The sequence below is a fragment of the Chanodichthys erythropterus genome, chromosome 4 (assembly GCF_024489055.1).
Source record: "Chanodichthys erythropterus isolate Z2021 chromosome 4, ASM2448905v1, whole genome shotgun sequence".
In the NCBI taxonomy this organism is placed as follows: domain Eukaryota; kingdom Metazoa; phylum Chordata; class Actinopteri; order Cypriniformes; family Xenocyprididae; genus Chanodichthys; species Chanodichthys erythropterus.
The window spans coordinates 15,663,328-15,790,893 of record NC_090224.1 but is presented as its reverse complement, the minus strand read 5'-3'; the positions used below and the strand labels follow the sequence as shown (position 1 = coordinate 15,790,893).

The 127,566-nt window shown below is 36.5% G+C and overlaps 8 protein-coding genes across 13 annotated transcripts; 6 read left to right on the top strand and 2 right to left on the bottom strand.

Moving 5' to 3' along the window:
• Nucleotides 1-5,875: 5,875 nt before the first annotated feature.
• tbc1d32 (TBC1 domain family, member 32) lies at nucleotides 5,876-57,659 on the bottom strand. Of its 6 annotated transcripts, none has more exons than XM_067384295.1 (34): nucleotides 57,563-57,659; nucleotides 54,882-55,080; nucleotides 53,789-53,950; nucleotides 49,569-49,746; nucleotides 49,371-49,442; nucleotides 49,134-49,259; nucleotides 48,797-48,875; nucleotides 48,593-48,696; nucleotides 48,444-48,505; nucleotides 48,193-48,343; nucleotides 47,406-47,465; nucleotides 46,785-46,887; nucleotides 45,301-45,438; nucleotides 45,104-45,193; nucleotides 43,804-43,946; nucleotides 42,464-42,591; nucleotides 41,544-41,745; nucleotides 38,900-38,979; nucleotides 38,595-38,733; nucleotides 38,041-38,128; nucleotides 37,638-37,756; nucleotides 37,096-37,215; nucleotides 36,696-36,784; nucleotides 32,698-32,820; nucleotides 32,446-32,554; nucleotides 28,483-28,576; nucleotides 27,638-27,763; nucleotides 26,167-26,250; nucleotides 22,520-22,589; nucleotides 20,196-20,311; nucleotides 17,239-17,393; nucleotides 15,829-15,969; nucleotides 10,571-10,759; nucleotides 5,876-7,445 (listed from the first exon to the last, which is right to left on the bottom strand). In XM_067384295.1, exons 2-34 carry the CDS (start codon nucleotides 55,034-55,036, stop codon nucleotides 7,326-7,328), a joined length of 3,915 nt encoding a protein of 1,304 aa, XP_067240396.1. In that variant the 5' UTR covers nucleotides 55,037-55,080; nucleotides 57,563-57,659; the 3' UTR covers nucleotides 5,876-7,325. The 6 variants fall into 6 exon arrangements, with proteins under 6 accessions (XP_067240396.1, XP_067240395.1, XP_067240397.1 ...); XM_067384294.1 differs by lacking the exon at nucleotides 57,563-57,659 and adding an exon at nucleotides 55,585-55,922; XM_067384296.1 differs by lacking the exon at nucleotides 57,563-57,659 and adding an exon at nucleotides 55,528-55,543.
• On the top strand, nucleotides 55,978-59,200 carry hsdl1 (hydroxysteroid dehydrogenase like 1). Its single transcript, XM_067384300.1, has 4 exons — nucleotides 55,978-56,367; nucleotides 57,585-58,030; nucleotides 58,123-58,341; nucleotides 58,442-59,200. The coding sequence occupies exons 1-4, from the start codon at nucleotides 56,148-56,150 to the stop codon at nucleotides 58,511-58,513; spliced, it is 957 nt and encodes a 318-aa protein (XP_067240401.1). The 5' UTR covers nucleotides 55,978-56,147; the 3' UTR covers nucleotides 58,514-59,200.
• A 130-nt stretch (nucleotides 59,201-59,330) lies between these two features.
• gja11 (gap junction protein, alpha 11) lies at nucleotides 59,331-61,678 on the top strand. Its single transcript, XM_067383180.1, has 2 exons — nucleotides 59,331-60,114; nucleotides 60,772-61,678. Exon 2 carries the CDS (start codon nucleotides 60,791-60,793, stop codon nucleotides 61,676-61,678), a length of 888 nt encoding a protein of 295 aa, XP_067239281.1. The 5' UTR covers nucleotides 59,331-60,114; nucleotides 60,772-60,790.
• An 803-nt stretch (nucleotides 61,679-62,481) lies between these two features.
• On the top strand, nucleotides 62,482-64,561 carry gja13.1 (gap junction protein alpha 13.1). Its single transcript, XM_067384293.1, has 2 exons — nucleotides 62,482-62,613; nucleotides 63,212-64,561. Exon 2 carries the CDS (start codon nucleotides 63,234-63,236, stop codon nucleotides 64,095-64,097), a length of 864 nt encoding a protein of 287 aa, XP_067240394.1. The 5' UTR covers nucleotides 62,482-62,613; nucleotides 63,212-63,233; the 3' UTR covers nucleotides 64,098-64,561.
• A 1,145-nt stretch (nucleotides 64,562-65,706) lies between these two features.
• On the top strand, nucleotides 65,707-72,859 carry gja12.1 (gap junction protein, alpha 12.1). The gene is made up of 3 exons (XM_067384291.1): nucleotides 65,707-65,771; nucleotides 66,249-66,314; nucleotides 69,232-72,859. The coding sequence occupies exon 3, from the start codon at nucleotides 69,266-69,268 to the stop codon at nucleotides 70,025-70,027; it is 762 nt and encodes a 253-aa protein (XP_067240392.1). The 5' UTR covers nucleotides 65,707-65,771; nucleotides 66,249-66,314; nucleotides 69,232-69,265; the 3' UTR covers nucleotides 70,028-72,859.
• Nucleotides 72,860-73,080: 221 nt separating this feature from the next.
• Nucleotides 73,081-76,436, bottom strand: gja12.2 (gap junction protein alpha 12.2). Its single transcript, XM_067384292.1, has 2 exons — nucleotides 76,256-76,436; nucleotides 73,081-74,340 (listed from the first exon to the last, which is right to left on the bottom strand). The coding sequence occupies exon 2, from the start codon at nucleotides 74,332-74,334 to the stop codon at nucleotides 73,600-73,602; it is 735 nt and encodes a 244-aa protein (XP_067240393.1). The 5' UTR covers nucleotides 74,335-74,340; nucleotides 76,256-76,436; the 3' UTR covers nucleotides 73,081-73,599.
• Nucleotides 76,437-81,549: 5,113 nt separating this feature from the next.
• gja13.2 (gap junction protein alpha 13.2) lies at nucleotides 81,550-84,415 on the top strand. Its single transcript, XM_067384290.1, has 2 exons — nucleotides 81,550-81,779; nucleotides 83,241-84,415. Exon 2 carries the CDS (start codon nucleotides 83,259-83,261, stop codon nucleotides 84,093-84,095), a length of 837 nt encoding a protein of 278 aa, XP_067240391.1. The 5' UTR covers nucleotides 81,550-81,779; nucleotides 83,241-83,258; the 3' UTR covers nucleotides 84,096-84,415.
• A 275-nt stretch (nucleotides 84,416-84,690) lies between these two features.
• Nucleotides 84,691-89,510, top strand: gja1b (gap junction protein alpha 1b). The gene is made up of 2 exons (XM_067384289.1): nucleotides 84,691-84,912; nucleotides 86,779-89,510. The coding sequence occupies exon 2, from the start codon at nucleotides 86,795-86,797 to the stop codon at nucleotides 87,935-87,937; it is 1,143 nt and encodes a 380-aa protein (XP_067240390.1). The 5' UTR covers nucleotides 84,691-84,912; nucleotides 86,779-86,794; the 3' UTR covers nucleotides 87,938-89,510.
• The last annotated feature ends 38,056 nt before the right edge of the window (nucleotides 89,511-127,566 follow it).

Sequence of the window (127,566 nt, the reverse complement as noted above, 5' to 3'; positions counted from 1 at the left end):
ACAACTGAATCACTTGACATTATCACCTTCGAATCCAAACGAACTCGAACTCTTTAGCTGATTTTATTGACTCCCCAGCTTGGTGAAATTAGAGCTGCATCTTCACACCTGTGACCATCATGACACCTGCAGTGCTTACAGGTAATTTGCTGACTAATGACCTGAAAAGAAGGTGACTATTAATTATAATAGCAGAACAATAGTTAGTGGCAATAAAGTGCAGACAGGTTACTGTATTGCTGTAGTTATTTTTGAAGCAATGCAAAAACAGTAGAAACAATTAATTTCACACTTGAGTATTACATGCAACTTATTTTTAATTGTTAATTCTAACATACTAAAATATTATAGTATTAATGTCTGATTTTCTCTCCTCATTAAAAAAAAAGAAGGAAAAAAAAAGCCACATAGCATCATACATCTGTGTGTGTGTGTGTGTGTGTGTGTGTGTGTGTGTGCACTTACCAGGGTTAATCGTCAGTCTGATCCCTAATATCTCTGTTAGCCTCTCTCTGCCATGACTCAGACCTTTCTGCGGTGATGTCTGTCATTAATGTTTCAGAGCTGAAGCGCTCCTTCGAGACAGTTGCTTGTCTACTGATGGGGCCGTATTGATAAATGAAAAGCATTAAGCAGAAGCTTGTTTGATCTGCTCAGTGTAGGAAGCCTCGGAAACCGCTGGCATACCAATTTACGCACATCATTTATCTTTGCATGCTGTCTGTAAAAACTCAAACGGAACCTTGTTTATTTTTAACTATATAATAATATATGCACTTTTCAAGCAAAGCACGTTCAAAAATGGACACGTGAGCGGCATTAAAGAACAAAAATACTGTGACGTGCTGATTTATGTCGACTAACTTTTCTTTGAGGAATTATGTTTATAATAAGCTGAGTATGTACTTAGTGCAAGACTAATATGTCTAAATTGGTTGATGTTGATTAAGTAAACATTGTGGTTTAATGTATAATGATCATAATGCAAGGCAAGAATCACATATTATACAAGTACATTGCATATGTATTTCAGTGACATTCAGAGAGTACTGGATTTGACTGTTTGATTCAAAGTAGGCTATTTTAAATGGATTGCATATACTGTACAGACTTTTTTTTGACAGTCGTCTGGGGTTTGGTACACTAGTCGGTTATAAAATTTTAAAACATTAATGAAATTAGTCCTGGCACACATCCTAAATATATGTAGCTGATATGAGGTCTTTTGACTTGGGCCTGTAAGTAACCACTCAGAACAACTTAGCAACTGCATATCAAGCAAGCGCCATATTATAGCAGTCATATTTTTCTCTATTTTATAGTATTTTGTAGTCCAGAGGTTATATTGTATATTCATTTCCACCAGGTTACTCTAGTGAAAATGCAATAAATCAACAGATCCATTTACTGCAAAACACATTCAGTAACACCTGGAGTGTGTTTTGACTGAATTCCCATCTGCAGGAACAAAATTAACTTTTGCCAGGAAAGATGCCAACCATGGTCTCATCAGTTATTGCCACATTTATATATGCACTATATACAAAGATGTCAATACAAAATCAAAGCTGATAATAGGTAATTCACAGTGAAAAGGAGGCAGGAGACAATGGTAAAAAAAACTCTCAGCTGTCCACGCAAAATGATGGTACAGTTATTTTTCCCCCAATTAACACCCACAATTTAATTTGGCTTGCTCTTTGTGTTGAGATGTTATTTTTTCTTCTTTTTTTTTTTTTGTCGTCTCCTTTTTTCACAGTTAAGCGGTGGCACATGAGTTTAACATCAAGCTAACTGAAACAAAAAAAAAATATGTGTCTAAAGGAATAAAAAAAATATAACAGTGTAAAGATTGGTAAATAATTTGATTTTGGAAATACTTTTTGGCATCTGATTATGGGTTCAAAACAGCAGTTACTAATATTCTTCTTGAAATAATTAGAATTGTCAGATTCTACTGGTCACAAACTCTCATTTATCCTTCTCATGCTTGGGAATGACGGAACCGTGAGTTATCAATTTTAGTGATGTCCATATCAAACTTATCTGGATGGATGGATGTTATAAACATCACTGACTGTCATTTTTCTACCCACCATTAAAATACTGTTACTTAAAACTATGGCTGTGAATAGATAGAATGATAGAAAGAATGATAGACAGATAGATAGATGGATAGATAGAATGACAGACAGAATGATATATAGAACGACAGAAAGAACGAGACAGACAGATCGATAGATAGAATGACAGACAGAATGATAGATAGAACGACAGACAGAAAAAGAGACGGACAGATATATAAAATGGCATACAGAACAACAGACAGAACGACAGACAGATATATAGAATGAAAGAACGACAGATAGACAGACTGATAGATAGACAGAACTACAGACAGAAAGATAGAAGGACAGAAAGAACAACAGAGAACGACAGACAGATATATAGAACGAAAGAACGACAGACAGAACGACAGATAGACAGACTGATAGATAGAACTACAGACAGAAAGACAGACAGATATATAGAATGAAAGAACGACAGATAGACAGACTGATAGATAGACAGAACTACAGACAGAAAGATAGAAGGACAGAAAGAACAACAGAGAACGACAGACAGATATATAGAACGAAAGAACGACAGACAGAACGACAGATAGACAGACTGATAGATAGAACTACAGACAGAAAGACAGACAGATATATAGAATGAAAGAACGACAGATAGACAGACTGATAGATAGACAGAACTACAGACAGAAAGATAGAAGGACAGAAAGAACAACAGAGAACGACAGACAGATATATAGAACGAAAGAACGACAGACAGAACGACAGATAGACAGACTGATAGATAGAACTACAGACAGAAAGACAGACAGAACGACAAAGACAGACAGATAGAACTACAGACAAACAGAAAGATAGATAGAAGGACAGAAAGAACAACAGACAGAATGACAGACAGATAGACAGAACGAAAGAACGACAGACTGATAGATAGATAGAACTACAGACAGAAAGATAAATATGACAGAAAGAACGACAGACAGATCAACAGACAGACAGATAGAACAACCGACAAAGACAGACAGATAGAACTACAGACAGAAAGATAGATAGAAGGACAGATAGAACGACAGACAGAATGACAGACAGAATGATAGATAGAACTACAGGCAGAAAGATATATAGGACAGAAAGAACGACAGACAGAATGATAGATCGATCGATAGAACAATAGATGGATGGATGGATGGATGGATGGATGGATGGATGGATGGATGGATGGATGGATGGATGGATGGATGGATGGATGGATGGATGGATGGATGGATGGATGGATGGATGGATGGATGGATGGATGGATGGATGGATGGATGGATGGATGGATGGATAGATAGATAGATAGATAGATAGATAGATAGATAGATAGATAGATAGATAGATAGATAGATAGATAGATAGATAGATAGATAGATAGATAGATAGATAGATAGATAGATAGATAGATAGATAGATAGATAGATAGATAGATAGATAGATAGATAGATGGATGGATGGATGGATGGATGGATGGATGGATGGATGGATGGATGGATGGATGGATGGATGGATGGATGGATGGATGGATGGATGGATGGATGGATGGATGGATAGATAGATAGATAGATAGATAGATAGATAGATAGATAGATAGATAGATGTGTGAAATCTTCACTCAAACACTATCTGTGATCTCTCTTCCTGTGGTTCGAAGAGACAGAGACATTTGAGAATAATGCTGCTTTTTGCCTGGGTTATCTGCACTAGTTGATCATCACGCTCTCATATTCGATTCATTGGACACACTCTGTGCTCTGGTAAGTATTGTGTTTCTGGTAATTCAAATGGCTGCTTGTATGATAACGCTAATGAGACTTTTTGCAATTAACCTGATGGTCTCGTCAGGTGGGCCTGAGGGGAAATTGTGCTGATGGTGTCATTATGGCTTAGATCACAACGAAAAGAGAATATCTGAAAAAGAAAAGTCTCTAAATATGTTAGGAGCTGAGCCAGAGGACACCGTCATGCTACTGCAGAGCAGCGATACTATTCTAATGGGTGGTATCGCTGTCGTGTGATGAAAGCGGGGCTCCAACTTGACTGAGGAAGCGTGTGTACAATACATATTGTGTGTTATAAATTACTGGCTTCTTCTGACAGGGAATGGATGAGTTATGCCGTGTGGTAATCTTCATCTGCCTCTCAGCTCTTCTCTTTGTTTTCTTTCTTCAGTGCCTACTTTGAACAGAAGAGTTTTACTTTCAACACAAAGTCTGAACTCTCTTTAGTATGAGCCTGATCCTTAAGCGTCCTCTATTCCACTAGGAATAAGAATCGACTCCCTCCATCTCATCCATTTGCTGTAGAAACTGACCAATCGTTGGGTTAGCAGACAGGGAGAGTTAAAGTCATGCATTCTAATCACACACTAATCAGTCCAGATTAGAACTGATACAGAGAGAAAATGGATTCATCTCCTCACCCCTTGAGATTCTGGAGTTTAATGGAGATGGATAATGCTTGTGATATCTTCTTCAAAGACTTTCAGATTGATTGTATGTCCACCAATGCACAATAAGTAGATATCCGATGACTGACACTTGAACATCAATGCTAAAGGACAACCGCTTAGCTTCACCCGAAATACAGGACAAATTTAAAACGGGCTGTTTGCAAAGTGTAGAGCAACACTAAATTAACAAGTATTTTTTCTAAACTACTACTGACAAACCTCATGGGGCCTGTTGCACAAAGCTGGTTTCCGTTGCTATACCCAGGTCATTTTGAGATTAGTTTGAGCAAACTCTGTTTGCAGGAGGGAGGGTCTAGCTAGCCTGTTTTGTTTGACAACACTTCGAACGTCAATAGGAAGTTACTCCGCCCAGGATCGCTTAGAGCACCTTCAACACTGATGCAGAAGCACCTAACCCTGGTTTTAAGCCTAAGCTTGACATAAACTGTAAACCTTATAAACCCCCAAATCTAACGGGTTAATTGGAATGTTGTTCCAGGATCAACAAAGATGTTGATCCAGGAACATGTTGCAATTGGTGAAATCAGGTTCACCAGAGCAAAATTGCCCATCCTTTGCTGCTCGTTATGTAATATATTTATATTATATGAATTATAATTCATATATATATATAATTATTATTTGAATTGACAAATAATATTAAGCTTTAATACAATAGATATTTAAAAAATAATAATTTGTGAACATAATTATTTAAATTCGGTTGCATTGATAGTCAAATATTTATATTTCTGCTGCCTTCTCAAACTTTCACTGCAGAAACAGTGTTTATTCCTGCCTTGTAAATGCGTTTAAATTCATGATGTCAGTGGAGTAAAATATTTGAGTAAATGTAAATGGTTACTGTACTTAAGTATCTTTTTGGCTACTTTGTAGTTTTACTGATTATCATTTTGCATTGCACCTAACTTTTTCTGAAGCAGTTTATTTCTGCTACAAAAGAAGTGATATTGCCATCTACAGGCCATTGAAGGCAACTTGTGCTTTCTGCCCTTAACGACCCAAACCTGCTGTACAGCCAAAACAAACTTTGTTGCATTATTTTCCTGTTATCAAAGCTGCTCTCAGAGTGAGTAAGGGATAGTGATGCTCACTTTTGATGATTAAAATTCACCCATTCATGAAGTAGATTATTCAGGAAGTGGAATTTGGCAGTCATAACAGGGATAATTAATGTGAAGGAGAATAATAAAGCATATTTACCAGAGCAAATCAAGCTAATGCAACTCCTAAAGCCTAATACAGAGACAGATAGGTCCTAATTATAAGTTAATCAGTTTAATTACCCATAATTAGTCTTTTCGAATTATCCTTCCATTTTGGTCAGTATAGATACATCATCAACATCCACGTCACAAAAGGCTTGTATTGACAATTTATATGGAGCCAACACAAGACACACTTCGGATTTCTAAATGACTGTTGGCAAACAATCAGTCATTAAATCATTAACCTGATTAATGTGTACAGCTTGTTTTGATTACACAAAGATAAAATCAACAGAGGACACACAACTGATTTTAATGCAGTAGTTGTATCTGAGCATATACATAGACGTTATTTAGGAGTAATAGAGGAAATATGCAACAGTGAAAAATATGCACTCTGAGGGAACTTTTTACAGCTTAAAATTACTGCTTCTGCCTCCTACTGAGTAAACCGTATGCAATATTCAGAAGTTGTTGTGAAGGAAAAAGACACTTCTCTAATGATCTGATTCATTATTCACAGTGTGAGTTACAGATGGCGAGGGCGAGGGATTGCATCTATGTGCTAATGACGGCCTGTCAACGTGATACCGCCTCTCTATACAGCTTCCTTAGGATGGGAATAAGAGATTGCAGATGTTAATGTATGCCTTTAGGGAAAAAAACACTACACAACAAAATTGGCCTGTGATTCATCCTATCCTCCTGTTGACATAAAAGTAGATCACACATACTTCAGTTCATATTTGATTTTCCATTAAAACAGCAATTTTTCATATTTACTGATGTCAACAGGCCGAGAGACTTGTGAACCTACAGGTCAACAACCTGAGGTCAACAACCGTGAAGGTACGGCCACATTACTGAAATTTCGCAATTTCAAACCAAGCAGCTTCCTGTCGGAAATCTTTTGTGCCCCCGCAAAATTCCCAATAAAGTGGATTCCTATTGAAATCACTGGATTTCACCTGTGAAAACTCACCGAACAAAGGTAAATTTGACCGCGCATTAAGTTTGGTGCAGAGTTTTACTTCTGTCCTTTACATGATTGTTGCTTGTCAGGTTGTACGATATGAGCCAAGTGAGATCTTATCTGTGTGAGTGTGTGTAGAATATATATACAAAAATATGTATATATATTATAGTGCGACTGACCAATCCAGAGATCTGTGTAAGAAAAATAAAAAAAGGGAAATTTGAATGATGGTTCGAAAGACATCCTTTTTGCACATCACTTTGACCGATCCACTACAGTTACTTATTTACTATGCTTTACACCTCTCATTGACTGGCAATGTGGCTTTGAAGAGTTTTTCTAATATTTATGATCCCCTGAGTGAGAATACTTCAATATAAGAATCCAAAAATCAAAGAGAATGAAAGCAAAAGGGAAATATTCACATGGTGTTCATCAAAACCTCTTTGCACGTCAAGCATGATGCGCTACAAAAACAGCTTAAATTCCATGCAACATTTTCAGTCTCATTCTGTACCACAAGCACTTTCATTCCCTGCTGATCTTCAGATTTCCTTCTAGTTGCTCCTTGGCAAGATGCTCCTCATGTCCGAGAGCACCATGGATCTGTAGTTGCACTCCAGCCCCTCCATGTATTCCAGGTAATTACTCACCCTGAAGCCGTGGATTGGTTCCTCCTACAAGCAGAAAAGAAGAAGATTTGATAAACAGCGCTTGAGAGAGCCGGTTTGCAGAAAAGAGGCTTAAACCAGCTTTAGAATAGATTACGCTCAATCCGATGAGAGTTTGATATTCCAGATCCTGATTATATTGCACACAGAGTAGTTAAGATTACTCTGAAAATTGTGTTCTGCTGTATGAGAGCATGCAAAATATTACACATAATAAATATTGTGACAAACCTCACTGCCAACTGTAACAAAAGGTCTTTATTAATGAAACAAGAGGTCATATACAGGCACTACATGAGGTATGGCTACACATTTGTGTACTAAATAAACAATGCACCGCCTAATACACTCTGACACTTAGCTGGGGATAAATAATATCGTTTAGACAAAGCCAAATGAATTACATTTTGTTCACGATGAGTCAGCGGATGCTAGTCCTAAAGCTATGCCTGAAGTTACAAAAGGACACTTCGGTTCATGGTGAATGGATGAAAATGAGAGAAGGGATAATAAACCTTTATGAGTTTGCTGCATTAAATAAAACATGCCTGCAGTATAAGCAGTTTTGTGATACAACTGCAGGCCATAGCAGTAGGTTTGCAATGACAAAAGAAAACAGAAACTCAAAATGCTTTAAGAGCAAATGAAAAAAAACTAATGACTGGAATAGTCCATTATAAAACAAACAATATCCAATTTTATCTACTGCTGATGAATGCTAGATGTCACATACAGAGCATCTTTCAATAGACCTGAATAGAGTCAGATAATAGCTGACAATATGTGAAAGAGTAATCTAAGAAGAATAGATAAAGACTGTTGGTTTTCTCCAACATAATTTTTACATACATTGAGCCTCATTCATGAAACGCGAGCAGAACAAATTGTGTAAATCATTCTTAAAGCAGTTCTGTAAATTTAAATTTTCTGATTCATGAAAATGTATCTGCTCCCTAAAATACATCTGCTCCCTACAACGTATAAATGGTGCATAAAACATTTACAAATGGTCTGTCTTATACTGCATTTTGGTGCACTATGTACCGTAATAACAGGTCGATTAGCTAAGAGTTTTGGTAAAATAGTTTGTAGCTTTTCAACTTTGGGTAAAACGCAGTGCTCGTCACTATCACTTTTTACCCCGCCATCCAATCACAGTGTAGGAACTGAACAATGGTGAAGTTATCACTGCATTTTTATATTCAGTAATATTCTCCAAAATGAGACACTAGTAACACAATACTGCCTGGGCATATTCCATATCATCATGGCAACCAAGGCGTCTCTCAGCTGGAAAAGCACTGTGCCTCCGAAGTGCCCTCAAGCGCCACCAGCTGGCTATTTTCAGAAGAGTGTCTGGCATTTTTTTAGCTGGTTAAAAATGCTTTGGCAGACACCCATTAATTGAATATTGTTTGTTAGGAATATGTCCATTTAGTCTCTTTAGCATTTATGCAATATACTGGAGCCAAACCTAAAAAGGGAGTCCAGAAGATTGCACAGCGCTCCTGGACACGTAATTTGCGTAGTTGTAATTCATAGGCGAGGATTATGCTAATTTTGAATAAGCGTGCGCACACTATTTACAAATGATTGGAACTCATTAACATACATTTAACTATCAAATCTGATGTTTACGTAGCATTTGTGAATCCAGAGGAGAGTTGTCACGCAAATTTACTCATATATTTGCGAAAGGTTCTCGAAAGAGGCCGAATTAAATTACGTACAACCTGTTGTAAGTTGAGATCTCATCCAACTACAGTCTTTGGTGAACTTATAGGGGTAGGTCACCCAAATTTGAAAACCTGATTCACCATCAAGCTGTTCCAATTACTTTCTTTCAAAGAACACAAAATAATAAGTTTTGAAGGATGTTCACATTTTGAGAATTTGAGAAAAAAGCAGCATAAACATTCACATGACTCTATATTTAAACTTGGCGTTTCAAACCTGGTGTGATGAATATGGCATATTAAAATCTATTGTTATATGTCAAAGAAAATCTTTTGTTATATGTCAAAGAATCTGCAAAATACTTTTTGTAGTGTATAGAAGAGAGTGATATATGTTTAAAACAACATGAAGGTGAGTAAATGATGACAGACTGTACATTTCTTCCTTTTAGGTTTTGTTGTGTGGAAGATTATTTGAATTTCTTCAAACCATTAATGACAGCTGTGAAGTGGCAAAAAAAAAAAAAAAAAAACCTAACATTAAACCACAGAGCAGAACTATTGTGAAAAGTCTAGATGCTTCATTAAAGCTGAAAAAAGTCTCCATCCTATACAGCCATTCAAAACCAGAAAGTGGATGCATGCTGATGTGTTCAACATGAAACACTAAAAATGACATTTTAATTACAAGTACCCATTATCTAAAGACATTAAAACTATTCCACTACCTATTGTTGCTGATAACGAAGAAGAAAAAAAAAAAAGCCTAAAATGGTTTTGCAGGATGCTTTGAACTCACTAGCCAAACTGTGTCATGGTTTTCAAAGTGTTGGAAGTATTCAGTAGTGACAGACAATTGCTTTTGAAATCCTGCAAACAAAGAATGACTTTAGTTGAGTTTGATTTCCGCTTTGATGAATCATCCAAAATGGATTCATTGTACATTTACTCTGGCATTCAGCTTCAGAGTGACATCAGGAGGGATTGTTACAGGTAATTTCCATTCCTGATCTTTAATTTAGATGAAATACAGATAAGTTTTGCAATCTTAAAAAAAAAAAAACCCAGAAACCTTTCAGGAATTGCCTGAAACGGTTTCTCTATTGAGTACAACGTGAGCAACGACTCACACACAAACACTAAAAAGTTTGGAACTTAAGGGTGAAACAAGGACAAGAGTGTGCTTAATCTGATTTACTGTAGCCATGCTTGCACACTCCATGCTCCCTTTAAAACAGCACTGCCTCATTGTGTTCTTACCTTAAAGGACTAGTTCAGCCAAAAATCCTTTGATTATTTCAGAACTCTGACCTTCTTTCCTTTGAGGAACTCTTTTTTTGGAGCTAGATAGCCCCGGATCTATTCATTTTCATTGTACGGAAAGAGCAGTGTGAACATTCAGCTAAACGTCTTCCACATCTTACAGGTTTAGAACAGCACAAAGTTATACTGCACCTTAAGAAAGACCTGCAGGTCCTGCGTCTGTGTGTGCTGCAGGATATCTTGCTGCAGGTGACGGAGGGCAGAGACGCACATGTACACCTGGTAATCTGGTCCCATGATGACGCAGGTGGCCACATAGTGACAGATCTCAGGCCAGTCCAGGTAGTTCCAGAAACACTGGCCAAGCCATTGGATACAGATCTACATAAAAGTGTGAAGGGAGGAACAGAGAGTGAGGGAAGGAGACAGAGAAAAGTTTTGACCATAAATTTTTTAAAACAATCAATATGAGATTCTAGAAAAATAAATAAGAGATCAAAAACTTCTGAGTATCGAATTCTAACATGATGCTCTCAAGACTAAGGTCTGATGCAGTCAACTGTAAATTACCCGTTAGAATCATAATCAACTCTGAAACAAATCATCACAAAAGAGTAATTTTCTTTAATTAATATTTTTGTCATTTTCCAGTAAAACAATATTTAAATTTATTTGAGAATCAAAACTGCAAGATATTAAAACTTGTTTTGGGAATGCAGTACTGTTCAAGAGTTTAGGATAAGAAATAAAGACAAAAGACATTTATAATGTTACAAAATATTTCTATTTTTAATAAATGTTATTAATTTTCTGGTAACACTTTACAATAAGGTTAATTAGTTAAATACCAGTTAATGTATTAACTAACATGAACTAACCATAAGCAATACATTTGTTACTGTATTAACTAATCTTTGTTAAAGGTGCCCTAGAATTAAAAATGTAATTTATCTTGGCATAGTTAAATAACAAGAGTTCAGTACGTGGAAAAGACATACAGTGAGTCTAAAACTCCATTGTTTCATCCTTCTTATATAAATCTCATTTGTTTAAAAGACCTCCGAAGAACAGGCAAATCTCAACATAACACCGACTGTTACGTAACAGACTAGGTAAGCAAGCAAGAACAATAACAAAAAAGCAATAATAACTGACATGATCCATGATATCATGATATTTTTAGTGATATTTGTAAATTGTCTTTCTAAATGTTTCGTTAGCATGTTGCTAATGTACTGTTAAATGTGGTTAAAGTTACCATCATTTATTACTATATTCACGGAGACAAGACTGTCATTATTTTCATTTTCATTTCATTCTTTATAAATCTCTCCAACAGTGTGTAATGTTAGCTTTAGCCACGGAGAACTATCAAACTCATTCAGAATCAAATGTAAACATCCAAATAAATACCATACTTACATGATTAGACATGCTGCATGACGAACACTTTGTAAAGATCCATTTTGAGGGTTATATTAGCTGTGTGAACTTTGTTTATGCAAGCGCGAGCTCAGGGGGCGGAGAGCACAAGATTTAAAGGGGCCACGCAAGGAATCGGTGCATATATAATTATGGCTCAAAATAGGCAGTTAAAAAATTAATAAAAAAATAAATAAAAATATGGGGTATTTTGAACTAAAACTTTACAGACACATTCAGGGGACACCTTAGACTTATATTACATCTTTTAAAAAGATGTTCTACGGCACCTTTAAGGTTAGTTAATGAAAATATGGTTGTTCATTGTTTGTTCATGTTAGTTCACAGTGCATTAACAAATGTTAACAAGATTTTAATAATGTATTAGTACATGTTGAAATTAACATTAACAAAGAATAATAAATGCTGTAAAAGTGCAGTTCATTATTAGTTTATGTTAACTAATGTAGTTAACTAATGAACCTTATTGTAAAAGGTTTCCAATTTTCGTACTATTTATCAAATAATGCTGGAAACAGTATCACAATTTCCACAAAAATATTAATCGGACTAAAATACAAAACTATTGTTTTAACAATTTCATATTTGTTATAATATTTCACAATTTAGTTTTTACTGTAATTTTTAATCAAATAAATGCACCTACATGAGCATAAAAATCTTACTGGCCCTTAACTTTCGACAAGTATTTAAGTATGTATTTTTTATTTTAATCTTGTTTAAGAGTAAATCTAACACAACAGTTTAGTTTATGCTTAAAACATTACTATTTTCACTGGAAAAAAATTATGAACATGATTTTTTCTTTTCTTTGCAGTGTACAACAGTGAAAGAATGTTCCTTGAGCTCATACACAGGAATATATCAAGTCTCGTGAATCATAATATGCAGAAATCCCTTTCATCCATAAGCTTGCCGTATTTCTGTTTTGTTTCTGTGGAGGTGAACTGAGTTCAGGTCATATAATCCTCCTCAGAAGCTGTTCAATTATTATGCGGTATCATAGATGCCGTTCCATTCTTGCCAAGCGTACATGCCTCCTGTACATTCAGACCACTCCAGCAGGCAATTTATACAGCATCTGTGGCTCTCTTTCAGACATTCTTCCTGCTTTGCCTAGAATTTGAAACACTCTCTCTGAGTGCACAGACACGGATGCCCTCTGTGATGGAGGTGACACTCAATTTAAAACAGATAATCTTCTTTCCTTAAGTTTCTGTCCATTCAAAACTAGCTACTAGTTTCACAACTTTGGGTATTTTTCTAGCCATTCTTTTCTTCTAAGCTGCGTAAAACTCATCACACCAATGACCTTCAATCATTGCCTTTAGTGAATCAATACTTCTGTCTGGTATAAAGAAAATTCCTGTCACAGAATCTGTATGAACTGAAGAGATTTAAAAGAGAGTAAAAGAGGTTCATTGTCCAATTTATAGAACATTTAAACAGTAATTTTCTTTCCATGGCTCAAGTAATGTTTCTCATAATCTGCTGTCACACGAACTGTTTTACACATTTCTATACATATACTTAGTAATTATACATATTTAACTGAGAGACTGGAATACTTTTAATTAAAAAGTCCTACAAACTTCAAAAAGCTAAAAGGTAAACACACATACACACACAATAAAAACAGTAATTTTACAAAATTCCTGAAATAACTGTTTAATATAATTTAAAATGTAATTTATTTCTGTGATGACAGCTGAATTTTCAGCATTATTATTCTAGTCTCATGTGATCCTTCAGATATCATTCTAATATGCTGATTTGGAATTTTTTAATATTGTGGAAACCATATTTGTAGAAATACATTTTCTTCATTTTCTTTCTTCTTTAATGATTAGAAAGAATAGCATTTATTTGAAATAGAAATCTTCTGTAACCATATAAATGTCAGTCTTTACTGTCACATTTGATTAATTAATTGTCTTTGCAGAGTAAAAGTATTCATTACTTGAAAAAAAAATCTTACTGATCCAGATGCTAACGGTTAACTGTTGAAAATCAATCTCATGTCCATGTTATGAGTAATGTTTTACCTGCCTTTATTTTATTCATTGGTATTTTTTAGTAAAGACCACACAAAAAGTCATGGAAAGACAAATGGGACTGACAATGAGGCTACTTTGCTGCATTTTTTTTTTTTTTTTTTTGCTTGTTTTGATTTGTTATGCTTGAAGATTGTAAACCCTGCCATTTTAAATTCAAACATAAGCACACAATCACAACACAGTAGCAGTTCTCTTCAGGGAAACTGGACTTAACATTATAAAAAATCTGAAAATCTTAACACACTGCTTCTAAATCAATGACTTAACGTACCAGAAAACGACAATTACAGCAATCTTCCTCTACTGGTTAGTCTAACAGTTTAATTTGTAATGTAAGAACCATAAGGTAAACAAATATTTTACTGATGCTCCTGAATCCTGAAACCTTGTTTCTGCTTCCCCTTCATAATAATAATAATGCATTTTATTTAACAGTGCATTTCAAAACACCCAAGGTCACCTTACAGGTAAACAAGCAATAACAATAAATATACATTATATATCAAAACAACTTGAAACACACATGCATCATAGAGACAGTAAAATAAGTAGTAAATCATAAAAAAGCCTGGGTAAAAAGGTAGGTCTTAAGATAGGATTTAAAAGTATGCAGACTGTCACTATTATGGATCATATCACACTAAATTACATTACTGACAAATTACAAAAATTAAATTGCCTCTTGTTATACTGGAATACTTCTGTGTCCTTAAAAAAGAGAAAGGAAACATGTTGCTCAGAAAGATTTTAAGCTTATTGCTCATCTATTTAGATGGGTGTATGTGTATGTGAGTGTGCGTTTTAATAATTTAAAAATGTTCTTTTTCCAAAACAGCTTTGAAAAATATTCAGAAAGTATAGCTACCTTTCTAACACCAGTAGCAGAGAAATAGATTTTCTAGTCATGTCAGAGGAATTAAGCAAGATCCAGGCCTATTGAGTGTTGCAAACGATGAATAATATAAAAATAAATAAACTAAATGCAAAAAACAAAGTTACTCTTCAATATGCTTGTCCTTGACTGCTAGAAAAGGTCATATCTGACTAAATCTGACAGAATACTCGAGGCAGAGCTTTAAGGTCATGCATATAAACCCCAGAGAAAGCGTAGTGCTGAATAATCACTGCGTTCGTCTATGAAGATTGCCAGTCATTCAGGTCATAACAGAATGTCCTTGCATCTTTATATTTCTAGCCTGGCAATGTCACAAAAATTCACAGAGATTTGTGACAAAGTAACATGCCATGAGCTTAAAACAGGACATCCATGCCATATTATTATTATTATTATGCCCCTTAATAATAATAATAATTATTATTAAGTAAATTCAGACAAGTCAATGCCATTTTTTCCTTTTCTGACTATATGCTTTCATTGTATGGAAAGGTTTTTCAAAATTGTTCCTGTTCCATAGACAAACAAAAGTAATACATTTATTATTATTATTATTATTATTATTATTATTGATGTTTAATAATATTTCAGTAGTTATTAATAAAATATTTTCTCTTGTAATAAATTATAAAAATGAAACAAAGCACTAAAATAATATATTACTATAGTAATAATTCTATTATACAGTAAAACAATTGCATATTTAAAAATAATAATAATAATTTTAGTGATTAACATTAAAAGAACAATAATATTCATGGATTAATTTCTTAATCATTCTCATTTCTTTCAAAGATTTTCACACAACACAATTTTTATTTTGGTGGAAAACCAAAGAGGAGACATTATTGGTTATTTTTTGTTGACAACAAACTTATAAACAGATAGGTTTAGAAGTTTAAAAATTTGGAAAGATAAAAACACCAGAATGCATACCTGCGATGCAAAATGCATCAAAGTTGGCAAGTCTCGTTGGTTATTTACCAACAGAGGAGATTGGAGTGAAATAAAAATGTAAAATAACATTTTCTAATGAAATACTTCAAATACAGCACCTGAGAGGGAGTGAAGCCAGACATCCTGAAGGCAGAAAAAACCAGAGGAACCTCGGCCTTGAGAAGCATCTCAACATAATGAGCGGTGCAGGAGTAGATCGGATGAATGCCCGATTGAGCAATCTCTATAGGGAGATGCACCTAATATATGGAAAAAAAGTGAAGAAACTTAAGATGCATTGCACAAGGTGTGGTGTAAATGATGCTAAGCAGCATTGGTTCTTGCATGTCGTAACCAATCATGAAGTGTGCAACTCTGCAAAGGGGAAGATTTTCAGTAAATAATGACTTTATTATAGTCTGTTCTCCACACAAAGCTATCACATGACTTCTGAAGACATAAAACAACAAACAAAATCACTTTTATTATGCTATTTATTCCCATTTTTAAAGCAGAAATCCCCTTTTTTATATAAAACAGACACATTAAGCAAAATATTCCCTTTTGTGTTTGTCAGGTGAAAGAAAATTGTATGAGTTTGGAAAGATGTGAAGGTGAGTAAAGTATTTTATTTTATTTTTTTGATAAACTCTTCCTTCAAGGGTACTGGCCCACTATATAAAACAACAAAACGCCACAGGTGCTAATGACATGGCCCAGCTTTTATTAGCTGCTTGTGTCGTCCTGTTTTGAGCCATCTGTGATGAATGTGAGGACTGCGTCTTCTCTTTTTCTGATTCTCATCATTGTCTCTGAATGATTTACATGCACGGCCACTCTGACAGCACAGAAATATGGAATTGTAATCAGACAAACTTGTGTGTGTGGAGCATTATCATATCCTGCACATATTTTTACAGCTGAAACTCTATTAACTGAGCTCTGTTTACAATCCGCTGTTCCGAGAAAGAGAGCGAGATTGCCCCATCCACATTTTATGGGGACCACAGTAATGACTATGCCCCAGTAATATCGTGATATCCAGCATTTCCTCCCAGTATTAACTTTCCTATGCAAATGGAGATTAGAATGATAATGCAGGTCAAAATGCTCAGATTTGTTTACAGCACATGGATATGGGAGCTACACAAGAATATGCATATAAATTCAGAATATTACTAAACATGAGAGGGATGCAGATGTTATTAGTTTACAAAACTGCACTAATGGCTAAGTTTAAAACATTTAAAGGAATCATTCCATCGTTTTTTTTTTTTTTTTTTTTTTTTTTAAATAAATGTTTTTGAAAGAAGTATCCTATGCTCAACAGAGCTGAATTTATTTGATTAAAAAATATAGCAATATTGTGAAATATTAGGAATGCAGGCAGTACTTTAATGTGTTGAGTGTGCAATTTGTTGCTCCAGACATGATAATAGCTACTCCAGCAGCATATACTGAAGATTGACAAGAATGAGAAGAAAGAGAAACAATTAATGCCCATACTAATGTAACTGTTTGTAACTCACAGAGCTGTGCAGTCTTGGGGGCCACAGGAAGGCAGACGGCAACAGACGGGAGAAACGCAAGAGCAGACTCAGAGAGCGGCCCACGTCGCCGTGCATGAGCAGAAAAACTGTGGAGGCAAACCAATCGTGTCCAGGATAACCGCCCTGAAAATAGGCTGACACCTGGGTCAAGGAATCTTCAGTACATTCTAGAGGTTGACCTATCTGAGTTTTTCTGTTGCTAATGCCAATATCTAGAGAACAGGAACTGATGGCTGAAATGTGATATAGTGGCACCAAAAAGAATTTGAACACTTAAGTAACACTTATTGAAGAAATGTAAGAATGTCACATCATTAGATACAGACCATCAAACCAAGAAGCATCTGGAAGCAAATGATACTTGAGCTTTTCTTAGGAGTTCTGAGCTTTTTTTGCAATGACTTATATCCAGTAAATTAAGTCCATAAGCATCCAAGCAAAGGACAAACATGTCAATGCTTGACAACCAGAAAGTGTTGAAATATTAATTTGTCTTATTTTTAAACAATATTTACTAACGTTCAAAATAAATGAATACTTTTATTCACCAAAGGTGCATTAAATTGATCAAAAGTGACAGTAAAGATATTTATATTACAAAAGATTCATATTTCCAATAAATGCTGTTATTTTGAACATTCTATTAATAAAGAAAATTCTGAAAATATGTATAACAGTTTTTACAATAATATTAAGCAGCACAACTGTTTTCAACATTGATAATAATAAGTGTTGCTTGAGCAGCAAATCAGGATATTAGAATGATTTCTGAAGAATCATGTGACACTGATGACTGGAGTAATGATGTTGAAAATTCAGCTTTACCATCACAGGAATAAACTACATTTTAAAATATATTAAAATAGAAAATAGTTATTTTAAACTGTATTAAAATGTATTTTTTGATAAGATAAATGCAGTCTTGGTAAGCATAAGATATTTAATACTTAAAACATTTAAAAAAAAATTTATTGTTTGTTTTATTATTCTAAACTAAGAAAAAATCTTCAACTTTTGCCTGTATTTCTTTAAAATAAATGCAATTTGGTTTGATATTTTATTATATAACACAATGGTTTGTGTATCCAATTATGCTTAGTACTCAAAATTCACTCCAAAACTGAAAACAGAAAACGTGTCCTATCAATTGTCAAAGGTACAGTGCCCTCCACAAATATTGGCACCCTTAGTAAATATGAGCAAAGGTGGCTGTGAAAAAAAATCTGCATTGTTTATCTTTTTGATCTTTCATTCAAAAAAAAAATCACAAAATTCTAACCTTTCATTGAAGGAAAACAGTTGAAAATGGGGGGAAAAGCTCATTATGAAATAAATGTTTTTCTCCAATACACATTTGCCACAATTATTGGCATCCCTAGAAATTCTTATGAGTAAAATATCTCTGAAGTATATTCCCATTCATATTTACATTTTTTAGCACACCAGGGTGATTAGGAGCATGAAATTGTCCAGCCATGACTTCCTGTTCCACAGCAGTACAAATATGTGTAAACACAAAGGCCAAATCCCCTTAATCATTCATCACAATGAGTAAAAACAAATAATATAGTTCTGATGTGCAGCAAAAAAAATGTTGAGCTTCACAAAATAGAAAATGGATAAGAAAAGAGCTAAAGCATTGAAAATCCCCATTTCCACCATCAGGGAAATAATTAAGAAGTTTCAATCAACTAAAGATGTTACAAATCTGCCTGGAAGATGACGTGTGTCTAAATCGTCCTAATGCGCTGTGAAGAGGAAAGTTTGAGTGGCCAAAGACTCTTCAAGGATCACAGCTGGAGAATTGCAGAGAGTTGAGTCTTGAGTCTCAGAAAGCCTAAAAAAAATGACCAAACAGCACCTACATCCCCACAAGTTGTTCGGGAGGGTTTCAAGAAAAATCCTTCTTTGCTCATCCAAAAACAATCTCCAGCATATTCAGTTGTCAGACAAGACTGGAACTTCAAATGGGACCGGCTTCTGTGGTCAGATGAAACTAAAAAAAGAGCTTTTTAGCAGCAAACCCACCAAATGGGTTTGGTGCACATATGGATAAATAGTACCGCATGTCCGCGGTTAAATATACTGCTGGATCTTTAATGCTGTGAGCCTATTTTTCTACTGGAGGTCCTGGACATCTTGTTCTATGGATTCTATCAAATACTAACAGATAAAAAAAATAAAATCCTGACCACTTCTGCTAGAAATCCAATAACGGGCAGTGGTTGGATCGTCCATCAGGACAATGATCCAAAACAAACATCAAAACCAACACAAAAGTGTGTCACTGAGCAAGAAATGAAGCTTCTGCCATGGCCATCTCAGTTCCCTGACCTGAAAGCTAAAGAAAATGAGTGGAGTTGAACTGAAGAGAAGAAGCACCAACATGGAGCTGGAATCTGAAGGATCTGGTGAGATTCTGTATGGAGGAATGGTCTCTGATCTCTCCTCAGGTGTTCTTCAAACTCATCAGGCATTATAGAAGAAGACTCAGAGCTGTTATCTTGGGAAAAGGACATTGCAATAATTGGGTGCCAATAATTGTGGCCAACATGAACTAGAGAAAAACATTTATTTCATAATGAGCTTTTCCACCCATTTTCAGTTGTTTTACTTAAATGAAAGGTTAGAATTTTGTGAATTTTTTTAATGAAAGATCAAAAAGATAAACAATGCAGATTTATTTTCACAGCTGCCTTTGCTCATATTTACTAAGGGTGCCAATATTTGTGGAGGACACTGTAGATACATAAATAAATATTAATTTGATCTGATTCTAAACTTGCAATTGTTATTCATCCACATTAACATAAATCTATATATGTTCTACAGCAAATGACAATATTGTGCAAAACAAATGTAAAACATCAAAATTCTTGCAATAAGTTGCAAGTCACTTGACTGATATCAGGAATAACCTGTAATAAGAAGGATACAGAGCTCAGAGGTGACCTTGACTCGTTGCTGAGAGAGAAACTCCTGACAGTGCTTTAGCAAAAGACACAGATCCTGTTCTGAATCTTCTCTCAATAGCTTCAGGAACTTGCCATACCTATACACACAATACACAGCAACACACACACGTTTTACATGGCAGCTTCATTTAATACCCCATTCAACAATAAAATGTTCTTCCCAAAACACCAACTTATGCACATTTACATAAATAGAATTTTCTCAAGGCAATATTTCTTGACTAATAAGAACACATTTCACTACCGAATTAAATTCGGTTTTATCATGCATGTACAGTCTCTCCCTGGGAAACACAGCACCAAATGAAGGTTAACAGAGAGTTACAATTATCCCAATGGGCTGAGCACTAGAATGCATTGCCTGATTACAGTCATTGTGGACTGCCTCAAGACAAAATTTCTAAATGGGTTCATATTGAGTTAAACTAGTGTGCTGACATACTGCAGAAAGATAGTGGTTTTCAGTAAAGCTGTTTGAGAAGGAAGATAATTTGAGTTTGAGAATTGCGTCGTGTCAAAAGCAAATAGAACCCATTATAATCACTGACTCTTTCTACACTGAATACAGTATACAGATGCGCGTTTAGTTTCTAACATACTCCACACACTTGAATCTGTCGACAACAGGACAAATGGAAGAGTAAAGGAACGTTCGCTTTGACGCGTTCAGTTTAAACAGCTCGTTTGCATCTCTGTACAGACTTCAAAAGGATTCCAGCACCGAAAACAACTGGATGGTATATTTCAATGGCATCCCAGATCGGGGTTATGTTTGTCTGGAGCATTTTGAAGGTTGAAAATAATAGTTTAAATATTAAAGTATATTTGTTAACTTTATTAACATTATAAGTGAACCTCAAGGAACAAAAAAAAATAAAAAAAATAAATCCATGTCATGCCCTTTAAAGCAGAAAACATTTGAGTGTCTCGGCTACATTCATTCTGCCGTTGCGGGCCACCACACCAAAAATCATCCCTGCCACAGCTGCGTCCGATATTGTGCATACTATTCTGTGTTATTGTTAAGCCCCACTAAAGGAATAATTTGTAAAGCACCATTAAGTTTTCATGCACTATATTCCAAGACTTCTGAAGCCATTCAATAGCTTAATGTGAGGTACAAATGAATATTTAAGTCATTAAGTTAAAGGAAACTCTTCTCTCCTCAGTCATTCTCCATTCAGCATTCAAAAAGCGTGTTGCGTTAAGGTTACAACAGTAGCACGATGAGACTCACTCCAAGATCAATGTTTCCATTATTATAGTTTATTTGTAGATAAAGGTCTATGGTTTTGCATAAAAGGACTTTAACTTGCTGGAGTTTATTGCTATTTCTAAATCATGTCATCTTTGATCACAACACTGGAGTAAAGAACACTATGAATTGTTCTTCATGCACACAGTAACTGAAATTTAAAACTGTTAAAAGAAAAGGCTCAATAAAGTATTGCAAAGATATAAAACACTACACATCAATATCTCTTCCCCTTGTGCTTTGACCTTTTCAATGCGGAGCCCTGCGTGTTGTGACTCCATGTTTCTTCAAGCACATCATTCGCTCTATACTGGATATATCTCTCTGGATATATATCTCCTTTCATATTATAATAACTTCGCTCAACAAAAGATTATTAACAGCCTAACTTGTTCTGTCCTATCTATCATATGTTGTTGCCTCATTAAAAAGCTGCACTATACATTTAAAAGAAATGTCTTTTCATTTTGTAGTATACACTATAATTAACTTGTTTTTTCACTTGTTTTTTTATCAATGTATTTGTCATAACAATACAAAGATCAATGTGGAAAATTTTACCTTTTATTTGTTCCCCACTAAATTTTTTTTTTTTTTTCACTAAATGTTCAGATTTTATAAAAATGATTGTGCACTCATGATTTTTCTAGAATAACATTTGCTGCTGAATTATCCACTAACCTAATTTACAATAGTATTTTTACCATATATTATGAATATAGCCTTCTCTTGCTGTGGCAGTTTAAATATTTGCAAATAAATATCTTCCAAAATTTGTTTTGACAGAGAAAGATTGGTTGTTTTAAGAAGAAAAGTTCTAAACTGCTTTGCAATGAAAATCACTAAAATTACAAATTAATAATCAATAATAATTAATTATTAATAATTACATCATGTTTTACTTTAATACTATTAATAATAATAATGTTTCTAAGTAAATTAATTTTAAGGATGTTTAAGGACTGTTTTTACTGAAAAATAATAAAATTAGTTTTTGAAGTACATTAGCGTTTAAATCACTATACATTACCTGAGGGATATCCCCACACCTAACTGCTCCACAGACGACAGGCTTCGAGTCTTTACACTGTGGTCCACCACTAAAAACCAAAAAAAGAGAAGAGAAATTACTTCCCATTTTTCACCCCTCTTGAAATACCCATTTAATTTTGGTAAATGGAGCACAGAGTAGCAAAAGAGCATGGCAAAATGTGCTGTTAAATAATACATTTTCATCTCAGCATCAGCTTACCCACAAATCAACATCAGCTGTGTAATCTACATTCATCATGCTTAAGAATCGTCTTAATTGAGTGAATGCCCTTGGTGAGACAGAAATGGGCCCACTGATATAATTATGGGGCCATTCCTCCATCCTCATTAATATAACAACAATGTCAGGATTGTAATGATGACATAATGCAGATAGATGTGCACCTTGTGAAGTGACTGGTCTTGACTGGCTGGCAAATGAACCAGTAGGAGAGAAGGGCTACGATTGAATGACAAATCATACTTCCTGCTGCTCACATCAGTCAGCGATTATGACATGAACGGCTAAGTGAGATGAAGCATGACAACTCGCTCCTACTGCTCTGCTAAATGAGAGGTGAGGATACAGAGGACAAAAATGCTAATGTAACATAACATCATAATATTTCCAATGTCAGGCATCTGCATGTACCCATATATCTTATTTGGGAAGTTGGGCCATTTGCAACTGGTTCAGGCACATAAATTTACATTTGAATGAACTCATTCACCAATTCATTTATCACTCAAATGTTTACCCTGAAGCTACATTTTGTGGCTTCTTGTTGTAGTAGCAAATCATATTTACTTAAATACTACTGTTTATCTGTATGTTTTCAAATCATTTATACAGATTGTGGCAAATTGTTGCTTAAAAAATATCATACACATTTTATTCCTACACAAATCCCAATATAATATAAAATAATATAAATATATCAAGGTAGAAAAATGCTAGAAGCATTTTTACTTGTCTCAGACTTTGGACTTCACACATAAATGAATAGAGATGCTTGTCATTAAATTAAAAGTTCATGAGCTTCTCAGAACCCAAACCACTAATAGTCTCCACAGTTAACTGACCCCTGACCCTTACTATACTCAAACAAAGAGTTATCAAAAAGTCTTTCAAAGTATGAAAACTTCAGCTCTCTGAGATTAAAAAGAAAAATTGATGTTTTGAGAGAGAAGACATTTTGAAAGATGTTTAATTGATGTCATGGAGTCAAATACAAAGGAACAATCAAAACTGTAATGGCTTATTATAAATCTTAAAACAATGATAGGTTGAGAGGGGTGTGAATTTTGTCAGATCTTTCTTTTGAAGTGGTCACATTAATCAAGCTCAAGCCTGCAGATATTACTTGCAGCTGGGATTTAGACAAAAGAGCATGACCAATATTATTTCTAAGAACCATTATGTTTAATAGATGAAAAACCCACAGAGCCTCAACTATTCGCCTGTTTTCTAAATAATTCTGTTTGCATGAATAGAAAGCTGACAAATGTCTTCCAGAAGGATTTTTACAATAAATTTACCATGGCGATCAAACAGCATGTCCTAACCAGGTGGGATGCAGAAAGTGTACAGCAGAAAGCAATTTACTGTGCAAGGTGACACTATCACATTCAATCATAAAATAACGAAAAACGCAAAACATTTGTTCACTGTCGAAACACAAATGAAGAAATATTAATGAAATCTGAGAGATATCTGTCCCTTCATTGACAGTCTAAGCAACTACCACTTTGACGCTTCAAATGTTCATAAAGAGATCGTAAAACTAATCCATATGAATTGCGCGTTTCAGTCAAAATTTTCAGAAGAGACACGATCGCTTTATATGATGAACAGATTTAATTTATTAATTTATTAATTTATTATTCACATATAAACATTGAGGCACTTCAAGCAAGTACATTTCAATTCAGTCTGTTCAGACAAACTTCAGATGATTCATATGGTTTAATTTTAGAGATCGACCAATATATATTGATTTACCGATATTTTCCCCGATATTTAAGCATTTTACCATAATCGTATATCGGTTTTATAATATCGGATTTACCGATAATCGCTGTTTATTACCGATAACAGCCATTTATGCACAAATTAGATGTGTTACATAAATGCCTGAAATGTAGCTAGTTTATGCAGCTTGTCTCTAAGAAATAGAGACAAGCACACAGAGTCACGATAATCCGTCAAATCCTGTCCCGATAAAGATGTAACTTGAATGAATTAAATAATACAGCCATGAATGAGCACATGTTGTAAATAAAAGTGCTGAATTTAATTCTCTCTCTGTTGTCTATGCTCATCATTAGTCTCGTGTAGTCGTCTGCATTTTGCTGTTCACTCAGTGGGTTGATGCTCAGTAAATGCTCCAGCACGGCCACCGCATGTAACTTTTAACAAGATTCACTTGTTTAAGTAATTATATAAACATTTACTATATAACCATTAATTCGTAATAAACATCCAAGTAAACACAACTCTATGGAAATTAATTATTATCTCAGAGAGCGATCGCAGTTTGAGTATAGATCTGTGCAAATGCATAGATAAACAGAGCTTTGTCAGCAGATATTTCATAATCTAGTACAACAAAAACATTATTAGTAATTCTGATATAACATACCAGTTGAGAAATGCAATAAAATCCATTGTTTTGTTTGTTATATTCCAATATTCCAGAGAATATTATTCAGCTATTTAACATTATCCAGCGAATTATTCTTCACTCTTTAGCCTATTAAACATCTTATAAATCTACTAAAACTGTAGTTTAAAATGAAGTATTACATTTTTGCAAAGTTGATATGACTCCTGTCTTTGATTTATTTTCTCCATTTGAAAACATTAGACATTCTAATTGTATTTTGCTTATTGTTAACTTTAGTGTTTCTGCTGATGCTTTTTATAAATAAAATAATTTTTGTAGTATGAAGATTAAAATTAACATGAAAGACTACTAATTTTCAACAAAAACAGTTTAGTAACAGTGCACTTTTTTATTTTTTGCACTTTCAGACCCCACTATTTATTGGTGTATAAATAATATTTGTTTTGTTTTCTATGGAGGGAGTGATTGTTATAAATAAAATGGTTTGTTCAGTTGTTCAGTGGTGTTGTAATCGTGTCAAAAACAGAAGTATAACAGTAAATAAATATCGGTTCTCTATATCGGTTATCGGGCACGTAAACACACAAATTATTGGTATTGGTTCTAAAAACAAAATCAATATCGGTCGATCACTATTTAGTTTTACATTCTCTTTATGAACTACAGTATCTGAAGCGACAAAGTGGTAGTTACATGGACTGTCAATGAAGGGACAGAAATCTCGCAGATTTCATTTAAAATATCTTCATTTGTGTTCCAAAGATGAACGAAAGGCTTACGCGGGGTGAGTAATTGATTACATTTTTTTTGTCTTTTTTGGGTGAACTAACCCTTTAATATACAGTAATGAGAAGCAGGGATGCACTACAGAAAGGTATATTCACATATATGCTTGTGTTTTTCTTATTCAATACATACCATCAGAAGTGAAGGGTATCTCTGTTAGCTGGCTGCAAGTTGGTCACATAACTAAAAAAATAATATCCTTTTATTAAACATTGAAGTGCTTTTGACTGACCTTTATATTCTGCCGGTGGAAAGAAGCAGTCGGTGGATGAAGAAGAGAGATGCAGCACGACCCTTTCCAACAGATCAGCAAGTACTACGAGAGCAGCAAACAGAAAAGAGGAAATCTGAACCGTCAAGGCAATTCCCTTTGAATCAAACCTCAAATCTCCTGCAAAAGAGCCTCTGTCATATAAAGAGTGGATGCTAGAGAAATCAAAGAATGTCTTGAGCTAGTATATTGAGTTTAAATACATAGCTACCATAAGAAACCCTAACCCTCAGGAGGCACAATGAGAAAATACCCTGTCCTAACTGAGTGGCTTTTACTCGAATACCACTTTAAATCAATGCAGAAAAGCTTAATACAGTGTGTTACACTGAATAAGACATTGGCAGGCATACAGTTACAGCATGTACTGAGATATTGGCCAGTGTTAAACTTCACAAAGGTACTAGATCCTCAAAATATTCTACTTTTAATCCAGAAAAACACAACATGGTTCAAGAGGGTTTTATAGCTTCATCATTAATGTATAAATTAAATTTAATGTAAAAATCTATTGTCTTTCCTGTGGAGATCAGACCATACAATTCAAATAAAAAATCTACTGTACTGTAATAGACATCGAGGTGTGTTGTAAATAAAAGTCAATAACTTAAGTCTAAAAATCAAGTGCGCACTACACATTGTAAACAATCTTTTCTGCATTTACAGAAACTGGTCCAACAGAATCAGCGATCCTGAATACATTAATTTATAAGCTTTCTCTTCCAAAATAAATAAAAGTTGGAACATATAATGCAAGAGAGCTCTGTTTCAAATTTAAAAGGGTCATTTCATACATTTTTTATCTTTTTATTTGTTTTTCCCATTACTTTATTTGTACATCAAAGTTCTCTGTACTTTTCCCTCTGGTTCACTTTTAATTCGCCAAAACAGTCATAATTGAGTTTATGATTTTCCACTATCTCTCTGACCCTTAAAATTAAAAAGGCCACTTTGTGCTGTTGTGCCTTTAGGACCTCTATGTAAATGCCCTCTTTAAATGTGAAATGAGTAACAACACTGACTCACGAGCTGCAGCTTTGCTGTCGAGCCTGATATAGTTTGTGCTGTCCCGGCCTTCAATAACAGCCTCTTTGCAAAGCCTGCATTACACCGTGATATGATCACAAAACAATCTGCACTGAATTGTGCAGAGAAAAAGGATTGGGTTGTGGTAGGACAGGATTGCTGCTGAAAAGGATGGGATATTGTTAGATCTTCTGATGTTTTGGGTAAGCATCTGTGCTTGGGACCCCGTTGGTATTTATCCTACCTCATCACACCCCTTATTAACTCATGGTGACCTGGCAGACATGTTGTTTGAAATTTGATTTCGCATTACTGACACCTTTAAATACAGTAAAACCTCAGTATAAGATTAGAGATTCTGGGGATCTCGCTGTGAATTTTAGACAGAGCTGAATGTGGCTCATACCGTATCCAGTGAGAGTGTTTGACTTTGTAGCCATGATCTTGCAGAACTGTCTCCTGCAGTCATCCATCCAGCTAGCATCTCTCTCTGTTTCTTTAGACGAGGCCAAGAAAGCACTGATCTCTGACTCTGAGAAGAAATATGCAGTGTTCATTTTGAACAGTTTTTCCCTTTGACAAAAAATATCAGTGTTCATAAAAAGGGTTTATTTTCTGTGTTTTAAAGACTTTTTAGGATATAATGTTATGTGCATATCTGATATTTTCCTGTTTTCTTATATTATTTTTGTAAACAGTATGATACAGCTTTTTCCATCTCATCTTCATTGGCGAAGTAATCAACAAAAACGTTTTGGTGAGAAATGTCACTGATGAACATGGTACAAAACATAAATTAATTTCCTTTACAAAGTCTATGACAGTTTATGCCACTTACTTTGTGACTCTGTAACTACCAACTGTATAACTACTTGGCCTTCAAAATGATGATATACCAACTCAAGCCTAGTAAACATTTAAAGAAACATCACTGAGAGATTGAATAGGCCTTCATACACATACTGACGCTTGTTCCTAAAGGAAGAGTGTTTACTAGGCGTTAAGAACCTCTAGTCCCTATTTACTGAGCTGGAAACAGCTGTCACATTGAAATAAAGATGTATCGCCGTGACAGTAAAGAAGAGAAATGAGTCTGTCATAAAGAGAGAAAGTGTCCTTCAAGTTACTAGTACAAAGTAGAACCCTGTAAAACATTGAATCAAACTGTAACAGTTAAATAAGAGAATTGCTTTCATAAATTAGGAAAATAACACATACATAGTGTCTAGTGCTTCAAAAGATTGTTCTTACCCTGTTTAGAGCGGAGAGTCTTGGGCACGTCAAGGATGTAATACTTGGGCAGAGGGTAGGTAGACACCATTGGCCATGGGTAAGGGTCACTTCCCTAAGGAACAGATGGAAAACTTTCTATAAATATGGTACACTGTGGTTTCCTGTTATTTATTTATTTTTTAAAGCTGTAGGAGGCAAAATCACGTTTTTTTTTTTTAATAAACTATCACGTTTATTTCATAAACTATTAAAGACAAAAAAACATTAAAGTTCAAAAGTTTGAAGTTAGTAATTTATACACACACACACACACACACACACACACACACACACACACACACACACACACACACACACAATATCTCACAAAAGTGAGTACACTCCTCACATTTCAGCAACCATTTCAGTATATCTTCTCAAGGGACAATACTATAGAAATTAAAGTGTAGTCAATGTGCTACTTGTATAGCAGTATAGATTTTCTGTCCTTACTGTACATACATTATGTCAAAAATAGCTGGTAACAAAAGTGAGTACACCCTAAGTGATAACAGTTGTATGTTGTTTAACCATTGTCTTATTCATCATGTTCATGTTTTTATCTGCTTGACAGGACCATACAAATGTGTGGATCTTGTATTAGAGCAGTTAAAATTTGGTGCTTTAAGTACAATTATCTCATACTGATCACTGGATGTTCAACATGGCACCTCATGGCAAAGAACTCTCTGAGGATTTGAGAATTAGAATTGTTGCTCTCCACAAAGATGACCTAGGCTATAAGAAGATCGGTAACACCATCAAACTGAGTTACAGCACAGTGGTCAGGTTTTCCAAGATGGGTTCTACTCGGAACAGGCCAAAGAAGTTGAATCAAAGAAGTTGAGACCTTGTTCTGTGTGTCAGGTGCAGAAGCTGGCTTCAAAAAACAGATGCATGAGTGCTGCCAGCATTGCTTTAGAGGTTACAGAAGCGGAAGGTCAGCTTGTCAGTGCTCAGACCATAAGCTGCACACTGCAACAAGTCAGTTTGCATGGCCATCGTCCCAGAAGGAAGCCTCTTCAGAAGCTGGCTCACAAGAAAGCCCGCAAACAGTTTACTGAAGACAACCTGTTCAAGAGCATGAATTACTGGAAACATGTCCTGTGGTCTGAGACTAAGATAAACTTGTTTGGCTCAGATGGTGTCCAGCATGTGTGGCAACGCCCTGGTGAGGAGTACCAAGAAAACTGTGTCTTGCCTACAATCAAGCATGGTGGTGGTAGCATCATGGTCTGGGGCTGCATGATTGCTGCTGGTACTGTGGAGCTCTGCTTCATTGAGGGAAACATGGATTCCAGCATGTACTGTGACATTCTGAAGCAGAACATGATATCCTCCCTTCAGAAACTGGGCTGAACGGCATAATAATGACCCCAAACACACCGGCAAGATGACAACTGCCTTGATGAAGAAGCTGAAGGTGAAGGTGATGGAGTGGCCAAGTATGTCTCCAGACCTGAACCCTATTGAGCACCTGCGGGGCATCCTCAAGTGTAAGGTGGAGAAGCGCCATGTGTCTAACCTCCAGCAGCTCCGTGATGTCATTATGGAAAAGTGGAAGAGGATCCCAGCAACAACCGTTGCATCTCTGGTGAATTCCATTCCCAGGAGGATTAAGACAGTGCTAAATAACAATGGTGCTCACACAAAATATTGACACTTTGGACACAGTTTTGACATGTTCACTTAGGCCCCGTGTCCACCAAAGCGTTTTAGCTAGCTGAAAACACTAGGCGCTTTGCTTAAAACGCCTATCTGTGAGCTCTTGAGAGCGTTTCAGCAGCGCAGATGTTTTTTTCAGTTGAGACGCTTTGTTGCTATGATACAGAATATCCACGGCACTGTTACTTATAACTTTTATAAGTATTTTTTGCAGGTAATTTGTTTCAGACTAAAAATGTTGACACAATGTGGAATTAATTGCTATGTATGTTCAGAGACCAGCAATAATAATTTCTCATCCATTTTGTTTCGTTCTCTGTTGATGTCACTGACCAACTGTCACAACATTCTTGCTGTACAGTGTTGTATTTGTCCCGCCCCTCCTCCACTCTGATTGGATGGCTGAATAAAAAGTAACAGTGATGAACGCAGCGTTTTACTCAAAGTTGAACATTCTTCAACTCGAGGTGACCAGTAAAAAATGCAGAGCTAAGCGCCTCGTTACGCTCCTGGCGTTTAAAAAATGCGGTGTTACCGCAATTGAAAAAGTACGCTAGCAGCTGGGAAAAATCATGCTTTGGTGGACATGAATAAATTGGTAGCTGAAATGTGAGGGGTGTACTCACTTTTGTGAGATAATGTATATATATTGTATATATATGTATGCCAGGCAAAGGGTCAAAATCCAGCAAAAACAGAAAACAAGGAACCAGGGAGAGTGCTAAGAAGTGCATGTTGACAACAACAACAACCTGATGACAAATGACAGAAACAACCAGGTATAAATGGGCAGAAACTAACAAGATGAGTGAAAACAGCTGAAAGCAATCATGGCTGATAAGTCCGGGCAGTGGGTTATGGGAATAGAGGGTATGCATCGACGTCACTTTCCCGCCGGAATGCGCTCCCTCAGCTGGATTGAGTGGCAAAAGAACCTGCTGCGTGACTGGATTTAATAGGGGAAACTGCGAAAACACGAGTAAAACAAACGTTTACACTAAAGGTTGGGCTCGAAAGTATTTCTTACAACTTGTCAAATAAACCTAATCCATGGATATTGACATGCAGCCAGGAGTCGTGTTTCCTGATCATGTGCCTGATTTCGACGCCCGGGAAATACATAAAGCAAATCTGCCTGTGAATATTTTATATAACTACAATATAGGTAAATTTAAATCAGAGTAATCACTTATATCAATGTTATATATACATATATATATCGTCATATCGTCCAGCCCTAAAACTTGTATAGTTTTTGTCAGTGTTTATTTAAAAACACCCAATTATGCAGAATACATGATGGTAAATATTTAATTGATGACTTGTCAACAATATATAACATTTTGGATGCGTTTTGTGTGTTTTTCGCTGCATTCACGCTAATAACCAATGCTGCCTGACTGTCTTTGTGCCACTCATTGGGCGTAACCGCAGTTGTAACGGTCGACGGTGACGTCACGTGCATACCCTCTACAGGAGTCCATGATAGTGGCAAAAGTCCGGGGTGGAGTGCCCTCTGGTGGCTATCAAGGGCACTCCAGTAGGTGATCATGAAATTCTAAGAAAAAAATTGTTAAAAATACATTTATCAATAGCTTGACTACAACCCAGCCTTTGGTCTGAAACAATCTAGCCACTAGTACTGAATGACAGCTTACTTAAGGAATATTTAGGCTGACCTTCTGAGATCACAATTTTCCCCCTTTGCTACAATAATAAATATTTATTGCAGTTTCAAATCAAGAGTCTGATTTCATTATAAAACAAATGAAAAACAAAATAATAATGCATAAGGGCTTTGTTTGTCAAACACAAAAGGCTGAAAGGTTTTTTTTTTGTTTTGTTTTGTTTTTTGTTTTTTTTAGCTCCAGTCATGATTATCCCCTAAAGATGTATTGATTCATCAACCAGAAACTCATTCTATATGGCATGAATGTCATATTCAGACATCACTCAAACGGTCACATGCATTTATTGCATTGTTTTGTAACCAGACATCTAAAACTTGAATATTGGCACAGCTACAATGTCGCAAAATTGTCCAAAAGCTTCCTATATTAAATGACAGATTCAATCTCACTATACCTTTTCCAAACTGAATAATCAGGATAAAACTGTTTTTTGTTTTTTTTTATTTACACTGTAAATAAATAATGTGTCTTGCAAACAAATTGCATACAGTGACACAGTGGTACTATATCTACAATATAATCAACTGTGCACAGTTATTTGTACTACACAATTGTAAGCAGATAAGGGAAAAGGAGATGCCCTCACTTTCTGCAGGCCTCTGGGAGGAAGTCTCCTCTCAGACGGACCGCCAACTGCACAGATTCGAACAAGGATATGGTTTCTTTCCACAGACAATCCATCGATGATGAATTCTCTGGGGATGATGAAGACATTATAAACAAACAATATAAAGAATCGATGCATAGTATTTCCAAAGTATGCTCATGTTATTCATTCAGTCTATATAAGCCTATAGTAAATAATACAGTGACTGTTGAATCAGAGTTGGTCACTCACCCTTCGCCGGAGGGCGGCTCTGTGACATTGTCCCTCTGACCCTCCAGAAGTAACCCAGTGAGGTTATACTGAGACTCCAGCAGAAGAAAAGAATCCAGGTTACAGCACAGCACGCTCAAGAGCCTAAAAGAGCGCAGATAGAATATAGAAGTGTTTAAAAAGGAAAACAAAGAGCAAGCAACATTAATTAAATTGTACAAAGCTAAAAAAATGTTGGTTTATCATGTCTAACATCGAACTTTTAGCAATCCACTATGGATGGATGGATGAATGGATGGATGGTGAGATGACAGATTTTCCACTCTAATGGTTTCTAATGATGTGATTCATTGCAGCTGAGCAAAGCTGATTGTATAGGATTTTCAATGCTGCCATTAAATGGCACTGTACTGTGACAAGGGTGAAATCAGTGCTGCATCAGCGCTTCGTTTGCAGCTAAAGACCAAGAGACACAATGGCTTTTCAATCTATGTTCTCTTGTCACAAACTCCATCCACTGTAAAGGCAGAGACTGTTTCCCAATTTACATATTTATACTATGCGCTAAAAATATGTACTTTGAGAAAAAAAAAATATTTTGAATATGCAGTATAAATAAGTGTTGAATAGCATACTGTCACACCATAAAATCTTACATGATGCAAGTGTTACAACTTTTCTACATTACCTTAAATTAAATTCAAAACCATAAGTAATTTATGTTAAAATACTTTCTCCTATCCCAGCTTAAAAATGCAAAATAAGGTGTCAATTAATTCATAAGTGTCCATTTTTTTCATTATTTTCAATTTATGACTCATTAGAAGACATTACCTAGTTTTTTAGTTATGTCTAAAGCTCAGTTAAATTTCTTCTTCATCATTAGACATGACGTTATAGAATTGCATTTATAGATATTATAGTGCCTTAGAAGTCAGTTAACTCAGGATGTGCCTTCATACAAAAACACTGGCTGTGAAGTCAGCAGCTTAAGCTTTTGGATGCAGCCTATTCTCTGCTAATGGACAGTAATTGTGATCACAAGGACGAGTGATAATCCTATCAGCACTCAGCTCTTCAAAATCTCTGGGTTAATGAAAAGTAATATGTATAAAATATATGTAATTATTGAATGAGCTTGCAAAAACAAAACAAAAAAAAACCAGATTTTTAATTTGACTAAGTAAATTAAACACCTTTAAATATCAGATACATAACTAACAATGCTGGTTAAAAAAAAATTAAATAGTGCTTAGTCTCAAATCGAACACAAGGGGGCGATTTATCTATATACAACTGTGATAGTGTAACTACTACAAATAAATACTTGAGCTGAAGGACATCAAAACACACCCCAAATGACAGAGGGCGTGAAATGAATGCTGATATTTCGCAAACGGTCCATACTCCATGTAAACTCAAGAGATTGGTTCATATAGCATGTGGGTCCCTCCACAGACAGAAGTGTCACAGTTTTGTCATTTCCCACAGACCCACACCCAGGAAATCCTGTTGTTTAGTGTGCCTTTTCACCTCTTGATCCCTGCCATCCCAACAGCCTATCTATTAATGAGTCATTTTATCAAATCACAGATATACTGCACTCTCTGGCTGGATATTATCATTACTACATAGAATGTCATCCAATTAAACAAGTATAAATCATTGTTTAGGACTTACTTTAAGAGTTGGTATCTAAGATAAGTAGACAGGAATTCAAAAGAATGAACCTTGACTATTTTTTGGGTATTGAGTTTTGTACACTGTGTGCTGATCAAACATTATGTGACTGTTTTCATGTTCCTCTAGGATCACGTAACCTAATGGATTTGGGGACTTGAGAATCAAGGTGTGGTCAGATTTACTTTTGTTCTGCAAATTTTCACAGCCATTTTTTTTTTTATAAGAATCCAGCCCGATCAGGAATTCCAAGGGCGACATATTTCTCATGCAGACCATCATCAGGGCTCTTCTGACATGCAACCACCCAAAACACCCAAACAACTGCATAACATATTAAAGCCACTTAAAGGGTTAGTTTACCCAAAAATGAAAATTCAGTCATCATTTACTCACTTTTGTAAGCCTAAATTAAATATGTTCAGCATATAAAGCAATCGTGTCTCTTCAGAAAATTTGGACTAAACCACTCAATTCATATGGATTAGTTTTATGATCTCTTCATGAACTTTTTGAAGCATTAAAGTGGTAGTTGCATAGCAGTCAATGGAGGGACAGAAATCGCTTAGATTTTAAAAATATCTTCATTTGTGTTTCGAAGATGAACGAAAGTCTTACGGGTTTGGAACGACATGAGGATGTGTAAATGATGACAGAAATTTCTTTTTTTGGTGAACTAACACCATAGCAACTGCATGGCAGCACCCAGGAAAATCCCCTAGAAAGTACCACAGACATTTTCTTCATAAATTCATACTAATTGGTAGTTCCTCCTTATTTCTCCTTATTATTCTCCTTTATTTCATCCTGCAAACTTTTAAGTGTGTAAACAATGTTTCTACTCAACCCATTAATACGAACTGTTAAAAGATAAGCTGGATAATGATGAAGATGATACATTTCTATATTTTTACCAGAATATGCCTGAGGATCTCACTCTTCTCTATGCCACGACTAACATCTTGACTGACAGCAAATCTGACATGACAGCAACAAATAAACACCACTTGGTTTCATCATCACAATCGATCTTGGGATTGCCAAAGGCAACTTCCTCTGCACTGGGGCAAAATGCCATATCAAAATTTAGATTCAGGCGAAATACAGACAAACACAGACTAAGAAACTCACAGGAAGATAGAATGTTTATTTAAAATCTCAATCAAAATTGAGACTTCAATCTGTCATGTATAGATTAAAATGATTGAAATACTCAAGAAAGACACTTTTTCATATCTATAGCATTTTTTATGCTCAAATAGAACCTAATATCCTGCCATACTCCACCTCTGGTTCTGAACTGTGGAAAATGATGCTACAATGCAAATAATAAAATGCAACTAATCATTTTATTATTTATCACATAGTTAGGACAAGTTGAAAGGGAGGAGAAAAAGCTCCCAATATATTTTGCTGTCAAAGGCTCTTCATCCAATTGACCTCTACAGTATTTTGGCACTAGCCTAATTAGGCAGATGCCAACATGGGCAGGTTGCTTTGAAATCTCCTCATCCGTGAAAAGCATCAATAAAACTACACAAGATAAAATAAAACACAATAAAATAAATAGTTCACCTGCTGTGAACATAAACATGGTTTGCGCCAACAACAATGTGTATTGTGCTGTGAACTATTGGCTGCTGAGAGCACCAAATCACTGAATATACATTTGTATATTGATGGTCTGTTCATGGTAATATTAACACGTTTTTTTTACCACCTTGGTCTTAATCCTATTATTCTGAATTACTCAATTATTTTGCCCTCTTTAGAGACCTAGATTAAAACCTCTAAAGGCTCCTTATGAAATGTGGAGGGTTATGGTATGTTATACTCATAATGATAATATTAACATAATCCTTTTTTAATATAAATACCGCTGATGGGGGAAATAATCGGCACAGCTCTATGCATCTATGTAAATGAGATCTCAACCTGCGGTAAGTGACCTAAAGTGCTGAACCAATTCTGTTTCTGATAGCTGAAAAAAAAAATCTGAATTTATTTTTAAACTATGGTAATTCCTTGATATACGTGTTGCATACCAAATGCAACAAAATTTCTCCTTTTAATAAGTAGGTGGATTACACCAGTCAATTCTACTTCCTTTGAGAGCCTGAGAACTTTTTCATATCCTGGTATCACCCTGTCTGGCATTAATTCAGGATAATCATAGCACAGAGAACACAAAGAGCTGAATCAATCAGCCATTGATCCCCAGAGAAGAATGAACAGAGAAAGAAGGCTAATCAGATAATAAACCTCTATAAGGACCCTCTATCACTTCTGTGCTCTTCCTGTCCATTTACTGGTAGAGAGAAGTTAACTATTGATCTTACCTCAGGCCAAACGTGTGGGACTGCTCATAGTTGAAAAGGGAGTGAATCTTTGCGTCAGAGTTAATAATGATGAGGCGGTCAATCAGGTCCTGACGGGAAGAGTGAGTGAGTGATTATCAAAAATACAGGATTTCAAAATAACTGTGACAAAGACCACAGCTAGTTCTAGGATGTACGGTACATGACCAGTCAAAGTGTGCCCTCAAATGATCATGATTTGAACTGCAAATGAAGAAAATCCGAGCTGCTAGACTTCATATTCAATCATAAAATAGTACTGATGAAGAGACATGAAGAGGTAAAACTATCAGACACAACTTAGATATGTATTAATGACATGGCTGTGAGCTAAGGCTAGACATGTATAGGCCAGTTTGGGTTTAAGGTCTATTACACTCACTAAAACCGATGTGGCCATCTCTCTCAGATTGTACTCAGTCTTGTTAGGAAGCGCTCGATGTCCCAGCAGCTCCCACACAGCGTGAGGTGAAGAAAGCAGATTCACTAGAGACAGGAAGGACTATACACACACACACACACACAAATATTACCCATATTTTGGGTCAAAATAATGTCAAAAAGGATTTTTAGTGTTCATTCTTAATGGTTTATTCAATACAAAATGAAAAATGTCTGCTTTCATAATCTTTAATCAAATGTAATAACTTGCTACTGGATAACGTTAACCAAGTAAAATGGGTTGTGAATGTAATTTCATATTGACTTGTGTAATTTAATCACGAGACTTTCATGTGGTTGGTGGGTAATTGCGCACACTGTTACTCTAATCATTTATTTATGGAATTACTCAGTGCAGCTTTTGGCAAATCGAAGCCTTATCCATAGAATCTCAATGAAGCATAGCTTTTGCTTGTAAATAACTGTAAATAGCAAAACATTTCTGAATATTAACTGCAAGGTAAATGATAGGGGAATCAGAACCTTGAGGCAGCTCCTGTCAATAGGGTCCATTGGAGTAGATTTCGGATGGACCACCCTCACATCCTCTCGACCACACTCCAAGGCTGACCACAGCTCCACCACAATTGTCTGGACAAATCCTGTGAATCCACATAAAGTTTAACTACTTTAACAGCCCGAAGACCTAGTTTCCATGTTAAAACATTTCCCTTGGGCAATGTCCTCTCAGTGACTAACATCATGCATGAGTCCTTAATCAATAGTTCCAGGAAATGTAATGATTGCAGAAACACTAACAATGTAATTCAGTATTTTTTTTAACATGACCTTTGCTGTCTGAAGCTGTCAGGAGAAAATATGGAAGATATTGCTCTTAACTCTCTTGATATAGATTAAATTGGTCATAAATAATACTTGAAGCTACCTGAGCTTTGCAAGGCCACAATGCCTGGGGCTGTAGCAGCCACCTGGGTCACCATCACACCATAACCAAACTTCTCACACCTGCTGACCTAAAATAAGAGAAAGAATGGAGGAAATACACATCCTTCAACTTCTGTGATATCTAGCAAAATCCCATGACAAGTGAGTAGACTCAAGCAATGAAAACTTGGGCATAAATGTACACTACAAATTGATTTTATTCAAATAAACTTCTTTTTTTATGTATTCTAAGGAAAATATGAGTGATGCTCATTGCCACCATAGAGAATTTTGGGTGGTTGCCAGGCCATTGCTTTTATATTATATTATATTATATTATATTATATTATATTATATTATATTATATTATATTATATTATATTATATTATATTATATTATATTATATTATATTGTGAAAAGTTATTGTGGCCACCATGTTGAGATCACATGACCATATTTTTGGGTGAACTATCCCTTAAAATGTAAGTATCACTAGCCACTAAAATTCTTTATCAGAATCAAAGGCTTTTTAAAGTGGCATCTGATTATATTACCTGTAGTTTTTTAGTGAATCTTGAGAACATGTAGGTGACACACTCATTAATAGCTCCAGTCTGTTGGAGGAGCAGCAGTCCTTTTGGTGTGGCAGCAAAATTCAGCAGGTTGTCCAACAGCATCTCTTCCCAGGCCACCCTGTAGAACCAGGATAAAAGATTCAGCAAGAAAGCTAATTATTTCCTGTTCTTGTTGATTCATTCCCACAAAACAGCACTGGCAAGCCAAGCTTGAGTTTAGCACAGAAACAAACAGCTTGTGCAGGAACAGGAGATCACTGGAGGCATGATGGAGAGATACTCACACACTCTGCAGCTCCTGGGAAGCCAGCACTGGTGGAGCTCCAGGAACAGGAGTGGGAACTCTCTCCGACATTGAGCTTGTCTGCAGGGGAAGAGAATTCACTGTCAGGCTGGACTGCTACACAGCATTCAAACCCTTTAGCTAAATAATGAGATGACATGTTGAATGCAATGTTGATTCTTCACACCGTTTGAACTCTGCCTTTTTGAAGGCAGGGGAACCCCCAGGAGGTTTCATTACTGACGGCGCAGCACTTTACTGCTGCTTCTGTATTCTACAAATCCTCTTCACACTGCCCAGAGAATGGGTGTTCAGCAGTTCTTCCAACATAAATAATGTTTTGCTTGGGGAACAGACACTGCAGGCTCTATAGCTGCTGTCCAGAATAAGCTTAACAAATTAAGAATTGATTTCGGCTGTGAGAAAACTGATAATAACAGAAAATTAATTTTAAATAGGCAGAATTCCATGTTTTGTTAAAACGTGACTGGAAAAAAAAACATGTTTAGTGAAATTTTATTATAGTTTATCCATAAATAAAAACTGTTAAAACTTTCTTGACACAGTCATTTCTGTAGTACGCCAGGACATACACTATTGTTTAAGATTCTGGGGTCGGTAAGATTTTTTTGAAAGTAATTAATACTTTTATTCATCAAGAGTGCATTAAATTGATCAAAAGAGAGAGTAAAGATATACTTATAGACCTTTTTCACATTTCCGGGTTTCTCAGAAGCGGAAGTCATCATAGTTGGGTAAAATTCTATATCGGTGAATGAGATAATATATTAATTCTGTCAGGACCACTATCGTCAAATATGATAGATAACGCATAGAGTTTGTATTGGCGGTATGGTTCTGTTCTGGGCAAGAACTCCCTGTGCATCCATGCAGCCTAGCATGGATAAGAGCAGGGAGAGCAGCAATAAACCCCCCAGGGTAAACAGAACAGGACCAACATGCAGATATCATTAAATGTCATGATTTAACATACACATTTTTCGAGAATTAGTCTGATTCAGGGGAAATAATAAGGCCAATCCTGACTGAAGAGAGGAGGAGCTGGGGATGGAGGAGGGTAATTTGCTCCTGAGAAATGCAATAGCTGCTGATAATACTGAGGAGCTTATATATAGATGCCGTAATAGGCGTCGTATTCCTATAGGTAGACGCAAGTCACCTGGGAGTCAGCTGATGCAAGCTTGACTGACGTGACCTGCCAGAACTGACGCTAACGCTAGATATATATTTTTTGTGTTTCCATTTGCTCAAATAGCAAAAGAAAAACTCCACAATAGTGTTTTCACAACCTTCAAAAAGAGGAAAAACGGCAGACAGAAGAGAGAAAGATGTCATTTATATTGTCACTCCCATAGCCGCTGTATTAGAAACACCCTCACAACAGCATTAACTAGATTTTTGTAATTTGATGCAACAATAATATAAAACTAAGTATAGTGTTATAAATGAAAATAATAAAATAATAAATGAAAAAAACTTTGCAGGATTTACGATATTGATGACCATTAAAACGCATCATCACAGTCTGTGAAAAGGGTCTATTGTTAGAAGATATCTATCTCATATAATTGCTGTTCTTTTAAACTTTCTATTCATCAAAGTATTATGGTTTTCACAAAATTATTAAAGCTGCAGTGCGTAAGTTTTGCCTCTTTGTCGCCATCTCTGTTTGAACCTACAATCGCAGTTATTTGCGGAATAATCATCTTCACGTGCGTTGTGCATCGGCACGGCTTCTCAGTGCAGATGAATCTAATGTTTGCTGTCAGTCACCACATAAGAGAAGTCTTACCGACCCAGCATTTTTGAATGGTAGTGTATTTGGCAGTATGAGACAGGGACTGGTCAGATTCCCAGACAAAAATTCATCAGACAGTTCTGAAAAAGATTTCTTCCAGTCAGAGAGTAATAAAATAGACATGATTTTTCGTAAAACATTACAACATCAATGATAGACTACATGAGTTATTTTATCTGTGATTAAAGGATTACTTATTAAAGTTACCAAAATTCCGTGCCACTGCCCTCATAATACTATACAACCACAGACAAACATAAGACTAAAATTATGACTGGCTTTTATATAATCATTGATAGGATGATTAAAAGAAAACTTACCTTTCATGGGTTTACATTTGAATATATACAGTATATAGTTTCATGTGTATAACATTAATAAGTATAAGCCTAATTCAAAGGTGCTATGGCAGGGGTCGGCAACCTATGACACACGTGCCAACACTGTCACATGGAGGGATAATCACTGAAATGTGACTAAACAGCTAAAGAGGTATATGTATTTAATTTAAATAAAGTCTCTCAAACTTGACACTGTTTTATTAAATTTGGTGCTATAAATAATATTAAAGTGTGAGATTTTAAACTGCACTATTACACGCAGATCCGACAAACCAGATTATCCCTCCGCGTGCCACAGATTGCCGGCCCCTGGACTTTGGCATAGTGGTTTAAGATGTGGGCTAGTAACTGAAAGATCGTAGGTTCAAAGCCCACAAAGACACCACTATTTTATATTTACTATATTGATAGTCTGGATAAAACAGTCAGCTCAAGAATACATTGGTAATAACTGAACCAGTGAGGCTAGTGTGTATAAAGTTCACCGTTCTCCAGGCTTTAGCGATGCACTCATGCAGGCTGTATGGCCGTAGAACTTGCAGCCCCTCGCAGGTGTTGTACATCTGCCGACAGACGAAGATGAAGGCCCCGCTCACGGCAGTAGAAATCTCCAGCTCGCTGAACACATGCAGCTCTTTTGCCAACAGCCTCTGGGTAAACTGCACAACCACATGTGCTGCTGAAATACTGTGGAAATAACAGCACAACATATTAGTATTATGTTATTCTAATTTTATAACATATTAAAGTACCTGGATTTGTGAATGTTACTTTAGAAATGGCAACTGTGATTTTACCTGCTGGGTTAGTGTGCTAAAATGAACGGTTGTATAGCATAGTCGATAAAATGGGCCATTCTATTCTATTCTATTTATCTAATTTTTAACATAAGAGCAGGTGTGGACATTTGTAACTTGATTGTGTGTGGCTTCTGGTATCATGCACTTCCAATTATTTAAGCGGTGCAAAAACACTTCGTTGTGTTGCTTTATATTGCAAACTGGTATTTGTTATCATATTATTTGTTTTTATTATCGTAATAACAAACAAACTGGTTTGTAGCACAAACAGTTATACCCCTTACTGCACTTCATTATTCTTCTAGTCATTTACCTATAGAGGCTAATGAATCAGAAGTCTCGCATATTCACAGAATTTCCGCATTGCAAACTAAGGTGGATTCTATTCTATTGGCATTCATCTTTTGTTTCTTTTTAGAGTATGTTACAACTCATCTCACAAAAGGCACAGGTGTCAAAGGTTCCTTTCTTTTATTAAGAAGCTCATCCTTTCATTTTATGCATGCTGATGATATATATGGCACAAGTGCTGACTAGATCAAGATGACACTAGCAGGAAGAAGAAATAATGAATGTAACCTGAGAGCAAAATTAGATTTACTTACCTTTCACCCTCGGCCGAGACGAGATTTCTGTCATAAAGCAGGAGTGATAAACCTTGTTCAGTGGTTGCGATCCTCGCCAGCATGTCTGCTATGTGAGTCAGGGCACTTTCTAGGGAATTTAATTTGGGCTGCAACAAAAGACAAATTGAAAATGCTTGGGGTGAACAGCATAATGCATATAAAATGCTGCAGATGAGGTCTCTGATGAGATGTTATATAGAAGGTTACAGTTTTATTTCAGGATTTAAATTAACAGGCTTCTTTTGTAGTGAAACTGTAAAAATATTCTGTTTATATATCCAATGATGACAAATCATCATGGAAATGGCAACAATTCCTCTCTTATATGTACAGTCATAGAGTTGCTCTAAAATCCATTTGTCATATATATATAATTTGGTCTATGTAAGAAAAGGGGTACATCATGAAAAACAGGATTTTTCTTGCCCTTTTGAAAAAAAATAATGTACTATACAGTACACTAACATTCAAAAGTTTGATGTCAGTAAGATTTCTCTTTTTAATAAGAAATTAACAGGAAGAATGCATTAAGTTCATGACAGTAAAGACTGTTTTCAGCATTTATAATCATTAAAAAATGGCTCGAGCACAAAATCAGCATATTAGAATGATTTCTGAAGTATCATGTGGCACTGAAGACTGGAGTTATGATGCTAAAAATTCAGCTTTGCCATAACAAGAGTAAATTTTATATTTTTATATATATATATATATATATATATATATATATATATATATATATATATATATATATATATATATATATATATATATATATATAAACATTTAAATTGTAATAATATTTCAAAATACTACTACTTTTATTTTATTTTTATCCAAATAAAATCAGCCTGGGTTCGTGCAAAAAAAAAAAAAAAAAACTTTCAAAAACTTTAAAAATCTTACTGACTCCAAAATTTTGAACGATAGTTTATATTATAATGCTGTGTGAAAATGAGTTGCAAAAATTTTATCATGGTTGTACAAACCCTGTATAAAGTTGCACAGTATGTTTTTTAAATAAATAAATAAATAAATATAAAATGAGAAAAAATAAGTTACCATAGAACTGATAGCAAAATCAACATAAGCTACCCACATTAGCTTGCCTATTCAGTATTCAGCAACTTTACCCACTATATTGGACGAGTGTACTGCTTGTGAAGACTGCTATCATTACTCATATAAATTCAATGTAAAAAGTAAAATCCTACAAGTGTAGAATAGGGCCCCTGTAGTGAAGCAGCATTCACATTTCATAATCATGTCTAGACTTTTGATTACATATGTGCTAATGGAAGTGATCATGTTGAGCTGACCAGCTTTCCTTTGAGCAGAGTGATAACAGGAGCCAGCAGAGTCTCTATAACAGGGATTTGGTAGAGACACTCCACAGCACACTCAGTGCGGTCACACAGGGTCCTCAACACCTCCATCACAAGATGAGTGGGGGACAGGGAGTCTAGAGAATACACAAACAAACACAGACATACACACCTGGGATAACTCGTGAGGAGCTTTAGGACACCTCTGTTTGTTATTGGCTTTTAGTTTTACTGCAGAACTCAGTTAATAAATGATTTAAAGTGCAGCATGTCCAGTGAAGACAAACCAAGAGAAAAGTGTAAAAAAGTCTAGCTCCTGTTATGTGCCTCAATATGTGATTTGTGCAGAGCCCCTAAAGGGACATGGTGAAATAAAAAAAAAATATGAGATGGAGGGAAAATTATCTGTCAATACTTTTCCATTCTTCCGCAAATGTTTTGCGTTTCCCCTGCAAAACCTTTGGGCTCCAACGAGAAACTTTGCGTACGCTTGCAAACCGTTTTGCCTGCTCCCGCGAAACTATGTGTGTTCTCGCACAGAGCTCGAAAGGTTTAGTGAGCGAACGCAAAGCTTCTCAGGAAAACACAAAACATTTGCGAGAGAAAGCAAAAGCATTGATTTATTTTTCCTGCCATCTAATTTTTTCCCCTCAAGACCATGTCCTTTTAGGGGCTCCATAGATCTGTGCTTTACACTACCTGGTTAAAGCCTAGTTCACCTGAAAATAAGAATGCAGTCATCATTTACAAATTCTTATGACCTTCTTTTCTCTGTGGAAAGCAAAATGAGAAATGTTTAATAATCTGATGGTCTTTTTAATGCAATTACAATAAAATGAAGAAAGTCACATGTTTGGAACAACATGAGTGTGAGAAAATAAAGATTTGTTGTTGTTGTTTTTTTTTGGGGGTGGGGGGGGGACTATAGTATCCTTTTAAAGAAGCATCCTAATCAATAACCAGCTCCACCATTAATATAATCACTGGAGTGCAATCCTGTAAGTTTTCTTGATAAGATTGTATAATTTATTCTCCCAAGGAAGTGAGTAAGTCCATTAACCTGAGATAATAGAACCTTGTCCTGATACAGTTGTGTCACTGTGAGAAGGATGATCTGGCACACCCATATTAGCACTAACGTTTACATAAAAAGGTCATTTATAAAAAAAAAAAATATCAAAAAAAATATCAAAAAAAAAAAATCACAGACTTAGCACTCCTTAAGGGCAGGCGTGGTTGAGTTTCTGATATAGAGTTAATCAGAGTTTATCACTCTAGTACTCTTATGTCCCACCTGCATGTGTTGTCTCACCACAGGATGGTTTTGGGTGTTGGTACATGATACTGATCAGAATCACAACCAAGTCGGTCAAAGCTACCGGATCTGAAACAGACAACAAGTTAAACATGTTGAGATCATTTAGTGAGTCAGACTTGTTATTCTCAAACATTATCCACAACCTAGGCTTGTTTCCTTCCTTCCAAACCTACCTCTCCGCTTCTTCACTTTAATGGGAAAAAGTTTCCTTCCATTAGTGTACATCACAAGCCTCCCGAGCACACACAGCGAGTGAACGAAATAAACAAACTCCAGCTCTTTAGAAGTGTAGAGAGTTCTCCGAGCAGGGCCTGAGGGGCAAAACACAAGAACATCTCATTCGCAGAGCATGCTCTAAATGGATTCAGTCATTTGCATTTGACCTCCTGTTTCTAAATTAGCAATGAAATATAAATTTGAATCTTTACACAAACCTGAGTGCAGAGAGGCTGCATATTCAAAAAGCATTAGAGAAAAAAGTAGTTTGGGTTATTTGCTGGGTCTCACAAAACTCGTAAAATAAACGTCCAAGTCCCATAATAAAAAGAAAGAATCCACAAATATAGACCTTATGCACCAGAGAAACAAGTGCGCTGTGTGTCTTTGAACTTCTGTTTTTGCGGTAGCTCAGTATATTTCTATGGCATCGCTGTCGAAGAATAATTAGCTGGTGAAGCGGATTTAACTATTGTAGAGTTAAAAAAAGTTATCATGATCATTTTAATGTTTGAAGCGGATGTCATAACAAATGACAGACCTGGAAGATTTTAAAATGAATGGTTCATTCAAAAATCTGTAAGATCTTAACTTCATGCTGTGGAAATACAAACTGGAAGACAGAACACAATGAATGCAGTGCTGAAAAAGGGCGGGGCTACATAAGCTCTATACTGCTTAAAACAATCAAATTTAATATAAAAAATTAAGTATGAAGAAAAATTATATTTTTTGGACCGTTCATTTTTTTTTATTTTTCTAAAGACAATTAAGCACATTTTTTAAGTAAGTAAAACAATTTGTGGGTGGGCATGTGCTGAATTACCATGCCAAATGCTGGAACAATGAAATATAGTATATAAATAAAAATACATTTAGTTGTTTTTTTTTAATGTCACCAGAACATGTTTCTGTGATATTCACTCAGAAGTATTTTGACCTTTTAAAGATTAAGTACATTGATTCCATTGAAATATGACATCTGAAATCTATAGTAATACTACATGAGCAACCTTAAATGAGTAGCCTTTTCTGTGGAACAATCATAAACTGGCCCTGATCACAGAAACTAGATAAGCGGCTTTTAAATACAGCTGTATTACATGTTATGAATATTTTACAGCAGTGGGAGGCTTAAAAGTCTGGTAGCTATGACTTGTGTATACAGCAGAAGATAACGCAATCAGTCAATACTGTGTGTATGCTAGGATGTTTGTTTGTTTTTTCTTGTGAATCTTCCAGCTACAAAACAGAAGCAGAATTCTGGAAAAGTTATTCACTGTAAGTCCACAAACCCTTGGAATTATCTCTGCCAATGATAATCTAACAAGTTGACCATGAGAGGAAAGTCTGTAACAGCACACAGGGGAAAACATAAGCCAGGCTGTCAGATAAAGTATGATACTACAGGAGCACATTGTGGGCAAAAGTTCAGCCGTACCAATCTGCTGATGTTCCAGGCTGTGGATAATTTCCAAGGTCTCCTCTCTTACTGAATCACAGGAATCAAAGTAATAAATGCACTGCTGCAGAGCATTAACAATCTGGGAAAAGGGGATTCATAAAATCCATAATTAATCACTTGAACACATACTATCATTAGCAGACACTTGAAAAACTATTCATTTTACCAATTTAAACCAGCCAAAGAATGTTGGTTATGTTCAGAATAGTATATTATCATACTACAAAGTATACTACAATTTCTGCAATGTACAGGTTGAATATTGTGCACACTGCACAGTATGCAATTTTTTAGTTTGATGCCACTAAACATGCTGTATCCGCAAAGTTTTTAAAATCAAATGCAAGGCTTTTTAAGACCCTTTTTAAGACCTGCACAAATAAAATTAATACCATATGAGTGGGATATGGCAATGCCTATTTTATACTAAATCAGAAAATGTTTTAAACTTTAATGTCTATTGTTTTACATATTTAAAAAAAAAAAAAAAAAATGTTTTCAGTATGCTAGTATTCCATTCTCACTAGATCTTATGGTTAGGGCTAGAAATTACAGTTCACAACCATTAGTTTGTGTATGTCACATGGAATAACTCACCAAAGACTTGTATTTCCTCTCAAGAAGTCTTAAGACAACGGTTCTGCTGTAGTAGCCATGCTAGAAGACAATATTTAGACATCAATTTTAATGCTATTCTGATCATCTGAGTACAGAAATATTTTTTTTGTTCAGTATTTGTCATATTTTCCAGTAGACATACCAAAACATCCTTAAAAGAAGATACATTTACTTGAGAAGCAAAACTAAATTTCAGAGAACATATTTTGAATTGTGTTTTCTTGTTTTTAGTGTAAAAGGCCTGTTCACACCAAGAATGATAATTATACTCATAAAGTTTTAAAAATTCACATAACGATAACAGCACAGAGGACAAATAACTAATTGACTGGGAAATCAAAATCCTTCCTAATTTACAGCATGCGCTGGTATGGACGCTAATATAGCTGTCATTAAAAGAAAAAGTAACTCAACATCTATTCAGGACATGGAAAAAAAAAGTAAATAAAAATTCTAAAGCTGTCTTTACACTGCCAGTGATCATGTGCGGTCCAATGATTACACTCCTATTGGTTGTCGCTCCTGAAAGTCGCTTTTCATTTGCATAAAGTTTGCGTCGCTGGACACTTCTACATCCTGTCGCTAATGGTCACTGTCCCTCAAGTTGACAAAAATCACCAGCTCTGCATTGAAATTAATTGCATCATGTTGCTTTGTTGCTGCATTTCGCTGGCAGTGTGAACACAGCTTAATTTAGAAAATGGCATGCATGTGTTTTGTTTTGTGCTTTTGGTTTTGTTTATTCTTTGATAAAAACTTGGCTCACCATCCATTTCTTAAACCATGTAGCTTTGATATCCAGCAGAGAGATTAAGTGTATAGGCTCTAGGGATTTCTCTGAGCCGGGACTGCTCATGCCTTGTTCAGAATGCAGAGCGAGAAGAGAGAGGGTGTTCTCAATGATTTCCTCCATGTACCTAGAGCACAGGATGAAAACTAATTTATACTCAAGAATCTGCCACAATCAAGATATAGTATACAATATTTGGGAAATGCAATTGAAACCCAAAAACTCACTTCTCAGGATGTCGTATCCAAAAGGTTGTCACTTCCTTTTGAAAGTCGTTCATTAATCGCATCTGGAACGACCAAAAAGAAACAAATTAATCTATATCCAAGCAACCTAAACTTTATTCATACACAAGGAGGAAGGAAATGGCATATACCTGTTTGAGGAGACGAGCCAAATCTGGTCTGTTCGCATCAATACTTGTAGAGCCGCTGGGAAAACTCAACTTGTGGTAGAGGAAATGAGCCTCCAAGCTTTTTGCTAAAAAGAGATTCATGAGAATAAATAGACAGACTGTTCTTTCTCGTATATACTGAATATTAAAACATAGCATGCTGCTAAAGTAAGTTTAAAGTATTACCAATGCTTGCGTAGATATCCTTAGTCACATTTAATGGAGAAGATGAAAATGTTTTTGCAAAAAACTGGAGCACTTTATCCTGTGAAAAGAAATTCATACAAGTCTGTCCCTTTAACTATAATAAACCTGACTCACAATATTTAATAAACACCCACATACTGTGGGATTTAATACTAATAGTGGAATGGGTCATGGCCTCCTGTTCCACAAGAAACCTTTTTTCTGAAAACTGCTTGAAAATGTTGGCCCTCATATTTCCACATTAAGCAGCTAGGGAAACAGTTTTGCTGTTTGGGCCATAGATAAGGTCAGTGCTTATTTAGCACTTAGCTCTTACGCTGAGCTCAGGGTCAGGGTCAGTGAGCGCAGCAGAGAGGTTTCGCCGCAGGCCGGTCCAGCTTTCACAGCTCAGGACATCAGAGGGTGGGGCATAACACAGAGATTGCAAAGCTTCCCAGCGAACCTGCAGTTAAAAACATTAGGAATGACTGCTTTGTGCTGAATCAGAACCACAGTTCACTCTTTCTATAATAGAAACAATGGGAAGTGGGTGTATCAGAGAAGGAGCTTTCACCTCTCGTGGTCTACCAGGGTCAAGCTTCTCAGCGATGACTTGCAATTGTTCATGTTTGATAAATGCATAGCTCTATGAGATAAAATCAAAGACACCAGTTAGTGATTCAGTATGAAAAGCTAAGATAAACACTGTGATATCCTTGTCAAAGAAAACACTGGAGCCCCTGTAACTTATTTAAACTAATGCAACAACAACCTGATTGAATGAAGAGTCACTGTCAGAGCAGTTGTCAGTATAATGGTTGCTTGACTGCTCATGTTGGATCTTCCTGTCCATTTCCTCTTTCTTCAGCTGATCTTCCTCAAATTTATTGATTAGCGATTCCACAACCACCATCATGGTCTGTTTCAGAGTCTGCATCATCTGTTTATACCTAGAAATATATTAAAAAAGTAGCTGACTTTTTTGATACATCATAATTTGCTAGTCAACTGTGAGGAAGTAAAAGTAAACATCATCGCTGCATTTGAAATTGAATACTTTCCTACTATATAGTATGTGAAAAACAGTACACCAACAGAGTAGTATGTCTGAATTATATAATATTCGAAAAACAGCTGAAAAGTGCTCAGATGACTTACTACTTCCATTGAGATTCTGAAGTGCACATTCGATGGATGCTTTACTATCCCATAAGGCCATGGGAGAGGATTTATGAATGACACTGAAGCGACACAACTGACATTTATAGGTCACGTGACAGTAACAACATGGAGGATGTAGTACATATGATTTTCATTCATACTACCCATATTTATATTACACAGAACATATTTTTTTAACGGTCATGAAGTAAGTTCAAAGTCAAATGTAGTACCTACTGCAATTTCAGACACACCAAATATCATTGATTTTTTTTAACAATATTAACATTTCATGACAGATATACCATGAGAGCCGATCTCAGCTATTTCTGGTGATGAACTAAACTATCCATTCTCAGAGAAGTTGATGTAAAAATGAAAACAGAAACCACTCACATGAAGCATTGATAATACTACAATCAAGTTGAACTATTTATATATTTGAGTACATCAGAATACAAAACTAACATGGTTTCCACAATAATATAAGCAGCAAATATTTTCAAAATGTGATAGTAATAATAAAAAAAATAATAAAAAAAATCAATAAATTTAAAGCATATTAAAATACAAAACAGTTATTTTGAATTGTAGTAATATTTCACAATGTTACTTTTTTACTATATTTTTGATCAAATAAATGGCGAACAAAACCCAAAAAATATTAAATAAATAAATCTTACCAATCCCAAGTTTTTGAAAAGTAGAGTATTTTGAAATAAAGTTAAAATGTATTGTTCATAAAATGAAAACATGTAGTTTCATATTCTATTGTTTTTGATTCAGTTATGTAATTTGCAAAGCTTTATGGGATAAGTAGTTAATTTTATCATAAAAGACATCAAGTACACAGTCTTGTGCGATTGTTTTTAACAAATCAATAGCCCCTTTCACACATAGTCTTTACTGGTAGATTACTGTTAAGAGATCATTTGTGAACAGGACCTTTTCAAAAATACTGGTAAATCGGTTCAGTCAAATTCTTGGTATGAGAAGTTGTAACATTACCAGTAAATTACTGGTATGATGCGGTGTGTGAAGTCTGCTTTGGGCCAATCATAAAGCTCTGTCAGAGCTGTTTACAGTAAATTCCACTGCTTTTAATCATTTTTCTATATTATTTATATATATATATATATATATATATATATATATATATATATATATATATATATATATATATTATTTATATATATATATATATATATATATATATATATATATTATTTATATATATATATATATATATATATTATATATATGTATATATATATATATATATATATATATTATTTATATATATATATATATATATATATATATATATATATATATATATATATATATATATATATATATATATATATATATATATATACACAAACCAGATTCCAAAAACGTTGGGACACTGTACAAATTGTGAATAAAAACAGAATGCAATCATGTGGAAGTTTCAAATTTCAATATTTTATTCAGAATACAACATAGATGACCTATCAAATGTTTAAAGTGAGAAAATTTATCATTTTAAGGGAAAAATAAGTTGATTTTAAATTTCATGGCATCAACACATCTCAAAAAAGTTTGGTCAAGGCCATGTTTCCACTGTGTGGCATCCCCTCTTCTTTTTATAACAGTCTGCAAACGTCTGGGGACTGAGGAGACAAGTTGCTCAAGTTTAGGAATAGGAATGTTGTCCCATTCTTGTCTAATACAGGCTTCTAGTTGCTCAAATGTCTTTTAGGCCTTCTTTGTCACATCTTCCTCTTTATGATGCTCCAAATGTTTTCTATGGGTGAAAGATCTGGACTGCAGGCTGGCCATTTCAGTACGTGGATCCTTCTTCTACGCAGCCACGATGTTGTAATTGATGCAGTATGTGGTCTGGCATTGTCATGTTGGAAAATGCAAGGTCTTCCCTGAAAGAAACTTGGATATACCTTTCAGCATTGATGGTGCCTTTCCAGATGTGTAAGCTGCCCATGCCACACGCACTCATGCAACCCCATACCATCAGAGATGCAGGCTTCTGAACTGAGCGCTGATAACAACTTGGGTTGTCCTTGTCCTCTTTAGTCCGGATGACATGGCGTCCCAGTTTTCCAAAAAGAACTTCAAATTTTGATTCGTCTGAACAGTTTTCCACTTTGCCACAGTCCATTTTAAATGAGCCTTGGCCCAGAGAAAACACCTGCGCTTCTGGATCATGTTTAGATATGTCTTCTTTTTTGACCTATAGAGTTTTAGCCGGCAACGGCGAATGGCACGGTGGATTGTGTTCACCGACAATGTTTTCTGGAAGTATTTCTGAGCCCATGTTGTGATTTCCATTACAGTAGCATTCCTGTATGTGATGCAGTGCCGTCTAAGGGCCCGAAGATCACGGGTATCCGGTATGGTTTTCCAGCCTTGACCCTCACACACAGAGATTGTTCCAGATTCTCTGAATCTTTGGATGATATTATGCACTGTAGATAATGATAACTTTCAAACTTTTTTCTCTGAGAAACTCCTTTCTGATATTGTTTCACTATTTTTCGCCGCACCACTGGGGGAATTGGTGATCCTCTGCCCATCTTGACTTCTGAGAGACACTGCCACTCCGAGAGGCTCTTTTTATATCCAATCATGTTGCCAATTGACCTAATAAGTTGTAAATTGGTCCTCCAGCTGTTCCTTAGATGTACATTTAACTTTTCCGGCCTGTTATTGCCACCTGTCCCAACTTTTTTGGAATGTGTAGCTCTCATGAAATCCAAAATGAGCCAATATTTGGCATGACATTTTAAAATGTCTCACTTTCAACATCTGATATGTTATCTATATTCTATTGTGAATAAAATATAAGTTTATGAGATTTGTAAATTATTGCATTATTTTTTTATTCACAATTTGCACAGTGTCCCAACTTTTTTGGAATCAGGTTTGTATATGCACTAGATGGATATATGAAAGTTGCATGACTTCACGCACTCTGAGAGCCTCCCTTCTTTTACATTCATCATCGCTGCAGGCTCTGCAGTTATTGCATACTATATTAACTGCAATACTATAGTAGCAAACCTATTATGCGTCTCGTGTTTTTAAGAGCAAAACGGTGTTCTGTATGATCATGCCCTTACACCTGTCACTCAGAAGTAAAAAGAAAAGTAGTCAAATTGGACAGACCGTAAAACTAAAGCTCCCCTCCCCTTCAGGTGATGAAAAAAATGGCACAGAGTTTAAAGGTCATTTCCAATGACTTGACATCAAGGAGTTTAGCTGTATTTTGGTACTGATGTGTGAATGTTATCTTAACAGTAAAAAGACGGTATGCCGTTGCTTGTGTGAAGAACAGAACATTTGTGCACTTACCGGAAAAGTCATTCTGGTAATTTTATGGTAATTTACCAAGATTATTGTGTGAAAGAGGCTGGTGGTTGTAATGCTGTGATCATCCTAAAGATAGCTGGTTTGGTTCATGGCTTATAGATTTTAACTGAAAGAAATTAAAAAATGTTTATGTAGAAAACAAATGTGAAAAATAGCTGTTGAAATTGAATTGGCCTGAAAATATTCCTTACTGAAAAACTTTCAAAATTGCATTAATGCATATATTTTTGCATCATGCAATGAGAAAGCATCTAATAAAACATCTTGGTAAACATATGGTACTTTCACTTTCATCACTGCATTTCATCATTAATTTCAGTTTCAAAAGATTCCTGACAACGTTTACATTCTTTATTGCACTGATGCAGATGTGTTTGCATCATGCAGTGAGCAAACATCCACAAAAGCATCTTACCATATAAAGAAACACATGGTAAGAGGAATCATAAAAACACATACTGTGTGGACTCCCTAGTCTTCTTGGTAACAGCGTGAACCAGACTGTCCTGTCCGGTCCCAACAGCATGGCTGTCAACCCTGGTAAAATTCTCAGTCTCTTCTTCAATAACCGCTCCCAAACTGCTTTCCACATACTCCCGCAGATACTTCACAAACTCATAGCTGATAAAAAACAGAGGGAGGGCACAAAAATAGGTCAAACAAACAGTAATCACCATCAGGCTTAAAGGGTTAGTAAACCCAAAAATGAAATTTCTGTCATTAATTACTCACCCTCATGTCGTTCCAAACCCGTAAGGCCTTTGTTCATCTTCAAACACAAATTAAGTGATAAAGATATTTTTTTTGAAATCCAAGAGCTCTCTGATCTCCCTATACACAGCAATGTCATAACCAAGGTAGTAAAAGGTAGTAATGACATCGTTAAAATAGTCAATGTGACTACAGTGTTTCAAGCTTAATGTTATGAAGCAACGAGAACACTTTTTGTGCGACTTCTATATATAATAACGACAACTAACAATTTCTTCTCTTCCCTATTATTCTCCTATACTGTTGATGTAGTAAACACAGCGCAGCACTTCCGTGTTTACGTCCGAACACCCGAATTGGTATTGGCCGACGCTGTACACGTGAGCACCATGATGCATGCGTGTGTTGTAGGAGCTGGCCAATAATGAGCCAGCATTCTGACCAAGAACCTGGAAGCGCTACACTGTGTTGACAACACCAACAGTGTAGGAGACAGTGATGAGAAGAAATTGTTGTATGTATACAGAAAAGTCTGTATTTTTGTTGTGGTTGTTGTTTTGCGCACAAAAAATATTCTCATCACTTCATAATTTTAAGGTTGAACCACTGTAGTCACATGGACTATTTTAACAATGTCTTTAATAGTTTTCTAGACCTTGAAATTGGTTATGATGTTGCTGTGTATAGACAGGTCAGAAAGCTATTGAAAATATCTTAATTTGTGTTCTGGAGATGGCTTTATGGGTTTGGAATGACATGAGGGTGAGTAATTAACAACAGAAATTTAATTTGTGGGTGAACTAACCCTTTAACATGTACTGGAAGAAGACAGTTATCTCACTTGTGAAAGTTCTTGTCAGTTTCCTCCAAATGAAGCAAGATCTCCTCGGCACATTCTACTGATGGCGCTCCTGAGATTCTGTCTTTGACACTTTTCAGGAGCTCTCGCAGCAGGGTCTGGAGCTCTGCCTCATCCTCGCTGGAGAACTGAGACATCGCTCCTCGGGGGGTGTGATCACCTCTTCTCTATGGGGAATCTCCTGCTTAGAGAAATAAGGTGTTAAGTAAGGTGTGTCTGGCTTATAGTAACAGTGGTGGGAAGTATACACAGTCTATGCAGTATATATTTCCACAAAGTTTAGATTCCTTGTATGCTTTGTATGCTGGACACTTGTTGCCTGCTTTTCCTTCAGTATCTGGCCTAACACATTAAACAATAAAGCAAATAAACAAATCAAATAATTTGTCTACAAAAGCAAAATCATAAGAAACAAAGATGTATGACAAGCGTGCCCAAATCTGATTGGTACTCATACCGTGTACACAGGGCTAACTGATAAAGCTAAAATATTAAATATAGATAGGCTATTAATAACATTTAGGCTACACAATACCACTACAACGGAATAATACATCACAGGCTAGCTATGTGTCATTAAATATTAAAAATTAGATGATCAGAATTCAAGTGTTTGCATTAAGCTTACATTTTCTCCTTAACACGTTGACATTACTCGTACAGCTCGAGTAGCTTTAAACATTACCTGCAATAATTCACATCATGTCCAAACAGAGCTACGTCGCTTCCATAACATTAGAAATCATCCATAATCAGGCAGACATAGATGTATATAAATCAGCTAAGCATCCGTTAGCACTACCCGTTTCTATGGAAACAAGCACAGCTGAGCTGAAGCATCCGCAATAGCGCGTACAAAACAACTCTTATATGTAAAAATACGCTTCACGGCACAGCCGTATGAATATATTCCGTGTCTAGCATTATTTACGACAGCGAATATTAAAAATTAAGACGATAAAACCAAAGAAAGAAGAAAAAAGGTGATGTTTGCATATGTTTGACGCTGACTGAAGACGCCAGTGTTAGTCACGTGACGGGAGTCTATCACGTGACTTTTTAAATGTTCCGGGTTTCCTGATTCAGATGATGTGACAAGACTGAAGAGGAGAATCTGGTGAAATAGTATTTGTACTTGTAACATAGACAGGCTTGCTGAGTGCAGACTAAATCATTGGATATAAAAGACTATTATTTTTCCATTGGCAGCTAATTTAGAGTAAACAGATTTAAAGATTTCAGCTTATAATGGCCGCTGTTGACAGCTTCCAGCTTTTGTATAGAGAAATTGCCAGATCATGCAGCTGTTATGTGGAAACGCTGGCGCTCGTGGGTGCGTGTTACACAGCCAGCAAGGCTGTTATATTTATGAGGGACTGCTATAGTCTGATAAGGCTTCATTTTATTCCTCGACTTGTGTGCCATAGAGATCTTAGTCAGCAATATGGACAATGGGCTGTCATATATGGTAGGTTTAAAAATGAATAATCATGTTTCATCATATAATTTATGCATTGAACCGTGATATGTGTTATAATACTGCATACGAAAGCTTATTTCCGCCACGGAATAAAAATAAACATAAGGTATTAGCGACTTTGTATGGGGAACAATTCTCACTTTTAATTAGTTGCTTATTAGCTTGCATATTGGCTGTTTATTAGTACTTAAAAAGCACATATTAGTGCTTTATTCTGCATGACCATATTCTACACCCCTTAATCAGTATCAACTTTAACGATACAACAACTACCTAACTATTAATAAGCAGTAAATTGAGGTAAAAGTCTTAGTTAATAGTGAATATGTGTTCCCCATACTATGTATTTCTGTGACTTTTAACCTCACAATTTTGACTTTTTTTGTATTTGTAAGTTTATGTCTAACAAGTTAAAAAAAAAAAAATCTCGCAATTCTGATAAAAAAATAAAAAAAAAAACATCAGAACTGCGAAATATAAACTCAAAAGATGCGTCCGAAATCACGTACTGAGTTTGTACTACGTTTGGATTTGAATTTACTTCGCAAAAAAGTACGTCCTATATAGTACTATGAATATGGGTAGCATGAAAAAAGTTCAGACGTACTACATCCGCCATGTTGTTACTGTCACGTGACCTACCAGTGTCCGTTGTGTCGCTTCACTGCCATTCATAAATCCTCTCCCATGGCCTCATGGGATAGTAAAATGTCCATCGAATTAGCACTTCAGTATCTCGACGGAAGTAGGTCATCCGGGGACTTTTCGCCTACTGTTTTTCCGAATATTATGCATGTATTTGGACACACTACTCTGTTGGCGTACTGTTTTTCACATACTATATCCTAGGGAAGTGTTCAATTTTGGAGGCAGTAAAAAAATCAGCATTGTGAGATATAAACTTGCAAATGCCTATTTTTTTTTTTTTAATTCAGTGGCATAAACAAAAACAAAAAACAATTGCGAGATGTAAACTCAGAACTCTGAGTGAACAAAAAATTACCATTAACTCTCAATTGCGAGGTTATAACTAACAATTCTGTGAATAAAAGTCAATTTCTCGCAATTGCGAGAAAAAAAAAGTCAGAATTGTAAGATAAAAAGACGCATTTACCTTTTTTATTCCGTAATTTCGTAGTGGAATGAAGCTTCAATAGCATACTGATATTTTACAGATATTTACCTAACTGTCTTTTTTCCCATAGGCGCTTCAGAGGAAATAGCAAAAGCATATGCAGAGGAACTGGCCAGGAATGGCATCTCTGTGATTCTGATCACCGATGACATCAGTAATGTGGCTGACACTGCCAAAGCCATCTCAGACACTCATGGGGTAGAGACCATTTGGATTGAGGCGGATTTCAGTCAGGGGGCTTCAGCCTGCAAACCAATAAAAAATGCCATCGTCGGTAAAGATATTGGATTCATCGTTAACAGTCTGGACGTGTCTCTGGACTCCTCTCAAGACTTCACAGACCTCTCTGAATCTGTATTGTGGGACACTATCAATAGAAATATAGTAGCTGCCACTCTTGTCACGCGCCTGGCACTGCCCTCTATGGTGGAGAGGGGAAAAGGAGCAGTGGTCAACATTTCTGCTGGGCGCTGTATGCGTCCGACTCCTAGAAAGGTTGCTCTCTCTGCATCCACGGTCAGATTGTCTGCTTATCTACTCGTTTTCCATCCAATATTTGGTGATTTACTTTGTACTTATGAATCAGTTGTGTTTTCAATTCCCCACAGGCCTTTCTCGATAACTTCAGTCGCTCTCTGCACTATGAATATGGTAATCGAGGAGTCTTCGTGCAGAGTTTGATGCCTTTTAGAGTCGCAACTCAAAGATCTGAGGATTATGATTCTGCTGGCTGGCTGGTGCCAAGCCCACAAGTGTATGCCAGGCATGCTCTTTCAACTCTGGGCGTTTCTCACCGAACCACAGGATACTGGCCTCACACCATACAGGTACATTTTAAGTCACTGTAGTGAGATTCCTCTTTTGGAGAACATGGTATGTGCAGTATATTTAGTTTTTTTATGATTTTCTGTTTCACTTTTTCTCTAGTTTGGACTGGTGCAGTGCATTCCAGAGTGGGTATGGATTCTGGGATCACGTGTGTTCACAAGGGCCACCTGACAGTGATGTTTAACATCCATGTGAAAGACCTGGTTTTTGAAATTGATGTTGCAGAGTTTACTTTGACCAATCTTAGAACAAAATGAGTGATTAAAGTGTTGAAACTTAAAATCAATTACTGTTCCTTTAGCTCCTCATACTGAGTTCTAAAAGAAATGCCTCAGATTTTCAGTATATTTGTTTGCACAAAACTCTTGTGGTGGTTTGAATGGTTGGATCATGATGACAATTCTATAATGGGAAACACTTTATTTTTGAAGGTGATTTAGTTACACATTAATACATGTACTTAACATAGTAATAACAGTAAATTATGCATAATTACATGTAACTAACCCTAAACCAAACCCTAACCATAACTCTATAGCAAGTACATGTAGTTATTTAATGTTACTCAGTACTTATTTGATTAAGCACAATGTAACGGTCACCTTAAAATAAAGTGTAACCCTATAATGTTTTTGCACTATTGCTTTTTGACTTAAAAATCCCCTCCTTATGCATTTTGCAAAGGTCATAATAATATATTTAGAAAATAAAGGTTTTGTAAATTATTTATTTTAATACCAATTGTTTTTGAGTATACTGGCTATACTCAGCATTGATAGAACTTCATTGTGTAGCTAGTGTTTGGTTATTGCTGTGTATCTCATTTAGTTGTTGCAACAATTAAATTATCAATAAATATCCTCAATGCCTATTAAAAAAAAAGACTGTTTTATTAATTTCTTTCATTAATTTAGTGAATGACTCCTTGAAATTGTTTGATTTTCAATGTTCAAATTATTTTTTGATTAGATTTATATATTTTCTCCATTGTATAAACTCCAGTAATGCTGACACCGTATTATCTCTGAATGAGTAGACAAGGTCAAATGTTGCGTCTCAACTGCCAAGAACACATAATGCACATTACTCGTGAAACCTCACTTGAATTAACAGAAGTACAAAACAACAACAGTACCACACTTGGTATATTTTTTTCAGCACAGGATTTCTCCAGTGAAGTCAAATCATAAATAATGAAAAATACATATGTATGGAGTTGAAGAATACAATTATTTCAGAAATAGGACGAATTGGAAGCAAGAGTTGAATGACTTATTTCATACTTGAAGGTGAAGTGTGTAGTTTTTTGTTGTAAAAATACTTCTCCCACTTTAATATGCCACAGCAACACTGGCTCAATGTGTTATAAGTTTGGGAGTGGGACTATCTATTTATCTGACCAATGGAATAAATTTAGGAAACCTGTTTAAGAACTATTCTTTTGCTATTCTGACAGAAGTTTCCTCATTATTTAGAGTTATAGAACAGGAATCAGGCAGAACTAAAGTTTGATATATAAATGAAAGGATATTATAGTAATGTCATGGCATATAATCTTGTATAAGAAACACAGCTGAACATTTTCTAGCTAAATATTCCAATTCCAGACGTCAAGGCTGAAAATTGGTTGGAGTCTACACACTGATAATGTGACAATCTTTGTTTTGGTTCAAAAGCTGCCTCTTCGATAGGACGTAGATGGCTTTGAGAAACACATCTCCCTCGAGTCTTCGCTGAGTGAGTGAGCCTTTTTCTCCATCTTCTTATATTTGGTAAGTGAAAAGCGTGTTATTAAATATGCTTATTCATGATTCTCTCTCTTTCTTTATGTATAATACTGTTCAAATGTTTGGATTCTGTAATATTTCTTTCTATTCATCGAAGAATCCTGAAAAAAAGTATCATGGTTTCCATAAAAATAGTAAGCAGCACAACTGTTTTCTACTTGATATTAATTAATAAAAATGTTTTTGGAGCACCAAATCAGCATATTAGAATGATTTCTGAAGGATCATGTGACTGAAGACTGGAGTAATGATGCTGAAAATTCAGCTTTACCATCACAGAAATAAATTACATATTTCAGTGAAATGTTAAAAAGCCTCCAAACAAATTGATATATTTCAGTGATCTGAAATGTAAGTGCCATTTTATATCCCAGAGCTGACAAGTACTGAAAATTTCATTATTATGCAGATAATAAAAAAGCAACAAGCTGAGTTGAAGATGTATTACCATTGTGATTATCAATGTTTTGGGTTTTCATGGCAAAAACCTTGGTGTTGTTCTGTAAAAGAAACTGGCTTGTCTTCTGATTTGACAATCCATCAATAGTGCATAAAATACATGAAATCAAATTCTGGGCAATGTTGCAACTTAATTTCTGCTGAACTGTTCTGTCCGATTAATAATAATGTTTTTTCTTTCAGGAATTCGATTAACATTACAATGGGTGAGTGGGACTTCCTAGGAAGACTGTTAGATAGAGTCCAGACGCACTCGACGGTGGTGGGAAAAATCTGGCTCACCGTCCTGTTTGTGTTTAGGATTCTAGTCCTCTGCGCCGGTGCAGAGAGAGTGTGGGGCGACGAGCAGTCGGACTTCATCTGCAACACAGAGCAGCCGGGGTGTGAAAATGTGTGCTACGACCAGGCGTTCCCCATCTCGCATATCCGATTCTGGGTACTGCAGATCATATTTGTGTCCACACCTACTCTGGCCTACCTGGGCCACGTCGTCCACGTCATACACGTTGAGAAGAAAGTGAGAAAGATGATGAAGAAAGAGCTTCAGATTGAGCAAATCAGTCTGTTCCTCAAGAAAGGCTACAAATTACCCAAGTACAGCAGGGACAATGGGAAGGTCAAAATTCGGGGACGTCTCTTGAGAAGCTACATTCTGAGCTTGCAATGTAAGATACTTCTGGAGGTGGGTTTCATCTGGGGCCAGTACTATCTTTTTGGCTTCACCCTTGAGGCCAAATATGTCTGCGTCCGTTTACCGTGTCCTCACAAGGTGGACTGCTTCTTATCGAGGCCCACTGAGAAAAGCATCTTCATTTGGTTCATGCTGGTGGTGGCCTGCATCTCTTTATTCCTGAATGTGGTTGAGATCCTATATCTGTGCACCAAGAAGATCAACGAGTGCCTCAGCCGTAGAAAGGACTACACCGTCACCCCGGTTGTGAACAGGAAGGACTTTAAAAATAAAGATCAAGTGATCCAGAACTGGATGAACTGTGAGCTGGAGCTTCAGAGGAGAGAACCTGGCAAAGAGACAACCAAGAGCGTGGCTTCAGAGGACCATAGTGCTGACATGCAAGAGGTCCATATCTGATCAACAGGCCTTTGTACACAAAGTCTTTCACACGGTCAACTTGAGCAAACAACCACTGATCCAAGTGATTCATGCATGGTTGAGACCCCCAAACTCCAAGCACACTGTGACCGCTTCTCTCTGTTTAACAAATCAATAATGTATTGCTGAAATTTCTGATCTGTTTTTGTTTTTCTGTCATTACTGTCGGAAATTGTACTTTGTAGAAAGTTTTAATACAAGCTAGTTTCATGTAAACTGTGTTTTTGTGTTTCAGTTGTCAGTACGATTTTTTTTTAAAATGCCTTATGCTCACCAAGGCTGCATTTTTTTTTTTTTTTTTTTTTATCAAAAATACATTAAAACGGTCATATAGTGACCTATTATTACAATTTAACAGTCTTTAGTGTTTCATCATGATCCTTCATAAATCATTCTAATATGCTGATTTGGTGCTCAAGAAACATTACTTATTATTAATGTTGAAAACAGTTGTGCTGCTTAATGTTTTTCTCGAAACCATGATACCTTTTTTCAGGATTCTGAAAAAAAAAAAAATAATGTTTATATCTGAAAAAGAAAGAAAAGCAAAAAACATATATGTATGTGTTATTTTATATATATATATATATATATATATATATATATATATATATATATATATATATAAATATAATAGTATTAATAAATATGATATATAATAATAGTTGTGTGGGTCAGACATTTAAGTGTGGCATATATCATTGTTAGAGCCTTTCAATCATTAATTTGACACTCCTGTGTGTTCCTGCATTCAAGATCTAGTTCTTTTCATTGCTTACCGTTGGACAACGTGACAGTAGGCCACTTTCAGCTATTATGCAATCTTAGTAAAGCCCAAAAATCAAGGTTCAACTATTCTCTGCTATCACTTGGTATGCGGCTTAGTTTCTAAAAGGAGGTGCAACTCGCTAAAGGTAAGTGTGAAATCAATATAACATTGTTTGTATATTTCTGTTCATGTATACATTGTTTCAGGTCACAAATATGATAGATGTTTGCCTTGTCGTGAAAGAAAAAAAAGAATATTTAAATTAAATTTAATAAAAATAATTATATTCTGACTGCAAGTGCTTATTGCTAATATGTAATTAATTATCATAGCAACTGTTCTTTACCTTAAAAACATATTATGCTTTAAAACCATAAATGTTTTAAAGACCGTAACATTTTAACATGCATTTCTTTTAAATCAATATTTGCATATTTTATGTTTACCAGTAGCCACAGATGTTTATTCAGTGAATAAGATTCAGAATTATCAAGTTGCTTCCTGTACATTTTGAACCAATATTCTTATAGTTTTTTACCCATATAATCTTTTTGTCGTTTTGCTTTTCTACATGTACAAATAACTGAACTTGCCTGAAGGACTTATTAATTATTAAGTATATTAATCTATTAAGAGTATGCCATTAATGAAGTCTCATTTAAAGGCTTATTGATTAAGTTAAACCTAAAGTGGACTTTGCATTTAATCTGTTTTCCTTCCGCTTCTTATGTCTTTTTTTGTAGGAAAGTCTGAGCATCAGCAAACATGGGAGACTGGGGATTTCTCTCAGCGTTATTAGACAAAGTGCAATCTCACTCCACCGTCATCGGCAAAATATGGATGAGCGTCCTTTTCATCTTCAGAATCCTGGTGTTGGGAGCGGCGGCGGAGAGCGTTTGGGGTGATGAACAATCTAGTTTGGTTTGCAACACGCTGCAACCCGGTTGCGAGAACGTCTGCTACGACTGGCAGTTCCCCATCTCACACATCCGCTTCTGGGTCTTGCAGATTATATTCGTGTCCACTCCAACTTTGGTGTACCTCGGCCATGCGGTGCAGGTCATTCACCAAGAGAACAAACTCAGGGAGAAGATAAAAAGGTTTGGCGAGGGCCACATGTTGAAGTCGCCCAAATACACAGATGACACTGGCCACGTCAAAATTAAAGGAAACCTTCTCGGCAGCTATCTGACCCAGTTGTTTTTTAAAATCATCCTCGAGATTGCATTCATTGTTGGACAGTACTATTTATACGGCTTTATTATGATAGCCAAGTTTACATGTTCCCAATCTCCTTGTCCTTACACTGTAGAATGTTTCATGTCCCGTCCCACAGAGAAGACCATCTTCATCATCTTTATGCTAGTGGTAGCCTGTGTGTCTCTGCTACTGAATGTCATAGAGGTGTTTTACCTGCTGTGCACCAGGGTGGGATGCCGGACCAACAAGAAACGGACACATAATATCACTTCTGCTAGAAACCCCGCCAGTTTGCCATCTTCCTTGGAGATGACCTCGGAAGATGCTCTGAAGCAAAACAAAATGAACAAGCAGTATGAGAGCGGTCAGAGTCTTGGTGGAAGCCTGGATGGGGCCAAAGAAGAAAAACAACTGATGGAAGATCATTAGATTTGGACTTTTGTATCTCAGAAATAAACAAATCTGCCAAGTTTTAAGAGAAACATCTATATAGTTTTTTTTTTTCAAAGCCCTTATCTAATTGTCCAGTATTTTACACACTTGAGAAAGAAAGTATTATGATACTCTTTGAACGGATTGTGTTATTTAATTATTTTATGATCATTTTTTGCATAATGCATGTTTGGCTTGGATAGCTTTGATATACTATGGTAAAAATGCTTATTGTTATATGATTGTATATATTGTGTGTAAATATACCAAAGAGTCACTAGGTGACTTGAGCACTGGTGTCCACATGTCTTGTTTGCCTGTTGTCATTTCCATTAGCCACTGCCACATTTGTCCATTACAAACAGACAAATTTATAGTTATAAGTGTATTCTAAATGTGAACAGATGTCAGTGATGTTCAGAGAGCAGAATGACAATATCCTTGTTTGAAATAAAAACTTTTAAAACAACAGAAGTTTCTTTCTTCACAAGATATACAATCCAGTTTAAAAACACATGGCATTTCATGAAATGGAAATGAATTAATTTAAAAAAAAAATCACATATAAAATTGTATGTAAATAATCATAAAATACATTTTTGAAATATTTTAATCACAAATCAGGCTGTAAGTGCTTAATTTTTTAACTATCTGATTAATTATATTAATTATATTAATTGTTCTCTACCCTAAAACATAACATGTTTTAAATTTCATAAAGACATAGTAATTATAATAATTATATAGTAATATTTTAGAGAATGATTTTTATGTATCTATTTTAAATCAATATTTGCACATTTTATATTTACCAGTCACAAAAGATGTTTATTAAAGGAATAGGATTCAGAATTATCAAGTTGTTTCCTGTGATCCAGTAAAAACTTCTGTGCATTTTGTATCAATATTTTTTATTTATCTATTTTTAGTTTTGACAATTATTAATGCATGTTATAGAGTTTTATGACATTGAAAGTAATTTGATTAATTTACTACATTTATTTTTTTTATTAATGTTTACCTCTTTGCTTTACACGGCGAGTTGAATTAAAAGACTTGCATTATCTTTATGTTGATGCATGTTGTTCTCTCATATCTCAAATATGGCCACGCTGCTGATTTTTATCACCGTTCTTCTTACTGACTACAGCATAGAATAATACAGCTCAGATGATGAAAACCCTAAAGCACTAAAACTCAAGGATTCATTATGTTATAAAAACAACTCCGATTGTGCATGCCAGGAAAATATTTATTCTGTTCTTTTGTCTCATGGTGAAACATTAAATACAAAGTGCTTTTACTTCCCAGTATTCATTGTGTTTAGAAATCCCTGCAATGTTTTGAGTCACACTGATGGCAAATCAATATATTATGCCAAGCTTGTGTGAATTGCATGTATATTTATGTATTAATATGCATGAGTATGTGAGAATAAAAAAGGTACAGACATCTTGTCTCACACGTATGTACTTATCCTAGATTCTAACATGATTAATAATTAACTTTGGGCTCAATTTTATCTTTAATCAGACATCAAGAGGAAGGTGACAGCCCCAAAAAATTGCGAAATCAAGTGCACTGAAGTTCAATCTTTACACCTGACACATGGCATTTAATCATTGAACAACACAGTCAATCAGCTCCAGACTGAGACGCAAGTTGTCACAGGTAAAAATATACATTTTTCCTATTTTACATTTTTGTTTGGCTTTATTTACTAATTTATATGTGATATTATGTATTGTTAAGTTTCCTTTAGGATTCTAAACATGTAACAAAACTGACTATAATTTAATAATATTATATTTTACTGATATACAGACAGATTTTGGTGATTGCTGAATGTTAACCATTCACTGTTTCGAACCGAATGCTAGATTGTAATGGTCAGTCATTCCCATTGTTAAAACATTGTTGAGTATCTTGAAGGCTGATGAAACATTTGCTTGCTAATTATCGGCACATTCCCTTTTGTCATTAAAACACAAATGTAATTACTTTAATGCCTAGAATTGTTTTTAAAAATCCCTTTAAGATTAAATAAAGACAGCAATAAATATTTTTTTTTGGTTTTGTCAATGAAGTGCAACTGTATTGATGTTCAAATAAAATTCATATTTTTAACTCGTATTTTGTTTTAATCAGATTTTAACACTGCACCTTGGACGCCCTTATCTTCTGAACATCAGATTGTTGTCACAGTCCACAAAGGTACAGTGGTTAAGTTTCTTTTTTTTTTTTTGGTATCCATAATTATTTACTTATTCTCTAATAATCTTACCCTTCTGCCTGAAGCTCACACGTAGCCCATGTGCAGATAAAAAATGTCATGATGACATTATTCATCCAAGAAAGCACCGATTTGTAGTAACACATATGTCAGGCGATGTGTATTTTTTCAACATTATCAATGAATAATGACAATTTTACCTATGGAAAAAAAAGAAAACCATGCAGTGTTGACCTTTGATTTTTGGGTGGGAATTCTTGAAGCACAAACATAAAATAACAATAATTAAAAAAAAAAAAAAATGCATTGTGAAAACACATTATGTGGAGTACACTTTGAATTTTGAAAGAAACTTTTAATAATATAAAATATATATACAGTATATTATATATATATATATATATATATATATATATATATATATATATATATATATATATATATATATATATATATATATATATATATATATATCTTATTCCTGATGAGCCTACTGCATTTTGAATTATGGGTGGCACTTCCGGTTTTGTGACTGAAGACTGAAACGAATCGTTTCAAATCATGAGGTTGCCCTACAAATAAAGCTTATCAGTTAGACTAATATATATATATATATATATATATATATATATATATATATATATATATCCCTGACAGCAACATAGTGTCGGGCCAGATCTGGCCCACATCTGGTCCGCATGTTATCCACATGTACCATATGTGGGCTGGATCTGGACCACATTCTGTTGCTGTCTGGGATATATATATTAATAGAGGGATATTTAACTCTGTCCGTTTTTTTCTGTGGAAAGAATCTCGAATCTTGGGGATTTTCGTGGCTTGTTCAAAGTACCTTGATGCTTTCACATTTTTAAATGTCCTTTAAATTTTCGATGGTTGAAGGGTGCAGAATAATGTCATCTCATTGTACCCAGTTTTAGACGTATTATTGCGTTCATAGAGAGAACATTTCATTGATTGTTTACAGCTTAACGAAGTTACAATAAAAGAGTAAGTTCTTTGGTTACACCCATAATTCACGCAAAACGTCATGGGGCGTAAGAATAAGGTGAATAAAAAATAAATAATTTTTTTTCTTTCATTTCTAAGCACAATAGTTTTTCACAACAATAAATATTGTATTAAGTCTGGAGTATTAGAAAATTATTATAAAACAGATAGTTCCGGCCCTTGATTCTGATTGGCTGAGCCGCGTTTGAACGAAGCCATTGTTTTTTTTTTTTTTTTATTGAACAAATTTCACATATATTCAACATATATAAATGTTGTGTCACAAATAATGCTTTGAAGACCATTGTAAGATTCCCAAAAACATACAGATGACCGCATTACATTCCCTTGCATACAGAAATATGTATCCACCTCATTCCTACGCCCCATGCCGCTTTGCGCGAATTATTGGTGTAACTCTATTTACAGTCTATGGTGTAGCTTCAGTTAAGCTGTAAACAATCAGTGAAACGCTCTCTCTATGAACGCAATAATACTGGGTAAGATGACATTATTCTACTCACCCTTCAACCAACGAACATTAAAATGACATTTAAAAAGCATCAACAGCGTACTTTCAAAAGGCCACGAAAAAGCGCGATTCTTTCCACAGCAATAAGGACGGGTTAAACTATGTGATATTTGTATTATGTAATGTACGTTGCCTTAATAAAAAGTGTTCCTAAACTTCAGCATTGTGTGATACTATTTCAAAGTGATTTCCATCATTTTTACAGATAATAAATTGTATTTACCTGTAAAAACAAACCTAGAAATAGACGTGAGGCTTTGAGGAGAAAAGCGAGAGATGAATTATTCCAGTGAATTATTAATAGGATATATATTGTAAATTATATCGGGAGAACAGACCACAAATGTGCAGTATATGTTGTTCTTTTAATACTATTACAACAAAAGCAAAGGGACAAATTAAATTAATTACGAGGATAGAAAGTTCTTATATGATGTCACGTTAAAATACTAAGCGTTGTTCTCATGATGTCTGAAAATAAAACTTCATTTGTAGAGCAACCATGATTTGAAACGATTCATTTCAAACTTTTTAAAGGGAAGTTCCCCAAACCGGAAGTTCCACCAATATTTCAAAACGCAGTAGGCTGGTCAGGAATAAGGTAGATAGTGATGTGATTACGTTGCTGCGTCTGTCTTAGCAACCTCTCTTAACAACTTAAACAAGGTTTGTTCTCAGTTGACTTTGTTCACTGAAGCTTACTGCATTATGTTGAAGAGTATTGTGAGAGATAGTGACTGACTGAGTGTATTACCTGCATTCAGATTTAGCATTTTCCTTCAGGTCAGTCCTATGTTCATAATAAAAAATCTGTTTGAATGAGTGACTCTCTCATAAAGACAATCTTTGCCGCCATCTAACGGCGTAATAAATGCAACTTCTGTTGCTGTTCACGGTCAGGGACTATTTTTTGCAGCGGAAGGAAGGCTTTTAATGATTTTACTTCATGAAAGTTGCATTGATGCATATTTTGTGGCTTTAATATTTGTATTGTGTGGTAACTGTTTTATAAAAGCAATAAGTCCCGTGAAGCCATGGTTTACAGTGAACAGAAGAGATTTTTAGGCACTCCGCTCCATGTCGTGCCTAACAACAGCCCTTAGCTGTTATGAATTCACTGTAAACCATGGCTTCTTGGGGCTTTACTCTGTTCCTCCCACAAAGTTAAAGTATGATATTGTAGTCTTGATATATAGTCCATAAATTAGATGTTTTTGGTATTTTTTTCTCCTTTTGGAACATGTAAAGGTTCTTCAAAAATGTCTACTTATATGTGTTCACTGAAAAATAATAGCATACGGATTTCGAATCAAATCAAAAACTAACCACTCAAAAATGCTGTCTTTCTCCCCTAGATTTCCAGGCAGAGAAAATACAAGAGGCACAAGCATGGGAGAGTGGGGCTTTCTCTCCAAGCTGCTGGACAAAGTGCAGTCTCACTCCACGGTTGTTGGGAAGGTGTGGCTCACTGTCCTCTTTGTCTTCAGGATCATGGTCCTCGGGGCCGGGGCCGAAAAGGTGTGGAGCGATGAACAATCAAAAATGATCTGCAACACTAAGCAGCCGGGTTGTACGAACGTGTGCTACGATCACACCTTTCCAATCTCCCACATTCGCTTCTGGGTCCTTCAGATCATCTTTGTATCCACACCAACACTGCTATACTTCGGCCACGTTCTGCACGTCCTCCACAAAGAAAAGAAACTGATAAAGCTGTTTGAAAGCCATACTGAAAAGCACGGCATCAAACAACCCAAATACACTGACGATCATGGCAAAGTTATAATCAAGGGCCAATTGTTAGGTAGTTACCTAGCCAGCCTGTTTGTCAAGATCTTGCTGGAGGCTGCGTTTATTGTAGGCCAGTACTATATTTACGGTTTCATAATGATCCCTAAGATAGAATGCTCCCAATCTCCCTGCCCTCATACGGTTGAGTGTTACATGTCTCGTCCCACAGAGAAAACCATCTTTATTATCTTCATGCTGGTGGTGGCGTGTATCTCTCTGCTTTTGAACGTGATTGAGATGTTCTACCTGATATGCCGCAGGTCAAAGAGACATCGTGGCACACAGATGACCGCATTCCCGCAAGGTTTAAACGGATCCAAGGTGTACATTACAGGGACTTCAAAGTCTAGCTCAACTTAAGGGTGAAAAGATTGTTCATAGCTTGTACATAGATAAATGAGGCTGAATCTTGGTATTTAAATTAATGTCATTTTGTGATCAATTTGTTTTGCGCAGTTTTTGTTTTGCTGTGAAATGAGCATATGTATTTTGATCAATGTTTGCACCAAAATGAATGTTGGTGCATGGTGTCATAGGACAGGTAATTTTATATGGACTACATTTAACTTCTAACCTTTGTTAAGGTAATGACGTGTCATATAACCACTATCACTTATCTTATAATATTTTTGTGATGCTCTACTTGCATCTGACAATGGAATTGTCATAAAATGTCATTACACTTAGATAATAGTTCAGTATGTAACAGACTGCAGGTTAATATTCAGTGTTGGGAAAGTTACTTTTAAAAGTAATGCATTACAATATTGTGTTACTCCATAAAAAAAGTAACTAATTCCGTTACTTTTTATAAAAAGTAATACATTACATTACTTTTGTGTTACTTTTTCTCACATTTGCTGAGCTTTTTTTTTTGTTGTTTTTTTTGGCAAATGAAAAGGCCCTTTCACACCAAAAGTAAAATGAATTAGCTTCAGGCTGTGTGGCAAGGCAAATGTATATTGGGAAAAGTTAGTTTCATTAATTCAGAAAAGAATTAAAGGAGCATTCAAACATATCAACTGTAGCATCATTTACTCACCCTCATGTTGTTCTAAACCTCCATGACTCCAAAAATAACAAAAAAGCAGCATAAAGATATCAAAAGTGAAATGAATAAGCTTCAGGCTGATCACAAATGTAATTTTCATCTAAAGTCATTTTTGCTTATGGTTGAATTAGATCATTGAAGGTCAGCAGCAAAGACATTGGTTAATAAAGTGAGATTAAATGCATAAAGTATATTTGTTTAATTTATTTAATTATTACAGGTTTGTGCAATATTTGATTGCATTTCACTGTTTTTATTCATTTTTAAAGGAATACTTACTTTTTGTGCAAGTGATATGAGTAAATGCTCACATTTAGTTTAGAACTGCAATAATTATCATGTTTACACACAACTTCTCTGCTCTTACTCCCGATTTCTCTCAACATGGGGACAGGAGAGCTGTCAGTTATGGGAAAACAAAGTAACTTGCGTTACTCATTTGACAAAGATATTTTGTTGTAAATTTAAATGTAATGCATTACTTTACTAGATGCTTGAAAAAGTTATCTGATTATGTAACTCAAGTTACTTAATGGGTAATGCGTCACCCCCAACACTGTTTAAATTTTCCTAAATACTTTCTTATCTCCCTATTTGGTTAAAGCAAACCACGTGGAACTATGCTGCCTTCACGCGCTTTTTCTAGATAAAAAAAATGCACTTGAACGCTATCAGACGTCACCGTCGACTGTCACTGCTGCGGTCACGTCCACTGAGAGGCAAAAGACTTAGCGGCAGCATTGGTTTTCAGCGTGAATGTCGCGCAAAAACATCCAAAACGGGAAAGAGCTTTGTGATTGACTGTACAAATAGCTTTGACATAAAACCTGAGGCATATATTTAAAAAAATAAAAATAAAATAAAAAATCAGAAAGCAACAGAAAAAAGCAAATGGATCACTGCAATTCACAGAAACATCTGAACTCCAGGCAGAGTAACATGCATTTGCAGTTATCATTTTGTGTCAAAATGTTGGATTTTGAGGTAAAATCATACCGTATATATTGTATTGTTATATATTATGTTGACAACTATCAATTAAATATTTTCGATCTTATATTCAGCATAATTGTGTGTTTTTAAATAAACAATGACAAAAACTATACTATAAAACTATAGCCTACATGTTTTAGGGCTGGACAATATGACGATATAACATTGAAATAAGTGATTACGCGGATTTAAACCTACCTATATTGTAGTTATATAAATTTTCACATGCAGATTTGCTTTATGTATTTCCTCGCCGTCGAATCAGGCACGTATAAATGTCATGAAACACGACTCCTGGCTGCATGTCGATATCCATGGATTAGTTTTATTTGACAAGTTGTAAGGAACACATTCAATTCCAACCTTTAGTGTAATTCGTTAGTTTTACTCGCGTTTTCGCAGTTTCTGTACTAAATCCAGTCACGCAGCAGGTTCTTTTGCCACTCAGTCCGCTGAGGGAGCGCGTTTTCGGCGGGAAAGTGGCGTCGACGAATACCCTCTATAGCACGTGAATGTGCATATAGCATGCCTACCGGTAAAATGTGGAAATAATGTGTTAAAACCTTTGTAAATAATGTAACAAGCCTGTGTTTTTTCTTGTTAAATTAAAGTTCTGCTCAAGTAATTAGCCTATGTGTGGCAAGGCACATGTATATTGGGAAATATTAGAGTTTCATTAATTCAGAAAAGAATTAAAGGAGCATCCAAATATAATCATCTATAGCATCATTTACTCACCCTCATGTTGTTCCAAACCTCCATGACTCCAAGAATAACAAAAAAGCACCATAAAGATATCATAGAAGTAGTCTGTTGGAATCTAACTGCCATTTGAATATGCGCATATTTTAAGTTTTTAACTCACAAATATTCAAATATGGCCGTGCCTGGCGCGTCAAACTTCGTTGTTTCTCGTGTGTCTTGTTACTTTAACATCTTCTTTAGTGGTCTATGGAAGAAAGAGAACCAGTGTTGAGACGACCTTTTTGGGTGAACTATTCCTTGATGGGAATCTTAATAGGAATACTTGCGGCACATAAAAATAAATACATAAAATGCACTGTAACTAAAAATACATTACGTTTTTTTTTTTTTTTTTTACTTTTAAATTTAATTCATTTGAATGAAATATAAGTGTTATAATAAAAATAAAATTGAAAAACCCGGAAATATTTTTTTTTTATTAATTATTAAGCACAATAATTGTTTTTCACGGCTATATAATATTGTATTGTTCTGTCTGAAATGTTATTCCATGCATTGAAAATGCCTTGGTGTCTTAAGTTTCCTGATTTTCCAATGCATTGATGATTTGTGGTCTTCATACGCCTCCCTGTGATGGAAAGACATCACAGCAATGCGAGTCACATTTTTCCTGGTTAACATTAGACAATACCCAACTCCCAATATTTCGAAATAACCATTCATCTTGCACCTTATAAACAACACACTATTTTTTATGTTAATTTTTATTTGCACACATAACATGCTCACAATAATTGTGTTCATAATAATCGCTGAAAAGTTTGTAGGCTACTGCTAAAATAATAATAATCACTAAACTATGTACTTAAATTAGCTACCAAGCCAATTATTTTTTTACAATAAAAAAACTAATATAAAACAGATGCAATGGCATATATAAGAGATGTAAACACTATTTTTACATGTCAACCTTATTTCACCTGGGGAAAGAAAACACATGAACTGTTTAAAAAGTATATGGGACAGAAGACATATATAATAATTATCTCTCACAGCACATGTGGATTTTTTCCCACTTAGAATATGTTCTCCTGCTTATGTAATCTATGAATAGAATAGGAAATGGTGGAGGGCTCGAGACTTGGGTCTAAGGGAAATATGATGTAATTTCAGACTGTTTCATTTAGCAAAATGTCTCAGTGGGGGTTAATTTCTGAATCTCAGCCACTGCAGTTGTCTTCTTGTGCTGGCTCCTACGACCCATCAGATAGAACATTTCTCCTAGATTTAAAGCCAAAGACACACATGCCACAACGAGCATGAAGATAATGAAGATGCTCTTTTCAGTTGGGCGGGATGTAAAACAATGCAGGCCAATTTTAGGGCAAGGGTCTACATTACATTCTAGCTGTGTGGGCATCCAAAGGCCAATTAAATAGTACTGGCCTACAATAAACCCTATTTCAAACAATAGAGTCACAAATATACTCAACATATAGCAACCAAGCAGGCTGCCTTTGTAATAAACCTTCCCGTTGTCATCAGTGTATTTGGGTTGTTTGATGCCATGTTTCTCTGCCTGGTTTTGTAAATGCTGTCTCAGTTTGTTTTCTTTGTGGATGACGTGCAGAACGTAGCCGAGGTAGACCAGATTTGGCGTGGCCACAAAGATGATCTGGAGCACCCAGAATCTCATATGGGAAATGGGGAAGACATGATCGTAGCATGCATTCAGGCAACCAGGAGTGTTGATGTTGCAGACCATACTGGACTGTTCATCTCCCCAGACTTTATCCAGTCCAGCCCCAAGAACCATTATTCTGAAGATCAGCAGAACCGTCAGCCAAACTTTCCCAATATTGGTGGAGTGAGACTGCACTTTGTCTAAAAGTTTGGAGAGGAATCCCCAGTCCCCCATACTGACCTGCAAATGAGAAGATTTCTGAGAGAAAGTACAATGGGACAATGGGCGAATATATATATATATATATATATATATATATATATATATATATATATATATATATATATATATATATATATATATATATACACACCAGTTCTTTCTGGTTCTCAAATCTGATTGGCTGAGAGCCATGCAATATTCTAGTGATAACAACACTCCCACATTTTCACCCTTTGTATCACTCTGCTTGAAGCGACTGTCATGGCTGCCGAGCAAATCCGCTGTATTTTTTTACAAATACTACACTTGTTGTACCACAAACTGTAGTTTTAAGAGTTTTTAGTCGAGAATGTAGTTGTTTAGACCTGAAAAATATGACTCGTATTTAATCATAGCGCCTATTTTACAACTTGTTTAGGCATTTTCGGAGATGCGAGCTCCAGGCCGTCAGCAGCCGTTCAGTGCTCGTGTACCCGCTGAGAACAGCTTCATCTCAGCCAGTGCTTCAGGGATTTGCCGCTGGCTCTTAAAGTGGTTAAACATGAGATATAATTTGTTTTGGGTACATAAAAATATATGTATACTGTATATTTACAGTCAAACCAAAAATTATTCAGACCCAGGTGAGAAAAAAAGTACACTTGTGTAATATACTTAAAGTTCCCTATTTTCGTGCACTAATTTTGTACTTAATATACTAAAAGTTCTTCTTTAGTACTTCTTAAGATCATCTTAGGAACATCTAAGTGAACTCAACTGTGCTATTTTGAGACAGCATAAAATATGAACTAAAATATATTTAGTTACCACTGGTACCTGGTATCTAAATAATTTTTTTAAATACAGAGATAGTATATTAAAAGCACATTTTAGTTCATATTTCATGGTGTCTCAAAATAGCACAGTTGAGTTCACTTAGATGTTCTTAAGATTATCTTAAGAAGTACTAAAGAAGAATTTTTAGTACATCAAGTACAAAATTAGTGCACGAAAATAGAGCACTTTAAGTATATTACACAAGTGTACTTTTTTTCTCACCTGGGTCTGAATAATTTTTGGTTTGACTGTAAATATACAGTATACATATATTTTTATGTACCCAAAACAAATTATATCTCATGTTTAACCACTTTAAGAGCCAGCGGCAAATCCCTGAAGCACTGGCTGAGATAAAGCTGTTCTCAGCGGGTACACGAGCACTGAACGGCTGCTGACGGGCGACACCTGGGCGACACTAGATATAATATTTTATATTTTTTTACTAGTGGTGCAGGACACTGTAGTTCATTTATGTAAGTGAGGATAGCAAAATAAAGTAAACTGTGACATATTATACCCAAAAATTCTTCATACAGTGGACTACCAGCAAAACTGATAAAATGGAACTAAAAATTATTCAGACACTTTGACCTGACCATGTTTTGCTTAAGTGTTATCTGACATAATTAAGATCATTTTTTTCTGACACAGTTTAACTCTGAGATCTTGTCATATTTTATTACCATTTTTAAACTACAGTGAATAAACTGTAATAATGAATGAAATGTTCAAGGTGTCCGAATAAATTTTGGTTTGACCGTGTATGACAACTCTGATCAAATAATACTTTACTTTTTGTTCTATTATTTTTTAACTAAAAGCTCCATCACTTTTAATTGTGTATGTAATCAGTTCGCCTCAAGTTTATAACTGTCATTTAAAATAATTACAATATTTAATTTCATTAAAGTTAAAATGTAAAACTGAGGAAAGAATACAAGCAAATATATGGGTTTAGCTATAATAAAGAATGGTACAACACCAACATAATTAAAATATGTGGCCTATCAGCAATAAGAAAAACAGGTTGTTTTAAATAAAAACAAACATTCCGATCATCAATAAATGGTAGAGTGCCAAGTAGAATGTAATTCCATATTCAAGGTTAACCTACCTTATTTTTGTGATGGCAGGTCCTGTGAAACTTGTTCTTTAATTGTGTTCAGGCGAAATGATGATATCAGAGGTTTCAAGATCTGATCTTCAACACGTTTTGTAATTTTTATAAGTGTAGCTTTCATTTAGTGTCCACCCACAAAAAAAAAAACTTCAGGTCAATGAGCACGTACACACACATGCAAAATCACACACACTCAGATTTTCATCACACCAATCTTTACATTGTCCAGCTTTGCCTCCAGATGTTGCAATACATGAAACCAAAAAAAAAAAAAAAAGTCACCTCCCACATGATCATGAGAAATGTGATGAAACTGTCGTTTCCATAGACAGTGCTTTTCGAAATCACAAAAACACATTAACACAATGTTCAAAGGAAAAGTCTGACAGTTTGCATTTCATAAATCTAATATCTTATGTAATCCAAAGCACTGAAGATGCAGACCAAAGGCCATGATCATTACAATATGTTATGCTGTTTTTGTCTTTGTACAGTTATGGGTTTATACAATACAGTGTTTTGATAATATTCAGATAACAGTTCTGTACTGTGGTACAAATGATTTATTTGCATATAAAAGCCTAAATTAATAAACTGAAACTAATATGTATGTTAGCATGCATCTTTGAACTTTGTCCAGCTCTCATGCACAGTTTGACCACAGCTATTTCCTATATTCTCCACAGAAACCATAATTATGGGAGAAAATGGGAAAACATTACTTTTACTTGCGGTTCTATGAAGTGGTGTATTCGGTACAGCGCGGACAGAATATGGTTGTTCTCACTCAATGATAAAACATACATACACCACACGAAAGGGCAAATTTTATCCTCGTCATCCATTTAAAGGTCACTCAGATCACCTTTTAAATCGTAATTGAAAGACAAAAAAATGTCACGCAAACTTAAAAGAAGACAAATATGTCCAGTTGCGTGGATGTGGTTATACGTGACTATGTTCATCGTGAGTAGGCTACAGAGATTTTACTTGGAGAAAGGAGAAGTGATGTTTTTGTTGTTGTCAGTGCTTGACTGCTAAAGTTTAGAATGTTGAGGAAGCTATACATTGAAACTGTAGCTTGTCAATCTAACCCTAACGCTTGACGCCTACTTTAAGCTAAAAAGCTTACTACATTGAAACTGCTTAACCGAGGGGCAATCTGATGAATAGTCTGCTACAAAAACGATCTGGAGTTACTCGACTCGAATCTTTTTAGAATCTGTTCATTTATAAGAACCGTCCAAACGAAATGTTTGAGATGAGAGAGTGGATGAACTGATTCATTTGAATGAATCAAACCTACCAGGCAGAGCAGTTTCGGACGAACAAATTCAATAGAATGAATCGGACCTTCCTGGGCGAGCCATTTCGGACAAACCGATTCATTAGAATCAATCGGAATTTACAGCACCATAGCAGCTGCATCCCAGTTCAGAGAATGCTTTCTCCGATTACATCAGAGTGGCACGATGACGACTGTCACAGTTTCCAGTGATCAAATGTCTCAGTATTTTGAAACAGACATTTTTAGAAAGCACAACTTCTACTTCTGTTTTCTTTTTTCCCCAGACTAGATCTTATGGTTTCTTTAAACTCTCTTCACCACATACTTTCCCCAAAATCAATGTTAATATTTCCTTCCAATGTAGCCTGTTTAAAATGATTAGTTCTTATATATTTAATATTTGGTTTTCATTCCACAGTTTAATGAACTGACATCACATTATGGGGATGTTGTAGTTTGCATGTGTTCTCAAAATGTTGAGTTTGCCGTAATTTGCTGATCCTGTACTTATGTCATTTCCCGTCTTCTCTACGCCTTAATTTTCAAAAATAGTGGCAATAAGAGAGAACATTAGGGTTCATTCATCAATTTGAGCTTTCTTATGAGTAAATCTGTCACTGCAAGATGACCTATCAGGGCCTGAGACACTATTTCTTTTGATCACTCAAGGGCTGGTGCAGTTTTTCAGGTCTCGAGTGTGAAAAACATGTCAGTTCAAACATTCGCTGGCTCTCAGTTGCCCCCTTTTTTGGATCTCCGTCACGCAGGCATCTGACATGAGATCAGTGTCAGTGTTTTTTAAGCAGAAATTACTCAGAGACTCAAGACAGGCTAAAAGTTCATTGTCAGGATGACTGACCGCACATCTCTCTCCCACAATTACACATAATTAAACAAAAATTCAAATCCTTGAGAAATGCAACTCCTTTTTTACTGGGAGATTACACAAGGCTTTACTTGAAATTAATTTTGTTAAGAGGTTAATAAGAGGTTGTCAGGGTCAATCTGTGTTTTATACAGAGTTTAGTCTTTTAAAAATGTAATTAAAATCCCTAAATTTACAAAAAATAATGGCTACTTTAGGAATTCTTCCAAAGCGCGCGCTTGTAAGTGTTCGTTAAGTGATTGCGTCAGTACGCCTACACTGCCTATAGGTCTCATGTCTGAAAATAATAAATGTTCACCAAAATGATTTTTATATGATCATTATATCTAATTTATATTTGTTTAATTCACTTTAATTTAAATTTAAAAACAAAAATAAATTGTAAAGCTATAGCCTAATTAATTTTTTAATTGTGGTCGGCATTGATGTATATGTATATAAATATGTATATATACAGTCCAAAAGTTTGGAACCACTAAGATTTTTAATGTTTTTAAAAGAAGTTTCATCTGCTCACCAAGGCTACATTTATTTAATTAAAAATACAGTAAAAACAGTAATATTGTGAAATATTATTACAATTTGAAAGAACTGTTTTCTATTTGAATATATTTCAAAGTAATTTATTCTTGTGATGTCAAAGCTGAATTTTCACCATCATTACTCCAGTCTTCAGTGTCACATGATCCTTCAGAAATCATTCTAATATGCTGATTTGCTGCTCAAGAAACATTTAATGTGTACAATTGTACAAAATATTTGTGTACAATATTTTTTTTCAGGATTATTTGATGAATAGAAAGTTCAAAAGAACAGTGTTTATCTGAAATCTAATCTTTTGTAACATTATAAATGTCTTTACTGTCACTTTTGATTGATTTAATGCATCCTTGCTTAATAAAAGTATTCATTTCTTTAATTTCTTTTCAAAAAAATAAAAATAAAAATTCTTACTGACCCCAAACTTTTGAACGGTAGTGTATAATGCTACAGAAGCTTTGTATTTCAGATAAATGCTGTTCTTTTGAACTTTCTATTCATCAAGGAATCCTGAAAAAAAAAGTACACAACTGTTTTCAACATTGAAAATAATCATAAATGTTTATTGAGCAGCAAATCAGCATATTAGAATGATTTCTGAAGGATCATGTGACACTGAAGACTGGAGCAATGATGCTGAAAATTCAGCTTTGCCATCACAGGAATAAATTACTTTGTGAAATATATTCAAATAGAAAACAGTTATTTTAAATTGTAATAATATTTCACAATATTACTGTTTTTACTGTATTTTTAATTAAATAAATGTAGCCTTGGTGAGTAGACAAAACTTCTTTTAAAAACATTAAAAATCTTAGTGGTTCCAAAGTTTTGGACTGGACTGTATATATATATATATATATATATATATATATATATATATATACACACATTTATAAAATATAAAAATTAAAACTAAAAAATATAAAATAAGGGAAGGTTATATGGCTATTGTTTTGTTCCACAAAGCACTTTTAAATCTTGGGTTGATTTGTATTCAACCTAAACTTTTTTTCATTTTGTTATATAAAAGTCATTTTTAAACATTTTACTATGAATTCAAATATCTAAACTTTAAATCAGTCATCAAAAAATATTATTCATTGAAAACTACAATGATCTAAACAAAGATTGAAATAATCATGTTTAAATTTGGTGTGAAATCTCAGTTGTGACGCCATTTCCACCACAACTAACCATTTTGGCAGCAACTGTCTCAAAAGTCAGTGTACTTATTTACAAGGCAGACAAAAGCTTGAGATGTGAGTTTTCATCAAGTTTTATCAATTTATGCAAAAACTTTAAAATATTATGTTACACTTTATTTTAAGGTGTCTATTTTACAGTGTAATACATTTAAGTACTGAGTAATAATAATTAACAACATGTAACTGCTTTCTAAAAAAAAAAAAAAAATGCTAGGTTGTTTCAACCCAAGTTTGGGTCAAATTAGTTGGTTGAGTTTGTCCATATTTGACCCAAACACGGGTTGAAACAACTCAGCATTTTTTAGAGTGTAGGGTTAGGGTTAGGATGGGCTAGGGATAGGGTTAATGCTACCAATCCCCAATCTGAATTCTAACTTGTGCTGCAGCCTGAATCACAATCACACCATGTTCGTTCATTTGGCCAGAGGAGAACTGGTCCCCTGACTGACCTTGATTTCTCCTTTTTTTCTCAGTTCTGTCACCTGATGGAGATTGGGTTACTTAATTCCACTGTTGCCTCTGGCTTGCTTAGTTAGGGACACTTAAAATTCAACAATTGTCCCACTGAAGCTAAGCAGGGTTGAGCCTGGTTAGAACCTGGATGGAAGACCTCCTGGGAAAACCAGGAAAACTCTCCACCTGCAGCTGGTGTGTTGTGAGCGCACTGGCACCGCTGTACTGTGGCTGCTGCACACAGGTGTTGGATGAGGAGAGAGCCCCCCTGATACGTAAAGCGTTTTGGGTGCACATAGAAAATGCACTATATAAATATACCATTCATTCAACAATATTATTGATTTGACAGCACTGACATTACTGGATTAGACATCACTGTTTTCTGCAGAGCTGCTTAGATTAAATTAACTAATTTAATAACTGATAATCAACGGAAATACATCGACACTGAACTGACTTCAGCTGAACAATGACACTGTTTTCTTGTAGAGCTGCTGAAATTAACATTTTCCTGTTATCACTGTAAAGCTGCTTTTCACGTAGCAGAAACTTGTATCAGGAACAGTCGCTCTGGATCAATCAGTGGTTAAGACAAGATCACAACAGAGATTGTCATTACTTTTGGGGCTCAAACCCAGGAACCTTCCCAGCCCTGATGTTTATCCACTACACCACACCAGCATCACACAGACAATGCTTCCACCTAGTGAAATAAACAAGGTTGATGAATCAGCCAAATTTCACCAATGTGTGAAAGTATGCTGCAACTGGACTCATGATGTGACTAATTTCCAGTGCTTTTAACAAGAACAGAAATAGGGAAGTGAAAATGTCTGGTTTAAACTGGTTTTCTTTATCATTCAGTTGGGCGGAGCGTTCAGTATTCCTTAAGATATAGGTAAATCACGTCACGGGTATAAGATGACGGACTGAAACACTCAAATCCCATCTGAAAGTCTGTGACCTCACTGAAAGCAACCAAAATTTCATGTTTTAACGATACAATTGTTTTGTTGTAGAATCGTCAACAAGCTGAATAAGGAAATAAGTTTATTTAAATACAGACTTGTGAGTGATTTTTTAAAATCACTAATAGTAATTGTTTCTTTACAGGAAATTACCATTTGGACATCCATTCGGGTAAGAATATTTTAAAAATTGTTGGAGTATGATTTTAACAGTAACTGTACATATTCAATATATGACTTTAATATCAAATATATACAAATAATTAAGAAGATAGTTATTGTTAACTTAATCGGACCCACTTTTTATTAGATGTCTTTAACTACTATGTACTAACATTTAAATGAATCATTTATTGCACTTATTAAATACACACGTTTCTAAATTGTACTGTGTTATTATAATTACCTGTATGTAATTACATCTATAGATCTAAAATATATTTTACAGACTTCTAATATTTTTTTAATGTGTAATCCCAATCTTATCTGTATCAAATCTTACAGAAAGCATTCTAGAAACATTACTAGAAAATAAAATGTTTCAGATTATTTGGTTAATGAACCAAAATAGGTCCAATTTTATATGCCTGCTACTCTGAGCTTACAAGGCACAACGTTTTTTAGAATTTGGTGAGTATGAAATGTATAAAACAGACACTGAGCAAGCGCTTTAAATAAACTATAAAAAAATTTTGGGAAGTGAGAACATTACAGCAAAATAGTCAGTGTGTGGTAGTCCACGAAAATAGCTCAGTCGCTGTTGTTTTGTAACATTCAGAGTGACTATAAGGTGCCAACTTCCATGAACTTTTTGATTAAAATACTTTTTGATTATGAAGTGTATACTTACAATACTTAAAAAAATAAAGGATTAGTTCACCTAAAAAATGAAGATCTGAGAGCTTTCTGTCCCTCCATTGACAACTACGCAACATGAGTACATAAAAAGATCGTAAAGCTAATCCATATGAATCGAGCGGTTTAGTCCAAATTTTCTGAAGAGACTCAATCGCTTTATATGATGAACAGATTGAATTGAGGCTTTTATTCACATATTAGCATTCATCAACTCACACATCAGTTGTGGTAAACCAACAGAAGTTCGAGCATGTTCACTTGACTCTCGTGTGTTTCCACAAGAACCAATGAGGTTCATTCTTGTGTGTTACACAGCAAGTTTGAGCTTCCAAAAGAGGTTTGTTCTTGGGTCAAGCAGGTTTGGATGTTTGCTGATCAATGTAAAAGCTTAAATTCAATCTGTTCATTATATACTGTAAAGCGATCGAGTCTCTTCAGAAAATTTGGACTAAACCATTCATATGGATTAGTTTTACAATCTCATTATGAACTTTTTGAAGCGTCAAAGTCTCAGTTGCGTAGCTGTCTATGGAGGGACGGAAAGCTCTCAGATTTCATCAAAAATATCTTAATTTGTGTTCTGAAGATGAATGAAAGTCTTACAGGTTTGGAACGACATGAGGGAGAATTTTCATTTTTGGGTGAACTAACTCTTTAAGTATACTTTAATCAAAACATATTTACGTGAATTTACTCTAACCCTCAAATCCTACTTGTTTTCCTATAGAAACAAAATTGTTGATAATTTAGTGTAAATGTCCTATTTATCCTCCAGGGAAGCAACTGACCAATTATGGGCGACTGGGGATTTCTCTCAGCTTTACTGGACAAAGTACAGTCCCACTCCACTGTCATCGGCAAGATATGGATGAGCGTCCTTTTCATCTTCAGGATCCTGGTGTTGGGAGCAGGAGCTGAGAGCGTGTGGGGTGATGAGCGATCCAACTTAGTATGCAACACCAACACGCCTGGTTGCGAAAACGTGTGCTATGACTGGAAGTTCCCCATCTCGCATATTCGCTTCTGGGTCATGCAGATCATCTTCATTTCCACTCCGACTTTGGTGTATCTGGGCCATGTGGTACATGTCATCCACCAAGAGAACAAATTGAGAGAGGAGCAGAAAAGGAACCCGATGTCGAAGTCGCCAAAATACACAAACGAAAACGGGAAGATTGTGATCAAAGGAAGCATGCTGGGTAGCTACTTGACCCAACTGTTTATAAAGATCATTTTCGAGGTGGCTTTCATCGTCGGACAGTATTATCTGTTTGGATTCATCATGCCGCACAAGTTCCACTGTAAAACACTGCCGTGTACGACAGAGACCGAGTGTTTTATATCTAGACCCACAGAGAAAACCATCTTCATTATCTTCATGCTGGTGGTGGCTTGTGTGTCTCTGGCCTTAAATGTTCTAGAAATATTCTATTTGCTTTGTAAGAGAATAAGCAGGGGTAGTAAGAAATATAAGACTGCAATGTATGCTGGTGAATCCCGTTATCCTTCATCTTTTCCGGTAGAACTTGAACCTGTTAATGGAATGAGACACAATGAGTTAAACATGGCCTTGCAGAACAAATGGGATCAAAGAAAAGGCAGTCTTGATGAAGCCAAACCTGAGTCATAAGTCATTGTGTCATACTCAGGCTGGTAACACTTCTAGAAAAATACATAACTAATATAATCAACTTTATTCAGAAATAGTAATATAATCGATTATGGTAAAACTTGAAAAATATTGTTAATTGTATTAACTGAACACTAGATGGCACTGTTATCTTCTTGAGCTGCACTCACTAACCCCCTTACTTCTGTCACTACAAGGCCAGTGATTTTTTTTTTGTCTGTTTCTTTCGTTTTTATAGACTTTTTATTTCAACTTGAAAGATGTTTAACCAAGTTTTTATAAACCAAGAATAAATGTGTAAATGAAAATGACTGCGTATCAATTATTTTCTTACAGAGACAAGGATCAGCTATTGAGCTATTAAATTATTAAAAACATAAGCTATATAGTTATCACTATATTATATGAAAAAAAAAAAATAAATAAATAATAATAATATATATATATATATATATATATATATATATATAGTTGTTCATAATCACTGTATAACACTGCTTTACAGATCATTTATGCACAATGAAAACGTTCTTTTTATACTATATGACTATTTCATAAAGTTTTCGTTGAGTTGAAGCAGCTCATCAGGCGAGTGTATGAGGAGGACCCAAAAAAACGACGTAGCCAGTCATGTGACTGCCAAACTTTGTGCGTCTGCTTGCTTTCCACTTTCTTCCCTCCGAGTCTCTTATAAGCAGGGAAAGTTTGACAAGTGTGCCTCAGTTTCTCCATAGTCGCTTACTTGGATTTGGTGACTGATCTTCAGAGGTGACGGAGTAAGTCCCTACAGGGCTCTCCTCTCTTTACTTCTCTCCAGGTAAGTTTTTACAGAAAGTCTTACAACTTTTCCAAACTTTTTTTTTTTTTTTCTTCCATAGCGGCACTAATATTCAGAACTGAACAACCCAGTGGAAAGTTACTTTTAATGTTTTTAGTCATATTACATATTATTTTGAACAACTTTTCAGTGAGTTTAGAAGTTTAGGAAAGGATATGAATCATGATATGATTCATATAATATATTGTTATCATGTGGTTCAATAATATAGCCTATAATATTTACGTTTGGTATTTATTCACGTCTGTTGTGGATGACACGTTCGGTAGAAACAAGAGTTTTAACAGACATTTCAGTAATAAAAACAAAAATGGAATGACAGAAACTTCAAAAACTTTGTGACTGGAATTACGTTTTGAAGAAAAAATGAAAGCAGGAATCAAATACATGAATTTAATTGGGACTAATTATAACTATTTTTCTTATAGAACAATTTTTATTCTTTTCTGCCTTTGTTTTTAAAACTCTAATACGACTTTCTGGTGAAAAACGATCCGTTTCGCCTGCGTTGTCAACGCGCTGTAGGCGGCGCTGTTAAGTTCCTTATTACAATGTTTTAAGCGGCTTTATTGTAGCAAAACTTTAACCTGTAATTCAAGTATTCCTACATAATTTTGTGGAATCAATGTAATGACAATTTTATTTCACTTTATATGTTTAAATAAGCAGTTCTTATACTATATACTTTAGTATAACTATCCAAGATTACAGAGAGACGAGCCTGTTTTCTGCCCATTTGATGTCTAAACAACAAAAATACTCGATGTCTCCCCCCTTAATGTCTCTTATGGACTTTAACAAGGTAACTGTCATAATATACATTCCACATACCCCATTTAAACTTTATTATCGCCACGAGACCCACAAATTGTCTAGGATATTGAAGAGATGCTCTTCATCATGCCTGCACCACATGAATCAGGCAATTCTTTAGAACTTCTTAAACAGTTCCTTATGATATTTGATTTTCCATGCTGCACATGGGAATTAATCAAAGACTTGCTTCCCAATTAAATTCAGATTTCAATTGAATGTTTTTGACTGTATTTAAACATTTCTGATGTAACTGAAGGGACCAAAGTCTTGCTAAATAAACAAGTGTCTTTAAATTCCCCAGTCAAGCAATATCCTAACCGGCTTAGTCATGTTTTCTTCATGTTTAAGATGTTTTAGTCAGTAGATGATGACTCACTTTCTGTAAAAACTGTCATGGTAGCATTAACTCGAGAACTTTTGTTTCATAAAGCAAAAGACAGCAAGTGCTGGCAGTTATCTTTACAACCCTAAACCTAACCCCTATGTGTGCGAGCCACATGTTTGTTATCTGAGCTATCTGTGACCAGGTGTAGTTTATATTATGATAATCTTGAGGTCAGTTTTCATGATTATTTTCATAATAACATCCTCAGCAGGTGCTGAAACTAACACTTTCATCGTGCTTTATGTGCAGAAAAAAACACTACAGTGGCCTCAAAAAAAAAAAAAGTGAGGACACTTAAGCCACTCTTTAAAATGTACGAATGTCTTTGCATTACATAACTACTAAAACCAAGTGACTTATATATATATATATATATATATATATATATATATATATATATATATATTTATTTATTATTTATATATATATAAAATAACAGTTATGTATGAACTTGAGGAGAACTGACTTCATACATTCACTAAAAGTAATGGACTGTTTGGTTTAAAATAATAATGTTATTTATTCAGAGATGTCACTTTGATATTTTGCATCTAATACAAAGACATTCAGACTTATTCAAGTGTCACCCAAGTGTCCAAAACTGTCTAAATACGTTTTATTACATCTGAGCTTTCTATTTTCAGCTAGAACTCCCTCAAGATGGGTGACTGGAGTGCATTGGGAAGACTTCTTGACAAGGTGCAGGCCTACTCCACGGCCGGAGGAAAGATCTGGCTCTCTGTGCTCTTCATCTTCCGGATCCTAGTTCTGGGAACAGCAGTGGAGTCGGCCTGGGGTGACGAGCAGTCAGCTTTCAAGTGCAATACCCAGCAGCCCGGTTGCGAGAATGTCTGCTATGACAAATCGTTCCCCATCTCGCACGTGCGCTTCTGGGTGCTTCAGATCATCTTCGTGTCCACACCTACGCTCCTGTACCTGGCGCACGTGTTCTACCTGATGCGCAAGGAGGTCAAGCTCAACCGCAAAGAGGAGGAGCTGAAGGCCGTGCAGAATGACGGCGGTGACGTCGAGGTCCATCTGAAGAAGATCGAGCACAAGAAGTTCAAGCACGGCCTGGAGGAGCACGGCAAGGTGAAGATGAAGGGCGCCCTGCTGCGCACCTACATTGTCAGCATCATTTTCAAGTCCGTCTTTGAGGTGGCCTTCCTGGTCATCCAGTGGTACATCTATGGCTTCACCCTGTCCGCCGTGTACACGTGCGAACGTTCGCCCTGCCCCCATCGGGTGGACTGTTTCCTCTCTCGGCCAACGGAGAAGACCATCTTTATTATTTTCATGCTGGTGGTTTCGCTCGTCTCACTCTTGCTCAACATCATAGAGCTCTTCTACGTGCTCTTCAAACGGATCAAGGACCGTGTGAAAGGCCAACAAAACCAGTACCCCACCGGCACCTTGAGCCCTACACCGACCAAACTGTCCACGACCAAATACGCTTACTACAACGGCTGCTCCTCGCCGACCGCCCCGCTCTCGCCCATGTCGCCTCCGGGCTACAAACTAGCCACCGGCGAGCGGACCAACTCTTGTCGCAATTACAACAAGCAGGCCAACGAGCAGAACTGGGCCAACTACAGCACAGAACAGAACCGTTTAGGCCAGAACGGCAGCACCATCTCCAATTCGCACGCTCAGGCCTTCGACTTCCCCGACGACACGCACGATCCCAAGAAACTGACGCCAGGCCATGAGCTGCAGCCGTTGGCGTTGATAGACGCCCGGCCGTGCAGCCGCGCCAGCAGCCGCATGAGCAGTCGAGCGAGGCCCGACGACCTGGACGTCTAGCCGCGCGACTCGGTGCCGCGTCACAACGCTAAAGGACTGACACAGGCAGTGAGACGCGCTGAACTCCTGTACTGAGGGGGCGGGGCAAGTTCCTCTCTCTAGACTCTAGTCAATACAGAGACATAAAATTACTCACACTGCTGGAGGTACTATTCATTAATAATGATGTTGAAACTAGCAGAGCTAACATGCCCTAACAACCGAACAGCTAGGGGACTCAAAGGGGCACAAGCGGGGCCAAACCTGGCGCGTCTCTCGATTCTGCCCACCAGAATATGCCTTGGTGATGTGATTGATTTTGTTTGCTTGTTCGCATTGGGTTTATTAAAATGCCACACAACAATTCCACTTTAACATGTTGCACTCCTACAGTGTGTGTAGATTTGTGTTCTAACCCCCCCTATGGTTACGTCACTTGTTTGCATGACATCAAATCAGTCATGAATTAATATTTATTTATTCATAAAGATTAACAGGATATCCACCACTAGATGAAGATTGACTACTACTCAAGGTCATGTCTACATAATTAATACCATCCAAGTGCATATTTATTGACAATAATCCAAATTTCAGCAATATATTCGTCGACAAATATGGATTTTTATTAATCACAGTGGACTGTCATTTTCCTGATAAACTTTGAATTTATGTGGTGTCGGTTTTTGTTATTTGATATTTGTTGTTTTTTTTTGGGTGGTGGTATGAATAAGAAATGTGTGGACTGAGCTGCTGTACCAACTGTTACACGGCTTGATTTTCTTTTCTGCATTTTGATTTTTACTGAAATTTGTCCTAAATAGTGTGTGAGAGAAAGGCTTTACTTTTGTTCTCGTTAAAAAAAAATGGCATTTTATTTTCCTTTGTTTCTTTTTGGAGGGCAGAAGGAATGAATTAGTTTTGAATTAGAATGAGTAGAATTAATGTCTTACCTTTGGAGTGAATGACCTTTCTAACTCAATGTAATCATTGCTGCTTGAGAGATAGAGTTTTAGTACTGTAAATCAAGCTATTTCACAAATGTGAGTTTTTTTTAGAAGACTGCTTTTTAGAGCTGGACTAATATTTAGTCAGTTATATTAAGAGATATATGCCAGCGTAGCTCCACAACTACCAAACACTAGTAGATGAAATTTCATTATGGACATTCTTTTTTTTTTTTTTTTAATTTTTCAAATTGTGCATCATAGTATTGGTACTCATTTGCAGAGGCTCATGGATTTTTCAGCTACAATGGTGTTTGCACTGAGATTTTGGCTAGGGTGTTATTTGATGCAAAAATGACGAGAAGTTCTCTGTTATGCACGTAACTAATTTATTTTACAACACACTACAAGGCGTAAAATCACTACACTTTAACAGTGCTCTCACAGAATCCTTGGGTTTGGGCCGTTGAGTGGCTAAGGCAAGATTTTGCATCTGGTAAATAACGCATATTGGGTTTTAAATCAGAACAACACTGATGTAATGCCATTCCATGGGAATCCGCTGTTGTATGGTATGCATGGCAGTGGAAAAACCGAGCAATCAAACAAAAACGGACATTAATCAAATCTGTGAAAAAGCAATTTAACCAATAAAGATTTTTTCTTTGTCATTTTGTATTTGTGTGTCTCAGTCAAACTCTTTTATATGACCACACTAATGCTTTCCAATATACACTTACTCATTTCAGTATTTTTGTTTACACCCAACGAGAGGCTCACGATAAAAAAAAAAAAGACAAAATGCACTGCAATTTGTCTGGTGCCAGTATCTAAAGGAGTCTGGTGCAGGCTTTTTATCCAAGAGAATTAGCCCTACACAAACCACCGTGTTTAAACAGGCAATAGAGACAAACGCAGTGTAACGGCCAAGATCTGTCTACGCCAAGACTGACTCGCAAACCAAAAGACTGATAAGTTTTTACATGTATGTTTTAAAATGCCCCAGAAACTTTCAAAATTTCATCATATAAAAAGATTCAGAGCCTTTTCTCTTATCCAAGTTTCCTATTTAACCTTTCCACAAAGCTAAATAAAACCATATGCCTGGGCCGAGTCTGTGGACCACATGTGGCTAGAGCAGAAGAACGTAAAAAAAAAGCAGGAGACTTTGATCTAATGCTAATTAATGCAGATCTTTTTAGACCAGATTTATCACACAATGCTATTGCATATACCAGAGGCCGAACTGATACATTCTGAAGTTATTCATCGGAACAAGATAAAAGAAAGGAATCAGCTGGTGCAAAAATGAATAAATAAATAAATAAAAGAGGTCTTGAAGCCCAGCGTCTTCTGTATATACACATATGTTATCTTCAAAAGTTAGGAAGTCTTATCCTCACCAAAAGCTAAGTAAAAACAGTAATATTGTGAAATATTAATTTAACAGTTTAATAGCCGTTTTGTGATTTATTCCTGTGATGGCCAAGCATCATTACTTGAGTCTTCAGTGTCACATGATCCTTCAGAAATCATTCTAATATGCTGATTTACTACTTAAGAAACATTTCTTATTATTGTCAGTGTTGAAAACGGTTGTCCTGCTTAATTTTTCTGGGAACCGTGATGCATTTTTTTTTTTTAATTCTTTAATGAATAGAAAGTTCAAAAGAACAGCATTTATTTGAAATGGAAATCATTTACCGTCACTGTTTATCTATACATTTCTCAATTGAAATACTTTATGCTAAGTCACCATTAATACCACAAAATATTTCAGCAATAAAACAGACTGGACGTCAGAGAAACCACTCAAGGGATGGGTAAACATGTCTGAGGTACAGTTTATTTTACAGAGAGAGATGGGGAAAGAGAGTAAGGAGTAAAGAGAGTCACTCGAAGTAAAGAGAGTCACTCGAAATGCACATACAGCAGGCTTCTGCCCACAGACTACTGGAAACCTCAGTGTGTGAGTTACATTTCCTGTGCCCATACTGCCACCCATACCACAACTCCTGGGTGGTGCTGGGAATCCATGTTAAAGCTGCTAAGTTTGACTAAAAATGTCCAATGGACGTTTTATTATGACGTCGCCCATGTTTAATAAAACAGCTGCTGTGCTTCACTCGTAACATCTTATATTGGACACCCGCCTGACTTTATTTTTTAATGACACATCTTTCACAATCAGATATAAACCATTTCCCCCCTCTGTATCCATGTAGAGCATGTTTGCAGCAAATGTTCTGGGGAACTTTATCCACAATTCCAAAAAGCATCAGTTCTGTGATGATCATCTTGCTGAGAGATCAGATTTTTGATTAAATCTCTGCATGCATCTGTCTCTTGCTTCTATATGGCAGCGGTTCTGAGTATAGGTACATGAGAACATCACATGTGATTCCCGCAAACGGTCCGGCTCTTCCTGGAGCTCAGCTAGAGTGGTGGAATGCCGGCTATCAAGCACGCAGGGTGTTAAAAAACATCCAATGCTTTGTAGATGGTCAACACTCACAGACTGGCCGCGTTGCACCTCCAGGCACTGTGGATATCATGCACAGTCATGTTTCCTGAGAGATCTGCCCATTCCCTGCTGTTTATATAAGCATAAGCAAAGCAAAACAATAGGATGCTTCCAATTTTACAATGGCGAGAGCTGCCAATCCCAAATGGTGTCTCAGTTTTCCGTGCGGTTAGAAATTGGATTCGTCCTCATCGCATTTTTCTTTGAAATTTTCCACTGCTGGATGGACTAGAACTGCTGAGAGAAAAGCTGTGGTTTTATTAAACATGGAAGAGCAGCTCACAAACATGTCTAATAAGCTGAAGAACATGCACAGAGTCACAGGAACTCAGCACTAATAGACTCTCTCTGTCAACAAGAGGATTTAACTTTCTCTTTCTCTCATTTCTCACAATATCATCACCTGACACTGGCAGTAGTCTCAGTCTCACCTCATATATTGCCTTGTTTTAGTCCCTTGCTGTTTATTCAAAGTGAGATCATGTTGCCTGTAGGCCATATGAGCTCCGCCCTATAGGTTAGGCCTCTGCGGCACCAACAGGAAGTCTGCAGGAAGACCTGAGGCATGTGACCTCCAGGCTTTGCCAATTCCTTCCGTGGAAAACAATGTGAAGTATTAAAGCTAGCAATTTTACCAGGAGTTTCTGACATGCAAGCGCTACATCATTGTCTTCATTTCATTTCTTTTCCAATTATATTCAAAAGTCATCAATTTGAAGCATCTGTGTTATTAGTGGAGTTTGCTAAAGTATCTCAAATAATTCTATTACTGTTCTAAGCTGTTAGAATTACAACATATAGACTTGCATTGAAGGAGTGACTAATAGAGACCAATTTTGACTTTTGAGTAAGCAACCTTGAGTAAGTCGTGCACTATCAAAGCCCCGCCCACACTCCTGCAGAATATAGTACAGTTTACTGCAGAACAACTCATTATGTCAGTATGAAATAAAAAGTTATGGAAATGTAGAAGTTAAAGTTAAAGCTCCAATCTCCTCCCAAAAATCCTGAAAAAACGTCTGTTGGTGCCTCATTGACTACTTCACTCAGAGAAGCTGTCAATCACAGTTGTCAATAATGACATCACATCCCCGTATGTATACATTTTAAAAAACTAACACTTGAGCTTACATCAGCGTGATAAAAACTACATAAAATTACAGAAACAAAAAATTTGAAGTGTAATTTAATTGTTTAGTTTGACTCACGTCCCATAACATTACATGTAGAGGGAGGGGTTTATGACCTATACTGAGACCAACCACCTGGGGGCGATCAAGACGCTTTGGTTTCACTTTTCAGGACTTGTGCAGCATGCTTGTATGTAAACAAACCAAAAACAGGACATGGTGTCCCAAGATGCGACCCTAAAAAGGACAGAATGCTCAAACATACCTGTTTATTCTCGTCATAGTCGCAATTATGCCCATCGCAGTTCGGTACAACAGAACTGCATTTCCTGCATAAAAACTGGTTGTGAACATATCCTTATGACTTTAGGCTCGTTATCTTTAGGTTTGGTGTTAAAAAATGCCTTTTTTTTTTTTGTCCGGACCAAACAAACCAATCAAACTGAACTACAAGTGTGAACACACCCTCAAAACCTTAGCAACCACACAGCAATGCCCTGGCAATAACCTAGAACACCTTAGCAACCACAAAGCAATGTCCTGACAAACAATTAAACACCCTATAGCAGCCACCACAGCCACTAAGAACACCCTGATAACTATATAAATACTGACTGGTGATTGGTTGCAAGCAATTTAGTTCTCCAACAGGCCATATTTCATTCATATTCATTTGCTCTCACTCAACAAACACATGCACACACAGAGAGCCCTAATTTTATGTTCCTTCATTTCAGGGCACATAAACCCCTTATTGTTAAAAGCTGTCTCCCAGACATTTAAAGTTAGAGAACAGCACATGACAGAGTTCACAGGCTGCTATTGCTCCTTCAATACTACAGACAGAGGAAGAGACACAGAGACAGACTCAAAACACAGACAGAAACTCAAAATACGGACACAGGATATGAGAGACAGGAAATGAGCACAAGCACTAAATATCAGACTCAGGGAAGAGCAGTTATATCTTAGAGAAGAACAGAGCACAACTTCAGAGAGCAGACAGATGCGCACTGGAATGCATGCAAATTAAATGAGGCAGATGAAGAGAATTATAGGAGGAATGAAGTGCAAATCCAGAACATGAGCAGCAGGCAAAAAAAAAAACAATAACAATATTGTATGACGTATGCTCACATGTAGCATATTCCAGATAGCAAACTCTGTGTCTGTACGGGGTGAATCAGCAAAGGCCTTGACCGATACAGCGTCTCTTTTTTTAAGGAACACGAGGTTATTCCATATGTGTCGCTGTTGGAGCAGGATGTTGGCCATGTGGGATGCATTATACGGCGGTCCTGCCACTGTCCACTCTGTTCTTCGCATCCCAGCGCCACCTTTGTTTTGATAGCACTAGCTCTTCGACTCCCCTCGTCCAAGTGTCAAGGCCATAAAATCTTTAATGTGGCCGGCTCCTGCACGTCTCAAAGAGAGACTTTAAAGTTCACTTGGACTCTGTAAGATACCTCTAATTGAGGTGGATGGGGTTTGGAGAGTAGGGCACGCTGGGTCCATACCAAAGCTAAAATTACGAGACTTGTCATCGGTTACGGAGAGGTCAGGAGAGAAGAAAATATGCAGCCCACATCCAAAGTCAATAGCGGGTTGACTGGCATAGGCAAAATATTTCCATGCTTCACCCCATTTTTTCCCCTCACTTCCAAAACGGCTCTCACTTACGGCAAAACGTCCAATATGTCGACTATGGTCATTACTCTAAATTTAGCCAGATGCGCCCCGGTTTTCCACTGAGAGGTCCAAATCGGGAAAATCAAGCCAGGAGTATTCTAAGAATGGGGAATAAGATATATTTCATTCGCCTGACTGTAACCAGCATCTATTCAAAGAATGCAGCAGTCTGAATCATTTTCAGCACTGCTCTTTTGGCAATATGTATTTGCCATAGCTATAATTTTAAAGGGCTGTAGATGCTTAAACAGCTGCTAAGCAAGAAAGATTATTCAATTTCTGTAGCTGAATATACTGTAAGATCTGACTGAAAAACTTGAGCACTGTTTACTTCACTTGCATGTTTGTTCTATTCTATTTATCTATGCTTGTAATTTGTTTATTTGCTCTCATTTTATTGACTGTTCACTTGTCTTTAATAATGTTTGAACTTTATTAGTTAGGCTAGTAGCTTTTGCTGTGGTATCGAAGTACTTAAAGATGCCCTAGAACCAAAAATTAAATTTATTTCGGCATAGTTGAATAACAAGAGTTCAGTACATGGAAATGACATACAGTGAGTCTCGAACACCATTGTTTCCTCCTCCTTATGTAAATCTCATTTGTTTAAAAGACCTCGGAAGAACAGGCGAATCTCTACATAACACAGACTGTTACGTAACAGTCGGGATCATTAATATGTACGCCCCCAAATTTGCATATGCCAGTCCATGTTCAAGGCATTACACAAGGGCAGCCAGTATTAACGTCTGGATCTGTGCACAGCTGAATCATCAGACTAGGTAAGCAAGAACGGACAATAGTGAAAAATGGCAGATGGATTTTGTAAAGATCCAGTCGAGAGCTCAGGAGGGCAGGGAGCTTGAGATTTAAAGGGGCCGCGCACTGAATCGGTGCATAGTTAATGATGCCCCAAAATAGGCAGTTAAAAAAATTAATTAAAAAAATCTATGGGGTATTTTGAGCTGAAACTTCAGACACATTCAAAGGACACCTTAGACTTATATTACATCTTGTGAAAGAACATTCTAGGGCACCTTTAAAAGTGTTTAGGTCATATCAACCTTATCCGAAAAATGATCCAATCCATTTTGTGATCCTTTACACCCCTAACTCTCAATAAAATGCCATCAACAGCACTGACCCTTAGCAGTAAGAATACATGCATATAATCACACTCTCACAAACTGTTATAACTCCAACTTTCAGCCAACACAATGTGACCAAGACAGCACACTACACACGTAGGGGCCGTTCACACAGAACGCGTTTTTCTATTCCAATGCGCTACTTTCCCATTGTTTTTCTATGCAAACACGCGCTTGACGGACGTGCATGATCGTTACGCTCGCGTCTCTTGCAGCGTTTTTAAGATGCTGTGTCAAGTTGAAAGAATTTCAACTTTTACACGCAGCGCCGCTCATCAATGTCAGTTCCAAAACAGTGGATCAATCAGAAGAACTTGGAGGCAGGGCAAGCGTTGCGAGTTGGCATGACAACTGTTTTATATAATGGCAACATGGCGGAGGAGGCGCTCATTATTATCTTATTTATTATCTTGTATCTGTAAATTCTGCAGTTTGCCTATTTCTATTATTTCCGTTATTGCATCACGTCTCAAAGGCGCGTCTCGAGACTCTTGCGTTCTATGCTGCGATTTTTTTAAAACCACTCCTGGACGCTGCGTCTCACGTTTTTAGACGCAAAGACGCGTTCTGTGTGAACGGCCCCTAAGGTCCTGTTTACACCTTTAGAAGTGTTTTCGTCGATTGGATCACAAATGGATGATGCTAAATACAGGTGTAAATGGGGTGTAAAATGTTTTGAGGTCGTCCACTTTTGACCACTTCCAGAGGTAGTCCAAAACGCATTCAACCAGATTGCTTTCATAGTGTAAACGCTCACGTGGTCGAATGTATTCGGACAGCCACTAAAGACCACCTACTCTCCGCCTACTTAATGTGTAAACATTATGGGAAGCACGCTAGCCAGACGGGATTTAAACTTTGTCAACTGAAGACCTAAATTTGGTTTGAAGATGAAAAACGTACCAAGCACAATGTTCTCTCACCATTCCTGATTTCTAACACACGTTTCTCCCCACGTTTGGCGTGGTCTTGCAGCTGTCAGAGCAGAAACGAAAGCTTATGCTCTCTGTATGTTTTTCTGTCATCTCTGATCGTGTTCGTATGTGAATTACGTGAGATTATTTCGCCCATTAGATCGAAAGATCTGAAAAAGCCCATACATTTTCACCCCCATAGACCCTCCGCTCAAAGAAATCAGGACAGAAGTGGTTGAAAGTGGACAAAAGAGACTAAAGTGTGATTAAAAAACAACAGATATAAATGGGAATGTGTCTCCCTCGTCTGCTTGTGATCCGATCAACCAAAACGCTACTTAATACCAGGTGTAAACAGAGCTTAACAGATTCCATTCACAAATATTCAGAGTCCTGACTTTGAACAAAGGAAATCTTGCAAAATCTCTTGCGGTCAAATGTGAGTTTAGAGTAAACAAACATGGTGAACGACGAGCAAGAAGAAATGGCAATAATAGTGTTTGGACTGCTTTTTACAGAAAATTCACGGGAAAAAAGAAAAAGGTTTGGATGAAGTCGTGTTTTGCTTCCGTCAGCTTGCTTTCTGATTTGATATCGTTTCATTCCACGTGACAATCTATAGAGTGTGTGTACATTTGTCCTTGGGGTTCCCCCCGCACAACAGGATTTATGATCGTAAATACTCAACATGTTAGATATTTATGATTTGAGATCGGTGCGACCCTGATGTTATTCCTAGCAGATTCAGTCACTCTTAAGTCAGGAATCTTGGTGTGATTTTGGAGTCAGACCTGAGTTTCAGTAGCCATGTAAAGACAATAACTAAATCAGCGTATTATCATCTCAAAAATATTGCAAGAATTAGATGCTTTGTCTCCAGTCAAGACTTAGAGAAACTTGTTCATGCTTTCATCACCAGCCGGGTGGATTATTGTAATGGGCTCCTCACTGGTCTTCCCAAAAAGACCATAAGACAGCTGCAGCTCGTACAGAACGCTGCTGCCAGGATTCTGAGCAGAACCCGAAAACATGAACACATCACACCAGTCCTCAGGTCCTTGCACTGGCTTCCAGTTGCATTTAGAATTGATTTTAAAGTACTGTTGCTTGTTTATAAATCACTCAATGGCCTAGGACCTCAATACATTGCAGATATGCTCATAGAATATAAACATAACAGATCACTCAGATCATCAGGATCAAGTCATTTAGAAATACCCAGGGTTCACTCAAAGCAAGTAGAGTCTGCTTTTAGCTGTTAGAGATCAGGTGTGCTCCAACAGTAGCCACATTCAAATCCAGACTCAAAACACATCTTTTTATATGCATTTGCTGATTGAGCACTGTGCTATGTCCGAACTGTTTGCACTTTATTTTATACGTATTATCTTTTTATTCTTTTAATTCCTTTTCCTGTTTTTATTTCATTTTTAATGTATTTTATATCTTTTATGTATCATCTTGTTATTCTGACTTTTAATGCATTATTGCTGTCTGGTTGAAAGAGCTGGGAGAATTAGGAAGAAATTGATTAGGTTAAAATTTGGTAAATTTGACAAACCATGGGGAAATTTAAGCTGTAGTGCATGGTTAAAATATCTCTGGTTTACAGTCAGGACACTTTCCAAAGGGGGAAATTTCCAAAGGGGAAATTTGAACTGCGTTCCATAGGTAAGATATCTCCAGAAGGGGGATTAGGGCTGTGTGGTGCAGTTTGAGGTGTCTTGGCAAAAGGGGAGATTGAAACTATGTTTATCAGTTTGAAGTGCCCTAACAGGTAGCAGTCCTGTTGGATGAGGAAGATCCATTCTGATCTGCTCTGATGAATAGATCCGTTTAGATCCAACTCTGATGGACGACAACAACAACAACAACAACAACAACAACAACAACAACAACAAACTCCCTGAGACTTCCTAGCTCTTCCATCCAGATAGCAAAATTCTCTGTTTTTACTGTTATTTCTATTCCTTATGTTCTATTTTTATTATTCTTTTTTATGTAAAGCACTTTGAATTACCATTGTGTATGAAATGTGCTATAATAAAATTATAATAAAATTGCCTTGCCTTGCCTTGACACACGTCACACCACAGGAAAATCTGATAAAATAATCTGTAGAGCCATCAAGATAAACGCAATTTTAGATTGTCGAAAGGGGACAATTGGGCCCAAAATCAGCCTGATTATCGTGTGTGGGTGCCCATAGTGTAGTTCCTTTATAGACTACATTTAGCTTTCGACTTCCTTTTGGCTTCAAAAATCATAAAAGTTGTGTTCATTTGGGAAGATTATTACTTTGAACAAAATATATAAGAATCATAAACTGTTGTTAGTCACACAGCTTATTTTCTGCAATAATCCAAAGGTCAATGGAAAAATCCTATTTTGTCGAGGGAGCTAGGGTGATGCTAACTTCTGGGTCGCCCAACAAAAGTAGGCCATTACTGCAGCACTCTATTGTTTTAAGGCAGTTAAATATGTTTTAGGACAGTTCATGTTTCAGAACTGCATAATTTTGCAGTATATGGGTCACTGACGAATAAGGTTTTTAAAAGTGTAAAAAAAAAAAAACATAATGGAGATATAATTAATTTTGCAGTTTTATTAAGTGTTAACAGTGAGATTATGCGATTTTTATAATCAATTAATACCAAAAAGTCATTCAGTTTAACCAAAATTTTGTTTTTACCGAATGACACTTGGTTATACCGAATGATGATATTTTCAAACAATGCTAACAGGCTGATATCTAGCTAGCTAGGTAGATAGCTTGATAACTAGCTAACAAAAGGACAATCAAACTTTTTATATGTAGAACAAGTTTTTAAAATATTAAATTTTTCCATGTTTTATAGCAGTTGTACCGAATGACCTGATGTTTCAGGACATGCGTATGAGCAAGGGAAAACATGAATTTTTCAAACTTACTTTGCTTCACAACCATGTGGTCCTTTGCAGGTATCTGAATGATGTCACATCCTGTCACATGATACTGACCACATGACTTGATCCAAAATGTTATATTGGTTACTCTGAATGATATAAATGAAATTAATTTTTCCGGACATTCTTTCTCATAAAGCAATGATTTCTACACATAATACCATTTTGCACTATGTTGATATATGCCAGAATAAAAAAAATATAAACATTTATTACATTTTAAGATATTTTAAGATACTTTGGACGGTTAAACCGAATGACCTTTTGACACTTTGAAATCTTTAAAATACCTTTATATGTATCAAGATATAATTAAAGCCTTTTGGTTTCAATAAAAGAGATCTAGTTGAACTACCTTACGTACTTTGGATGTCATATCTTTATTTTCCATTATTATTAAGGCCTTGGACAGAAAAAAAAAAATGTCATGTCATTGACCTATATACAGTATGTATACTTTTGATTGCATGCACTCTGTATGAAACATGATGCAATGCTCTCAAGTAAACCTTCCATTTCTACAGTGACAAATGAACTAGAAGTAATATCAACCCTGGTTAATTTCATTTTATGCATCTGGTAGACACCTTTTTTATATATCCACTCTTTCATTCCCTGTAAATTGAACTCATGACCTTGTCACCACTAGCACAATGCTCTACTGTTTGAGGTACAGAACAGCTCTGGCAACTGAACTTAAATTTTTACTTTAAATAAAAGTGGAATAAAAATGCAAAATAAGCATATTCATGAAAAGCTAACATTTTTATTCAAAAAATCTAGTTGTTCTGAACTACAGAAATGCTGCACTGATTAAACAAATGGCTATTTATTTTAAAACATTAAATATTTTCATTGTAACTAGCTATTTTTATTAATAGCTTTCTATTCTGAACATAGCTAGTGTTGTAATGTGCACATTTGCTCCAGCAATAACATACCAAATATTATTATGCTATTGGGATTTTCAAAATGTACTCAAATTTTAGACCATGAACAGATGAAGGATCTTTCCTCTCATTCATGAAAACGTATGTCAGAATTTAGAGTAATGTTATTCTTGTTACCCAACATGCCGCACTACTGCTGTTCAGGATATCTGAACCCTGTGAGAATCTATACGCTTCTGGGTTTTCCTTCTAAGATTCAGCTCTTGATCTTACCTCCACTGCATTGGCTCTCCATCTCCTGAAAATTCACAAGCATGTTTACAATCGCATCAGGAATGCTAAAGCAGCTAATAACCTTGTTAAAAACGAGGCTTTGTATGTTCACTTTTGCTGGCTGCTCACTTGCCAAGGCAGTAGTGGCTCTCAGATGCTGAGAAACTCTGAAATCAGCAAAAATGCGTGTTCCTCAGGCGCATTTGAGCTGCTAAGACACAAAAAAAAGTACTAGGGGAGGATGACATAGCACTCGTTTAACTGCTATAGACACATTCAACAAACAAACGTAAGTGCATATCCACAAACTTCCTAAAATGTTCTTGTTTAAATTTTCCCTGGTAGCGCATACAAGGTTCTCAAACCACTGTGATTGTAAAAACAGACAACATCGCCTGTGTGTTTGATTATGTACCAAAGTGTGCATTGTAATATAAAATGACTTTGATGAATGGCTGTTTGAGCGCTGAGAATGGTTGCAATTCCCTGACAGAGGATTTCCTCATTTATGTAACATTGCAGCTTGCTCAGCTCGTGAGGGATAGCAGTTTTCCTTGGCTGTCTTCTAAACGTCTGTGTAATCTCAGATCCGAACTGTCTCTGTACACAGGTGCACATTTGCTCCATCTGCAGATCACATTGCTCTTCTTCAAATTTACATATTCAAGGATCAGGACAAACTGTCTTTAGGCAGCCGCCACTGTTGCTACCATGAGAAAAAAAAAACATTTCCCCTTTTTCCTGTTTCAAAAAGTAGATGCTCTCTATAAAAATGATATCAGTAAGACATGGCAATTATGTTATTACATTACTGTAACTCATTAAAATGATTCAAGCAATTTCAACTTTTTTTTTTTTTAAGTCAGTTTAGTATAATTTAAGTTGAAATGACTTGTACATCCAAATTCATTATACTTAAAAAAAATAAATAAATAGGGCAGCAACTGAACTATTTTTTTATGAATTTATTCAAATGATCAAACTTGCCTTCTACTTTTAAGTATTCTTGTCACATCAGAAAAATCAAACACATTCTCCTAGAATGTTTCTCATATGTACACTACGTTCCAAATTATTATGCAAGAGACAAATCAGTAAGATTTCTGTACAATAAACATTCAGATTTTAGTTTTTCTAAGAAAATGTTTGTTTGTTTATTTATTCATGTCTTTTTAGATAACTGGTATCAATCTAAGACAAAATAATTTGCCAGATCTATGGAAACTCTACTTAGAGGTTGTTCCACATTATTAAGCAAGTCATAGTTCTCATGCAACATGGGGAGGAAGAAAGATCTTTTTGAAGATGAAAAGCATGAAATGGTGCAATGTTGTGCAAAAGGCATGAAAACAACTAATATTGTGTGAAACTGAATGGAGATTATCAAATTATCATAAGATTTGTGAGTGATTTAGAGCACAGCAGAACTCGGTCAGATAAAGGCTTATTGAGGAAAGAGAAACATTTACAGTGGGTTTAGAAATACATGAAGACTCATTTTTAAATAGTTTTATTCACTGACTAATGCCGTAGTACAATGGATGGTCTAAAAAGATGGATTTCTGGATGGTTGGTGAATGGCCACTACGTTCCAACAAGACTGTGATGTCAGCAAGGAGCTGGCGGGTGATGATTTGGGCTGGAATACTGGGAAGTGAGATGGAGGGTATTAAAATGACTTTTGCAAGATATGTGGAGTTCATAATAATTAATTTTCAGCTATGGTATAAAAAGGAGGATAGTACAATGCACTATTGTACTATGCACTATCCCATGCTGCAAAAAAACACCACAGCAATAAAACTGTTTGAAAATGTATTTCTACACCCACTGTAAATGTTTCTCTTTGTTAGATTTGGTTAGTGGTGTCTAAAATGCGTCTTTACGCACAACTGCCAGCCTGCTCAACACTGGCTTTTTTATAGCTGCCCTTTTAATAAAATAAATTTTTTTGACAGGAACTTTCATTAATAAGCCTTTATCTGACTGAGTTCTGCTGTGCTCTAAATCACTCACAAATCGTTTGATAATTCGATAATCTCCATTCAGTTCCACAAAATATTAGTTGTTTTCATGCCTTTTGCACAACATTGCACCATTTCATGCTTTTCATCTTCAGAAAGATCTTTCTTCCTCCCCATATTGCATGAGAACTATGACTTGCTTAATAATGTGGAACAACCTCTAAGTAGAGTTTCCATAGATCTGGCAAATTATTTTGTCTGAGATTGATACCAGTTATCTAAAAAGACATGGATAAATAAACAAACAAACATTTTCTTAGAAAAACTAAAATCTGAATGTTTATTGTACTGAAATCTTACTGATATGTCAATTGCATAATAATTTGGAACGCAGTGTAGCATTGACAAGTTTGATTCACTTTAGTGAATTGGTTCATTTGAACTGTTGAACTGAATCAAAAATAATTATATGTATAGCTTTATGCTATATATAGCTATGCAGATCCTCTCCAGTTCTGTCAGGGTGGATGGTAAACATTGGTGGACAGCCATTTTTAGGTCTCTCCAGAGATGCTCAATTGGGTTTAAGTCAGGGCTCTGGCTGGGCCATTCAAGAACAGTCACAGAGTTGTTGTGAAGCCACTCTAGGGCTGGGCGATATATCGAATGCTTTTGTCACGCGCATTTCGTCAGTAAAGCCGGTTCCCCGATTGCCGCTAAATCGCCATCACCTGCTTTCAAATGAAGCGGCATTTAATAGACAGAGCCGTAGTTCACTGATAAGCCACGCAATATCGCGTTCAATATCGATATGAATCGCCGTCGATATTGAACGCGATATTGCGTGGCTTATCAGTGAACTACGGCTCTGTCTATTAAATGCCGCTTCATTTGAAAGCAGGTGATGGCGATTTAGCGGCAATCGGGGAACCGGCTTTACTGACGAAATGCGCGTGACAAAAGCATTCGATATATCGCTCAGCCCTAAGCCACTCCTTTGTTATTTTAGCTGTGTGCTTAGGGTCATTGTCTTGTTGGAAGGTAAACCTTCGGCCCAGTCTGAGGTCCTGAGCACTTTGGAGAAGGTTTCGTCCAGGATATCCTTGTACTTGGCCGCATTCATCTTTCCCTCGATTGCAACCAGTCGTCCTGTCCCTGTAGCTGAAAAAACACCCCCACAGCATGATGCTGCCACCACCATGCTTCACTGTTGGGACTGTATTCGACAGGTGATGAGCAGTGCCTGGTTTTCTCCACACATACCACTTAGAATTAAGGCCAAAAAGTTCTATCTTGGTCTCATCAGACCAGAGAATCTTATTTCTAACCATCCTGGCAAACTCCATGCAGGCTTTCATGTGTCTTACACTGAGGAGAGGCTTCCGTCGAGCCACTCTGCCATAAAGCCCCGTCTGGTGGAGGGCTGCAGTGATGGTTGACTTTCTACAACTTTCTCCCATCTCCCGAGCTCAGCCACAGTGATCTTTGGGTTCTTCTTTACCTCTCTCACCAAGGCTCTTCTCCCCCGTTAGCTCAGTTTGGCTGGACGGCCAGCTCTAGGAAGGGTTCTGGTCGTCCCAAACATCTTCCATTTAAGGATTATGGAGGCCACTGTGCTCTTAGGAACCTTAAGTGCATCAGAATTTTTTTTGTAACCTTGGCCAGATCTGTGCCTTGCCACAATTCTGTCTCTGAGCTCTTCACGCAGTTCCTTTGACCTCATGATTCTCATTTGCTCTGACATGAACTGTGAGCTGTAAGGTCTTATATAGACAGGTGTGTGGCTTTCCTAATCAAGTCCAATCAGTATAATCAAACACAGCTGGACTCAAATGAAGGTGCAGAACCATCTCAAGGATGATCAGAAGAAATGGACAGCACCTGAGTTAAATATATGAGTGTCACAGCAAAGGGTCTGAATACTTAGGGTTAGGGTTAGACCATGTGACATTTCAGTTTTTCTTTTTAAATAAATCTGCAAAAATGTCAACAATTCTGTGTTTTTCTGCCAATATAGGGTGCTGTGTGTACATTAATGAGGAAAAACAGAACTTACATGATTTTAGCAAATGGCTGCAATATAACAAAGAGTGAAAAATTTAAGGGGGTCTGAATACTTTCCGTACCCATTGTATAGCTTTGATGTAGTTCAAGGTACTTTTTGTTAACAGCTAGTGCAGTCTCGATAACTTTTTTTCAAAAGAGCCTTATTTTAGTTTAAATACTTTGAATCATGACCTGTTTGTAGCTTAGGAACACAGGCATATATTAAAAATTATAAGAGTAATATTACACATCTTTGCATTGTAAAGAAAACTGACTCAACTAACAGAAAACATAATAATAATTTGTAGGTTGCATTGATAAGGTTCAGTTCAGCAAGAATGAACTGAACCTTATCAAATGACAACCTGTATAGAAAACTAAACAAGGGGCTTCTACATTAAAGACAGGCAATAAGACAAAGAAATTGAAAAAAAAGGAGAGATCATTGAGGAAATGAAAAATAAAGTGAGGTATGTATGGAATCACTTTACAATATAGTTTTTCTGGACATGACTGGTTTTCTTCAAGCCAGCATGAAAAGGTGCCTCAGGTTGTTAAAATTATCAATTTCTGGAAGCCCTCTGTGCAAAAATCCTTAAATACTAATTCAAATGAAAAAGATGCATATACAGTATCTCACAGAAGTAAGTACACCCATCACATTTTTGTAAAAATTTAATTATATCTTTTCATGTGACAGAACTAAAGAAATGACACTTTGCTACAATGTAAAGTAGTGAGTGTACAGCTTGTATAACAGTGTAAATTTGCTGTCCCCTCAAAATAACTAAACACACAGCCATTAATGTCTAAACCACTGGCCACAAAAGTGAGTACATCCCTAAGTGAAAATGTCCAAATTGGGCCCAAAGTGTCAATATTTTGTGTGGCCACCATTATTTTCCAGCACTGCCTTAACCCTCTTGGGCATGGACTTCACCAGAGATTCACAGGTTGCCACTAGAGTTCTCTTCCACACCTCCATGACGACATCATGGAGCTGGTGGATGTTAGAGACCTTGCGCTCCTCCACCTTCCGCTTGAGGATGCCCCACAGATGCTCAATAGGGTTTAGGTCCGGAGACATGCTTGGCCAGTCCATCACCTTTACCCTCAGCTTCTTTAGCAAGGCAGTGGTCATCTTGGAGGTGTGTTTGAGGTCGTTATCATGTTGGAATACTGCCCTGTGGCCCAGTGTCCAAAGGGAGGGGATCATGCTCTGCTCATTCATGGTTCCCTCAATGAACTGTAGTTCCCCAGTGCTGGCAGCACTCATGCAGCCCCAGACCATGACACTCCCACCACCATGCTCGACTGTAGGCAAGACACACTTGTTTTTATACTCCTCACCTGGTTGGCACCACACACACTTGACACCATCTGAACCAAATAAGTTTATCTTGGCCTCATCAGACCACAGGACATGGTTCCAGTAATCCATGTCCTTAGTCTGCTTGTCTTCAGCAAACTGTTTGTGGGCTTTCTTGTGCATCATCTTTAGAAGAGGCTTCCTTCTGGGACGACAGCCATACAGACCGATTTGATGCAGTGTGCGGTGTATGGTCTGAGCACTGACAGGCTGACCCCCCACCCCTTCAATGTGCACTCAACTTCTTTGGTCAACCATGGTGAGGCCTGAGTGGAACCTGTCCTGTTAAACCACTATATGGTCTTGGCCACCGTGGTGCAGCTCAGTTTCAGGGTCTTGGCAATCTTCTTATAGCCCATGGCATCTTTATGTAGAGCATCAATTCTTTTTTTCAGATCCTCAGAGAGTTCTTTGCCATGAGGTGCCATGTTGAACTTACAGTGACCAGTATGAGAGAGTGAGAGTTTAACACACCTGCTCCCCATTCACACCTGAGACCTTGTAACACAAACAAGTCACATGGCACCGGGGAGAGAAAATGGCTAATTGGGCCCAGTTTGGACATTTTCACTTAGGGGTGTATTTTGAGGGGACAGCAAATTTACATTGTTATACAAGACAATAAATAAAAGCTGCAGCATAAAACATCAACTTGCATTGTATATTTATATATATATATATATATATATATATATATATATATATATATATATATATATATATATATATATATATATATATATATATATATATATATATATATATATATATATATATATATATATATAAACAAGAGAATTTGGGAAAGCTTTTTGCATAGTCAAAGCAGAAAGAACTCACAGTAAGCATGCCAAGCAAAAACAACAAACTAAATGAACAGGGTGCTAATTAGCAATCAGCTCACAGCGGAACGAGCTGCTCTTAGTAGGATCTTGGACACGGCACAACATCGAGCTAAGCGGAGTGGACTTTGTTACCCCTGCTAGCTTTTTGTTTTTAATCTGCAATGCTGTGATGTTTCAGAGCTACTAACGGACAAAAAGTTGCAAGCAAATGTTTAGGATGAACGGTAAAGCTAATGATCCAAGCCAGAACAGATAGTTCCACCATTTTCTCCACTTGAAATACTAGAAAAGAGGTGCTATTTTACCCACTCTTAGCTTCTGGTGCAGCACACATTGGATTAAGGCTTGATGTAAACACTTGCACGGGGTTGAGTTGAGGACGGGGTAATGGGCTCAAACAGTTGAAAGAAAATGCCTTCAGTGCGAGGCTGCCCTCAGCCGCCCTCTCATTTGATCACAAGGTTCATGACTCATAATGAATGTCTAAAATCTCCTATGTCCCCAAATGAGAGCAATAGCGATAAACCTACAATAATGAAACCATGCAAGTTGAACTTGAGTCACTGATATTGCTGTGATCTTGTACATTTAGAGAAAGCAAATTTAAAAAAAGGTTATAGTAGACAAATGAACTGTGTCTATCATTAGCATAGACACAGTGTTCCCATTTTAAATGCTGCAAAACACAAGACAAAGAGAAAAACATCAAAAAGACACGCTCTCCAACCCACACAACTGAACGCTTTTTCAAATTTTCACCACATGAGTCCGTGGGAGGAATTCAGTTCCTATGCAACCCAATTCTGCTTTGCACGTCTCTGAGTCTGGCTCTGTAATACTGGCAACAAAGAGTTTGACACATACTTAAACAGAGTGCCAAGCTCTGGATGCTTTTATGAAGGCTTTAAAAGAAACACCTTTAAATGCAAAAGTATGTATTTCATCAGCACAGCCTATTTATATTGCAATTATTTCTGCTAAAGAGGCTATTAGACAGGCAACCCAGAAGCAATGAAGTCCGCTCGATAGTCAGATGAAGCTGACATCATTTAAATGCCGATGCCTGAAGTGATGTGTTTGAGTCATGATGATCTGAAGCTATGAGCTCACCTGGGAGAACGTTTTTAATAATGAAGAACTTCCATTGAGATGCTGGTCTACAAGTTTCTGTAAAGAAACAAGCTTATCATCTGAGTTAAGTCCGAACGTACTGTGTATAGTTTCTCTTTTTCTATAAAGCTCTCATTTTTGTGGATATGGTCCCAAAGCCATTGAAACGGTTACCAAGCAGTAACCATAGCAAAATCCAACAGCACCAGACAAGTGTTTAATTTGGCTCTTCTTTTACTTCCAATGTTATGTCCTTCCTTCCTGTCTGTAAAAATCTTGGTGTGGATCTCTTCAAAGTTTAATACTTTTATATGACATTCTGTATTTGGAAATCTGGACAATGAGTTTGTCTTTTTTGGTTTGACAAATCACCATATCACCATACTATTGAGGTGAATTCACTACAGTAGCTTTATGGTTTATGGCATATGGAATTGGTAAAAATCTGTAGCACAAGCCACCCACAATGTAGATTTTCCAGGCACTAAATATAAGCTTATATAGGGCTGTACTATAAATATTGTAAGTAATCCACGTCACTAATTCATGTTGCGTTTATATGACTTTAGCCAAAAAAAAAGCGTGACACCGGATAATGGACGTCAATGGAGGAGAGGGTTTACTACGCTGAATAAACCGCTTTTGTGAGGAAATAGCTTATCATTTAATGAATCGACAGCCCATCGGCTGATCTTCAACATGATTGCTCTTAAACATTCATTTTGGACTGATCTATTTTTAGAGCTTATACCGGAAAAAAAATGCTGTTTTATCAGAGAAGCCATGGACAATTGTGCGACAGGTATGGTTTTATTTCCTGTGTTTTACACAAATACATGCTGGCACCATCTGACATATGACACAGGATTTCATACTATTAAGATTACAATTATAATCTCATGAATTTCCCTTTATATCTAAAAGTGTGGTTGATACTGTATGGCTTTGTCAGTCCAAAAAAAAGTGTGGTTATGGTTTGAACCACAATCCAATAAATACAAAAATAAAAGGAAACCAGTTTGAAGCATGATCTGGTTTCAGTCAACCCAGAACGGTCTGGCACAGAGGAGATTAAGTTCCTCACACTTGTACTGTAATTATTGGAATATAATATGCCATATGAAATCTTGAGGTTTCTGGAGATTTGCTGATGTCTAACCCTCAAATAACCACAACATTTGCTTCTGATTAATAGTAATGCACAATTGTGCTTTAATCACAAACAATTAAGTAAAAGCACTTAAACCCAGACAAAATTAAATGAGTTATAATTCCTAAATTATATGATATGCGACTTGCTGGGTGTTCCATGTTTTGACAAAAACACATTTAAATGGGTCTAAAGGCATACACATGGTATTAGCATGTCAGCCATCGGCTGTTCCCATGAATTGACTAAAAAATATGGGTAAATAGAGATAATAGGTGCTGTCTCACGTCATCAAATGGTGGGAAAGAAATCTTTCTGAAAGAATGGGTCAGACTTTCATTTATTTTAGCAAGTTAACACAGGTTATTTGTGTCTGAGGTTGTCATTTGCGCACAAGCCAGGAGTGCATAATTGGACAAATGGAAGGAGAGCAAACTGTGATTTACATGAGTGGTATTGGTCGATTTGAACAAATAATGTCTTTCCTTTTTGCTGGGCTCAGCGATAAGTAATGAAATTATAGCGTTTATAAGCAGTAATTAGTGAACTGCTTGGCCACAGTCTGTCAGACATAGACAAGGCCTAATAAGCCACTTCTTGCATTTTACTGCCCACAAAACAGCTTAATAAACAGTAGCTACCCATATCACCTGCTGGGAGAGCTGGGCTTTGGAAAAGCGGCCAGCCAGAAACAAGCCTGGGAGCGATGAATGCCTCTCCATCAGCCCACAGCGGGTCTTCCCGTGTGTCACCCTCACCGCAAGCCCGCGGCCCGTCTCGCCTCACAGCTCTCTTTATTGCAACGAACGCTATGAGTGATTGAAGAGTTAATGGTGCAGCTGTTGCAGAATTAGCCTGTGTAAAATGGCCATAAAGTGTGAAATGTAAAATTAATATCAACTGGAAAGAAAACGGCGAAGGGCTGAAAGCTGAACTGGTGGAAAACTATAAACCATTTACAAACCGGATGGTTGTTAAAACAGTTGTCTTACATGCTATTCTTGTCTGCACGTGCCATTTATGCGAAAGGAAATGGTTTTCAAAACTAATATATAAACACAGAATACAATGCTTGTTTGAAAGTAAACAGTGGCTTGAACGATTACTAAAACAAATCCAGCTACATAAATATTGGTTGTGTTCAGTATTTAAATCCAGTAAAACTAAAACACATTCATGCTTCTTTATATACACACACTGATGAGCCAAAACATTATGACCAGTCAGGTGAAGCGAATATCGTTGATCATCTCCTAACAAGTCCACATATTAAGGTCTGGGTAGATTAGAAGGTGAGCAAACAATCAGTTCTCATAATCAACGTGTTGGATACAGGAGAAATGAACAGAAATAAAGATCTCAGCAACTTTGACAAGGGCCAAACTGTTATGGCAAGGTGACTGGGTTAGAGTATCTCTGAAACGGCAAGGCTTGTGGGTTGTTCCCGGTCAGCAGTGGTGAGAATTTACCGACAGTGACCTGAGGAGAAACGAACCACAAACTGGCAACAGAGTGTTGGGCGCTCAAGGTTCAACAATGCAAGAGGACAACGATGGCTATCCCATCTGGTTTGAGCCAACATAAGGTCAACTGAGGCACAACTTACACAAAATTTTAATAACGGTTATGGGAGGAATGTGTCATGACACACAGTGCATCGCACTCTGCTTTGTATGGGGCTGTCAGAGACCAATCAGAGTGCCTATGATGACCCCTGTCTACCGTCGAAAGCCTCTACAACGGGCACACGAGCGTCAGGACTGGACCTTAGAGCAGTGAAAGAAGGTTGCCTGGTCCAATGAGTCCCATTTCCTTAACATCACTTGGGCGGCCGTGTACACTTGTACCATTTACATGGGGAAGTGATGGCACCAGGATCACTTTGTTCTGCTGGGAAAACCTGGGTCTGGTAATTCATCTACCAACCTTAAAAAAAGTGTTGCAGACCAGGTACACCTCTACATGACAATGGTGTTCCTTGATGGAAGTGTCCTCTTTCAGCAAGATAATGCACCCTGCCCACACTGCACATATTGTTCAGGAATGGTTTGAGGAACATGATGAAGAGCTCAAGGTGTTTCCCTGGCCTCCAAATTCCCCAGATATCAATCCAAATGAGCATCTGTGGGATGTGCTGAACAAACAGTTCGATCCACTGCGGATCCACCATGCACACCTAGAGGACTTGAAGGATCTGCTGCAAACGTCTTGGTACCAGATTCCACAGGACTCCTTCAGGGATCTTGTAGTCCAGGCATTGGCGGGTCAGTGCTGTTTGGGCAGCATGTGGAGGACCAACAGCATAATTGGCAGGTGGTCATAATGTTTTGGCTCTGAAAATATCCATGGTTCTTTGCTTCTACAGAACAGTATATTGCATTTTTCTGTAAAGTGTGTCATAGTTGCATCTGGGTAAAATGTGTCAGAAATGTCTTTTCATCTAAATGCAGCTGATGCTATTACAAGGGTGTCGTTGGAAAAACTTGATGCTGGGTTTAAATTTCTTTGAAGTATCCAAAGGATGAAGAGAGTCCCACCTTTCAAAGAAAATAATCAACTTTAAAAGAAAATAATCAAAGATTTTATGCCACAAAATTGTGTATTGACACACACAGTAGGGGGAACTGCAAACAGGGATCAACATTTCATATTTTGCTGTAACCCTGATGGTTGGAATGTGGAATGATAACACCTTAGTTCAAAAAAGTCCAATAAAAATCTTTTATAAATTTGTTTTCTAAGAATCAAATAAAGTTACATGACATTTTTTTATGTTTCTAAAACTGAAAAACCAATATGTTCTTCTGCAACTCCATTTCTACCAGAAAGACTCGGCAGGCAAGATAACGTAACAATGTAATGTATTAACAATCAGTAAAGTAAATATGAGATAAAGTTCTTTGGCGTAGGCCCTGTCCATAGCACATATCCTGAGGGTTGTAGGCTCTGCATTTCCTGCCTGGAGATAAAGGCAGGGGCGTAGCCGACCCCTGGGAGGTATGGACAGGGACCATGGTGGTGGGGAGGATGGAGGTGGAGGTTGGCGTCAGCATCTACGAACTCAGACATGTGTAAGTACCGATCTTTTATACTCCAAGTGTTAGATAATGATTGGTTAGATCTAAACTAATAAGTGACGTAACAGTTTTCCCAGCAGAACTTACGCTAGAGCTTTCATTTCTGAATTTTATAGCATTTCCTGGCTGGTTTAGGACCATATTTAAGAAATAATTTGCAGCCAAATTAGACTTTAAATTGTAAATAAACAACTCATTATTTTTGGGGGGGATGAAAATGATTCTCACGTAATATAACTTTCCCTTTGACATGGCACAGCATGACAATATCTCTGTCTCCTTTCCCCTTGTCTATAGGAAAACTTGTGTAAAAAGTGGCACAGCTTACTTCACATCTGTTAGTCAGGTAATCAGGGCAGTCAGGGGTACCAGACAACTAATTAAAGTTGTTATCGTAATGTTTACCTGGTTTGGCTTCAATACTAACATGCAATTACGCAATACAGGATAATAGCATATTATGAACTATGATGTCAACAACATGACTAATGACTGAAGCTAAACACCACCGGCAGCAGCCTCTCGATAGTTACATATGCCAGAAAATGCCTACGTGTTAATCAGCTATAATGGTGGATCATCTCAAAAAATCTGGGATGAGTCTGCCTTTTTTTAAATGCAGTTATTTTGTGCTCGATTACATGTTATAAGCATTATTTATGGAGTTGTAAATTAGTGGTCAGAAGAGAGTGAGGACATTTCTGCTTAAAACACAACACAATAGCTAGAGAGACACTTGATTTAAAAAAAAAAAGTGCTGTCTAAAACTCACAATCCATTAACAGATACAAAGATGCAAAGACTTACTAGAAGATTTATAGTCTAAATATGTTAGATACTGGACTGGGACATGCACACTTACATTTCCTTGTGCTTCCAAGAGAGTTGCCCTTTAAATAAGAATTATGTAGTTTGAGGGGCCATTTCTTTTTGTTGTCGACATTCCTCTTGGAAACCATAGACAATGGGGAGACTATGAGAAGACACTAACTTTGTACTGTAAAACTACTGAAAGAGCTTATGTTGGAGCTGATTATATCAAGGCATAAGTTAATATATGAAATCATTGCTTTGCCGGTTACATTTTTTTAGTAGCAGAAATCCCTAATACTCAAGAAATAGTGCCTTCATTTAATTTAAATCTAAATACAAGTTGTCTGTTCTATTTTACTACTGCAAAGTTGCCATTTCATCTATTCTTATATATTTTTTTCAAATAATAATATTTTAATTACAATATATTCAGAATCATATAATTCTGAAATTGCTATAACATCTGTTCTATATCTGAAATTGGTTACACTTTACAATAAGGTTTTATTAGTTAGCATGGACTAACAAAGATCAAATCTACTACAGCATTTATTAAATTCATTTGCTAATTTCAACATTTGCCAATACATTTTTAAGAGCAAAAGTTAATGCATTCAAACTAAAACAAACAATGAACAACTGTATTTTTATTAAAGTGCCCATTTTAAAGGTTATTAATTTTGTTTTGGAGCTCTCCTACAATAGGTTTACATGCATCCAAGGTTAAAAAACACTTTCTTCTTCTCATAATATACAGCATCACCTCTTTTCTCACAATGTCTGAAACGGTTCGATAAAGTATCCGGTCTCTCTAAACCCCTCCTTTCCGGGAGTCAACTCCGCTCTGATTGGCCAGATAGTGAAGTCTGTTGTGAATAGTCTACCGCTTACACCACATGTTGGAAACAAAATGGCCATTACTATATCTGAATTTCAGCTCCGGAGGCTTCCTTTGTTCACACAGTGATATGAACAGTAATGTACCATATTGATTCGAGCCCAAGTCCTCATCCTTTGGAAGCTCATGCAAAGTGGATTTGCTTTCGCAGTGACGCAGTGTCTTCTAGACATGTTGACAACAAGAACCAAACTCTTCCAGGCTTCAGCTACAACTACAGTGTTTGAGGGTGGGTCAAAGTAAATGTTGTTTGAAAACCATAGACTGGCATTGTTCAAATTTGTTACAAACCTACATAGGTTTGTGCAGGAAGTAAGACTGGAATTACTGACGACTCATTTCATTCAGATCAAAATTGGTTCTTTCTATTAGGAGAAAATAACTCCATTTATCGTGCAGTTTAATCTTTGAAAATTCCAGACCTTTTACAATCACAAACAGCTATATTACACACTGCATGAAAGGTAATATCTGGAAAAAGCATGACGGGGCATTTTAATATAAACAAAGGTTAATAAATGCTATGAAAATATTGTTCATTGCCAGTTCATGTTAGATATTGCATTAAATATTGTTAACAAATGAAACCTCACTGTAAAGTGTTACCCTGAAATTTTATAGAATTCTATTCTGTTCTCATGGATGTGTGCAGACCATTTGATTGATGCCACAGAGACAAATATCTGTTTTCAGTTACTCATTTATTTTTTCCCCAAGCTCTTTGTGTGGCATTGCGTTTTGGCCAAGATCCTGGATTTTCCTTGTGGATAGAAATTTTTCTCTATATAGCCTGACACTTTTAATTAGTTGTATACACCAATAAGCTCTCTCTTTCATACAGTTTCTCAGAAGACATGCTTATATATCTTTAACGACAACATTAAGATACAACTAAAGATTATATAGAAGTCACTTTTTTCCTGTTGTGGTTTTTGTTTTTTGGTTTCTATCTTTCAGAGGCCTGGTAGACAAGAGCTCCCCATTACTTCTACATTGCTGAACGCTCATATCGTGATGAGGCAAGGCATCAGAGAGCAGCTCTGGCCTTTTTGGTCAGCACATCAAACAGCGCTGGCACTCTTATGACCAGCCAAAGCAATCAGCCCCTGATTGTCAGAGGCATCCAAAGCCTTATTACACGCAATCTCCGCTAATGTTGCAGACAACAGAAAGATTCCAATATCTTCGCTTTGTCCCCTATGAGCTGATATAAAGAGCTCCTAGAGGAGCCAGGTAAAGCTGCAGGGAATTTAACGCCCTTGTTCTTAGCGTGCACAGATCTGAGATATCCAGTAAGCCACCAGTTTCAGGACAGAGACGCAGAACATTTCGGCGTCTGCTGTGGCAGATGCCTATCGCTGTGTTTCAGAGTTTCATGCAGAAAACCTTACTAAAAGGTCTTGAGGTTGTTTAATAGAGCTGATCTGTCATTACAGAGCTGAAACAAAGAAAATGATCCGTTTCATAAATGCCGCTGGCTGCTGCACACAACATTAACCTCCTCCTGTGTTGATGGAGACTGCAGGGAAAAATAAAAAGACATCCATCAGTCTGTCAGAAACGTTTTATCTCAGACTGCAGTCACCTGGTGAATGGTGATGAATATCATTAGACGTTTAAAGAGCATTAAGTTGAATTCTTTACAATCATTATTAGCAAAAGTGGTGATATGTCATTAACCAGCATCTGTTGCTGTCTTAAGTCTGTCTTAAAGCGGCTATGTGTTTTTATGTGAAGGACTCGGGACATTTTTGCCAGGAAAATCAAAAGGATGTGAAGTTTGAGAGCCTCTCTTCTGTTCTACAACGCATGAAACAAATGCTTATACAATATTCAGGACAATGTCAAAAGAGCTATTCTGTACTTTAATTCCAATCTGTCATACAAAGAGCTAGGGCCCTATAATACACCCGGCACAATGCGACGCAAGGTGCAGCACAAGTGTGTTTGCTAGTTTGCGTCTGGCGCCGTTCGTGTTTTCCCGTTCAGCGCCACGTCCTTAAATTAGTAAATGCATTTGCGCCAGTTAGTGCGCCCATGGGCGTGCTGGTCTAAAAAAGAGGTGTGTTCAGGCGTATTGCCGGCGCATTGCTGAAAATAGACTGCGCCATAGACAAACTCAAACCTGGTCTAAACAATATTATTGTGTAGGCTCCATAAATATAAAAATGTAATGATGAATAGTCATTGCATGTATTAGAATTAGGCTACCTATTTTCAATTCAGCCTATTACTACTTATAATGATGAACGAAATTGGCTAATTAATTGAACAATCGTGCCAATACACACACATATATATTAACTGACTCATCGCCAACAAATTCCACCATTAGTAAATAGCAATCCGCCATGGCGCGAGCACATCTCGCTCTTAAAGGGAATGGGAGATGACACTCTGATTGGTTTATTGAACGTTACACCCATTACTCATTAAAGGTACAATATGTAAAATTTTTGCAGTAAAATATCTAAAAACCACTAGGCTAGTGTTATATATTTTGTCCAGCTGATTACTAACAATATCTCTAATGTTTCCAACTACTTGTAAATCATGAGAAAATTCCCATTCTAAACAGTGACACGGGGCAGTGCAGTCGCCTGTCAATAACGTCAGTTACCTTTGTTACCGCCTTTACTGACGTAGAAACCACATGACAACAGTGCCGTGGACAAATGCGGAAGTAGTGTCTAGCGTCCAGCAAACCACTAGCTTGCTTCAAGCAGTTCCTTATTTACTTCTTGCACGTTTTATGGTGGATTGTGTTACTTATTTATGGAACATAATTACTGTTTACCATCTGCAGCTGGTTCTGTCGACAAGGACAGGTCCCGTAAACTCATGACCGGAAAAGCGGCGCCGGCGACTGTGTCATAATAAAAGTCCCGCTGCTCGTGAGGCGTGTGTTGATCAATCGCTCCAGCTCCTCGTTCAGCTCCCGCAACACTCGGCCCTGCTCTGCTTCATACTACAGTAAAGTTAATAATCGCATCCACGAACATGAGTTCTTCCAGACTCCAATCCCTATTCTTTTGCACCGTCCGTTGAGATGGAGACCACATGTCCCAAATTTCCGCTCTAAAACTTGGCGTCATCAAACTACGCCTTTGTTTTGAATAGGCTTCTAGCGACCTCTAGCGGAAAAAAATATCACAAATTGTACCTTTAAGAGAATAGGGACAACCCATTTCAAAAATATTTTAACGACGGACCGTTTTTCCGTCGTTAAAATAGCAAAAGTGGATTTGGACACGCCCTGAGTGCACCTGCGCCGTGCGCTTTACACTTTGCGTTTAGATCGTTAAAATAGGGCCCATAGTTTTTGTAATTTTAATTAAATCTGTCAACATGATGCCAGTGAATTGCAGAGCTCATGCAAACAATGATCAGATGCTTTCTTAACTGCTACTTTCTCACCGCTGTCATTTTCATTGTGTTCATTTTGATAAAGGAATTTACACATCACATATTTACATAGGCCTATTCATTGAACCTTTCAATGAAAGTCTGTTCACTCAGCGGCCATATTTGCAACGCCTTCGGGCAGCTATTTTGGGCATCTATTTGAATGGGGGAATCCTGAAATCTCAAAAACTGCTTGGCGATTGCACAATTAAATAACATTTCAAATCAGCAAAAAATCTGACATGAACTGTCCTATAAATGTTGTTTCCTATGCTCAAACAGCATTAAAAAAGCTTATTTTTCAGGCTAGATGAGCCAATGGAGTCTATGTGCAGTCTTATGAGCGAGTCTCAGGTTTCTCTGAGAACCGGGACTTCCAATGGCAGCTGCAGAGACGCAATGACTATATAAATCAGCGATTGGCTGTTTTACTTAGAAGACGGGATGTATTCCGCCATATTGCCCGTTGGAGTTTCTCCCATTCATAACTAATAGGAGTGGACCGTCTTTCTATATCTATAGTCTTTGATGTCACTCTCAGCAGCGTGGATGGCGTCGAAATGTTTGTTAACAGTATATTGCTGCAAAGGTATTGCCGACTTCTTTTTACTACTAAGAACAGAACGAAAAAGAACTTCGCCAAAAGTGTAGAGGCATTGAGTCAAGTCGAATCTCTTGTATGTTACGTGTGTACAATAAGTTGCTGGCTGCAGTTCACTTAACAGCCACCGGTGTCGCTAATAACAACATTTTTTGAATTCTACATATAACCCCTACCTATATTCTGTCATTTACTCACCCTCATGCATTTCCAAACCTGTATGAGTTTGCAGAAAACACACAAAAAAGATATTTTGAAGAATTCTTCAAATGTTTTTGTCCATACATTTAAAGTCAACTAGACCCAAAACAACATCAAACCCTATTGAATTTCACTGTATGGATAATCATATATGCTGATCTGGTGCCAAAAAAAACATCTTATTATCATCAGCGTTGAAAAGTCAGTTTTTTGCAGCTTAGTATTTTTTGTAGAAACCGTGATAAAGACATTGTTAATGTTACAAAACATTTGTTACAAAAGATTTCTACTTCAAATAAATGCTGTTTTTCTGATAATCATAATTGCATCTTTGTAAACATACCACTATTCTAATCTATTATAAAGTTTTATTTATTCATCATTTTTGTACTCTATTTCATTTCATTGTGAATTCACTTTTACATTTATGAATCATGAGGGATATGAGTCTATCCTTCATCCATCATTTAGAACGTGTTGTTCAAATGTAGCCATACAGATATATACATCTAACGCATTGGGTGATTTAGCAAGGAGTCATGTTGTCTGAGTGGGTTAGTGTGTGCTATTGTGCACTGCTCGTCACGAGGAGAATGCTTCACCCCAGGTCTTCTGCATCATTACATCCCAACTACTGTCAGCTCTGACCACCTGATCACACTATTTCTGCCCAAGCACCAAATCAGAAAGCTATTCTGTGTGCTGCATTTCACTCTCTAATGGTTCTCTCAGTACAAATACTGGCATGGCAGCTTTGTATCACTACCAAATGACTCTTTGGCAAAGCATATACAGAAGTGCATTCATGCATTTCAAGAGTGTGTTGCAATTTATGTAAGGTATTAAAGATTGCTTTTGTTCAGTCTGTAGTTTTATGCCATGGCATTATGTTGGGTAAATAAATAAAACATGAAAAACTCAATTTATTGATGCTGATTTCGGGGCTGAAAACAGCAGCAAGCAAATGAAAGAACCACATCAGACAAAACAAACTATGCCTGCAACATGTAATTATGTTTGAAACGTGGTAACCAGGAATTGAGACTTTCAATTATTTGCAAAGTCTTCAGAGATATAAGTCTGCTTCACATGGTTCCACTTTACAAGCTTAAAGAGAAACAAACAAATTGCACCTCATTTGGTTCACCAGGGATTTATTTTTAACTGCCTTTGGCTTATGCGACAATCAATAGCGAGCGAGAGCTGCCCTGTGCTTATTCATCTACACTGATCAGAAATTTCTGGAGCATGGAGATGAACAATAGGGCAACATTTCTGCACAATAAAAAAAAAGAGGGCCGCTTTGCTAACAAGCCTGACTGTAATTGCGGTGACTGACCAGGAACAATTAATACTCTGTCCCCATGACGTCACTACTTGCAACTCCAAATGTATCGTTCAAAAGCATCCAGGATCCCTGATGATGACATGAGTGGGATTTTAAAGAACTAGAGGTCTTTTCTTATATGATTCAGAAGCATCCTTTAATAGAGGCGGCCTTATAATTGGGCATAGAGTGGTGTTTGTTCAGCATGTCCTCACATGCGAGGCCAAGCAGGCAGGCGGTAGAGAGTCTATGAAAGGCTGCTTGGACATGTGCTGATCCCGCCTCAATGTAATTGGTCACTAAAAACAGGAGGCTGTGGTTCAAACTGAAAAAAAGAACTTGGATTGGCTGTAATGCCCCTTCTAGCAGCTCTCTGTGTGTGAGAGAAAGAGAAATAGAGGAAAAAAGAAAGTGAGGGAGAGAGAGAGAGAGAGAGAGAGAGAGAGAAAGGTTGACATCCTGTGGAGTATCATGTTAGCTCTGAGAATATTTAAAGCTCTGGCTGCTGAATCATCCAGACACAGCAATTTTTGGGTCTTATTGAGTTGTAAATATGGAAAGGAAAATGTACAGTCAGTCGGTCATTATCACATGAAAAACACAGACAGGACGATTAAGGCCACGCACAGTGACTACGAAATCGGTCGCTTTATAAAGCTCATTACAAAAAAATATTTTGACCATGGATTGTGACAGACCAACGAGAATTATAAATCATTTGATTTATGATATTGCTTTTATACAACAGTTCATTACATAAGAAGTTAAAGGTAGGCTAGAGGCTAGAAATAGCGAGCTAGCTTTGAAAGCGATCCCACCCTCCCTTCAGAGCGTCTCCAAAACACAAAGGCGTACAGCAAGGAGCAAACTAAAGCTTCACAAGAGACAGTGTTAAATTGTTTCATGTTTCAAAGTACATTCATTTACAATAATAAAGAATGTAATCGACTGAAAGAACACTGACCTGTACCACCTGACTGCTGCAGTTTCATTTCTGCGTTGATAGTTTTGCTATTGAAACGCATAAATTCGAGTCATGAACCACTCAAAGTATAATGCCGCGGGTTTCCATCTCTTCCAAATTATGGCAGTTATGGTGTGAATGCAGCATAAGATTGTTGCTTTGGTTCAGGAGAAACTATAAAAGGTGGCTGCTGTTTTGGTTGCAGTGCTCAGTGACTGACGTCTGTCTAACTACATAGACATCACACATCTTCAGCATGTTTCATGCTGAGCGAGCAGGGTTAACGGAAGTATGAAAATACATACGTTGGCAGGCAGGTAGGACATCGTATCATTGATTGGATGAACATTTTATGGTCCTACGACTGTAATATTGAGTAACTTACACTAGAGTACCAGATGTGTAATTCATTTTGTACATATTACACAAATAGATATTCTCTCACTGAGATAATTAACAAAAATGTATCTGTACATCATTTGTCTGTACATACAGTACACTACTGTTCAAAAGTTTGGGGTCATTAAGATTTTTTTAAAAGATTTTTTTCATTCAGCAAGGATGCATTAAATTGATCAAAACCTACAGTAAACACATTGTTTAAAAAAAAACAAAAAAAAAAAAAAAAAAAAAACGAATGTGGTTCTTTTGAATTTTATATTCATCAAAGAATCCTGAAAACTAAATGTATCATGGTTTCCACAAAAAATATTAAACAGCACAACTGTTTTCAACATTTATAATGAAAAGAAATGTTTCTTGAGCACCAAATCTGCATATTAGAATGATCAATGAAGGATCATGTGACACTGAAGACTGGAGTAATGATGCTGAAAATTCAGCTTTACCATCACATGAATAAATTACATTTTAAAATATATTTTAAGAAAACAGTTCTTTTAAATTGTAATAATATTTCACAATATTACCATTTTTACTGTATTTTCGATCAAACAAATGCAACTTTGGTGAGCATAAGAAACTTAAAAATCTTAGCCACCCCAAACTTTTGAACTATTAATTTAGCTCACACTATTTGTATTCTTTTCTATAAATTTATAGTTTAAAACAATAAATGCCTCAGTCATGTTACTTTTCCATGCATACAATAGAAGCCACTTCTGTCCTCTTAAAAGAAACAGTTCAGCGGACAAGGTCTGAACGTGTGTTTGAGGGGGATGGGAGGACAGAAGGAGGTGCTTTAATCCTCAGAAATAAACTGACACTAAATCTTCTGTTCTTTAAGGACTCTTCACAAGCTCCTTTGAAATGAAAAAAAAAGAAAAGATGTTGAAGTTCAGCAAAGAAACAGAGCCACTAAGGTTAATTTGAAGTTCAGCAAATCCAAACTAATGAACATGTGATCCAATCGGGAATGCCACATTGTGTATTTCTGTTCCCCTTTACTGTAAAAGCACATTGCATGATGAATTATGGTATTTTAAACCTAAAAATGCTGCGTTTGTATCTTTGAAGTGTATGAGTAGATTCACTTTATTGTCAATGCCAAGCTTGTGGGCTTGAGGTGGGTGCTGAGAGACTTTGTCCAGCACAGCTCTCACTTTGAACCTAAAAATCAAAGGCTTATTTTTGCCATGTTTACAGGACAAGGATACAAAGAACTGCAATGGGAAAATGTGCATGTTATTCCTCAAAACCCTTTTGTCAAAGCCCATTCTACAGCATTGTTTGTATTTTTAAAAAAGGTGAGAGAAAGCTCAACATTTTTCTTGTACTTAGGATAAAAAGATTATCTGTCTATCCTGAAATGCACTGCATTGTTGTTGGTGCTTGAGTACATTGCCTGTCTTCTAGGGGAATGAAGGAATGATGGGACATTTGAGGCAAACAGCTGTTGTGGTTGATGTTTATTTGATGTGGTTGAGGGGGTCAAGCCCCTTGAACAACCACAATGCACACTGGACACTAACCTTTGGCAGTTATTCCCAGAAAGAACGTGCTGGTGACCGCTTGGGCTCATTGTTCCCACCCGGCTGGTGTCCATTCTCAATTGGAGGGAAGTACGCCTGAAGAACTTGACCTACTACTGCAAGAAATTAGTCTCAGTCATAAGGAACTATTACATGCAAGGCTCAATAATAAGTGACAAGCAGATTTTTCAGAAAATGTGAATATTGAGCTTGACCATACAAAAGCGCTATGCAGATGCTATGATAAACTCAGCATTAGCATTGCTATATGGTTTCTTGAGGTGCTTGCTCATGAAAGTTGCAAATTTACAGTAATGTAAAAAGAAACAGCACAAAAACTATTTGCAAATAAAGCAATAAACCATGTTTGCTAGTGATTGCATTCACTTACATGACTTTAGGAATTTATTAGGTAAATTGTAGTTTATGCAAATGCTTTCTTAGCAAATAAAAAGGATATACACTTTAAAGTGACCCAATTATGCTTTTTCAGATATTACCTTTCATGAAGTGTGTAATATAGCCGTTTGTGAATGTGAAAGGTCTGGAAAGTTTCACAGATTGAAGTGCAGGATAAATGGAGTTATTGTCTCCTAAAAGAAAGAACCAATTCTGAACTGCCTTAAACAAGTCTTCAGTAATTCATCTTACCTCCTGCAAAAACCTATGTAGGTTTGTAAAACATTTGCATAATGCCAGCCTATGGTCTTTATTGGCTGCCTGCAAACAATGTCTACTTTGACCCACCCTCAATCATTGTAGTTGTAGATGAGGCCTGGAAAAATTTGATTGTGTTGTCGACATGTCATGAAGACGCTGTTTTCTGCGTTGCAAAAGCAAATCTACTTTGCATGAACTTACAAAGATGAGGACTAAGGCTTGAATTGATAGCCAATCTTTACTGTTCGTATCAATTGCCTTGTCCAAATAATACCCACACTTGCGGTCTTGTCCACTTGAGAGCTCATGCACGTGACAGGAAGTAAGTGTGCAAGACTATCCCATGTCTTAAAAAGTGCAGTGCTCTTAATGCACACTAAACCCACACTATCTTGAATACTGCTTCTGAGGGCTATTTGAGGCTAAGCGTATCCCATCATGCATTATGTTCGCGAACTCACATCCCCCGAAATCGTGAGATGTCAGGGAAAACATATGTTTATGAATAATTAATGAATAATTAATGTTAAATTAATTATATTTAACTACCAAATTATATGTAATATATAAAGTGTTGCACATTTTATTGATGCAAAGATGGGTAGGCTATGTGTATTTTGTACAACATTTGCAACTGCTTTTAATCACTTAAAGGAGCACCACAATTTTAAAATAGTGTCTTCTGTTCGTTACATAGTGACCACTGAACAGACATTTAGAAGTGTATTTTAAAATGCAGAGTACTGAAAATAAAAAATAAATAAAAGCTGTAAACGCTTGCATTTTTTGCAATTGTAAGACTGTAAAGGTGATGATACACGGGGCAACTTTTTGAGCAATGTTGCCGAGCAACGTTGCTTGGGCACTTTCCCAATGAGAATGAGCAACAAATATATATCTGGATACGTTAGATCGGTCGTGGGCAATTTTTTGAGATCCTCCAATCAGAATGTTAGCAGCCGATCACGTGGCCGGTTCGGAGATTTCAGAAAAAATTCAAACAAGATGGCGGCCCCTCAGCGGCAGTGAAGCGGAGAAAAGGAGTGTGAACTTTTATCTTTTTACGCTAGTAAGTTGTCATGCGTCAACCCAAAACAGGGAATTTACCTCATATATTGCTTAAAATACCAACAATTGTCCGAAAGTAATGTGTGTATGCTGTAATAAAGCTATTGAATGATTTCAGTTAAATACTAAAAAGACGGGATTTTTCAACGTCTGTTGTAGCGTAGGCTGTAGGGCGTTTGGCATTTGAATAGCTTTTGATGCGATCGACGCAGGTTCGAATCCGCCTTTTGCCGAACTCGCTCTTCTCCCTTTTCCTGTCACAAATCAGATCGGAAAGGCATTTATTTTTAATAAAAATGAAGAAAATATTTGAAAAGTTAAAATAAAGTGCCTAACAAGTGTTTATAATAAAGTATTTATTGAGTTGGCAATAGATTTGCTCCTCTCTGATTAGTTGCTGCCAACTGTCTGTTGTCCTAATTGGTTGCCCGGTGTCTCATCAGGTTGCCCGTTGACGGCAACATTGCCCAACAACATTGCTCAAAAAGTTGCCCCGTGTATCATCACCTTAAGTGTGTCCCATCGGGCAATCAAAAGTTCTACACACACTTGCAGTCTTCACGCCCACTTGAACACTTGGGCCAAATACAGGAAATACGTCATGTAAGTAGACAAGTGCAAAGATTGCAAGTGTGGGTATTTGGACAAGGCTACTGTGTATCAAGTGCTGAAGAAGCCTCCGGAGCTGAAATTCAGATATGATAATGGGCGTTTCGATTCTGACACACGTTGTAAACAGTAGACCAATCACAACAGACTGGGCCATCTGACCAATCAGAGCAGAGTCTGCTCTGGGGAAGGAGGGGTTTGAGACCGGATCCTTTATTGAACCGTTTGAGAAAAGTGAAGCTGCAGTGTATTATGAGAAAATTAGTGTTTGTTTGACCTTGGATGCATGTAAACCTATTGTAGGAGACCACCAAAACAAAATTAGGAGCCTTTAAAATGGCATAATAAGAGGGACTTTAAACTTGTTTGTGTGTGTGTGTGTGTGTGTGTGTGTGTGTGTGTGTGTGTATCTTAGGGTTTCTAATCAGCATTTTTTATGCAGAATTTCCTCAACAGATGGATGGAAATCCAGTTTATGATATTCTGTTCACTAAATATGCTTCAAGTCTCTCCATCAGTATAAATCTATGGGACATTTTCCTGTTTTATCATTCATCAGACAAGCACACATTTCGCAAATAAACAGCATGATTTAATGTATCATGTATGTCTGTACCACAAATTACGTGGGATGCACCTATGTTTAATACTTCGAATTAGGGGTTTGTTGAAACCTCTAACCCTAGGCATGAGACAAAGTAACAGTGATGCCTCACTAAGCACTAATTAAGTGCTCTAGTATATCATTTAATGAACTGTGGTCAGTGAATTCAAGCAAAGCATGCTTCTTGGAAATAAAGTATAAACATATTTATGAACATGGCCAATGCAACTCATTTCTGGCACTACAGCATTGTTATATGGAGCATATACTGTATAGTATGTGAACATAGTTACCAAATGATGTTTTACGTAGTGACAACGTCAACTGCATCTGCCAAAGGTCTGAATCACAGCCAAAAGCCACATCTCCACTCTGCACCGACGTGACTGGGAAAGAGACGTGCTTCCACATGTTCCAATACTGAAGAAAAAACTGCAAATCAACTTCTTCGGTGCCAGCTGAAATCTGGGTAACAGATCTGAGTAAAGCTGTTTGATGCTAATATGTTCTTCAGATGTGACATGCTGTAACAATGAAAAAGAAACTTTTTTACTGATCTAGATAAGTTGTCTTTAATAAATCTTACCTTTGCATAATATGCTAGTTCAGTTATTATTGACAGAATCAGGGCTTGACATTAACACCTGCCAAATGCGGGTGGATTTTAGCAGTGGCGTGTAACATTGGCGGGTTGAATTTTATGTATAATATGTACATTTTTCAGATATAGTCTTTTAAAAAGACATCTGAAATAATAAACTGTGCAATGTAGTGTTGTCAAAAATATAGATTTTTCGCAACATATCGATACTGAAAAATCTGAAATGCTTCAGATACTCATTTTCCACAGAATAGATACATGATACCAGCTGCGCTTTCTCGCTCTCTCACCTCTCTGACAGCGAGTTGACATACAAACCCGCCTCCCCTCACTCACTCGCTCGTTTCATTTGCTCTGGATGAATAATGTTGGTGTTACAGGGCTTGAATTTCAGTGTGGGATTGTGTGTATTGCGCATAATTTTACTCATTCTCTCAGATTTTGTGCTTAAACAGTCAAAAACAAGTCTTGGCGAGTATTCATGTAAACACAGTCAGTTATGTTTTAAGTGAATGTAAACAGTTGAGAAAGAAAACACATGTGTAACAGTATAATGGATCCGTGCATCAGGTCTTAAAATGACAGCAGCCTAACATACCTGCTGCCAAATTATGAGATAATGTTAAAAATATCTATATGGCAGTTTTCCCCATGATATCGATGTCAAAATTGTGGCCAGTGAAAATGCTGAGTGTCTAGTAACTTTGGAAAACCACTAGTCACAGTGGCTGGAGAGCAAAAAAGTTAATGTCAAGCCCTGGATAGAATATAAAACAGTTCAGATTGAGCCAAAATGTGTTGTTTTGCAAGGAATAGTGAAAATCCTGTCATTATTTACTCACACTCACCCTCAGTTGTTCCAAACCTGTATGACTTTCATCTGTGAAACAAAACGGAGATGTTGTTCACAATGTTATGAATGTCCAGCATTGCTCTCACTGGGAGAAAAAAAAAAGAAAAAGAAAAAAATTTGATAAATCTTTCCTTCGTGTTTAGACAGAAAATGTAAAGTCAAAGCAATCACCTAAATTTGAGTGGATGATGACAGAATTTTGATTTTTGAGTGCAACTATCCCTTTAACATAGAGTGACCACCTGAGTTTTGACATTATTGTGGGTGACATCAGAGGTCAAAGGTGAAGTGTATTTCACTAAATCATTAGCACTATTATTTCCACTCCATCTACACGAGAACAACAAAACAGAGAAAGTGAGAATCAAAGGACAAAGAGAAAGAGTAGAAGAAAGAAAACTGCCACTTCTGTAAACAAATTGAGCGCTAGGTTGTTTATCTTGGCAGATCTGGCATAAAAAGCTAATTGCTCCTGAGAAAATCTACTGCATAAGTACTCTGGCTCCAGCATTGTTATTTAACACGTTTTTAGAGCATTAAGCAATGTACCAACAACTGAGGGGTACTTAAGGTCTGTAGCTTTCACAATTTTAATACTTTCTGCAACCACTAAGGCGTAAAATGTGTTCTTTTTTGTTGGTACAACTTACAATGATTATAATGCACCTGGCACTTTCCATGAATATGGTACACTATGTCCTATGATTTTTACTTTTTTTTTTAACTTTTAAACACATCAAATGTTGTTAAGGCCCATTCACACCAAGGACGATAACTATAACGATAACGCTATCAAAAATCGTTCTAAATCTAGAAGAATAGCAGAGTCCACACCACGACTATAATGGCAGGAAGAAACGATATCATTGGAATCACTTTCAGAATAATTTTTTTCCAACTGATGAACGATAAAAACAATGACAGGCAGTTAAGAGTCCAGCTTGAGCATTTAAAGTGGCAGACGATAAAACTGCAGCGTGTGCTTAGAATAAACAGAACTGCTTATAAAGTTATCATTATAGTTATCGTTCTTGGCATGAACAGGCCTTTATCCCACCTTAAAATGGTGATTTTGGCCTGTCTCGCCTCAAAG

Coding starts and splice junctions, on each gene's coding strand:
- gja13.2 (XM_067384290.1), top strand. CDS start 83,259: ATGGGCGACTGGGGATTTCTCTCAGCTTTACTGGACAAAGTACAGTCC.
- gja11 (XM_067383180.1), top strand. CDS start 60,791: ATGGGTGAGTGGGACTTCCTAGGAAGACTGTTAGATAGAGTCCAGACG.
- gja1b (XM_067384289.1), top strand. CDS start 86,795: ATGGGTGACTGGAGTGCATTGGGAAGACTTCTTGACAAGGTGCAGGCC.
- gja12.1 (XM_067384291.1), top strand. CDS start 69,266: ATGGGAGAGTGGGGCTTTCTCTCCAAGCTGCTGGACAAAGTGCAGTCT.
- gja12.2 (XM_067384292.1), bottom strand. CDS start 74,334: ATGGGGGACTGGGGATTCCTCTCCAAACTTTTAGACAAAGTGCAGTCT.
- tbc1d32 (XM_067384295.1), bottom strand. CDS start 55,036: ATGTCTCAGTTCTCCAGCGAGGATGAGGCAGAGCTCCAGACCCTGCTG. Junction 48,697..48,796: donor GGATATCTACGCAAGCATTG/GTAATACTTTAA, acceptor ATCTCTTTTTAG/CAAAAAGCTTGGAGGCTCAT. Junction 28,577..32,445: donor CTCCCAGAGGCCTGCAGAAA/GTGAGGGCATCT, acceptor TCTGTTCCTTAG/GGAAGTGACCCTTACCCATG.
- gja13.1 (XM_067384293.1), top strand. CDS start 63,234: ATGGGAGACTGGGGATTTCTCTCAGCGTTATTAGACAAAGTGCAATCT.
- hsdl1 (XM_067384300.1), top strand. CDS start 56,148: ATGGCCGCTGTTGACAGCTTCCAGCTTTTGTATAGAGAAATTGCCAGA. Junction 56,368..57,584: donor ACAATGGGCTGTCATATATG/GTAGGTTTAAAA, acceptor TTTTTCCCATAG/GCGCTTCAGAGGAAATAGCA. Junction 58,031..58,122: donor TTGCTCTCTCTGCATCCACG/GTCAGATTGTCT, acceptor AATTCCCCACAG/GCCTTTCTCGATAACTTCAG.